At 42.7% G+C, this 144179-nt stretch overlaps 1 protein-coding gene across 1 annotated transcript; it reads right to left on the reverse strand.

The window, feature by feature from the left end:
• Nucleotides 1–24092: 24092 nt before the first annotated feature.
• Nucleotides 24093–102034, reverse strand: RAB2A (RAB2A, member RAS oncogene family). The gene is made up of 8 exons (XM_074944335.1): nucleotides 101702–102034; nucleotides 84384–84455; nucleotides 76796–76863; nucleotides 55703–55785; nucleotides 52115–52207; nucleotides 45942–46053; nucleotides 32474–32542; nucleotides 24093–25984 (listed from the first exon to the last, which is right to left on the reverse strand). The coding sequence occupies exons 1-8, from the start codon at nucleotides 101745–101747 to the stop codon at nucleotides 25889–25891; spliced, it is 639 nt and encodes a 212-aa protein (XP_074800436.1). The 5' UTR covers nucleotides 101748–102034; the 3' UTR covers nucleotides 24093–25888.
• Between the last annotated feature and the right edge of the window lie 42145 nt (nucleotides 102035–144179).

Consider the following 144179-nt stretch of genomic DNA (forward strand, 5'->3'; position numbering starts at 1 on the left):
GAAACTCTAAACCAGAATGGGCTGGGGCTGTCATTTGATACATTTGTATCATGCCCAGAACAATAGAGACTACTCTTAGAATGTTAATTTTTAGAACGTCTAATATGCTCAGATAGGCAGTTGTACTACGTTCACCCTTGTACTAATTGGGTAGGTATAGTCTGAAAATCTAAAAGTAACTAAAAGTAAAAAGTAAGAGTCTGGAAATCTAAAATCTAAATCAGTAATTCAAATAGTAGCTAACAGCTTCTATTTTGAAAAAGATGATTGCGAATTTTCATGTCATATGTTTTATACAAGAAAGTGAAACTATCAATAATTTTCCATTATTACACTGAGGAAAAGAAGACTGAAAACAACTAGCTATAGGTATATTTATAGTTTTATTTATAATCTAACATTCAGCATCAAAATGAGTATATTATATAGCATGCTTATGAAAGCTGTATAAATAGCAGTAGATATACATCAGCCGCCTCAGTAGTTGATAGAGACATATTTATTATAGGAAGTAATATTCCCATTATCTGAGAATTAATGTTAAACAAAGATAACTCTAATATGTGGAGTTGTGACAGCCTTGGGAAGAATATTTTATATTACCAGTATGATTTTAAATGTGTCATTCCAACACACATGCCCTCTGCCACAACTGCCTTCAGAGTAACCCCAAATGGAGGAGTCTGTCTTGCCAAATAATGAGACTTGGAAGATCTTCTTTGTGAAAATTAAGCAAAGATGTGTAAATACCACAAAGGACATTTTAAAAAGAAAATACAGTTAAACGGCTAGAAAATCTGTACAAGGCCAAGGAGATGATAGCAGTAAGGATGGCCAGTAGAATGAATTATCCCAAATTAAAGAAACAAACAGCAGTTTATTGGGAACTGGAGAAGAGGCAGTTTCAGGCAATGCACAGAAAGATTTAATCTTTAGAAGAGAGATCTGAAAATGAACTGAAATCCAACACAGTGTCAGTTTAATACTCAAGTGTACGTTTTGCTGGCTCTTGCCATCTCTAATTATCAGGATCACAAAGAATCCCTCCTAATCCCAGGATTCTTCACCCTGTAACATCTTCCTCCCTTTCCCCAACATCCCCCTCATCTTCACCCCTCTACTCCAGAGTCACCACCAGTCCCCCTAACCGAGCATGATGCCATGATACCCCCCAACCCCCCATTTCCCCAGACTTATCCCCTGGGAATCCCTCCTGTGGCAGTGCCTTTCCTCTCCTCTTCCATGACATGACACACAGTTCCGCTCCCCCTCCATCGCGCAGAATGCCCCTCACCTCTCACTACCCAGCAGTCGCCTTATCCCCACAGCTCCCCTGACATCCTCCGCGCCCTCACAGAGCCCCATTCCCCTCCACGATGCTCTTCCCCTGAAGTTCCGCACTGCTCCCCAGGATTGCTTCCCCCACACACCCATGGGCAGCCCCCTGGGATCGCTCCCTCCCCCCCGTGGGCAGCTCCCCGGGATCACCCTCCCACACATCCCCCCGTGCCCAACTCCCCGGGATCGCTCCCCTCCAATCCCCCTCGTGGGCAGCTCACGGGGATCGCTCCCACACCCACACCCACACACACCCCCGTGGGCAGTTCCCCTCCGCTCCCCGTGATCGCCTTCCCCAGGCGTGGGAAGCTCCCTCTGCTCCCCGGAATTCCCTCGCCCACGAATACAAGCCCCCGAAGCTCAGATCTCTTTTCCCAAGCACTCCACGCAGAGGCGGTCACACGCGCCTCGGCCCATAGGTCGGTTCAGTCCGGCCCCTCTCGCACCTCCAGGGCGGCAGCCGCAGTTCCTGTCCGGCCCCTCTGCCCGGGATTCCATCCCCGCTGAACTTGCCGCTTGACCCGTGACGTCACCATCACAGGGCTTTCCTTTCCCTGACGGCAATTTCCTCGTCGCGCTGATTGGCTAGAGTCTCCGGCCAATGGGAACGGCGCGGCCCCCCCGCCAGCCCGTGCTGGGCTGGTGCGGCTCAGGCAGGTTCTCCGCTCCCTGGGGAGGGGGCGTCAGGAGAGAGGGGAGAGCGAGCGAGCTCAGGCACCAGGTGGCCCAGGGCTAATCCCGTAAATGTCCGAACAGCTGCCCAGCACCATTTAAAGAGACAGGCCCCTACCACCGCGCCGCGCGTGAGCGGGGCGGGGCAGGGCAGGGCAGGGCAGGCAGGACAATGAGGCTCGCTGCCGCGCGCGGCCCAGGGAGGTCCCGGTCTACGCGGCGCGAGGAATGCCCGCTGTCCCCCTCACGGTACCCCACGCGCTGCGGCGGTCCCCCTCACTGTATCCCATGGGGACGACTCTGGGCCCTGCCTCCTTCCTCCCACTCCTGCCACAGCACCTGGGGGAGGGAGCCGGGCCATTGTCCTGCCCTGGCCCTGCCAGCCTGTGTGCGTGCCTTGGCGCCCTGAGTGCCCCTGGCAGTGGGGAGGATAATACCTGATAGCCCCTGCCCCCTTCCCCGCCTTGTCCGGGCTAGTCACACTGAAAGCCCTTCCCTGTGTCTGTGCCCCATGCAGGACAACGGGCCCTGACCTCAGCGAGGGCCTCCTGCTACTGCCTAGGCCGGCTTCTAACAAAATAATAGGAGCCTCCTCCTTCAGCTCTGCCCGGAGGGAAGATGGCCCTCGTGCAGCCAGAGCCCTTCCCTTTCCTGTGAGGAATCCCAGCTGCGGGAGTGATGCTCTGGGGCTGGCACCCACGTACTTAATGGTAAAGAAAAAACAGGAAATGACACAGGGGTCGTTTTGCGGGGAGACGAGTCCACTTCTAACCAGGAAAGCAGGATGCCACAGAAACAGGGCCCTTAAAGACTTAAAAAGCTAACGACAATATTACAAACTGGCTACCTGCCCTTTTGTGAAGTGACCGCTGTTTTAGAGGTTCAGGTTTATGGGGGGGAAACTATTAGTCATTCCATTAGTTTTTGTTTTGTCTAGATGCAGACACTGCACTCGTTTAACCTAAACCCCACATAGATACGCTCTTACTGGCTGTTAGTCTAAACCTGGTCCTAATCAACTTAAGCTAAATCAAATGAAAGCAGCTTTAGATCATTCTAAGCGTGCCACAGAGCCTTCTGCACCAGGTTAACTGATTTTAAATCTCACACTTTTAGTTTAACTGCTGCAATTGTGCATGTAGACAAGTCTGTGGTCTCATTTTCTCCCATTCCACAAAAGGGATGGTCAGGGACAGATTACTGCTCCACCGTGCAGGAAGCAAAGGAGGAAAAAACTGGGACAGGTTTCTTGTACATAAACACAAGTCCTTCCCTTCCTCCTCCAATTATCTACTGCTATAGTAATAAGGTAAAGAAAAAATGGAGAAGTATACAAAAAGCAGCAGCACCCTTTCTTGGCAGGGTGTAGGATGAAAAAGGAAGTTATGGTAATGGAAACATTGGTATGTAATTTTTGCTTGTCTTATGTCTCACTTTTCCCATTTCATGAAAGTCTGTCAGAAACAGATGGATGTAAGAAGCAGCATATAGGAGAAGGAATTTTTTAATGGAACTTAAAACACTTTCCAAGCAAAGGTGGGGTCTGGAGTTAGCAGACAGCAGATCCAGTTGATAGCATGTTATAAATGTATGGAGTGTCACTTGCCACTGTACATACACCAAAGGAGTGGCACTAATTTGAGGGTCACTTCCACTTCTTCCCCCAGTGTTTTTGCACTTGCTCAAGGTTCCATAGGCCATGTAGCCAGGGGGAAGGAAAGCACATGGCCCAGCCACTTTCAATCAGTGGTCCCATACTAAATAAGTATGGGTGCTGTCAGTGGTTTTGAGCTCTGCTCTGGCTGTGTGGGCACCACAATGTACAGAGGGAGGGGCGGTTGGGCCAGATTTCAGTGAGTGATCTGGCACGTGGGGAGTCTGTTCCTGTATGATGGAGCACAGGAGAGTCTGCTGAGAACTTGACACTGGCTAGCATCAGCTCATGCACTGTGTGCTTAAGAGAGAGGGATGACTCCTCAGCTGAGGGGAGACCTGGGGTCCCTATTAGGCGGGGGGATGAGTGAAGACAAGATCTGGAGGAGGCAGGGACTGGAATTTCCCCCACCCCATCCTGTGAAATATCTAAATTGGGGCTACTGCTTCAGAAAGATGCCTCACTTATCACTGTCCAGGAAGGAAAGAGACTTCTAGCAGTGGTTCCTGACAGCCATGTCGGGAGGGAGCTTTGCCTGTTCCTGCACTAGACAAATTTATTCCACAATCCATCTGGCAATGGTAGTCTTGCCATTTCAGAGCACGGTAGATCAAAGGACACTCGGCAAATATTAGTGTGTGGCAGCAGAGTCTACACAGACACTTAGTACACTGCAGGCTAGTTTGGGGTAGATTTATACCCCAGCTTTCCAAACTAAATGTTTGTGTAGACAAGCGGTTAGCAGCTTTTCCTCAATGGCAACCCTCAAACCTATTGAACAACTTAAACCTTTCCTGAGGAGAACATAGGGAAAACTTAACTCATTTGACATCCCAGAAAAGTAGTTTTGTGTCCTGAGCAGTACAGAAGGCTGGAATCGTAGAATATTAGGGTTGGAAGAGACCTCAGGAGGTCATCTAGTCCAATCCCCTGCTCAAAGTAGGACCAACACCAACTAAATCATCGCAGACAAGGCGTTGTCAAGCCGGGCCTTAAAAACGTCTAAGGATGGATTTTAATTGTCCCCAGGGCCCTACTTTGAGACTATTGGAGACAATTCTCTAAAATCTATTACTATCAAAGATGTTTTGGGGCTGGCAGTTATTAAGGCCGAAAGGACTGAAAAATTGGGCTCTCTCTCACTAATACCTCTCCATATCTACCATTCTTTCCAGGGAAAATGATGTTTTTTAGCCTTTTTCACAAAGATGAACACAGAATTTCATATTAATGAACATATTGTTCTTCCAGCCTTCTATACTACACAGGACACAAAGCTACTTTCCTTGGATGTCAGATGGATCCCACTATGTTAATAGGGTAATGCTAGACCTTTGTAATAAGAATGAAACAAAGATGGGAGCTAATAAGGCCGTGTGAATCATGAGATGGCTGAGGCATGAACTCTTAAGGGCTCTAAAGTCCTTTCTTAAATCTTGACTTCTTACTGACAAGGGCATTCTACAGGTTTAAGAATGAGCTTCTCTAGAGTACACCACCCAGAGTGGGTGGGATTTAGGGCAGGTCTACACTACAGCGGGGATCGATCCACCGGCAGTTGATTTAGCAGGTCTAGTAAAGACCCGCCAAATTGCCTGCAGATCACTCTCCAGTTGACCGCTGTACTCTGCCCCTGACAAGAAGAGTAAGGTAAGTCAATGGGAGATTTTTCTCCCGTTGACCCCCCATGGTGTAGACCCTGCGGTAACTCGACCTAAGGTATGTAGCTGGAGTTGCATATCATAGGTCGACTTACTGCAGTAGTGTAGACCCAGTCTTAGTAGGAGTTTAGAAAGGAGGAGATGGAAACATTCCTGAAAAGCCGGGGGCTAGAGGTAATCCGAGATGACAATATGGGAGCAGAGGTAGACAGAGGTTTCTGAAGGAGAAATCACTGCTCTCCCCCAAGCTTCACCCTGCAGAGGATGCAGGTACAGGAAAACTGAAAGGTTAACAGGTCCCTGAGCAGACAGAACAGCTTGCTCCATTAGCAGATGTGAGATCAGACCCTGCAACAACCCAGAAAAATAAAGATTGATACTGGATCCCTAAATTGCTCCTTCTGTGAAATCTGTTGCTCTCAGCAGAGGACTTACATACAGAATGAGTACCAGCTTTTCCTTATGCTTGGATCCTAACTGGCTTCAGTGGGCGGCGGGGGGGGAAGGAGGTTCTGGGATACCTATTCTCTCTCTCTCTCTTTTTTTCCCTTTAAAAATTCTAGAGCAAATAAAAAAAGAATGCAAATCAGAAGGAAGAGAGTAGGCAGAACAGGAAAAGTGAGGCAAGGGCTCCTTTCATGTTGAAGGATGCACAGGAACTGGAAGCAGATGGGGCTGTTCTTGGGTGAGTTTCACTCACAATTTCTTTGCATCATTGCTTTCTGGTAAATGGAGTCCTAATACTGTATATGTTCCTGACAGTACCTTATGTAGGATGAGAGACGATGGATACCCACCAAAGTTTTATATAGAATCTGTCATACAAAGTATCTTTAAGAAAAAATGCTCTAAATAGATTGCAAAACAAAAACTTGCACACAGACAACTGTGACTTTAATGAAGATGCAGATAGGAACTATTAGAGAGAAGGCAAAAATCACATCTCTGTAGGTCAGGGACTGTCCTGTTATGTGTTTGTACAGTGCCCAGCACCATGGAGTCGAGGACCAACAGGTGCTACGGTAATACAAATAATAGTAGATTCATAGATTCCAAGGCCAGAAGGGACCATTGTAATAATTTAATCTGACCTCCTGTATAACACAGGACACAGAATTTCCCCAAAATAATTCCTAGAGAATATATTTTAGAAAAACATCCAATCTTGGAGAATCCACCACAACCCTTGGAATATTGTTCCATTGGTTAATTACACACTATCAAAAATGTATGCCTTATTTCCAGGCTGAATTTGTCTAGCTTTAAGTTCCAGCCATTGCACTGTGTTACTCTTTTCTCTGTTAGATGGAGTCCATTGTTAAATATTTGTTCCCCATGTAGATACTTAAAGACTGTAATCAATTCATCCCTTAACCTTCTCTTTGTTAAACTAAATAGATTGAGTTATTTGAGTCTATCAATATAAGGCATGTTTTCTAATACTTTGATCATTCTCGTGGCTCTTCTCTGCACCCTGTCCAATTTATCAACATCCTTCTTGAATTGTGGGCACAGGAACTGGACACAGTATTCCAGAAGCAGTTACATCAGTGCCAAGTTTCTATTAGAGATTCCCCTGTTTATACATCCTACCCAGGATCCCATTAGCTGTTTTGGCCACAGTGTTGCACTGGGGATTATCCATCACAACCCCCAAATCTTTTTCAGAATCAACACTTTCCAGGATAGAGTCCCCCATTCTGTAAGTATGGCTTACATTCTTTGTTCCTAGATGTATATATTTAGCCATATTAAAACACATATTGCTTGTTTGTGCCCATTTTTCCAAGTTACCCAGATTGCTCTAAATCAGTGACCTGTCCTTTTCATTATTTACCACTCCCCCAATTTGTGTGTAATCTTCAAGCTTTATTAGTGATGATTTTATGTTTTCTTCCAGGTCATTAATAAAACTGTTAAATACCATAGAGCCAAGAACTTATCCCTGCAGAACCCAACTGGAAACACCCCCTCTTGATGATGATTCCTCATTTACAATTGCATTTTGAGATTATCAATTAGCCAATTTTTAATCCATTTTATGTGTGCCATGTTAATTTCATATCATTCTATTTTTTTAATCAAAGTGTGTGGTACCAAGTCGAACACCTTAGAGAACACTATTACCATTATCAACCAAACTTGTAATCTCATAAAACAAAGATATCAAATTAGTTTTTCAGGATCTATTTACCATAAAATCATGTTGATTGGCATTAATTTCATTACCCTCCCATCATTCTTTATTAATCAAGTCCCACATGAGCTGCTACATTATCTTGTGCAAGCTCTATGTCAGGCTGACAGGCCTATATTTACTTGGGTCATCCTGTTTATTCTTTTAAAAATTGACACAGCATTAGCTTTCTTCCAATCTTCTAGAAGTCTTCCCCAATGTGCTAAGACTTATTGAAAAGTCAGCGTTACTAGTTCAGTAAGCTCCTGAGTCAGCAATTCTGACTCTGGATGCAGGTTATCTGGACCTGGTTATTTCAAAATGTCTAACTTTAGTAGCTTCTGTTTAAGATCTTTCAGAGATACTAGCAGAATGGAATGAGTGTTATCACCACAATGAGACTATATCATCTGTTTTTTCTCCATATACAGAATATAAATATGTATTAAACATTTCTGCCTTTTCTGCATTATTATTAATAATTGTGTCTCTTCCAACTAGTAATGGGCTTACACCATTGTTAGGATTCTTTTTGTTCCTAATATATTTTAAAAACTCATTATTATTTTTATCACTGCTGTCCCTATATGTCTCCTTGTATTCCTTTGCCTCCCTTATCAGTTTTCTACAATTCCTAACTTCTGATTTATATTCATTACTATCTACTTCCCACTTTCTTCCATTTGTTACATATTTTTCTTTTTTATTTATTTTTATAGCTGCTTTCACTTCCCCTCTAAAGACACTTGTGGGATTGTGTCTTTTTGGGCAGCTAGTAAGGTGTTCTTAAATGATTCCCAATTATCATTAACATTTTGCTGATTAAATTCTTCCTCCCAGCTCATTTGGCTTATAATTGTTTTCAGCTTTGTGAAATTGGCCCTACTACGACACCAATTATATACATTACTGGTCTGGAGTTCATTTAGGTTGCAAACTATAATTGTGATCAAGTCATGATCTTTGTACATAAGTTACTATTAATATTTAGTTCTGTGATCAGAAGTAAATGGGTGGAGGAAGAGAAATGGCAGAAGTCCTGCATTGCCAATGTAAAACCCACAGGAAAGAAAAAGAGGAATCAGAAAATTCCACAAAATTCATCCACAGGAGAAAAGAGTTTGTGGTTTCACAAAGGACAAGGCGTGTGCCTTTGAATCCCAACCCTAGAAATCCTAGAGCATCTGTGTGAATGGGCTAACACCTTCAGCACTGTTACTGGATACCTTACAGCTCAGATTCTTCAGGTGCTGCTAATTATTAGATTTCCCCCACCATACTTGTGCCCTACTCCCCCTTTGAGTTCTTGTCTATAATTTAGATTTTCATCACAGTGGTAAGACTGCTTGAGCTCTGTCTATGCTAGTGCTTATAGTGTAGCTGCACTGTTGCAAAAAACAGGTACCAATTACTCTAATATAGTCACAACTTGAATGAAGTAGGCAACACAGTTGAATACCCCCAGATTTGGAGGAGAGCAGACTAAAGTAGGACACTTGGCTCCTAGTTACAATGCTAGCCCTTCTCCTTCCCTCCCGACACACACCACCAGACTCAGGGTTTCCTGAGGGGAAGAAGAGCAGACCACTTTGGCTCCAAGCCTTTTGCACCTTTTAATCAAGCATCTTTTCTCCTCTCCACCCCACATAGCAGAGAAAGATGGGACCCCATTCACAGTGTAAACTAAAAAGGTGTTGTTTCATGTGATATTGGAATACAACCCTTTCAGAGAGCTAGGGCACTACAAGTAAAACCCCCTCTCCCCTGTGTTGCCTCACGTCTGCCCCCCTCCATCCTTTAACAACCCCCTCCAAAAAACAATTGGACAGAGGGGGTCCAATTGACAGAGGGAACAGGGGAGAGCAAATAATAGAGACGAGTGAAATGCAGAAGATGCAATGGGGAACACATGAGGAAGAATCTTTGGCGTTTGGAAAACCAGGAGGTTCATCTGAGTTAGATTGAGAAATGTAGATAAAGCCAGTGAAGGTACCAGAATTATTTAGTAAATCAGCACCACAGATCACTGTTGTTTCTGCCTTCCATGAAGTGTAGCAAAGCCCACCCAGTCCCGCACCATCTCTAGGTGCAGTGGGATGTGTGGGCTCAGCCCCTTCCCATAGGTGCTGGAACTAAGGGTGCGGAGGGTGCTGCAGCACCCCCGGCTTGAAGTGGTTTCTATTATATATAGCAGGGGTGGCCAACCTGTCGCTCTGGAGCCACATGCGGCTCTTCAGAAGTTAATATGTGGCTCCTTGTATAGGCACCGACTCTGGGGCTGGAGCTACAGGCGCCAACTTTCCAGTGTGCCGGGGTGCTCACTGCTCAACCCCTGGCTCTGCCCCCACTCCACCCCCTCCTCTGAGCCTGCCGTGCCCTCAGTCCCCTCCCCCTGAGCCTCCTGCACGCCACAAAACCGCTGATCAGTGGGGCTGCCGGTGGGTGGGAGGCTCTGGGAGCGGGATCTAGGAGCTGATGGGGGGCTGCTGATGTATTACAGTGGCTCTTTGGCAATGTACATTGGTAAATTCTGGCTCCTTCTCAGGCTCAGGTTGGCCACCCCTGATATACAGGGGTTACAGTTTGGTTCAGTGGCTCTCAGCAACCCCATTAAACAAATTGTTCCAGCAACCCTGTCCCTTCCCCTCTCTGCATTCTCCACCAGGGCACGAAGCAGCTTGTCTAATAGGACAGCAGTCTGTGCTGAGCTACCCTCCTCCTCCCCTTGCTCCCTGAGTCGGGCTCTCTTCCACCACCACTCCCAGGCTCACACCTGCAGGCAAAACAGCTCCTGACTGCCTGCCTCCACAGGATGGGATTTCTCATGTGTGAACGGCTCTATTCCAGCTGCCAGCAAAAGTCCAGCCAAAGTCAGCAAGTAAGTTTCAACTTTCCCCATGTCCCCCCCGCCAGAGGTGATGTGTGGGGTGGTCATGTGCCCCCCCCCAACCTTAATATTATGGCCCCCCCACCACCAAGATTTATGCATCATCTCCGCTAAAAGGTTTTCAGTGGTAGAACTGTATAAAGTTAGCATACATTTACAAAATAATCTTAGAAGAGGATTTATTTTATTTATTTTTAATTTTAAACAGCAAGCACCATATCTTGTCTCATGGACATCCTTTCCCTCACAACATATATTACATCCCACTTTCCCAAATCAAACCAAAATGGAAGTGGTACAAGAAGCCATTTACTGCCAAATACATACAAAGCAAGTAAAACATTACAGTACATGGAAATAAAATTACTTTGTAGAACACTTTATATTTTCAAAATCTTCTATAAGTATTCATATAGGTATAATTCATTCTATTGAAGCTTCCTTAATTTAAAGCAATGAATTTAAGAAACCTTTCTTAGATCTTGACTAGATCTAGAATTTAGCTTATGAACATTTTGTGATCAACTAGTTGTCCAACCTTTTATCAACAGATTTAACATGGTCACATATTTCTTTTTCAGGAAGCTATTGGAAAAAGAGGTTACTTACTTTATGTAACTAACGTTCAAACGATTGTCTGTTTGTATTTCAGTCTTGGGTGTTTGCATATCCCTACACCAGAGATTAGAATTGTTTAGAACAGCCGTGTTTGTTGGCCCATGTCTGTGCCCTACCTGCCCTGATGCCCCTCTTCTGAGGGTATAGAGGGGCAGGACATTTAAAGGGAGTATAAAACTATTGGAATATCAGGTTTCCAGCCACTCTGCTGCTACCAAAGAAGGCGAACATCCTTGAGTTTAACAACATGGCACTCCTGTTTCCATTAATTAGCATGGCTACAGATAGATCTGCTAAAATGTTTCCATTGCTATAATTCTGTAAAGCTAGCTTTGTGTTTATATTCTCCTAGGCCACAGTTTTCTATAGTAAAAATGATTTCAAAGCTTAAGGGGGGAAGTCAACACATGTTAAAATATAGAGAGTTTTAGAACTAAAATACATTTATTTATGTTTTCTGACCACGGACTTGTACAGACTCTGCCCCTGAAATTCTTCACAAACAAGCACCTAGAAATTAATTATGCACACCACCACTTGGATGTAGAGGCCAAGTGTTCCCCATGCATTTGGCTATTTAGGGCAGTGGCTCTCAACCAGGGGTACACGTACCCTTGGAGGTACGCAGAGGTCTTCCAGGGGATACATCAACTCATCTATATATTTGCCTAGTTTTACAACAGGCTACATAAAAAGCACTAGCAAAATCAGTACAAACTAAAATTTTATAGGGACAATGACTTGTTTATATTGCTCTATATACTATACACAGAAACGTAAGTACAATATTTATATTTTAGTTGATTTACTTTATAATTATATGGTAAAAATGAGAACATAAGCAATTTTTCAGTAATAGTGTGCTGTGACATTTGTATTTTTATGCCTGATTTTGTAAGCAAGTAGTTTTTAAGTGAGGTGAAACTTGGGGGTATGCAATACAAATCAGACTCCTGAAAGGGGTACAGTGCAAATTCAACAAGTCCTCCTTTTTTATCTGTTTTTTTAAAGATTTTAAATAAATTAGTTTAACAAAAGTTATGTTCTCTTTCAATCATGAGTTGATCTGTTCCATCTTTCACTTACCTTCTCTAAACAGAAGCTGTTTCTGTGAGCCCGAGAGTGCTAATCCTTCCTTAGTTTCAGTTTCTGCCTTCAGAAGTAAGGAGTAAGTTTAACTGCAATGTTGTCCTCTTGAATACTCTTCTGTTATCCACCTTTTTTATACACAATCTCATAGAGATGAAGGGTGTCCTCTCCTGCATCTAAAATTAGTTTCTCTAATTGCTCTTCAGTCATAATCAGAGGGATCCTATATGTTTCTTCAATTATCCCGTATCCTGTCTGCTCAATTAATAGTTCCCTCTCAGTTGCCTTATTTTCTTCTGATCTGTGTTCTTTAGCGTCCTGCCTCCGAATATCTGTTTGACCAACCCTGACAAATAGTGAGCATTCCCAGTTTCCACCAAAGTCAGTCCATATTTCTGGGCTTTCCTTGGCGCACAGAAATGAAGGGGGACCATTGAGGCCTACCAGGTTACAGTAAGTACACCATAACTCTTCCTATTCTCCCTCCCCAAAGAAGTGAAAGACTGACTTTCTCCCCATTTATAAATATGTCCATCAGTGTCTCCAACCTCTATGGGAGGTATACTGTGAGCAACCCCATCTACATTCTAGAAGAAATAGGGCTCTGTGACTTCAACACACACTGATCCATTGCTTCACGTACACCAGCATACTGACACAGATGTAGTTTTACAAATGATAAGAGAAACAGGTAAGGTACCATCCAAACTAATTTGTAACAATATGCTACTTAGACTACATGCTGGTTAAAACATTCAACTAGAATGATTTTCTCCTCTCCTTATTTTACCTCTTTCCTCTTTTAAAAATATAGGATCAAATTATTTATTATCTGTCAAGTCAGGAGTTCAGACACATATTCCATTTTATTTCCTATAGCAAGTTTCAGAAGTGTTCACTTCCCTGATAGGAAGGCCTAAAGTGTGAAGGTTGCAACCAAGGGCACTATTTTTTAAGTGAGCAATATATCTATATAGAATAGTGATTTCCTTAATCAAAGCTCCCCTGACAGCAGTATTCCCCTTTAGATTTAGATAAAACTGATTGCTTAGTGTGTCATTTTACCTTCCCCAGCTTGGATTGCCTGCAATAAGGTTGTCATAGTTATAGTCTCTTTACTCAAGCTGATCCTTCAGCAGAACACTTTTTCAGCTGTTAAGGAAAGCAGGCAATAAATGTCTGGCTTAGCCCCTCCTTTTCTGGAGCCAGAGTAGAGTAATATGCTGTAATTGGTTTTCCACGTTTGCCAAGAGTCTGTTTCCTCTTATCCACAATATTTAACGTAGGTCTTGTAATAGCTCCAAAAATAATAAAACCTGTCCCAAAAATAAAAACGATAGATCGACAACATGCTGCTTTTGTCGTGGTCTTGATTTGGTTAGATTGTTAGTAGTTTTTATTGCCAAATGGTGTGGTTTCTTTCATGCTCAGCAAACCTAGTAAAGACATTTCATCAGCTACTTATATGGCAGTGACATGGATTATTTACAAACTGGGACTTCGATACTATAATAAAACAAATTACTACTGTATATTTTTAATAAGGTTAGCACATAGCTATATGGCAGAGGAACTGTAGTTTGGCAGGGGTCAGGGAGGCATTAACTCTCTAGGAATATAGGTGTTTATAGTGTAGTCTTCTGCACGGTTCCTAACAATTAACATTAGTGCAGGTTTACATTAAAGAAAACCTTGATCCTTCCAGTACTGAATGGGAAAAACAGAAGGAAATAGATTATGTCCCCCACACAAGCAAAATCATTCACACATTATATGAGAACAAATAGCACCCATGCAATTCTTCACCTGCTACATGATTACAACCAGGAGGAGAAAGATGCATTCCTTGTCACACGCTAAATTGAAATATGGGCTACATTACCTACAAAGCATAGGAGTAATTGGTCTAGTGTAGTAGGGTTGTAGAATAACATTTTACTGGTTGGACTCCAGCTCCCTAACTCTGGTGTGGGAGTTCTACTTCTCAAAATCAGTCGTTTTAGTGTCTTCTTCTGCCTGGCTCTTAGAACCACTTTGTATAAGTCACTTAGGAAGAACGTTGAACAGAGGTATGATAGGAATTGCAGAGGAGTAGGTGTGTGAGCAGGGCAAAAGCTCCTAAACTGTAATAAGGCAGGATCAGCCAAAGGAAAAGGACTTTTTTTTGCAGGGGAAAGGGGGAAAGAAAGGGGCTTGAAGGAGTGGTAGAACGGGGGCAGAGTGGAAGAGGATAAACAAAATAAGTTGAAAATGAATAGGAGAGTATATAGGAAGAAAACAAAGTGGAAATAGACAAAACAAGAAGAAAGCTGTGACTAAATTTATCCTGCCAGAAAAAAAGAGCCTTTAGAGTAACTGACAGAAGTGCCACCTCACACTAAGCTAATTCAGGCCCTGGGAACTGTGGGAGAACTTGACCCAAGGTAAGAAAACTGAAGGCAAAAAAGTAGCAGGGGGTAAAGGGTGGTTGGGGTGTTCTTACATTTGGATTAAAATACTTCAATCATAATAAATTTTTAAACCATTTTCTACTTCAGAAGCCACTATCCCTTCCCTGGAAAGCCAACTCCAGTTCTTCTGTTGATATTTCTGTTTTCTCTCCTACATATCCTCTCAGTTTTGTAATTATAAGCAAGCGACACTGTTAGTGTCTGATTACAGCACTGCCAGCCTAGGTTCCCAAGGGGTTTTTCCAAAGGGGGTTTTGGCACTCCAACTCTCTCATAATTGAAGACTACTGTATACAAGAATGCAGAACTTTAAAAATGTATGCTTTTTAGCATAAAACTAGTATGACAGTGTCCTTTTAAGAACAATATGATATATAAACCTTGTGGTCAACACTACTGTGCATGAGGCATATTCAAATAGTCAGAGTAACAGAACTGGGAAGGCATGTATCATCATCTTCTCTTTTCTCCCCAATGCTAAGGTTGGGTGGGGCTGAGGTTACGAGCAGATTCTATCCACAGCTGTTTAGAGCCACCATTTGAGCCTGTTGCGGGGGTTGCCTGGATAGTTTTATATACTGTTATACTTGAATGACCATGGTCTCTATCACCATGCGCTCTTCCACTGAGTATAATTTTAGGCACTCTGCATGGGGTCATTCTAGCAAACCATTGTAACTGATGTCTTTTAATGACTGTAGTCTTGCATTGCACTTTCTATCTTCTACAAATGTCAGCATTTCTTAATCTATCTAATCTTATCATATCTGCAATACAGTACAGATACCTCATTTCAAATGTTGGCAGCTTTTGCTCCAGATGCTTTGTCGGTACCGATGTTTCATAGCTGTAAAGTAATGTGGGTAATCATGGATACTGATTTAAGGTTTTAAACATTTTTATTCAGGGATGCAAATGTTCTGCTGTCAGTAGCTATCCACTTTTCATCATAACAACCCCTGTGAACTGTGAAGACTCCAGTTTTCACCTCAGACCACTTTGCCAGCTTGTCATTGACACTTACTACATGCCTATGCTATACAGATTCTGCAGGATTTGTATCAGCTTGCTGATAAACCATACCACTTCAGTACTTTCCAGAGCACTTCTTTATTAACAGCGTTGAATGCGTTTCTTAAAGTCAATGAATGTGGAAAACAGGGGTGCATTGAACTCTGCGTCTCTCCAAGATCTGATTAAAAGCAAATCTCTGATCTGCGGTGGAACGTGCAGATCAAAAGCAAGCTTGTGACTCAAAAAAGGATTTCCTATGCTCTTTTCATTTGGTTGAGAATCACTTGCTAGGAATGCTTATAAGACTTATTCCTCTGTGCTTATTGAAATCCATCGGGTCGCCCTTCTTAAAGAGCAATGATTGAGCATTGTCAGTCTTCAGGAACTTCACCCTTTGTTCAAATGAGGTTAAATAGTTTGCAAAGGAGCATGACTGTGCCTCTTCCTCCATGTTTTAACACTTCAGGTGGTATGCCATCTGGACCTGACTGCAACTTCAGTTTCCATTTCCAATATGTGCTGCTGTTCTTCGCAGTAGCCTTCACAGTTGATGGCCTCAAGGACATACAATTCAAATAGCATCAAAAGGGGGGAAAGAGATACATTTGGGTAAGAAATGGGGTATTCCTTGTAACTGATCTGAGATGGATTGAAGTCATGAGGGCCCAGCAGTAAATACTGACACCCATTTAGTGTAAAAACCTAAATATGCAATTTGATTTTACTCTGTTATGCATGGGATTATAAATAGGACAAACTACTTCACAAAAAAAACACCCTTTCCTAGTTATATCTACATATCTCTAACAAAAAGTTTAGAGACAGAGGAGCCATTCTATTGTAGAGATTGGGTTTGGGATTTACCTGGTGTGTGAAGCTTTTAAAAACACGTTTGCTCTTAAACTGAAAACCAGGAGCAGGTTTGTCTCAGGTAAAAGTGAGTTAGCAAGCATGAATTATGAACAGCTCAAGAAAGAGAAGCTCCTAGGCTTCTGTGTGCAGTGAGATCTGACCGCTGATGATCAAAAGAAATCAGAGCTGGGGACCATGACGCACGATGGGGCATGTGCTTCAGACATAGGGCCAGAAGGGGTTCCTTTTTTTTCCTGTAGGGCTTGTAGATGATGAAGAGGACAGGGCCACACAGGATCTAGCAGACATGGCAGTGATTGTAAGAGGTCCAAAGTAATGGAGGCTGGAGTAGAAAGATGGATGGAGCTGGGGGCCAGACATCAGAGTGAGCAGACAGAGCTGGAGCAAGAGAAGCTTGCTAACCAGGACAAACAGGCTGCAGACAGGAGAAGACAGTCAAGTCATGCCCATGGGACCCAGGACATAAGGGTGTGCCTGATCAGAGGCTAGCAAGCAAACAGTTATGGGTATAATACCTGCAGCCCTTAGTCAACGTGGACACTGAAGAGGTTCTAGGATTCTGATTGTAGGAATCTGGGGAAGTTATTTTTCTTGATATGTAATTTTCTGTAATTATGTAATAGGGTGAAACCCTGAGGGCTCAGGCGGAAACCCGCCATAGTCAGACTCAGTGGCTGAGGGGGCAAACTTGATGTCTACCCTCACCAGGGAAACAGAGTCAGTGCTGAATGTTTGTGGTGAAGAATCCTGCTACAAGCAGTGAGATAGTGGTTCAGCTAAGAGTTGTTATGGGTAAGGCTATGTTTTAGTTATGGGTATTTTTAGTAAAAGTCATGGACAGGTCATGGGCAGTAAACAAAAATTCACGGCCCATGACCTGTCCATAACATTTACTATATACCCCAGACTAAAACTTGGGGGGGGGGGGGAATGGCTTGGCAGGGGCTGGGACAAGTTCCCTACCTAGCTCCTGGGAAGCGGTGACCTCTAGCTCCAGACACGGTGACCTCTGCTCCACCCCAACCCTGGTTCTGCAGCTCCCATTGGCTGGGAACCATGGCCAATGGGAGCTGCGCCTGCACCTGCAGGCAGATGCAGCAGGTGGAGCTTGGAGCTGAGGGAAGGGAATTTCTGTCACCTGGGGAGCGCCTCCGCCCCAGGTAAGCACCGCCCCATGCCTCAATCCCCAGCCCTGAGCCCCCCACATCCAAACTCCTGCTGCGGGGAAGCTGAGACTGCCCCAGCAGCAACTGGTGTGGCTGGCCCAGGGGCTGCCTGAGCTCCCAGGCCAGCCACATGGGCCGCTGCAGAAGTCCTGGAATCCATGACTTCCATGACCTCTGTGACAAACACAGAGCCTTTGTTATGGGCCAGTTCAGGGCAACTGCACTTGTATTCCCTCTCTGTGGTCCACCATGGACACCCACTCTAAGCTCCTGGCTCCTCAGCTTGAGCAGGGACCCATATCTGTCTCCCTTCTGACCGGGGTTTTTCTGGTTGCACAGTTTCCTGCCTACACAAGGATATCCCCAGCAAGACCCACTGACTAAAAGGCCAGCATCTGTGCTTTGTTTTCTCTCTAAAGGCAGTGAAGAGGGTAATTGCCTTCAGCTGCAAGTTACCACACAGCTCTTCCTAAGTACATGCAGTTATTCTTAAGGTGAAAGCATTACAGAAAAAACATATTAAAAAACATGTTCCTATATGCATGCTAACAGCTTACAAGAGGTCACTGCTCAGTCTTATGGGGCTCCAGTAGGTCAAATCCTTCCAACCCCTCCCCAGGGATGGGGATCCCCCTTGGACAGAAGGTCCTGTTTGTTTGCTGGATCAGAAAGAAAGCCCTAAATCGGTGTAAACTCAGGCTATTTATCCAAAAGGCCTGCCTTTGTCTGTTGGTCTCTGCAAAATCCAGTTTAAACTAGTATATGCAAACCTCTCCAGGTGGTGCTACTTGTCTGGTGGTGTTACAACCTGTGTCTTCTTAGCATATGAGCAACATGCCTCAGGTGGTACGTAACCAGCATTCATCATCGAATTTGGTGAGGTGATTGAATCATTAGCTTCCCTGGCTTGGGCTGGGCACTGAGGCGTGTGATGTGAACGCTGATCCATGCCCCGCACAACCTGAGTCAACGTGCCTAATCACCCCCAATGTGCTGAGTTCCTGACAAAGCTGTGGTCATCCTCTCCCATGGAATACAATCCCGCATCCACAATGATAGAGTAACTTAATACAGTAAAATCTCCCAACGATAATACAGGAAATGGCCATATTGTTCACAGGCCAGAACTCTGCTGGGACTGCGAAGACTATAGTACAACCAGAAGGTGTGGTGGCCAACAATCCTGCTGGGAGTGGTGAGCCACTGATACAGTTAGAAGATGCCAGAACTCCACTGGGAGCAGAGAAAGTGGGCACAGCTAAAAGGTGCTGTGATTCAGATATCCACAGGGAAAGGCAAACTGAGGCGAGGCCAAAAGGTGATGTATGCCAGCGCTCCTCTGGAATGAGGGAGACTGGGTAGTAAAGAGTGCTGACAAATTCATGATACCTGGCAAAGGATGGAGAAATCCCCAGAAGGATGTGAGGCAACCGCTAGGGGAAGTGTAGATGGGAAAGAGGGGGAAAGATGCCTTTTACTTTATAGTTTGTGTGGTCATTTGAGATATAATTAAACCTAATGGGATGGGGGAAGGAACACATCTCGACCCCACAGGGGTATGAACACAGGAACTGACCTATAATGGCATGAAACTACATATTAGTACAATCATTGGAATTGTTTAATGACAACGTATGAAGTTCAAATTAATAAGTAGAAACAGCAGATGCTCTGTCTAGAAGTGGAGTGCCTGTTCATCCTGGGATACTTGTCACATCCCCTGCTTTATTCTTGTTTGAAAGGGGGAGAAACGTGACAAATTGGGAGTTCTGTCTAGACCATCATCATAGTGAATGATTTTATGAAGTTGTACCATGAAATGACTGTCATAGAAAGCAGGGGTACTGGAACAAGGGGGGCCATGTCCCCTCCTTTAAAATGTGGGAGGGCCATACCTACACAATTTTTAATATGGGCATAGTTTGAGGGCACAGGCCCACATTGCCACCACAAACTGCAAACTTCAGGCAGGCACAGAGCACCAGTGGCAGCCCCCACCCCAGTGCCAACCTCTTCCCGGTGGTTGGGGGGTGAAGTGGGCCTTATCCTCTCCATGCCATGAGGCCAAGCTCCTCTCAGTAGCCCTGCCCCTCCTCTTCCACTCAAGGCCATGCACGAAGCTGGAGCTGTGCAGTGGTAAGAGCTGCCCAGGGAGCCCAGGACCCTCCAGCTGCCCTGGGTGGTGCGCCCTAGGGGGCCATCCCCCCTCAGTGCAGGTGGAGAGTCCAGGGCTCCCCACAGCAGCCCAGGCTCTCTGGGCGGCTCTTACCACTGAGCAGCTCTAGCTTGCTCAGGGCCTGGGGGAGGGAGGAAGAGGAGGAGCAGAGGGTGGGGCCATGGAGAGTAGCAGGGCCTCATGGCCCCCCCTTCGATCAACATTCCAGCAGGCCTGACAGAAAGCCTATATGTACGTAGATCAACCTTGAGTTAGCAGGATTGCATCATGATTCTGCCAGGCCAGAGCCAATGTTGAATGATCAGCATTCAACAATGGCTCATTCAAGGTAAACCACTTTGGCACAGTGGGTTTGCTGCAGCTAGAAGGAGACACTTCCTCCTCTTAACTGAAAGGAGGTGGGGTTGGAACGGAATGGAAAGTTAGCAGGTGACCACAATAGGAGTCTATAAAGGGACTCAGAAGTGAACGGGAGTGAGGGGAGAAGAGCCATTATGCACCAGATTAAGATGAGGGAGGCTAGCGCAGGGGCAGAATAAGCAAGGGAACTGACAACCCTGTCAGCCCCTCATAACACAGATGGATGCCCCAAGGAAAGGGTGGGCTATGGAAGGGGATTGTAGTTCTGAATGTTTGTTTTCTATGATCTGTACTCTCCTGCACTTTCCAGGATTAAATATAACAGAGTATGAAGACTGGACAAGGTGCACACCTGTGTTGACTGTTTCACATGTACTATATGCTCCTGCCAGAGTTACACTGTAAATTAGAAGCTTCACACCACTGGTTGGAGTTCTGGGCAGTATGTGTAAGTAACCAGGGAGTCTGTGCCCAGAGGGCTTATGGAGCTAGACAGTGGGTTCCAGCAACTGGAAGGGTCCGTGGCAGGGATTGTGCCTAGGGCCCCTGAGATCGGGGCAGTGGCTGGACTCCAATCAGGCTCGAGGACCTTGAAACAGCCCTGGGACTCCAGAGCACAGCAGCTTCGAGTCCCCTCACAGCAAACTCAGGGGATGGCCAAGAAGCAGCTGAGACAGAATGGTGATGAGGAAAATTCAAAAAATGTAAGTCCCTTCCCCCGCTTTTAAAAAATAACTGTTGTGGGGTAGGTACACCCTGTCGCAGGGTGTCAGATCACATACAGTCAAAAACAAGTGAGCCTGATTATAAAGCAGCATAGTATGGTCTAGTGACCAGAGTCCCTTGGTCTGCCTTCACTCTCAGGGCAGAGTGGCCTGATATGGTGGCCCAAGTCAATAGGCGGTCCTTTCTTCCAGGCCTGAGTTGCCCAATGGCCAGAGTCATTAAAGCAGTCCATCCTCACAGGGCTGCGTTGGCCTATTGGCTGGAGTCACTAAAGTTGCCTATTTCTGTGAGACTATGTGGCCTATTGGCCCGTCAGGGAAGTGGACACCACCTAGAGAGTTGTGGCATATGGGGGAGGGGGACTCGGGCCCTCCCTGCTTCTATGACTCCCAGCCCAGGGCCCTGGCAGTGGCGAGGGTACTCACCCATGAGTCAGTGGTGATCCCCTGAAACATGCTGACCTATTTCCTAGTTCTATAACCAGAACAATGTCTAAGTGCCCTGGGCTGTTTCCTATCCTGTCTTCTGCTGCAGTGGTTCGCAGCTCCTGACTCTCGTTTCCCTCTCTGGGTTCTGCAGGCAGGCTAGGATTTGTCTGGAGCTAGGCCTGCCTTGGTTCTGTAGTCCAGAGGCTGTATCAGCTCCTAGGAAAGTGTGTGTAATCTGCATGTTTCCCCTTCAGCAGACTACCTGGGCTGCTTCCTTTTATATCCTAGCTCCAGCCTGAGCATGCCCAGCCGGGGTGGAGGGGTGTGGCCTCCTCAGCCTGCAATGTACAGTTAACCCTTTCTGGGACAGGGTGGGGTAGGTACACCCTGTCACAACCACCAAAAATCAGAACAGTATTTTTCTTAGAAGAATTAAGTATTTTAAAATATCACCTAATATATTATCAACATCCACAAAAAAGGGGGTGGGAGTGGGGCTGAAGACAAAGAAAGGAACCGCACACAATGCTCCTCTAACCCAAATGAAGTTACTAAACCGTATGAAGGGGAACAAAGAAGACTAATATTGTGAAGAGCTTTTGTTGGATGAAATTGACAAAAGCTCCACCATGTTTAAATAAACTTTTGCAATATTAAATCATTTCTAAGCAACTCTGAGAAAATTATTTGGCAGATCACAGGTTTCTGCATCTATTAAATGCTACTTAAGCCTTTCTTGCATGTTTACATGTCTGGTACAACAGCACTGTTTAAAAGAGTCTTTTATGGGTGTCTCTCTCTAAAACATTTTGTACTACTGAGTAGAAGCAAAAGCCATTAAAAAGTGGTGTCTATCACTAAATTCTATAATGGTATCTACTGAAAAACTCCATGGCACTAACAAAAGAGCTTGAAAACAAAATCCTACTACACTATGGAACAAAAATGTAATGCTCTGTCACTGGGTGAAGATACATGAAGTTTCTATAGAACAGTTGATGCCGATCCCTGGCAGAGTCATGCTTGAAGTGTTTTCGAAGCAGACCTTGCTATTCTAGAACATCCAGAGCCAACTGGCTTTTAGGATGCTTGTGGCCTCATAACCTCCAACTTTGTTAATTTGTTGTCCTAACCCCCACAAATTCACAGACTATCCAGAGGTCAAACTTATGGAGGTAAATGTACAAAAGAAGTATACGTGTGGAATACATTACTTTGAGTTATTTTCTTTTCCTGGTAATTATTCAACAGATGGTCTATTCATCCACTTATATAACACTATTCTATGTAACAAATAAGCCCAACAAATTAGTGTATTTAACAGTGTTAGGGAATACTGCTACCTTTAACTAACAAAAGGCCTGAGTCTGATCTCACTGTGGTGTAAAATCAGAGCTAACGATTGAAGTTGTTGGAATTACACTGGCATAAAACCATTGTGGGCAAGAATCTTTAAGTGAGTGTTCCTAGATTCCGGGAGATTGGTTACTAGTCACATTAGGAATGATACAGAAAAGCCTAGAAGTTGCTTGAGGGAATTTGCCATCCTGAATTTACCATTTCTGTACTCAGCAGTATTTTTACTCCATATTGTAAGTTAGGAGAGGGACAGAAACAGTTAGCAAGTTGCATAATAGTGTACCTTGATATGACTTTTCCATTGCTAGTAGTGGCTTTTCATGAGATTACAGCAGCTGTTTAAGTCCCTGATGTACACAAATATTTAAATTCCATTGTCATCCAAGCAATTTCTTGGCCATAAAAATGCAATGGGTTTCTTGACTGCAACTAGGAAATTAGACAAATTATCACAGCTAGTAAGGCGTAAATAAAGTTGTAATATTTGCCACAGAATTGTCATAACCTTGGTAAAGCGTGCTGTGTAATTACAACTACCCTAGTCCAGCCTGCTGCTGGTGGGAGTGTTGAATATCCACGAAAAAAATTGGTAATTCCTCAAAACACAAAAGCAACAAAAGGATGCAGATGGTATATTACAGTGAAAAGTATTGGTGGCCGAAGCAGGGCAGCAGGACACCCCTCAGGAACTAACATTAGGCCTGTTCTAGCTCCTCCTTGAAAGTACCAGATTATGACCAGTAACAGGACTAGGAGAGCAGTGGATTCTGTAGCAGAACTCCTACTACATTCTTCTACTGGAGTAGGATTAGCAGCATGATCAAAGTCAAGATTTTATTCCAATCTGCAGACTTCTGAACAATACTAGTATAGTCTGAAAACTAAGGTTGGCTCTCTGCTAGAGACGCTCAGATTTCCAATTCTATAAAATGTAGAGTCCACCAAGCCTTCAGCAGGTGAAATGGTTGTCAGATGCTTCTTTAGATCTACTCCAAAACCTATCACTCATACAGGACATGATCACCCCCTGCCCTTTTCCTGGGGGTGAGGCTGTATTGGAGAAGGGGAAGCTCTTGTCCATTAGACTTCTTATACTGACAATTGCTATGGCCAAGGAAGGCTGGCTCCAATTTCCAAAATGGCCTGAATTTACTATGGAGCACTGTATTCCTTTCTCACAGCTCCAGGATCAAGCACTTTACCTTTGCAGCACTGCCAGCCCCCAATATCCTGGAAGCAAAAAGACTCTTGGCTCACATAAGGTAGCAAGTTGTATTGCTAGACTACCACTCAGATCCAAGGTAGATTTTTATTCTTAGATTTCTTGTGTGGCTACCCGATCATCACATTGTTTACCACCACTACCCATGTAACTGATTAGAATGGATTCAATCGGTGTAGCACCATACTCTTCACACCTCTGAGTCAGCACAAGGGAAACCCCTTCTTTTTTGTACTTTATAAACATTTCAAGTTGTACACAGTTTTGGCTTCAAATGATGTTATATTACAAATAATTAATATTCATAACTGAGATAAATATGGAATTACATTATAATGGTCTCACAATGTTCACTAGTTGAAAATATAGGTGAAGGATATAATGTATTACAGACAGATTCCAATACTTCTACAACCATAACTGGGTAGGAAGAGGTCTAAAATTAGAATCAGTGATGATCATTTGCTCATTAATAACACCCCCCCTTTATAAAAATTGCAAAAGATACTTTTAAACTTTATTTAATCTCAGAACCATTGCTATGTTACACTTCTCAGAGTGAGCTTTATCACTTCTGATGTTAACGTTCCCTTTTGTAGCTTGACAGTAAGTGTGGATGAATTGAGGGGGGAGTCCACGTCCCCAGATTTATGCCTCACTCTCTGCTGGACCATTAAGACAAAACTTGTAGCGGAAATTCTTTCCTTTAGAGAGATATATGAAGCGCGAGCTAGCATCAGTGTCACCCCTTTATTTTTGAATGTATAAATATGAAAAATAATTGGAAGTTTTCCTCATTTGCAGTCAGACCGATATTAATATTCTGCACCTTAACAAGTTTAAATACTTAAACACAGAATTTTATTTTGCACTGTTAACTATTTCATTATGAGAAAAAATAAAATAAACCACCATATTGAGTAAAGTACCAAAGCATTTCGAGTTTTGGCTTTTATCAAGATTTTCAATCTGGCAGATTTATTGTCACACCCCTTTCACAACAGACAAGATGCTTACCATATATTTAGGATTACAAGTTGCCACTGAAAGAAAACTTTACACAGTCACTGTACAACTAGGTTGAAAAACTGTCCTGCATGAAAAATATACTGAGAAAACAAGCGGTTAACAAGAAAAAAATATAAGAAAAGATCAGTCTTCATAATGTGCCATCTTAAAAGGGTATCGATTCCTCCTGTATTTTTCATTCATTATACTGTGTTTTTACCTACAGTATTCATTAAGGCAAACTGCTAATCCATTTCTGAAGAGGTGCTGTGGAAATTGTGGACAAACAGCAAACATTTGGCATTAAAATAGTTAACACATATGTAGCTTCCAGTAATATACACTAAGCATTTTTCTTGGACTTGAGGATAATGGCAGGAGAGGATGAACATGCTAACAATGTCAAAAAGGTTTAAAATTCAGCATCCAAGCGATTTCTAATAATGTTTCTGTAGTTTTCAAGCTCTAAATAGTATAGAATTTATGCAAATGCATTAAAGAATTCTAGCTTGGCAAATACACCCAAGCAGGTTATTAAACTATATATACAGAAAGTAAATGATAAATACAGAATTAAAAGAGTCCTTCTGCTTTTCTTTATAGCCTTGAAAATTGACAAAAACTTGGACAGCTCTACAATATTAAACATTAGGTAACCACAGTAGTTGGAAACCTAACTACACAAACTGATTAAAATACTCAGATGACTTTGTAGTGTTTAATACAATTCAGTTTGTAGTCAAGGGCACAAGACAACATTTAACAAAAATAATCACATCAACTGAACTAGAAATCAAATGTAAATAGATATGAATACAATCTCCAAAATCTGTCTTTAAGTGAACATTAACCATTTATTCAAAGTTATACAAGAAGTTGAAGGATAAAGTCTTCTTCTGCCGCATGAAACCAACTTACAATAGTTTCATGTCTCAGTTGAGCTGCAGTGGGGGGAGGGTGAAAGAACAAGTTAGTGGGCCCTAGTCGGGCAGCTAGAAAGTAAAAATAGGTTCAACAGCAGCCTCCACCAGCTTGTTGTCCTCCCTGATTGCCTGCAAGTGTTGCATTAGTGGCAGCATGCTGAGGGCCAATTTTAATACCGTTTGCCTGAAATAAAAAAGTTGAATACACAGCAATTACTATTTTAAAACATTTTAATATGCTGGAAAAGACTAAAATTAGTCCATTAATTTTTGTTTATGCACATGTCTAAAAGAAGTTCTCCTTTTACTTTCATATACAATAAACCACAGAAAAAACTCCTATTTAAAACTGTGCCTGGATGCAAATAAGGAAGTAAAATTAAGGGAAAGATGTTTTCCTTCTTGTTTCAGTTTTTCTCCATTTCACTGCTATAAAACAGAACTCTGCCTGTTATCAAACTGTTAACATAAACACACAGGAAGAATAGTATTTAAATGCTATTCCACATAAAGTAGCAAGCTTTTAAAAATACATATATACATTTCTAATGCACACTTAAAAGAGATGCAAAACCTCCACTGGTTTAATACAATGTACAACTTTTTCTCTCTAGACAGCATTTATTTCCATGTTGAATCAGCTGTACAGGCTAAGGGCATACGAGTGTTCTGTGTCATCAATAATTTCTATGATCCCCAAAGACATGGCAACTTGCCAAGAACCCACACACAGCGTAGCTCTTTCATTCATCAAACTCACACTTATATCTTAACCCTCACTCCCTCAAGTGGATTTTACCTAAAAATACAGCACTTTGAGAAAAGTAATACAGTAGCTTCAGAAATTAAGCTCTTAAGGAAACTTTGCGTCACAGTAAATCTCAGATTTATAGTGCTTGGCAGTTGTTCTGCAACAGTAGTAGCCTTGGGGTTTCTGGCACTAGCTCAGTATTGACAGCAGCTGATGTGGTTTCTTTTCGCTCTTTGACTCCTCTTTAATAAAAAGCATGCCCTATGGCTCATTGGTTTTGCCCCCTCTGGGCTGGTAGCAACTTCTTGAGGAATCAAGGAGCCAGACTTGGCATTAAGCCAAATAAATAGCACGGACTGTTGGCTCTTGACAGCATATTGCAATCAAAGCTCCATAAGGCACAGTAAAGCAGTCAGCTAGTATATGAAACTCGACAGATACAATGAGCATGCCTCTTCAGAGGCCCTGATTACTGTCCAATTTATAAAGCATCAGTTTCTAACTGAATGGCATCTCCTTTAAACCAACTCAAGATTTTCTGCTATATTAACCCTGAAGAATTTTGAAAAACTGAACAAGCTGGATGAAAAAAAGGATATCAACATAATGAAATATTAATTAAAATTTACAAATAATTTTTGAGACGCTGGGATCTTTGTTTTAAGAACCTATGCTTAAGACTGAAGTCCTATTTAGCTACAGGTCACATAGTTCAAGCAGCTGGAGTGGTAGTGAAGCTTCTCTCTAATGCCTTACTAATAACGTCTATCACTATAACTAGAAGTAACTTTTTACTTTTTAAGCTTCCATGTGCTGAAACAACTTAATGCAGTTCTGCTAATTCCTTTGTGCCATCTTCCCCAACAGTTCAGTGACTTTCATGTCCATTAAAAGCAGTCAGATTGACACTGCTAGAAAATGAAAGCCGTATTCACAGAACAGGTACAGAATGGTTGGTGGCTGTGCACAATCCTCCATGTCGTTCCAACCAACTGGCCTTAGCACTGATCTCAAGGGACATCTCTACGGGTGAAAGAAAGGCTATGTGCCAAGGACATCCCAGACTGCCAACAAGGGTGCCAATTAGTGCTGACTGTGCTGCTGCTTTGTGATGTGGACATTAGTCCACCGAGAACGTGACTGATCCCACCAACTTACTTCAAAAGGGCAACGAAGAGCTATATTAGATGATAACTTTGATTACTAACCTGTACTGAATTTGAACCAGTGATCAGATGTGAAAGGCTCTCTCTCCCTGAGCTACCCAGAGCCCCCTCACATAGTCATATTCAATATAAGGGCATATGATGTATCTGAGAATTTAAGGACATACATCACAGAGATCTACTCTGAGACAGTACACGTTGATCCAGAGCAGAAATTTTCAGTTGTTCCAAGACATACGGGTTTTTTTGGCTTTAAGAATTTCTTTACTACAGAATAAGAACAAGCCATAATCTTTACTTTGCCTACAGAAATTCCTAACAGTGGGCAGTATTTTACTCCCTACAGTAACCAGCTATGTAAGTCTGGATTATTTAGTCATATTTCATGTAATTCTCAAAGTTAATTCTTCCCCCCTCAGTCTGGGAGTACATGTAATTACTGGACAGTTATAGGAAGGTGCCATTTGATTTCTAAAAATCTACAGAATCAGTTTCAGTGGTGTCACCCTATCTGGAGTGAATGGGTGTACTTGCTAATCCCCTGGTTGGTGGAAATTTTGATAATATGTCATCAGGGTCAAGCTGGGTATCATTCAAAAGCCCTTTCTCCCACGAACACAATGGTACCAAACATGACAACCCTAGAATAATTCTGTAGATAACATTTGAAAAAATGTTTAAAAATCAAAGCTTTTTAAATTATACTCTAACAGAGGCACGTCAAACATGCAGGCCTCTCAAAGTTAAATTGTGGCTCTCGACTAACAGTACTCTGTTATCAGTTAATGCTCAGAACATAATACCTGATTAAATTTTTTAATGTTACAGATTACTATAAATGGAAGAAGTACCTCAAATTTATTTGCCATTATTGTTAAAAAAGAAGCAGCTCAGTAGTATTGATTATCAGCTTGGTTTATTATGCCAAAAGAGTTGTAATGAGTAAGGCTCCATGTTTGTCACGGATTCTGTGACTTTCCATGACCTCCGTGACTTCTGCAGCAGCTGGTGCGCCTGGCCCGAGGGCCGCCTGGCCACCTTGGGCAGGCCCCGGTACAGGTGCACTGGTCACTGCTGGGGCAGTCTTGGGCTCTCCCGCCCCCCAGCAGCAGGAGTTTGGGTGTGGGGGCACTCAAGGCTGGGAGATAGGGTGCGGGGGGCTCGCCAGAAGGGTAACAGGAACTCCGCATCCTTAGCTCCTAGCTCCATGTCCTGCCTCCGCCCGCAGGCACCGCCCCTGCAACTCCCATTGGCCGCAGTTCCCAGCCAATGGGAGCTGCAGAACCAAGGCTTGGGGGTGGAGGCAGCACATGGAGGCAGCACATGGAGCTAGGGTCGCTGCTTCCCAGGAGCTGGGTCGGGAGTCCACCCCCACCCCACCCCCACAGGCCATTCCTCCCAGCCCCCGTGGGGCCTCCGCCCCAGGTTTTAGTTAGGGGTATATAGCAAAAGTCATGGACAGGTCACGGGCCGTGAATTTTTGTTTACTGCCCGTGATACGGCCATGACTTTTACTAAAAATACCTGTGACTGAAGTGTAGCCTTAGTAATGAAGTACCGGTTAAGAAGTCAGCATCCAGCCAGAAATTACTGGAATCCGTCCGGAAACAGTATGCACATAATTATATAACATAATTAATTACATTCCTAGAGTAATTTATTACAAAATCCTTGTTTTTACTTTGGTCTTGATAATTTTTAGGCATCAGTTGGGAGACAAAGAGTAGCTGACTCTTTGGAGAATACCACTGCAGAGTTAAACACGATGCTCGGTGGCACCTTACTATATAAGGCTATAAGAAGTGCACCCATAAACTGAATCTGACAATGTTGGAGAGGAAGTACGTTGAGCAACAGGAAAAAGTTGAGGATTCTGGGACAAGTGCCAGCTACGGGCGAGACACCTAATAGTAGGTCCCAAGACATACATTTTGAGAACAACAACTGCTTCTTCTGCAGTAAGCAGGAAGCTCAAAGGCAACCATTAAGCACGTTTCAACAGGTGAGAAACTACATGAAGCAGTCACTTTTAGCAAGAGCACTGCAGGGAAAGTAAAGTGGGTACATTGACCCAAAAGACACCCACGCACTTGACATTGCATATCACATCCTACGCCAGAAATGTATGTAATGTGTTGCACCAAGCCTTACGCCAGTAATGTATACAATGTGTTATGTCAAAAGGGCAAAGCAACAGAAACCAACACTGATTTTACGACTGCAAACTGTGCGACTCAGCTGGAGTTCATAAATTGCCTCAAAAGCGCTCTAATGGATGGGAAAGTGGTGGTGATGGCCAACGCAGAACTAAGTACAGTGTGCTTTGAAGGGATTGAAGAGGAACAAATGCTTAGCAGAAAGGCTCTTAAGAAACTTACTGAAGATGAACTGTGGGATATGGATGTAGCTTTTTCAATCCTATCTGCAGAAATGCATCATAGCACCACACTTTTTGCAGCTTTTAAGGATACCAAAAGCAGAAGAAAGCACTGATGTTAATAGTGATATTAAGACTGTTTGCAGCTGCTAAATTTATATGGAAAACTATTCTGTCCTGGAGTATATGGGAGTTTCAGGGATCCGTAATGGAGGACAAACCTAAAAAATATATATATATATATATATATATACACACACATACTGTGTGACCTGTTCTACCTCTTTAAGAAGTGCATCAGTAGTTTCAATGACTTCAGAACGAGTATATTAATAAGCAAGCATAGCACAAGCCTCATGTACGTGCGTTTGAGTGAAAGGCAGGTTTCCAACACATGCATGACAACTGTGAGACATGTAGTGGTAGATTACACATAAGTAGCTGTTGGTTTATCAATTCATTCCAAAACAGAGTACTCCACCTGGAGACTGCAATTGAAAATTAGGTTCTTTGCCATCTGCTGTATCTTCAAGGAAGTCCAAGTTCTCAACAGCACTAAATATAAAACTATCCTAGACAGGGTCTGGAGGAAGACACAATTCTTCATTCAGTTCCATGTGGCAAAGGTATCCTTTATGCCAATGTGATGGTCTGCTATTAGAAGTGAATTAATGGGGTCAGTCCCTTCCTCAAGAGCTATCTGAACCAGCAAAAAACTGGGTCCTTGAAGGAGCTTACTAACTTCATAACTCACTCATTTTCCTATCAAGATCCAAAAATTCTGAAGCAAGAAGTCCAGTTTTCAATGAAGTAGCAGTTAAATAGACTACAGTAGAGCTTTCTACATTCACTAACCTTGACCTCACTTGGTTTGTGCAAAAGTCAGATGCACTTCAGAGGCAAAAAAAATAATTGAGTATGGTTTCAGTTGAAGAGCTAGAACACACCCTCAAATGAGTTGGAAACCCAGGACACAGCATACCACAACATTCCAGAAGAAAGGTACATTCTCCAACATGGTCAGCCTTTAATACGACATTACAAACGGTGCCAGAGCAGAAGACCCACGTATGCATCCTGCCAATCATACCTGCTAGTTAACATTCTTTATGCAGCTGGAACACATGAACAAATATATCTGCACAACTGAATCAAATATGTCATGACACTAGACATGGTCCTTTACAGGTCTGTTCAACAGCAAACAACATCCTGTGATGATCTTTGTGGATGGTGGAGTCTATGTCCTGGTGAACTGTACATATTCTTTACAGAGATACATATAATTGGATCCTTTGTTGATGGCACTGGTGTTCCTGAGATCTGGGGGGGATTTTGAACAGTGATAGTACTGTAAACCAAATTCTTGAAGAGAAAATGATGTGACGCGCTATGGAAGCACGCCACTGAATGCTTGTTGCCCTTCAAAAATGCTACCTACAAGCCTTCTTTGACAAGCATACTGATGTGTCTAAAGTAATTTCCCAAAGGGTTCAGGACTTGCAAGACCAGTTTCACAAATCCAATGTACATTCTGCTTATAATGATCTATTGAGCATGATGGAGAGCTGCATCATCATCATAGAACAGATGAAGCAATTCAATGAGGTTGAAATGATGACAAAGCAAACTTTCAGGATGGTGCAGCAATACATGTAGATCAGTGGTTCCCAAACTTGTTCCGCCACTTGTGCAGGAAAGCCCCTGCTGGGCTGGACCGGTTTGTTTACCTGCCGCATCCGCAGGTTTGGCTGATCGCGGCTCCTAGTGGCCGCGGTTCGCTGCTCCAGGCCAACACTGTACTATCAAAATTTCCACAAATCGGAGGACGAGGAGCTGGGAGGGCGGTAAGTCCCCATGACACGCCACAAAGGGCAATATCATTGAAATTATGATTCTGTAAGATTTTTATAAATCAAATGACACCTCTCCCTTATTTTTCCATTCACTAATTTGCCCACGGAATGAGATTTTACTACATTATGCTCCCACACCACCTCTTCCACACTGGACAGCTCATGTAGTACATCTGGCACATTAACATGGTCTCCCCATTTACACAGTGGAAAATTATCTTTGAAAGCAGATGACACCATATGGGGAAGTGAATGGAAGTGGATTTTCTTCTCCCTTTTGGGGATTTATATGGTTTTGTGATGTTTCATGAATGGATAGGGCCACTTAATTCTAATCTGTTTAAATCACAATAGTAAGTGAATCTATATAAAAACGGGATGTACAAATGTTTTACTGCAGTGTGAGCAGAATACTGTAATACACGGCTTACAAAAAGTGATCCAAGGTCTTGTAAGTTTTGTGCTTTTTAAAAAAAATAAAGTAACTCACTAGAACATGCAATCAGAATACTATAAATGTTACCTCATTATTAATATCAAAGACTCCTTCTTGGATTTTCTCATAGATTTCTTTTGCTGTATTAATAAATGCCTGAAATGGAAACAATATAAAATTAGATCATATTAACGAGACAAAACAAATATGGACATAACAAGATACTCTACAAAGCCCAATACTCACATGAAAGGTCAAATTCTGCTCCCACTAAAGTCAGTGGGAGTTTTACCACAGATCTCAGTAAGGTATGAAGATTAGGGCTTTCAAGCGATTAAAAAAAATTAACCATGAGTAATCTCACTGTTAAACAATAATAGAATACCATTTATTTCAATATTTTTGGATGTTTTCTACATTTTCAAATATATTGATTTCAGTTACAACACAGAACACAAAGTGTACAGTGCTTACTTATTTATTTTTGATTACAAGTATTTGCACTGTAAAAAACCCAAAGAAATAGTATTTTTCAATTCACCTAATACAAGTACTGTAGTGCAATCTCGATCATGAAAATTGAACTTACAAATGTAGAATTATGTACAAAAAACTGCATTCAAAAATAAAACAATGTAATATTTTAGAGCCTGCAAGTCCACTCAGTCCTACTTCTTGTTCAGCCAATCACTCAGACAATCAAGTTTGTTTACGTTTGCAGGAGATAATGCTGCCCACTTCTTGCTTACAATGTCACCTGAAAATGAGAACAGGCGTTCTCATGGCACTGTTGTTGCCGGCGTTGCAAGATATTTATGTGCAAGATGTGCTAAAGATTCATATGTCCCTTCATGCTTCAACCACCATTCCAGAGGACATGCCTCCATGCTGATGATGGGTTCTGCTTCGTAACAATCCAAAGGAGTGCGGACCAACGCATGTTCATTTTCATCATCTGAGTCAGATGCCACGAGCAGAAGGTTGATTTTCTTTTTTGGTGGTTTGGGTTCTGTAGTTTCCACATTGGAGTGTTGCTCTCTTAAGACTTTTGAAAGGCACTTCAAATTCTTAAAGCTTGGGTCAAGTGCTGTAGCTATCTTTAGAAATCTCACACTGGTACCTTCTTTGTGTTTTGTCAAATCTGCAGCGAAAGTGTTCTTAAAATGAACATGTGCTGGGTCATCATCCGAGACTGCTATAACATGAAATATACGGCAGAATGCAGGTAAAACAGAGCAGGAGATATACTACTCTAGCCCAAGGAGTTCAGTCACAAATTTAATTAACACATTTTTTTTAATGAGCATCATCAGCATGGAAGCATGTCCTCTGGAATGGTGGCCGAAGCATGAAGGGGCATACAAATGTTTAGCATACCTGGCATGTAAATACCTTGCAATGCCGGCTACAAAAGTGCCATGCAAATGCCTGTTCTCACTTTCTGGTGACATTGTAAAGAAGAGGGTAGCATTACCTCCTGTAAATGGAAACAAACTTGTTTGTCTTAGCGATTGGTTGAACAAGGAGGAGGACTGAGTGGACTTGTAGGCTCTGAAGTTTTACATTTTTGTTACATAACTGCACTCAAAAACAAAACAAAGAAAATCTACATTTGTAAGTTGCACCTTCACGACAAAGAGATTGCACTACAGTACTTGTATGAGGTGAACTGAAAAATACTATTTCTTTTGTTTATCATTTTACAGTGCAAATATTTGTAATAAAAATAATGTACACCTTGATTTCAATTACAGCACAGAACACAGTATATATGAAAATGTAGAAAAACACCCAAAATATTTAATAAATTTCAATTGGTATTCTATTGTTTAACAGTCCGATTAAAACTGCAATGAATTGCGATTAATTTTTTAATCGCGATTATTTTTTGAGTTAATCGCGGGTTAACTGCAATTAATCGACAGCCCTAATGAAGATCATGTCCATTAACACATCCGAAATAGCATGTATCACACACAGCTTACAAAAACAGTGTTTTTTGTAGTAGCATATGTAGCCCAAAATCTGTCGTCCAGTAATTACTGAGAAAAGTGGTTTTTAAAATATGTATAAATTACTCTTAAATAATTTATTTCTGACCCTTATGGACAGATAATGTGGCAGATGGTTCTCCCACCCTTAATATCTTTGTAATATTCCATTCTAGATTAGAGTGCTTAGCAATGTAAAACTACAGGGTGCTTCCAATATGATGTAAGGATGCTCTGCCTGTTGTACAAACCTTATACTATCATTTAATATTCACCCAATTTTAATTTTTTTCTCTTAATTAATCTTGTACTTGGCAGTCATCTGAATAGTAAAAAGCCAAAGACCTGGGCTTTTTATACTGTCTTCAGAAAACGTATCTTTGAATTCAAAGTAACGATTTAGCTATACTACACTTAAGGTCAGAACTAACACATTAGTCAAATGAAAGGAAGTTACTGGAGAAAGATTAGCATTAGTATTGAGATACAAAATGTAATCTTGCCCTATTTAGCTTTATAGGGCAAGTAACTCTTGAAAGACAATGTATAATTTAAGGTTTGATTGACAATAGATAATATCTATAATCAATATTACAAATCAAATTCTCTTCAGATTGAAACACCATCTCTGTATAATCATAAAAGGGATTCTATCTTCTGCACAAGCCCACCACAGCTGATATGGATCTAATTCAAATATAAAAAAGTAAACAGGGTTCATGGAGAGGAACAAATCATACCTTTCCTCATTTCTACACTGGAAGCATTTGACTGCTGAACTTGCCACCAGAGCTTTGTTTCCTAATTAACAGGACTGATATGTTTTCACCTTTAAAGGCCTTACAGCTCCCCAGAGTAATCAATCTACTGCAGCTCAATTACTGCACCAAGCACACACCACAGCCAGTGAAGGAGACTTGAACGACTGCAGCAGGAGCGGAAAGATATGAATATGCATAAACTCTAAGTGGGTGATCGAATCATCACAGAGGGTCATGAGAATTTGCAGCAAAATAATGAGAAGAATTAATCATTGCAGATTCACAGGCACTTAGGAAGAGAGTACGTTTTTCAACCGTGTGTTAGAGTTGAGGAGGAGAAGAAACTGGCTTTCAGCCAACTACGAATTGATTCACATTCCTCAGAAATTGAAGTTTTCAATATAAAGAAGAAACTTATCTTTGTTTCTGATAACGGACTAATTATTGCAATGGCCCTATACACTGGACTAATTGAAAACTATGGTCAAAGCTTGTGAAATTCACACAGCTGGAAGCTCTTATGTGGATATTCACTTGTTTCCATTAAACTAGAACATTAAACAGAACCATGAAGTCCTGAAAATGTGTTATGATAACTTCATGTAAACAAGCACTTAACAATTGGCACATACAAGACGACTAGTCCTAGAAGTCACTGTCTGAGCATGCCTACCTCTTACTGTTAATTCTATTAAAATAAAAGGTAAACTATCAAAATAAGTTCCAAGGGCTTTGTTTATTTTAGACAAAGAAAACGGCATTGTAATTTATGAGCATAAATCTTACAAAATACAGTGGTAAGTCTCTCTAAAGAAAATACAGGTATTTCAAACTTAACATTCAGCAGATAACCGTTTTAGAGTACTTCAGTCACTCATATGAAATAATCAAATGTAAAACATTTTTGTTCAGTGACCTTGGAACCCGGATCACAACCAGGGCTCCTACTCTTCAAGGTACTTAAGCATATGCCTAACATTAAGAATGCGAATAGTCCTTTTGACTTCAGTGTGACTACTCATGTGCTTCATGCTAGGCACACACTTACTGAACTGAGGCCTACAAAAGTGTGTGATTAACAATGGTAGGAAAAAGTAATAAAAATATTCTAATTCAACTGGTTATCTTTAGAAAACTTAAGTAACAGATTAACCACTTGACACCGGTAATTCTGCAGCACCAACTATTAGTGGTAATGCACTGTGCATTAGCCTGCTGCACTGGGAAATAACCACTTCTATGAAGTTATATATTAACTTTAATCCTGATTTCAAAAAAAGTTGGATTTTCATGTACTATAACAATACTTGGTAAGTTTACTTTTTAAAATTTTCTTCGCTGACACTGATTCTGAAAGAACTAGTCACCTATGGAAGTGAAACACTTCATATCTACCACTAAAAAATAAAGAAACCTACAATTTTCAGTTAATTTCCTAGAAATTCATATGGTTCAAACCATCGGTAGACTTAAAAATATGAGTCTTAAGAAAACTAACTAAAAATTGTAGTTGACTCACATTAAGAGCTCTATACCAATTTCAGGATTCTATAGTGCCCCAATTAGCAAAAGAAAGTGGGTGAACTCAGCATAACTGACTTTCTACCAAAAGTCATTTATATGCTGATTGTACTATGTGAAACATTCAATATATGTTTTGAAATTTCATGTGTTTATGTGACCTCCATTTGACTAAAATGTCCCACAACTATTACAAAAAATAATTACAACCAGGGATCTCCATGTGCAAGTTTAAGCCTCAGTTTTTCATCTTCATAATTAAGCATAAAGTCATCAGTGAGATTATATGAACGGTGTTAGATCAGTCTGTATTGGAAAACTATCTGGGGGTGAAAATAAAAAAAACATGGTATTTCATGAATTTATGGAGCACATTGACCTTCTGATTCCCTTAAAGCAAACACACATGAATGCTTACTGGCTAAGCAATATGAGATCAGTATTTCCAACAATCCAACTCACCTTAATAATCATCTAGGATATCAACTGCAGTAGGTATCTACACTACCAAACAAGCAAGACAGGTAGCCTTTGCTCACTGGACCCTACCACTAACAAGCAGGAAGAATGAACTCGCTCTGCCTATTACTACTGGGAGTCCAGATCTGGAGTAAGTGAATCGCTTGCATGCAGCTGTCTTAATACTTCACGAGTCCACAAATAAAGAAGAATCGATTCATTGAGATATCTTGAGGTTAAGGCACTAGACTGGGACTCAGGAAATCCGGATTTTATTCCTAACTTTGCTGCAGGCTGAGACACACATTGGTCAGGTCACTTAAAAGAGTGGCTTGCTTTTCCAATTTGTAAAGTGGAGATAACATCATCTCTCTACCCTAGAAGTTGATGGCAAGGATAAATCCTGCACAGTGTTTGTGAGGGTCTCAGATGCTAAGATGAGAGCTACAAAAAAGCCTATAAATAAATGAATCAATCACTGCTGATTTTTGAAGCTTCATGAACACAAAAGTAGTGGAAAAATTAAACAGAAATACAGCAATAAAAGGAAACAAACTCTTCCTTTGCTTAAAACTAAAAAACATCAACCTGTTTTCTGTTCACGTAACATGCTGCCATCTGGTGGCCACATTAAAGTTATCAATTGTTAATTCAAATTTTCAGCTGACCGGGTCAACAATCTGAAATACTGTCAAAAATTTATAGGTAATGTGCTATAACAATTTGAGGATAAATAACCAAGAAAATTTAAAAATAAGTTGGAATTTTAGTTAGCCAGAAATAAATGTCAGATATGATATTCATCTCTATTCAGCCAACTCCTGGAATTAAATGTTCATTCTTATTTTCCACCATTAAATAATAAGATGCAATTGAGCACAGACTGTCATACATTAATTCTAGAACAAACTAAAGGGTGTGCTTGAAAGCAGAAGTGAAGCTAAATATATCTTCATATTAGAAACAGAGATAACTTGTCAGTGAACATGCATCTATGCATTGTCACTACAAATCTTAAGTGTCCCCTATTCTTTAAAAAGTGAATTTAATAGGTCTACCTATGAGGTTTAAGACCCCTAATGTTAGCATGGCGTTCTGCAAGTTATATAAACTAGAATCTCTGCTAGCCAAATCAAGATGTTTAATAGCTGTTTATTACTCTCTGATTAAAGTTTAAAAGAAATATCCTATCACCCAACCAAGCAAACTTAACTGGCAGAAGTGCAATATAGTGTGCTTTTAAAAAATAAGTTTACTTTGGAGAAAGGCTGGTCTCTGAGAACAGTTCAGTTTTGTTCAGGGTTTGTCAATTTCCCCCTCTTTTTAAATAATATGCATCACTTCTTAATGGAGAGTTTCTAGGGCCACCTTCCATCCCATTTGTTATCAGATATTATCCTTGTGGAAGCTACACTAATTACTTACATGGATAATTAATATTAGAAAAGAGTAAGGTTTTTTTTAGCTTCCTTTAGTGCAATTTAAGAGCTGGAAACAAGAACCAGTACCATGTGACTAGTCAGTGCTCCACTATCAATCTGATAATTACCCAGGTGAGTGGTGCCAACATCTGAGTACCTGGGTTAGCCCAGCCTTAGTATAAAGCATTCCCACAGCAAAGTCCTCTCCATGTTTCTGTGTCCTTACTGTTTCTACACTTGGTTGTGTGTGTCTGGGGCATATGCAATGGTTCTGTGTGTTGAGATAGTCTAGAATTCTTTCCAGTCAACTGTCAGTTGCAGGAGAACTTGCCTGTGCCCTTGGGGGAGGGGAAACGGTGTGAAGGGCAGTGGAGGACTGGCATTTGCCTGCATCTCACTGCAAAGTGGGCATGTGCTGGCCAAAGCTAAAGCGCAGTTTAGGCTTTAACCATACCCCCAGCCATGAAAGCAAGCATGGGTTCAAAACACAAATGAGCACATACCTGAAAGTTGTGTGTGTAGACAGAAGGAAGGTTTGGGCAAATACAGGGAGGAGCGCAGGCTAAGCCTACCATGTAGACATACCATGAGACTTGATCCTACACAACTAATCCACTAATATGACGTTACTGATTCAAAACCACTTCTGAACAGCGAGAACTCAAGGTCCCTTAAACAACTCCTTAATATTAACTTCTTAACACCCTCAAGAGAGAGACAATCCTTTACCTTGGGAGACTTCAATATCCATATTGACAAATCACTTTGCCATTAAATTCTATTCCCACTGGACACCGGGTTCCTCATAGTTTATCTCCAACTCCCCTACCTACTCTAGGAGGAATATACTCCATCTAACAACATCAAATGTTATTCTCATCTTGTCCATCAGCAGTAACTCACTCATATTTAACTAGGTGGGAGGGAAGGAGGAAGAAGGGTACTAGCTTAGGATGAACAGTCCCTTTATTGTCCCATAAAATAATGGAACCTAGAATCTGACATCTCCATAATTTTTTAAATATGAATGTAGTACTTGTGAAGACAGTTGAAGCAGCCGCTCTGGAGCCACAAGTATCCATAAAATATGACCAGCATAGACAACTCTTCAATAAACTCCCCTATTCTACCCTGTCAATGTGCGTCAACTCTGTCCCAGTATATTTCACCAGAGTGGAAAGACAGTTCAGTCCTCATGACCATAACCTCATGACTGCGACCTCTCTCCCTGCACTCTCCACAAGTGTACTCTACCAAAAGGTGGCGAATGCAATTCATGTGATGACCCTAACAGGAAGTACTGACCACTAATTTATTTCACAGTAGCCACTGTGCAGTAGTAAGATAGTAGCAACTTTGGGATATTAATGAATTGGGTTGTGTTCAAACTAACAACCTAGATTTTGTATGTGTTACTAGGCCACTGAACTATCCATTCCTCCCTCACGGCCCAGCTATTTGTCTCCCAATGAATCATCTGCTGATCCCTCATTTGCAGATACTAACCCACCATTCAATATGTCAATAACTGCTGTAAAGCTCTATCCCTTCTTGGGCTCTGCTAACTTTGTCCCCCTTCTTCCTCACCACCTGATCATGGTAACATGGAGATAGGGGCATGAGACAGAACGTACTGTTCATCATTACTTGGGATTGCCCAGTGCACTAACCAATGATTCTCTTGGGAGCAGAAACCCAGTCTCTTGAAAGTTCAAGGTCCAGTTGGTGTGAGAGACTCAGTATGTTCAGAACTAATCTACCCTAACATTTCTCTCTCCATTAGATGCTAAGAGGAATTTGTTACTTTACCTTTTAAAAGGAGAGGATATTTAGTTCTTATAAAACACTTTTTACCTATAGCTCTCAAAAAGTTTCAAAGCAGGGTAAAGCATTATCTCCATTTTACATATGAAGAAACTGAAACACAGAGAGGTGAAGCAACTTGCCCAAGATCACACAGCAGGTCAGTAGCAGACCAGGAGATATAATCAAAGTCTCCCGATTCCTAATCTAATGGACCATGCTGCTTCCCATTAAAATGAGACTATTACTGCTTACAGCCAACACCAACAACTCAACCTGGTGCTCCCTTTATCCAAAATGTTTTTGTCACCTATTAAATGCATAATGCCATGCTAATTCAAGATTATGGCTGTACAGTGCACATTCAAGAAATATATAGGTTGAAGTTAAATTTTACCCCTTTGTACATGTGCATTATATACATGTTCACACACAAAGATCACAATACATATCTAAGGTAATGTGATCAAGAATTGAAAGATCCAGTTGTAATGCATGTATAAGGGAGGAAAAGTTAAGGATTCACAATACAATTTAACACCCAACTGTATGACCTTAATGTGGCATTAGTGTATCTTTCTTTCTTTTTTAAAAAGGAAAAACAGAAAACTCCCTGGCTCTATAACTAGACAAAGGACAACTAGTGCATTAGTATAGTGGACTAACTGTGTATTTCCATACCTATGTAAATACCTGCTATTATAAAATAGCATAAGCATCTCCCAATCCCTCTTGCCAGCTTCCTACGACACTTTTTGTGCCCTCAGTTTTTAACTGCTTTGTGTCTTTTAAATTGAGCTAAGATCTGTAAAATATATGATGTAAGTTTAAAATGCAAAAAGCCTCCACAAACTGGGATACAAAAAAGGGTCTAGTGGGCTGGCAGGTGCTTATGCTGCTTTAAATATTTCTTAAATTGCATAATTCATATACCTATTAGCTACATAAAATATATGGCTTGTGGGGTTTATTTTGGATACTTATAGCACTAAGATCAGGGTTCCCAACCTGGAGGTTGCAACCTCCCTGTTCTTTCCATATTGCTAAATGGGAAGGGATAGAAGGCAGGGGACCACCTACATGGAAAAGATAGTGAACCACCTCTGTAGAGGCTATAATAGCTCTTGGCATAGTTATGGTTAATTAAGTAAAAACGTATCTTGGTTCAATAGTCATTTTGACAATGTCTCTGATAGACAAAAAGTGGAAAGTAGTATAAATCTGTTTTGATGCTTATTTGATGAGAGTTAATTTGGAAATATTAGATGTTACTGTAACAATCCAGATATTTAAAGAAATTAAATATGGAAAATCTGTTAGGTCATCACATCCATCTCCCTGTCAATGCAGAACTGTTCCAAACAGTACATATACTAAGGCATTTTATAGTCCAAATTTATTTTTCAAGCAATGATGTTTCTTTCCACTATTCCCTTTGGAAAAATAATCTGTAAGTCACCATTAAGATAAACATTCCTGATATCTGACCCACATGACTTTTGCTTTGTTTCATCTCATTAATTCTAGTTGGATTATCTTCAAATACATGTAAACTATCATTTTACCACCTTTCAGTTGTGAAGTCAACTGAAGTCAATGGGAGCTTTGAGTAAAGAGGGCTAGCAAGACCATGTCCCTCTAGTTCTTTATAATTCCTTCCTCATAAATTAATCCCTCCAGGCCAGAAATAACCTCTTTTTGGACACCCTCCAATTTCTTGACATCTTTTTGTTACCGACTGGTATCCAGAATTGAATGCAGGTAAGTGCAGCTTCAACAATGTTTTATGGAAAGCCATTATTCACCTCACTTCTTCACAATGTGACACCTTTTGCCTATGCAGCTCAAAACAGCACTGCCTGCCCATCCTTCAACGTAAAATCAAATTTTACTTGTGTCCACCATCTCACCTAGGCTTCTTTTAGCATCATGCTTTCTTAAGTATTTCCCTCATTTTCCCCATACCCATTATCTCGTGTGTTATAAGCCAAAGCTCGTTATTTCCTGCTTACAGTTTTAACTTCTCTAGATCCCTTTGATTATTTCCTGTTCATGCCACCTCTTAACTTAGTACTGCCTGAAAAGATAATTAAAAAGTGCTCTTTACCTCTTTTAGGAAACTCTGCAAAGCCTTCCTATTTCATAAAGCTTTCCTATTATAACTAGGGCTGTCAAGCGATTAAAAAAATTAAATCATGATTAATCTCACTGTTAACCAATAACAGAATACCATTTATTTAAATATTTTTGGATGTTTTCTATATTTTCAAATATATTGATTTCAATCACAACACAGAACACAAAGTGTACAGTGCTCACTTTATATTTATTTTTGATTACAAATATTTGTGCTACAAAAAACAAAAGATAGTATTTTTCATTTCACCTCCTACAAGTCCTGTAATACAATCTCTATCATGAAAGTTGAACTTACAAATGTAGAATTATGTACCAAAAAAACTGCATTCAAAAACAAAACAATGTAAAACTTTACAGCCTACAAGTCCACTCAGTCCTACTTCTTGTTCAGCCAATCGCTCAGACAAACAAGTTTGTTTACATTTCAGGAGATAATGTTGCCCACTTCTTGTTTACGTCACCTGAAAGTGAGAACAGGCGTTCACATGGTACAGTTGTAGCCAGCGTCGCAAGATATTTACATGCCAGATTCATATGTCCCTTCATGCTTCAACTACCATTCCAGGGGACACGCGTCCATGCTGATGATGGGTTCTGCGCAATAACAATCCAAAGCAGTGCGGACCAACGCATGTTCATTTTCATCATCTGAGTCAGATGCCACCAGCAGAAGGTTGATTTTCTTTTTTGGTGGTTTGGGTTCTGTAGTTTCCGCATCGGAGTGTTGCTCTCTTAAGACTTTTGAAAGGCACTTCAGATTCTTAAAGCTTGGGTCAAGTGCTGTAGCTATCTTTAGAAATCTCACACTGGTACCTTCTTTACATTTTATCAAACCTGTAGCGAAAGTGTTCCTAAAATGAACATGTGCTGGGTCATCATCCGAGACTGCTATAACATGAAATATATGGCAGAATGCAGGTAAAACAGAGCAGGGGACATTGAACTCTTTGGGGGAGAATTGTGTCACAAATTTAATTAGCACATTTTTTTTAACAAGTGCCATCAGCATGGAAGCATGTCCTCTGGAATGGTGGCCGAAGCATGAAGGGGCATACAAAAGTTTAGCATATCTGACATGTAAATACCTTGCAATACCGGCTACAAAAGTGCCATGCAAATGCCTGTTCTCACTTTCTGGTGACATTGTAAATAAGAAGCGGGCAGCATTACCTTCTGTAAATGGAAACAAACTTTTCTGTCTTAGCGACTGGTTGAACAAGGAGGAGGACTGAGTGGACTTGTAGGCTCTGAAGTTTTACATTGTTCTGGTTTTGAGTGCAGTTATGTAACAAAAAAAGAAAATCTACATTCATAAGTTGCACTTTCAAGACAAAGATTGCACTACAGTACTTGTATGAGGTGAACTGAAAAATACTATTTCTTTTAACATTTTTACAGTGCAAATATTTGTAATAAAAAATAATGTACACCTTGATTTCAATTACAACACAGAATACAATATATATCAAAATGTAGAAAAACATCCAAAATCTTTAATAAATTTCAATTGGTATTCTATTGTTTAACAGTGCGATTAAAACTGCGATTAATCATGATTAATTTTTTTTTAATTAATCGCATGAGTTAACTGCAATTAATTGACTGTCCTACTAAATTCACTAGAGACCATCAATAGCCTAATTCTGTTCAAAAAAGTGAGATGATGTCTATTTTATGAATGCATGCAGTTTATTGTTCATGGTACCATTATCCCCTAGAGGCTTATTGATCTCAATATTTCTTCCATTATGTTACTAGCAACTGAAATTGGATTTCCTGGGTGGTTATCATCAGGCTCACTGCCCCAAAATTCTTCTGGGGGATTACGTGGGGATGGAGAAGAATATCAGTGTCACACTACTTCCCCCACATTCTTCTAATGCCTCCCCATTTTTAGAAATTCTTGCCATTGATGAGGTAAATACATTACAAAATTTGCTCAACTTGGGATGCACATACTCTATACCTGCATATTATGAAGACATGTCGGCTTAGTTAAAGCTGAAGCAAGTCTTCACTTATAACCCTGATTTAACACTCACCCTCACACTTCCACCCCAATTTTGCCACTGTGAAACCAAGTCACCTGAAATTTCACAGGCACTGAATTTGCACCATTGTGAAAGTTTCAGTAAATTTAAAAGTTTATTTTGGTGAATACATGTGCCTTGGACCAGTAATACTCAAAGTGGTGGTCCGCGGACTGGTACCGGTCCGCAAGCCATCGGCTGCCGGTCTGTGCGCACATTGGGAAAAAAAATTGCCGGTCCCCCACATCAGATAGCTTGAGCAATACTGCTTTAGACCACATGAAACATGGACCAGTCTGGGAAAATATAAGTAGGAGCCTGTTTAGTGACTTTAGATGTGAGCTTGACTCATACAAAGTACGGATCCCTCCAGCAGGCAGAGAGAATTTATATCTTACGTAGCTCAGGAAGCTTGTATTCAACTTCGCTAGACAGAACTGGACTACTTCTGATTGCAGCACATGAAAGCCCTATGCCTCAACTGGGTGTAAGAAGGCTGTGATTCTATTTCCAGCTTCCTTCTACGAGAAGTAGTTTTACCTTGTTTTTCCTTTTGATATCCGACAGCTAATGGGCAACAAATCCACTATCAAAAGTGAACACAGTATGAAAAGTGCCAAAATCAGACTTAACAGTCAGAAATACATACTAGAACAGAAGAGTCTGAGCATCGTCCATCTTGCCCAGTATCCTGTCTCCAACAACAGCCTATATCAGAACTTCAGGGGGAGCATACTGATCAGGACAAGTATAGAGTGATCTATTCCCAGCTTCCACTCCCAGATTCTGGTAATCAGAGGTTTAGGGTCATCACTGACCATCTTGGCTACTAGCCATTGATGGATCTATCCTCCATGAACTTATCCAGTTCTTTTTTTAACCCAATTATACTCTTGGCCATCACTAAATCCCATGGCAATGAGTTCCACGGATTAGCTGAGAGTTGTGTGAAAAAGTACTTCCTCTGGTTTGTATTAAACCTGCTGCCTATTAATTTCATCGGGTGACCAATGATTTTTTGCTAACAGAAACGCGAGGAAGAGGCATATGGCAAACTAGGTTTACGACATTCAGTATTTTGACACTATATTTGAAATGCTGTAAATGTACATCTTAGCTTTCTTAAACTGATAAATATCTGTCAATTCTTGTAGAAAGGTAGTATAGCAGGGAAGTTAAACACTGCAATCTCAGCAATTTACTCAGTCCGATGTGTCCGCTACATTTTACTGAACTTTGTCTCAGAATATTAAAAAAAACAAAATAGAAAAATGAAGAGTAGGGTTCAAGTCATATTTCTAAAAGGGAGAGTAAAATGAGATTCCAAAAAATTTCAGGATAAAGGAGTGGGAAAGTATGTTAAAAGATTAAAAGCTTAAAACCAACTGTTTAATTAAAAGGTTATCAAGAACAATTATAAGAGCAGTTACCTCCTCGACATTAGAAGCAGTTTTGGCAGATGTCTCCATAAAAATAAGTCCATGCTCTCGTGCAAATGCTTCACCTTCTTCTTTTTTCACTTCTCTTCTAGACTCTAAGTCACTAAGATGACCAAAGAAGAGACAGAGTTACTTACCTGGACAAGTAAAAAGACTCCAAAAGCAGTTTCTTTAGAGACGTACCTCACATGGCTTTCATGTGCTTCCCATCAAGGGAACTATTCATATCTATTAGTTAGATCTTTACCTCAAATCAGATATGCAGCAGTGGTACCATAAGGGATAGTCATACCACATCTGTTTGAAGTAATAAGTTATTTTTGACCCAGACTTTAACCATAGCATGAACCTTAATGAACCAGCTTCCAGAAGGAAAATATAGGGGAGCATGCATGCATAGACACTAACTTCAGAGAACTATTGTTAGAGGCAAGTATCTCTCCTCTCAAATGTAGCATCATCAATTGATCCACCCTCCAGAAATTTAAACTGGTAAAAAGCATGTATTTATACAAATAAGAGACTTTTTGTGAAATAAAAAGGGACCAGTCATCTTCATTTTCTGGTTCACATGCAGTAACACAACATTGCCATGTGGGGTTTGCAAATGAAACAAAAGAAAGCTTATATTCAGACAAAAAAACTATTACAAATCATAAAGAGAAACATTTCTAAATGATTCTATGTTGCCTTAAACCTTGTTTCTTACAAAATCTAATTGTTGGTCTTGAAGTTTCATACCCATAAAGACTCCTTTACAACAGACAGGTGAGCTTGAGTGATTGATACACAAAACTACTCGTTTTCGACTTCCTAAGAAGTCTAGGTGAAAATTTATTATTGTAGGTTAGGAAATAGTGTACTTGGATTGGACAACTAAAAAAATGACATCATATTTTGTGAGTTACATAAGGTAATTGTAATAGCTGGGGCTATTTCATTCTTAACTCAGATTCTGTTACGTGTGCAGAGTGATGTATTTATTTCCTGTCCATTCTGCTTACCTTCATTTTGGACAGGAGGGATTACACTTTTAAAAAGTTGTACCTAAACTGTGCATGCAAAATATGTATTTGCAAACAGTGTTCCAAGTAAAATAGCTAACTATAAACTGAACAAACATTTAAAAAGATAAGATCTTGTAGTGGTCAGCCACGGATATTAGTGCCATATTGACTTTATAATGACAATTCTCATGAACACAATGTATACCAGAGTGAAGTATCTGTATAATATTTTATTTACATGTTTACTTTTTAATCACAGCAACTGCACTTCAATTTTGCATCATAAGACAGGTATCTAATATTTTGGATTGTCTTGTGTGAATATAACAATTTTGACTGTATACTTTGGCTTAGTACATATACTATGACTATAGCTGCATTTATAAAAGATACTAAGAGATACTGTGTAATGAATAACCAATTTATTTGAGCATAAGCTTTCGTGAGCTACAGCTCACTTCATCGGATGCATTCAGTGGAAAATACAGTGAGGAGACTTATATACACACAGAACATGAAAAAATGGGTGTTATCATACACACTGTAAGGAGAGTGATCACTTAAGATGAGCTACTACCAGCAGGAGAGCAGGGGGGAGGGAAAACCTTTTGTAGTGATAATCAAGGTGGGCCATTTCCAGCAGTTAACAAGAACGTCTGAGGAACAGTGGGCGGGGGAATTAATATGGGGAAATAGTTTTACTTTGTATAATGACTCATCCACTCCCAGTCTCTATTCAAGCCTAAGTTAATTGTATCCAGTTTGCAAATTAATTCCAATTCAGCAGTCTCTCTTCGGAGTCTGTTTTTGAAGTCTTTTTGTTGTAATATTGAGACTTTTAGGTCAGAGATCGAGCGACCAGAGAGATTGAAGTGTTCTCCGACTGGTTTATGAATGTTATAATTCTTGACATCTGATTTGTGTCCATTTATTCTTTTACGTAGAGACTGTCCAGTTTGACCAATGTACATGGCAGAGGGGCATTGCTGGCACATGATGGCATATATCACATTGGTAGATGTGCAAGTGAACGAGTCTCTGATAGTGTGGCTGATGTGATTAGGCCCTATGATGGTGTCCCCTGAATAGCTATGTGGACACAGTTGGCAACGGGCTTTGTTGCAAGGATAGGTTCCTGGGTTAGTGGTTCTGTGGTGCGGTGTGTGGTTGCTGGTGAGTATTTGCTTCAGGTTGGGGGGCTGTCTGTAAGCAAGGACTGGCCTGTCTCCCAAGATTTGTGAGAGTGATGGGTCAACCTTCAGGATAGGTTGTAGATCCTTGATGATGCGTTGGAGAGGTTTTAATTGGGGGCTGAAAGTCGCAATATTACAACAAAAAGACTTCAAAAATAGACTCCAACGAGAGACTGCTGAATTGGAATTAATTTGCAAACTGGATACAATTAACTCAGGCTTGAATAGAGACTGGAAGTGGATGAGTCATTACACAAAGTAAAACTATTTCCCCATGTTTATTCCCCCCCCCCCCCCCCCCACTGTTCCTCAGACGTTCTTGTTAACTGCTGGAAATGGCCCACCTTGATTATCACTACAAAAGGTTTTCTCTCCCCCCCCCATCATTATAAAAATAATTATAAAAACTGAAAATTCTCCTGTACTTTGTTTTCTTAACTTAATGAGTTAAGGCTTCTTTGTTTCCAACTTAATCTTCCTAAGGAGATGTCAGAGTTATTCCCCAAAATTCTACTTATTCACTTTTTTGAAAAGCTAAAAGTAAAGGAACATTTCCTAAAATCTGAGGACTGGGGAGGAGAAAGGGGTAAAGAAAAGAAATGCTGGGTATTAAGTCTCAGCCACTATAAGATTAACCCATGACAGCGTTATGCCACTTTTAAATTACTATAGCAACTCCATTGATTTCAATGCAGTTGCACCAGTTTAAAATTGGAGTAAGCCGAGGGGTGAATCCAGTCCAAACCCACTATTTCTCAACTTTTTTTTCTTTTTCTTTTTTTTTGGGGGGGGGGGGGCGGGAGGTAAAGTCTTATCTGTATCTTCTGGTACCCCAGGTTGCAATCCTATCCCTACCCACCCATTCCAGTGATTTAAAGTATTTGGTCTTGTCAGAATAGTATAGATATAATGGTTTGCCATTATTTCTTCTTTTGAAAGGATTAAGTGATAGGAACTGTATTGTTTTGGTGCTTTGTTATTGTGCAGATGTAACAATGCAGTTTGCACTGTACAGTCTTATTCTGACTATATTATTTGCATATACTTTATCAAATGTTTACAATGAAACATCAATTTAAGCAATATCTTGGATTGTGGTGTTAGGGACACTTACATATCTTAAGTAATCTTCCCCATTACCAGAATTCAAGAAATAAAACTACTGTTGTAGTATATACATTTCAGCTGGGTGTATTTTTTCCTTTAAAGCCTAGTGAAATCTAAAGAAAAATTAGAAAGGTTGTTTCTTGGAGATTACTGCTCCTTTTGCTTCAGGATTGTAGCTTTCTAAAGGCATTTAAAAAAATCTCACCACATTGTAAAGTAACAAAGTTATGAGATTTCTGTACATTAACAGATTATGTTTAAGCAATAGGAGTTCTAAGTGTGATATTAATTATTGTGGCACGCAAACTAACAGATCATCACACTCCCAGTTGTGTGTTATAGTAAACATATCAGCATAACTGCAAAATAATACATTCAAAACATGCAGTATATCTTAGCAGAAGAGAAACAGATGAGTCCCCTAGCAGCTTGGGAAAACATGCTCACGGTAGCCTTCATGCAGGAGGTCTTTATCTTGCTGGTTGGTGGAAAAGGGATGCTGCCCCTTTAAGGGATCTCCCTACAATGGGTGGGAAGGAGGCGGAAAGTTTACATGGATGGGCAGGAAGCAGCTGAGGCCAGGTCAGGGTCAGGTCACTGGTTTTCCTGCTGATGAGCTGAGTGTATATGGGGGTTATTTATACCCCAGGCAGCTCCAAAGAAGCATTTTTTACCAGGATTGAGCTGGTAGCACCCATCCACAACTATGCAAAAGGACCAGGTGTTTTTCTCATGACCAGCTGTGGGGATTACAATATTGACCCTTTTCTTTGGGGGCTGGGAAGGAATTTTTTCCTCACTGCCGGACAGGCTGGGACAGGATGTTTTCCTTCGCCTTCCCCATCAGCAGGTCTGGGACCCAGTGAGGTAGAGCACGGGATTTATGGCATAATATTTTGCAACACAGTACATAAAACTCATGGCAGATGTCTAGTGCAGGTCTTTGGTATGCAAGGGATATGGCTATCTGATAAAATGGACTGGAAAAAGGATTTGATGGAAAGCATCCCTTACAGGACCTGAGAAAGGGGTTTTAGGGCTCCTATGACTTGAACAGCAGGGAGCTGATCTTTTATAGCCTCCATTTCATCTTATATGAGGTGACAGAAGAAGGGTCCCAGCAATGGGATGGCCGGGACAAGGTTGGGTATTACGTGGAAATTATTAAGAAAATGATGATGACCTGCACTGTACCATTTATTGCCAGGTACTCCCAGATATTTTAAGTGAATGAAATTGCAGCCTACCACATTTATCATCTCTTGTCTTTCTTCTAACACGGCTGGACAAAGAGAAAATGTATTACGCAAACTGATGTGGTATTTATATCTCAAATACACACAATACAGATCTAATTTGCCACAAGATATGCTGTTTCTCCCACGGCCATATTTTAGCTCACATGACCGGAAGAATGTGTGACCACTCATTTAAGTAAAACAGGTGTAGTTTGTACATTTTATTCAGTAATGTTAGCATTTGCCAGTTTGACTACTCAATCCATTTCACTGGCTAATGGAAAACTGTCAGTTAGCCATACAGTCCTTTTTCCAAATTATATGCATTATGAAATTTTTAGGCAGCTTTCACAATTACTTGACTTCAGAGCATGTTAAAAGTTAACTTTACAGGGAAATAAGATTTCATGGAAAAATATTAGATGAATGAGCCAGATTGTGAAATGAGCTGGTAGTCAGTTCAACTGAGTGGACAGGTATCCACATTACAAAAATCACCATTACAACTGACACCTTTGTAGAATTGCTCAGGCATGGAGATAGCTTGAGCTCAGACCAGGAAAAGGCAGCTATAACATAGCTGACAGATCACTTAAATCCTGAAATTCTACCTTCTCCTTTAGTATTTGAAATTGAAGTTCCAGATTTTTACCAAAAAATCTGTTTGCTAATATGTTTTGTCAGTTCGCTGAATCAAAATGGTAGAAAACTCAAGATGAGAGTTGATTTAATAATTGTCATTGTTCTAAAGACCTACGTTCCTGTTCAACCATTTCAGAATCAAGAGAGCATTTTTAGTACATTTGGATTGCTTTTGCTGAAAATTAATAGGCTAGGTGTTGAAAATGCAAGTAAGCAGGATAAAAAGTATATCGGTATCTAAGGCCAGACACAAGAAAAATAGGTCTAGATAATCAGTTACTGTGTCAGTTTGTTGCAAACATTTTTTATTTTTCCAACTAGCTTATAGAGATGTACAAGTTTTTTAAAAATGTAACCAGATCTACTTTAGTTTCACTTACTGAACACACTTTTCATTTTGGACAGTGTGTGTGTGTGTCTTTTTAATTTTTTCAGAATAAATGTGCTTATGAAGTGAATCACATAGTATGAGTTTTGAGTTTTATATATAAAAATGTTTCTTCTCCCCCTCCTCACCATTCTTTCAGGAAAAGGCACAGATTTTCGTCAAATTTAGGGAAAAACTGTAACCACTCTGGCATAAACATGCAAAAATTTGCATTTCAAGTAGTATTAGAAACAGAAAGAAATGCATATAGGCTTAGAAGATTAATAAACAGCATCAAAAACTAAACCTAAATTACTGGATTTTGTCTTTTTAAATTAAAATAACTTCTGAATGATCTAACCAGAGCAGGAGTGCATACACCTCATCCACGTATGAGGTTATTACATCCAGACTATTTAAAAAAGGGTTGGGTTTTTTTGTGCACTGAAAAATCTTTATGTTCATTAAAGATTAAAAATGATCTAAAATTACTACATTGATTACAAAGAACCACAAATATCAGAGGAGAACTATTACCTAAACAAGCAGGTCATAAAGCTTTATTACCTGAAAACTCATTAGCTTCTCTTTCATAAAGGTTTATTTTTACCTTTTATTTCCAATAAGCATAATGACCATGTTGGAATTGGAATGCTGGCGAGCATCTTCTAACCAGGTTGTCAAGTGATTGAAAGTGTCTCTCCTGAGTTTGAACAAGAATGAAAATTAAGAGTGATGCTTCAAGAAAGAAAAGTATTTGCTCAAATGCGATCACCCACAGATTTTTCTTTAGTAATTTACTTCAGTGATAAAATTTCTTACATTAAGTTCACACACAAGCCAATATTCTGTAAGCATAATCAAAGCTCAATATACTCTGACACATGAGACATAAAGGGTGAAATCCTGGCCCCGATGAAGTCAATGGCAAAGCTTCCACTGACTTCAATGGAGCCAAGATTTCACCCATATTCCGTGGCAAGTACATCTTGGCAGTCTGAAAAATAAAATAAAGTTTTATAATAGCATGAAATGCATTGAAAAGGATGCAGAAAATGAAGATTTGTTAAACTAATATATATATATATATTATATATATATATATATGTATTGATTGTGTTATTCATGTAGTTTTAATGAAGATTTCCAGTTTGAGTTATGCCACAGGCTGCTGCTCCATTTTGCTGCAAGATCCACTATTTGCCATACCTCCCTCTTCCTTTTCTTGGCCACAAGGAGTATGGGAGGTTTTAACTGCATCTTTCCTTCTTTCTGATAACTAGAATGTTATCAGCTTAAAGGAGCCAGGGGTAAAAGGATGGGTGAAGGAGGTGGGTGATGGGAAGGAAAGCTCATCAAGTTCAAAGACACCTCAAATTCAGCGTTCCAGGGTTTTTGTTGTTTCATTATCAGCAGAGAGAGTCAGCATGCAAGGTTCAGGGTTCAGAGTGCCAGTTAGAAGACATGCTGCCTCAGAAGCTCCACCTCATGACTCAAGCAGTGAACTCACTGAGCTCTAAAACATGCCTGCTAACAACAGCTAGAATTCCCCCTGGGGGAAAGGAACAGGCAGACAAGCAGCAGTAAACAGTGAAGCAAGGACAAAATGGTGGTTGTCTTTGCCTAAAAATCAGCAAGTTTGCTACTAAGTAAGTTCAAACAAGATGCTTTCAGCAATATAACTGTAGATTTCATGACTATAACTTTCATTAAGAGTAATCAATAAAAGGCTCCACACATTGTAAAGAATTCTTCTAAATTACCTAAATAATTCAAACTTTAAAAACAAAACAACACACCAATGCAGTGGATACAATAGCAACTGCTACAGTCAAGATAAAAGATTTCTATTCTACCCCCCCATTTTCTGGTGATCAATTTTCCAGGTTTAGTATCTGCCTAAAAGAATATATATTTTAGGAAGTTTAAGTTTTTTTCTTTTAAGAAAAGTGAAAAATTTTACATAGTCTTCACTCTCCTTGTACTAAAACCCACCCCAAAAACAGTTTCTGCACAAAGATGCTTGTTCCATTATAAACAAAATCACAAAAAAATTACAACTCTTTTTGAACAGATGTACAATTGAGGCTGCAAAAGATGAAACTTAGAATGGAAATAGCCCTTATTGAGAAAGCTGCTACCTGTTCTGATGAAATTTGTTTTAACTCAGTAATTATAATCCTTGAAAAAAAATTACATACTGCACTTTTCACCTTTTTGTTAGCTTGTAAATGTGAATAAGTTAGATATGTAATGAAAAACTGTAATGAAAACATGCATGAATCACGGCAAGGATTCTGCAAACGTTGTAAGGTGCAAAGGGAGGTCTGCTGTACATTTTGAAAACACTAATGCTTTAATCCTGAATTCAGAACCTCACGTCTAACTACAGTTTTCAAGCCAGGAGCAGGGGCTAATGGTGTAAGCCCTTCAGAAGCCTCTGATGTGTCTTAGGGTATATCTACACTGCAACTGGGAGGTGTATAGGCTGACTTGACAATGGACGCAGAGAGCAGCGGTAAAGTTCTGCTTTTAGCATGAACTCTGGTATTTTCTTAGTGCTTACCCATGCAGCTGTAACAACTTTTAAAAGATCTTGTACAGAATTTCCTATAGGGCTGTCATAATATTAAAAAAATAATTGCAATTAATAGAAGCTTTAATCATACTGTTAAACAATAGAATACCAATTAAAATTTATTAAATATTTTTGGATATTTTTCTACATTTTCAAATATATTGATATCAATTACAACACAGAATACAAGTGTGCAATTCTCACTTTATATTATTTTTATTACAAATATTTGCACTGTAAACAAGATAAACAAAAATTGCATTTTTCAGTTCATCTCATTCAAGTACTGCAGTGCAATCTCTATTGTGAAAGTGCAACTTACAAATGTAAAATTATTATTTATTTATTTTTACACAATTGCACTTACAGACTAAGTACAGTTGTGCAGTGTAAAACTTTAGAGCCTACAAGTGGAAGCATGAAGAGGTGTACGAATTTTTAGCATATCTGGTAAGTAAATACGTTGCATTGCCAGCTACAACAGTGCCATGCGAATGACTGTTCTCACTTTCAGGTGATCTTGTAAACAAGACCTTGTAAATAAGAAGTGGGCAGTATTATCTTCCATAAGACTTGTTTGTCTTAGCGATTGGCCGAACAAGAAATAGGACTCAGTGGACTTGTAGGCTCTAAAGTTTTATGCTGTTTTGGTTTTGAGTGCAGTTATGTAAAAAAATCATTCTAAATTTGAAAGTTGCGCTTTCAGGATAAAGAGACTGCACTACAGCACTTGTATGAAGTGAACTGAAAAATACTATTTATTTTGTTTTCTTTTTTACAGTGCAAATATTTGTAATAAAAAAATAGAAAGTAAGCACCGTACACTTTGTATTCTGTGTTGTAATCAAAATCAATATATTTGAAAATGTAGTAAAACATCCAAAAATATTTATAATAAATTTAAATTGGTATTTATTAACAGTGTGATTAAAACTGTGATTAATCACAACTATTTTTTTAATCTAGTTAATTTGTTTTTAGTTAATCACTTGCGTTAACTGTGATTGACAGTCCTAATTTCCTAGTTTTCTGGGTTAAAAAAAAAAAATGGGCAAAAGAAAAGCTACTGACAGACAAGCACTTTACTCTCCCTAACTTGGAAGCTCCATTGGTTTGCAAGAAATGAGCACATAGCATATGTAAATTCCATAATTGGAAATTATTTGATTATACATCCTGCAGGGCTTCTAAGGATATACTGCATAGGAGACATGATTGCAACACATGCAGGTATACCTGAGCTAGTTTTGATTGTGATAGCTCACTAAAAATAGGCGTAAAGTTGTGGCAACACAGATGGCAACAAAGGTTAGCCACCCAAGTACAAGCCCACCTAGGATCCCAGGTGTGTACGTATTGTATTTGAGAAAACAAAGTAAATCATGAAATTAAAGACCATATGGTACAGAGATAAGGTTCAACCTTCACTTGGCATTTCTTAACTTTTCAACATTTAAACCAGGTGACATTAATACTCCATTTACTACAGTTTTCGCGTGGCTTGTATTTCAGTTTATTTTACTCACTGACATCTAAACGTATCAATAACATTTCTACAGACAAAAAAAATCTAATTGTACATTCTAAAATATTTCTGATGTCCTTCAGTAAGTTTCCCACCTTGTAATGTCATATACTAGTAAAGCCCCTGCTGCCCCTCTGTAGTATGACCTTGTGATGGAACGGAAGGACTCTTGCCCTGCCTGTAGGAAAACAAAGTACAGTTATTTCATTTATTAAATTACCATCTGTGACAAAAGCTACCAACTTATTAATTACATTGAGGGTTTTTTGGGGTGGGAGTGGGGAGGGCTTGCGGAACAAAACCTCACTAGTTCTGGAAAGAAAAGTCACATATAAGAAGATGACTACAGCAGAATGTCATTAATAAAAAAAGAAAAAGAGAGAGAAAGAAAGATCAGGAACAAGACCTCTAAACCTTTTTTGGCAATCCCTGACAACCCAATTTACTGAATGGCTTCACAATACATGAATCATTATTAGAACACAGAATGGACTCCTAGCAACTAAGCTCTGAAGACAAATTTGAAAGGAAGCAAATAACCCAGAGCTTCACATTTGAATTCAATAACCCGCTCCCTGGGGCAGCTGTTGACACTAGAATAAATAAAGCCCATTGTAAATAAATGATGAATGACATCTTTACGCCCACCATCTGCTGGTGTAAAGGTTGTTGGAAGGCCAAGGATGCAGATTTTATCCGTTATATCATAAACTGCAGCCAGCTTTCAACAGTCTTCAGATGGAATTCTTTCAGTAATCATTTTATTATGAAAAACAGAAAATGGTTCAGAATTTAATTTCATATCATTCTGCTCTCCACTTAATCAGTTTCCTTTCTATTTGATACATAATGCTTGCCAAAAGGCAACAGGATGTAAGTCATCTTCATACCCACTGGTGAAACAAACACCAGAGATCCTGCATATATTAGGCAGTTTCTCTTTTTTGTAGATAAGAATTTCTGTTACAAAGGTATCTCAGCACAAGGGATGTGGCCCACTGATTGATATTTGTGGTCATAGTGAAAGATTCTCCAGTTTATTTTTACCCCTCTGTGCAGACCAAAATGTCCCTAACCCCTTGGAAGTGTCATCATGCAGCTTTCAGAGAAGATTCACCTGTACTATTTCTATTTGTAAAGATCCATTTCTGCATATATGACAGTATTAAATTCTTCAGGGCAAGGGAACTAATGACAAATGTAGTTAGTCAACTGTACAGTAAGTAAACAATTTACAGAAAGTTAAACAGGTTCAGTGGACAGAAGAGTAGGCCTAATCAAGATTCAGCTCCTGGAAAATGCAGAAATTCACAGCAGCAGACTCTGAGCTCCCTTCCCCCATTTCCCAAGAGAAATGCTCACCAGCATCTGACAACCATGTTATTATAAATACTGAGATGTGAAACGTTCACCTCCAATTCTAAGCCACATAGTGCAATATGTCTTCCAGTGATGTCAGAAAATGCCACTGAGCAGGATTAGGACATACTAACGTTTATGTGGAGAAGGCCCCCACAGGTAGTAAAATATTGTTACTCAGTTGAAATTAAGATAATGATTTTTGAAAAATGAAAACAATATTAAGCATACATGGTATTTTATCGAAAAAGAGAGGCTTCTGCCAGATATGCATACTGGATCTGCAAGGAACTTACTCCCATTGAATAAGCTTATCTTCCAAGAAAGGCCCTCTTGAATCAGGGAGAAGAGTTTACTAGCAAGAGTGACATAGGCCATATCTACTCTACAAAAGAATCCATAATATTAAATCTTTAAAGAAAACAAAATCAAAACCCACACACATTGTTAAGAATATTTTGTTTTAGCAGAGTTTTGCTGTGGTGTACATGGGTTTCTCAAATAACATTATGACCTTCCAGGCTAACCAGTAACAAACAGTTTATTAAAAGCTTATGCCCTAAGCACACTGGGGAAAACACACACACACACACACACACACACACACACACACACTTAAAATTATACTTTTTAAATTGCTTTCTTGGAACACTTGTAACAAACAGGACTCTAGCCACTCTTCAGGTGCTATGCCCACACATACATCTTTACAAAGTTAAAAACTGCTACTCTCAGTATGCTGTTAAAGTTTATATGTACCACAGACAGGATGCCAATAAGGTTTTACAACTCTGTCCTTAGTTCCAAAACCCAGACGCTCCATGAATTCTACAAATATAATTTTTGTTTTTCTGAGCAAGTGAATAGTTCTCAAACTCACACACTGGTAAAAAATGGGTTACTTACTGTAACTGATTCTTCGAGATGTGATGTAGACGTTTATTCCACTTAGGTGTGTTTGTGCCAGTGTGCCGAGTGGGAGACTTTTGCCTAGCAGTGCCCTTTGAGGGGTGGTGCTCGCGCCACATGGCTGTAGCTCCTCCCCTGCCTATATGAGGTGGTGCCACTCTGATCCCCCTCAGTTGCTTCGCAGCAAAAGCCTAAGAGGAGACTCCACACAGATGGATGGAGGGTGGGTCATGGAGTACATCTTGAAGAACCACAGTTACAGTAAGCAACCATTTCTTTTTCTTTGAGTAGATGCAGGCGTGTATTTCAACTAGGTGAGTTGCGAGCAGTACCCGAATCCAGAGAGGTTTGGAGTTTACTGCAATTGGAAGGGCAGCCCTGCAATCCCTACACCTGGATCAGCCTGGAAGATGCAGAAATAGCATAATGGTCCCTAAACAGATGCATGGATGTCCACATGGCTGCTCAGCAAGTGTCCAGTATGAAAACGTCACTGAGGAATGCTATCGATGTGCTCTTGTGGAGTGAGCCCGTGTGCAATGAGGAGGCATAGCCAAAGCTATCTCATATGCAGCCTTGATACAACACAGTGTCCATCTAGAGATTGTCTGTGCAGAGATCGCTTGCCTCTTCATGCGGTCTGCATCTGCCACAAACAAGCAAGGAGAAACACAAAATGGTTTGCTCCTGTCTAGGTAAAAGGCTAGATATCCCCTGACATTCAGAGAATGAAGGCATTGTTCTTCTGGAGAAGAGTCTATCTCAGGGAAAAACACAGGTAAATACAATGCTTGATTCAGATGCAACTGAGAGACTGCCTTGGATAAAAATTTTGGGTGTGGTCACAACATTACCTTGTCTTTGGGGAAATGAGTATAAGGTGCCTCAGCCATTAGGGCCTGCAACTCTCACACCATTCTTTTCAAAGTGATAGCAATCAGGAACATGGTTTTCTGAGACAGGAGGGACAGTGGGCAGGCCGCAAAGGGCCTGAAGGAAGGGCCCATCAGAGCTGCCAGGACTGTGTTCATGTCTCACAAGGGAACTGTTTCTTAGACTGGAGGATGTGAGGAGAGAAGCCCCTTCAGCAGGGTGGATAAAAAATCAATGATAAAAAAAAAAAATTAAAAAAAACGCACAGATTTTTTTTTATTTAAATCAGATTTTTTTGATAAAATGCTTTTTGAGGGGGGAAAAAAACCCTATCTAAAGACAGTTTTAATTAAGATACATTATAGCTCAAAGATATCTCATCATGGAATATGGATTATAAATTCTAATTCAGTCACTGAGCTGCTGCTATCAAGGGTAGTGACTCTGGGAAATGTGGTCATAGTGGATGGCTTTGCTGCAATAGGGTTCCCTAACTGTGGTGGAACGCATATCCCTATCTTGGGACCAGACCACCAAGGCAGCCAGTACATAAACAGCAAGGGGTACTTTTCAGCGGTGCTGCAAGCACTGGTGGATCACAAGGGATGTTTCACCGACATCAATGTGGGATGGCTGGGAAAGGTGCATGACGCTCGCATGTTCAGGAATTCTGGTCTGTTTGAACAGCTGCAGGAAGGAACTTACTTTCCAGACCAGAAAATTACCACTGGGGATGTTGAAATCCCTACAGTTATCCTTGGGGACCCAGCCTATCCCTTAATACCGTGGCTCATGAAGCCATACACAGGCACCCTGGACAGTAGTAAGGAGCAGTTCAACCATAGACTGAGCAAGTGCAGAATGGTGGTAGAATGTGCATTTGGAAGTTTAAAAGCTTGCTGGCGCAGTTTATTGACTAGGTTAGACCTCAGCAAAACCAATATTCCCATTGTTATTGCTGCTTGCTGTGTGCTCCACAATCTCTGCGAGAGTAAGGGGAGATGTTTATGGCGGGGTGGGAAGTTGAGGCAAATCCCTTGGCGGCCGATTACGTGCAGCCAGACACCAGGGCGATTAGAAGAGCACAACTGGGCGCCCTGCACATCAGAGAAGCTTTGAAAACCAGTTTCATGACTGGTCAGGCTACAGTGTGACAGTTTTGTTTGTTTCTCCTTCATGAAAACCCACCCCCTTGGTTGACTCTACTTTCTTGTAAGCCAACCAACCTCCCCCCTTTGATCACTGCTTTCAGAGGCAATAAAGTCATTATTGTTTCAAAATCATGCATTCTTTATTAATTCATCACACAAATAGGGGGAAAACTAGCAAGGTAGCCCAGGAGGAGTGGGTGAGGAGGGAAGCACCGGGTGGGGTGATTGATGAGGGGAGGAGAGAAGGACAAGGCCACACTACAGTTCAAAACTTATTGAATGCCAGCCTTCTGTTGCTTGGGCAATGCTATGGAGTGAAGTGGCTGGGTGCCCTTAGCCTCCCCCTCCATGTTCTTGTGTGTCAGGATGAGGAGGATATGGAACTCGGGGAGGAGGGCAGGTGGTTATACAGGGGCTGCAGCGGCGGTCTGTGCTCCTGCTGCCTTTCCTGCAGCTCCACCAGACACCTAAGCAAGTCAGTTTGCTCCCCCATTAGACTCAGCATTGCATCCTGCCTCCTCTTAGCATGCTCCTCCCTCCTCTCATCATGTTCATTTAACGCTTTCCTGAACTCTGCCATTGTTTGCCTCCACGCATTCTGCTGAGCTCTTTCAGTGCAAAAGGACTGCATGAGCTCTGAGAACATGTCATCGTGAGTGCGTTTTTTTCACCTTCTAATCTGCCCTAGCCTCTGGGACGGAGATGATAGGGGGAGCGTAGAAACATTTGCAGCTGCGGGAGGAAAAAAAGGGAGAGTAGTATTTAAAAAGATACATTTTAGAGAACAAAGGGAAGACTATTTCACACTAAATCAAGCGATTCACATTACATAGCACATGTGCTTCACCACGCCCCGCCCCACCCCACCACCCCAACTGCATGGCTAGTATCAGGAAAGATCCCTCTCAGCCAAACGCGAACAGCTCAGCATGAATAGGCCTCCCTCCACTGCATGGCAAAGGCTTTTAGAGTACCTCCAGGAGAGCTTCATGGAGATGTCCCTGGAGGATTTCCTCTCCATCCCCAGACACGTTAACAGACTTTTCCAGTAGCTATACTTGCCGCAAATGCATCCCAAGTCTTCAGGGCAAATCAATCATTAAACACGCTTGCTTTTAAACCCTGTATTATATTTACAAAGGTACACTCACCAGAGTTGCCTTCTCCGGCTTCATGGTCCGGGAGCCCGCCTTGGGAGGGTATTGGCTCCAGGGTGATAAACAGTTCCTGGCTGCCAGGGAGAAGGGATTCTCTGCTTGCCTGCTGTCCACTATCCTCAACCTCCTCCTCATCTTCCTCATCCACAAAATCCTCATCCCTGTTGCGTGAGACTCCCCCCCTTACAGATGTCCATGGACAGTGATGGGGTAGTGGTAGGGGCCCACCCTACAACTGCATGCAGCTCATCATAGAAGCGGCATGTATGGGGCTCTGACCCAGAGAGACCGTTTGCATCCTTTGTTTTTTGGTAAGCTTGCCTCAGCTCTTTAACTTTCACGCGGCACTGCTGTGTGTCCCTGTTGTAGCCTCTTTCCAACATGCCTGTGGAGATTTTGGCAAATATATTGGCATTTCGTCTTTTGGAACGGAGTTCTGCCTGCACGGATTCCTCTCCCCATACAGCGATCAGATCCAGTACCTCCATGCTGGAGCTCTCTTGCAATTCTGGGACTCCATGGTCACTTGTGCTGATGAGCTATGCATGGTCACCTGTGCTGATCTGCTCGCCACGCTGGCCAAACAGGAAATGAAATTCAAAAATTCCTGGGGCTTTTCCTGTCTACCTGGCCAGTGCATCTGAGTTGAGAGTGCTGTCCAGAGTGGTCACAATGGAACACTCTGGGATAGCTCCCGGAGGCCAATACTATCGAGTTGCATCCACATTACCCAAATTCGACCCAGCGAGGTCCACCTTAGCGCTAAACCCCCCGCTCGGGAGGAGTACAGAAATCGATTTTAAGAGCCCTTTAAGTCGAAAAAACAGGCTTGGTCGTGTGGATGGGTGCAGGGTTAAATCAACCTAATGCTGCTAAATTCGACCTAAACTCGTAGTGTAGACCAGGGCTAAAAGTGCAAACTTCCAGAAAGTTCAGTTAATAGAAGACTGTTGGGAGCGGAATAGATCTGGACAATGAGAAGACGACTGGAGATAAATGTGAGAGGGGAGGGACAGGCAGTAGAAACAAAAGGGAAACTGTTTGAGCAGCATATTCCAGAAGTCTTGAGGTCTTTCTGAGTATAGCCTTCACTGATTTGAGATCTACCATACCATTCTCTCACTAGAAGGGAAAACCTATAATGCCAGCAGGCCATAAGAGAGACCCACTTTGGGTCTCATCTATCTCGGAGTTGTGAAGAATATGTATTAAGGTTATAACAACCAACAAGAATGCACTTTTATATAGAAATCCATGATTAAATCGAGTCTTCCCGACTAGTGATTTAAATCATGATTTAAATCAAATCCACCCTGCCCTTCAGAAATCTTGTCCGCATGGCATGGAAAAAAAATAAACTTCCCTTGAGTCAGGGGGCGGAACACAGATATCGCTGTCAAATGCGCTCTCAGTGAACTGAGCGCAAGGCCCGATTTCTGAAGACATAGCAGGTACTCCAAGATGTCCTGGATGGGAGCCCTGTCAGTTGGATCCCACAGGTCAAGGACCACACCAAAAACTTCTTCCACTTCACTAAGTAGACCGTCCTACTGTTGAGGAGAACTTGACGGAAAGCCACCAAGCACTGCTGCTCCTCTTCATTCAACCATGTAGCATACATGCCATAAGTTGCAGGGAGCTGATCGCAGGATGGAGGGTACAGTCATGGTCCTGAGTGAGGAGGTTGGGATGGAGAGGAAGCAGTACGAGAGGCTGAACTGATAGAGCAAGGAGGTCTGAGAACCAGTACTGTCTTGGCCACACTTGAGCAACGAGGATGACCTTTGGCCTGATCCACCTTGAGCTTGAGGATGACCTGTGGAATGATCGGAATAGGGGGAAATGCATACAAAAGAGCCCACTGCCAGCTGCAGTGGAAGCTGTTGGAGAGGGAGCCTGGACTGAGACCTCTCCGGGAGCAGAATAGATGACTTTGTTTTCCCTCGTCACAAACAGGTTGATGATGGGGATGCCCCACATTGCAAAGACGACCCAGAGAACACTTCAAGGACCACTCGTGGCTGAGATGGTTTGCAAGATGATTTTACATTCCTGGCAAATGGATTGCTACTGGAATGTTGTCATCTTTGATGCAAAAACATTGACACAGGTTGACTGCCTCCAGACACAGTAACATGGAATGTTATCCCTGCTTGTTCACATGGTACGTTGTTTTGATAGTTTGTGAGTATGCGAACCACTGCATGTATGATGTAGTCCCAGAAGGCACAACGTGCACTGTGGATGGCCCAAGGTTCCAACACGTTGGTATGGAGTTAGGCTTCCTGTTCTGGACACAGGCCCTGCACCCTCACCGAGTCCAGATGTGCCCCATTTCCCCCAAACCCCCAGAAGGGAAATGTTGGTAGTCACTGACTTGGTTGGAGAGAGCTGAGTGAAAAGGACTCCTTAGCAACATTGTGTGGGAGTGGGAGTGTGTGTGCGCCACCCTGAGGGGAATCAGTGTGGCACCGCCTTATATAGCCAGGAGAGGGGCCACAGCCAGGGGTAAGAGTGCTGACCCTCTCCAGGTAGTGCTAGGCAAAAGTCTCTGGCTCCTGCATGCTGGGCACACGCATCCTTAAGTGAAATACATGTCTGTATCTACTCAAAGAAATTTTCCTCACAAACAGAAATATTAGTGTTCCAAAGTACTGTATGTGATATGCTGAAATCACATCAGACTGTATTTATGCTATTCTGATATGGTTACGCATTTGCCACAGATACTACTACATTAAGGTTGCTTGTTTGCCACGATCATAAATGCCATCACAAAAAACATGACAGGTTTCTCCCCCCCAGCACCCCTGAAAAATCGTAGTCTTGGTCACCCTGTCTAGCCTGCTACTGAGCAAGTGGCTCTATGAAGTTTTACAAATTTGGCTCCATGTACATACAGCACATGGGTTTTGAAGTTATTGTAAACATTTATTGTCAAATATCTGATGTAGTAGCATATTTCCCTTCATGAAAAATATCGTGCACCATGACTTCCCCTTAGAAAAAAGCCACAATAGTCTATACTTTTATTTTATTGCCAGAATAGTCATCACTTTTGCCATTTTTTGCCACAAATAATCAACCCTAGTTATTACCACCACCACCTGACAGAGGTGATAAGTGAATTTACAGCTCAGTACTTAATACTTGTTTGAGGGCACAATCATCAGCATTACATCAAGCATGCCCTCATATATATGTTCTCAACACTCTACCTAAATGTAGTTTCTTTTCACCCTACATAGAATAAGAGAGTGGATAAATAAGTTTCTATAGAGAAGACAATTAATTGCATATAAATCTAAATGTATGATCTTGCTCTTTAATAAGTAATGTCTTTTATTCTAAAAAAAGCGTGTATCAAATATCATACTTTTTGAAATGTGTTTCTGCAGAAGGCCAAAATAGCAGGTAGATACACATAGAATACCAAATAAAATGGTCTACAATTGATTTTTAAATATGCATAATTTTAAGCCCTGCTAATCTGAAACACATACATGTTAAGGCTTCCTGATACCAGCCAAAAAAAAAAAAAAAAAAAAGTAAAGAGAAAAGCAGTGTTTATTAAGCAGCCATAAAATAAGCTTTACATTTTTCCAATAACCTTATATTAAATACATTGATTCAGACATTTATAAAAAGACTTCATGTTACTACTTTGCAAGTCTGATCTGGTGGGACCAATTTGAGTTTAACTACTTATGATGCCAAGAATGACATTTATGAAAATAGCAGACTGGAAGCTGAATCCAAAATTATAAACAGGTCTGACACTATATTATACATTCATATAGAATAGACATAAAGAAATAGGATTAATCAGGCCCCTTGTAAAAGCCAATACAGTATATTCCCATTTTCCAAAACCCTATTATCCAAACCTCCACAGCACGTATCTCATGCTGGAGTACAAGGAAGGGATTTGAATAATACAAAGGTTCGAATAGAGCCGAGATCCCTGGCTAGGACTGCGAGGACGACCCCCCAGCCATGGGGGAAGCTACCCTGCTTCTGAAAGGCTCCAGGTGCAGCACAGGGAGCCCTTTGCAGCCCTGCTGTCACAGCCCCACTGACTCAGGCCTTGTCAGTTTTGTCGACAAAAGTCAACAGGGTCATCTGGTGGCATGGCAAATCAGGACCTCTTTTTGACTTCAGAGGAGTCTAGCCAGTCCCAGCACTCCAGCTCTGGTGCACACGATTCAGGAGAAGGGAACTCCGGTAAGTGCTCATTCTGCTTTAATACTGCATAGTGTATGGAGATTGAGCTCTCATTTACTTTGTTACATGGAAGAGGAAGGATAAGGGTCAGAAATTAACAATACAGCCTGTGGGAGCCAGGCAGAAAAGTTTGTTAATGTACACTGGGATGTCCTGGGAATCCTCCATAGTAATCCCTAGGAAACTTTCCCATAGGTATTCTGCAATCCTTTGCCGAAAGCTCCTTGGCACAGCTGCCTTGTTTCTCCCCCACGCTGTAGGAACTTTACCATGCTGTGACGCTTTGTACCTCGGGGGAACACCCAGCACCCCCATGTTCATCCTTGTAAAATGACTGTGTGGTATCCAATGTAAAGTTTGTCACCTTGGGTGTCTGCGGAAGGCTCATGATGCACCAAGCATTGTTGCTATCGTGATATTATAGTAATTGTTGTTACAATTATATTATAGTAATTGTCGTTATAGTAATGTTACCGGTTATAATTTCATGTATATAGTTATGAGGCTGAAAATGCATCCTCATGGCTTAAAATAAGTCCAGGCAAAAACTCTCCTAGAGCAGGGTTAAATTCACCACTGTGCAAAAGGCCAGCACAACACCTACTCATAGATTCCAAGCTCAGAGAGGACCACTGTGATCATCTAGTCTCACCTCCTGTATAGCACAGCCACTGAACTTCCCCAACATAATTCCAAGAGTATATCTTTTAGAAAAACATCCAATCTGGATTTAAAAATTGGCAGTGATGGAGAATCCACAATGTACCTTGAAGAATTGTTCCAATGCTTAATTACTCTCAGTTAAAAAAAATAAAAAATTAAGCCTTATTTCCAGACTGAATTTGTCTAGCTTCAACTCCTAGCCAGTGGACCATGTTATACCTTTATCTGCTAGACTGAAGACCCCATTATTAAATATTTGTTCCCATTTACGTATCTACAGACTATTATCAAGTCACCCCTTAACCTTCTCTTTGTTAAGTTAAACAGATTGAGCTCCTTGAGTCTATCACTATAAGGCATATTTTCTAATTCTTTAATCATTGTCGTGGCTCTTCTCTGAACCCTCTCCAATTTATCAACATCTTTCTTGATTTGTGGACGCTGCAATTGGAATCAGTATTCCAACTGCAACTGCACCAGTGCCAGACAGAGGGATACCCTCTCTACTCATATTCGAGATTCCCCTGTTTATTCATCCAAGGACTGGATTAGCCGTTTTGGCCATAGTGTTGCATTACAAGCTCACGTTCAGCTGATTATCCACCTCAACTCCCAAATCTTTTTCAGAATCACTGCTTCTGAGGATAGAGTCCTCCATCATGTAAGTATGGCCTACATTTTTTGTTCCTAAATATATACATTTACATTTGGCCATGTTAAAATATATACTGTTTGCTTGTATGCAATTTTCCAAGCAATCCAGATCACTTTGAATCAGTGATCTGTCCTCTTCATTTTTTACCAACCCACCAATTTGTGTGTCATCTGCAAACTTTATCAGTAATAGTTTTATGTTTTCTTCCAGGTCACTAATAAGGATGTTAAATAGCATAGGACCAAGAACCACAATCCCTGCAGGACCCCTCTAGTAACACACCCATTCGATGATGATTCCCCATTTACATTTTGAGACCTATCAGTTAGCCAGCTTTTATCCATTTAATGTGTGGCATCTTGCCTGAAAAAGTGCTTTTTTACCCACGAAAACTTATGCCAAAATAAATCTGTTAGTTTTTAAGGTGCCACCGGACTCCTTGCTGTTTTAGTGGAATAGAAAGAGTGCTATCATATAGGACAACATGATCTGTTTCTCCCCGCCCCCCCCCCCCAACACAGAACAGAAATATTTATTGAACACTTCAGCCTTTTTTGCATTACTATTGATAATTCTACCTTATCCTTATGGCAATGGACCAATACCATAGTTAGGATTCTTTTTGTTCCTAATATACTTAAAGGAACTCCTCCTTTTTGTCCTCAAAGCTGCTGGCCATAGATTTCTCGTTGTGTCCCTTTGCTTCTCTTATCAATTTCCCACAATTTCTAGCTTCTGATTTATATTTATTATAATCAACTTCCCCTTTCTTCCATTTGTTATTTTTTAAAAATATTTTTTATAGCTTTCTTTATTTTCCTATTACACCTGGCTGCCTCCCTTGATTTTGGGATTATGGCTTTTTGGACATCTAGTAAAGTGTTCTTAAACAATTCAAATTGTCATTCACTAATCCTTCCCTAAGTCCCACCTAAGTTCTATTTTGAAAATTTAAGTGGGATATAAGTGGTGCACTAGACATATGCTGGCCCTCTGCACAGCGGTGAACCTTAACCTTCCTACTGCCCCAGAAAGATGCTTGTCGTCAACCATACTGTACGGTGCATAATACACACTTGCAGTTTTCGTTTGAGACTATAAATGGATCTTATTGCTTGGCCTTATATGTGCAAACAAGCCTATGCTACTTCCAATCAGACTGCTGTCAGTAAGGATCAAAGACCCTTTTCTTCTCAGTAATCAAGTTTTTGGACCCTAGAAATACAAGATGCTGGACACGCTCAAATTACTAGTTTTCTCAGTAAATTTAAATTGTGCCACTGCTATATTTTTTTTCTTGTGTAGAAAGCTTTATCTTCTGATTTGTGGCATATAATGCATAAAAAAATTATATTGGACATAAGTGACTTACTTGTTTGTACTACAGTAGCGAAGTTGCCCCATTCAGTAGTGGGGTCCCTTTGTGCTACAAGTTATACAAACTTTACAAGACATAGTGAAAGTTCGTGACCTTTAACTGCAAATATTATCTATTCGTAACTGAGATTTTATAATTCATTTAATTTACACACATTTTATAAGCTCTCAGTTCACTTGTGTATGTAAATCTAAAGATAAGCACTAGCCCATGAAATTTGGGCAAAAGGATATCCAGGTTGGCTGCCACTCTGGAACAGTTCTTAAAGTATGATCTGTGGAATAAAATATTTTAGATGGAGTGAAAGGGGAGACAGATATGTGCCCTTAAACTGTAGTTCTGCAATATTTTCTGAAATTTTACACCCAAGATGTGTAAATAAATTAGAGAATCCAACCACACACAAGCCCATACTTTCATGCAATGACTACTCCTGGGGGAATTCTGCACCTCTGTGCACGCACAGAATTCATGTTCAGCTCAGATTTTCTGCGCAGAAAACAGATTCTGCCAAAGAAGTGCTGCAGTTCTGCTTTTCTCCCACTAGAGGCTGCTGTGGCGCCAGAACAGCCAGCAGCCAGTTGACCGGCAGTAACGGCCAGCAGCCAGCTATGGCCATCACAGCACCCTGCTTGTGGAACCAGGTTAGGAGGCACAGACTGGGGTTCAGAAGGGCTAGTGGGGCAATAAACTGGGGCATGGACTCAGGAGCTATTGGGGTGACAGCATTGAGCCAAGGGCTGAATGGAAGGGGGGCTGCAGGGCCACATGGGGACAGGGGCAAATGTGCCTGACTGAATGGGAGAAGCTAGAAGTCAGTCAGGTCAGCATGGGCAAGGCTCCCCAACTCCCTAACAATCCCTCCCTCCCCTGCAAAAAACCTGTTCCATACTTCCCACCCACACCCAACAATCCTCTAGGTTCACTCCCTCTCCCTCAGGTTCTCCATTACCCCGGACTACCCCAAGCCTTTGCGCTGCTTCTGAGGGGTGTGGGAAATACCTTTCGATATTGTAGTTTAAATGAATTACTCAAAGTTCTGTATTAATTTGCCTAGTAAGAAATCTATTTGTCAAAAAACATTTCCTGAATCTTTTTTTTTTTGTCTGTATTGTTACAGATATACTTGCTGACAGGTATTCTGAAATAAATTACCAAAATAATTGAAACTGGCATGATTATATTATGTTATTTTGACAAATAAAATATGCAAAATTTTAAAATATTGTGCACAGAATTTTTAATTTTTTGGCACAGAATTCCACCAGGAGTAAACGACTGATCCACCTTGCAATTATTTATTCCAGAAAAATTTGGTTCACTTCCAACTAATTCAGGGCATTCTCAGAAAACCTGTGTAAAAGCAATGTAACTTACCTGCAAAGTTATTCAAGACACACATTTATCATAAGAGTGAGCTTCTTCCTAAAGATTTGTAAAACAAATAGCTGCTGAATTGTCCACAGATAAAGTTATCTTTTTAGGACACTTTTTAGTACCTAGAAAGTAACATATGATTTCAGAATAATCCTCAGCATTCTCAGGTTTCAGAGTAGCAGCCGTGTTAGTCTGTATCCACAAAAAGAACAGGAGTATTTGTGGCATTTTAGGGTATGTATGTGATCGATCGGGGGGGGGGGGGGAAGGGGGAAAGGGGCGGCGATTTATCTTGTCTAGTGTAGACATGATAAATTGATCCCCGAGCACTCTCCCGTCAACTCCTGTACTCCACCACTGTGAGAGGAGCAGGCAGAGTCAACGGGGGAGTGGCAGCAGTCGACTTACCGTAGCGAAGACACCGCGATGAGTAGGTCTAAGTACGTTGACTTCAGCTACATTATTCAGATAGCTGAAGTTGCGTAACTTAGATCGATCCCCCCCAGTGTAGACCAGGGCTTAGAGACTAACAAATTTATTATAACACAAGCTTTCGTGGGCTACAGCCCACTTCATCGGATGAATAGAATGGAACGTATAGTAAGATATATATATATATATACACACACACACACACACACACACACACACACACACACAGAAGGTGGAAGTTTCCATACAAACTGTAAGAGGCTAATTAAGATGAGCTATTCTCAGAAGGAGGAAAAAAATAAATAAATCTGAGATCCTTATCTCAAAAAAACAGTTTTGATTTCTAGCAGAATAAAGATATCCAAGTGCAAAATCCAGTGCCCATTCTTCCCATCCGAAATTAGATACACTTGTGCTTATTATGTTGAGGTTGTGAAATTAAAATCCATCCTTTTGAACATATTAAAGAGATCTCCTTTAAGTCACAGAAACCAAAAGTTTTTCCTGTTTACTACTGAAATCATTGTGTGAAAACATGAACACTGTTGAGGTCTTCAGGTTTTAAATAAAGCCTACACTTATCTGCAGAAGCAATTTTAGCTTCCTTAAAGGTCATGAAGTCCTGATAAGGGCAACAGGAAACATTTTCCCCTCTTCTTCCATCTAAAGCCACATCTTAAGCAAGGACCTGGTTTAATTCTGTTGCTGCCACATACAAGGGAACTTTGGAGAAATTCCTGATGAACACAAGAAGATACAACACCACTGAAGGAATTGGAAAGAATCTTCTTTCATTGTGGAGGTGTTCAGCCAGTTTCTAAAACAGGAACATCTGCTCTCTCAGACACTGAACCTATATTACAACTACAGTGGATGCCAGTTATTAGCAACCTCTCGGTTGCCAGCAAAAAGTTGCCATTCTCTGAAAGTTGCCATTAAATGAAAGCCTGGAGGCAGGGCAACAGCACAGAAGGTGGCTGCAGCCCAAATGCCAGGAGAGCCCCTGACAGAGATCTAGCATTACAGACTGGAAGGGGAGGCTGCCGGCAAGGGCTCCCAGGGCTTTCCATTGTCTCTCTCTCTGGAGTACAGGTATTGAAGGGTATGTGCTGTTTAGGAAAGAGAGAACTAAAAGCAAAGGTGGTGGAGTAGCATTGTATATCAATGATGAGGTAGACTGTAAAGAAATAAGAAGCGATGGAATGGATAAGACAGTCTGTCTTAATCACATTGGGGAAGAAAATCACAGACTCCCTTGTGACAGCAAAAATCACATTGGGGAAGAAAGCTACCACAGACTCCCCTGGGACAGCGCTTGGGGTGTGCTATAGACCGCTGGGATCCGATTTGGCTACAGATAGAGACCTCCAATGTTTTTAATGAAGTAAATACTAATGGGAATTGTGTGATCATGGGAGACTAACTTCCCAGATATAGACTGGAGGACAAGTGCTCGTAATAATAATATGGCTCAGATTTTCCTGGATGCGATAGTTGATGGATTCCTTCACCAAGTAGTTGCTGAACCAACAAGAGGGGATGCCATTTTAGATTTGGTTTTGGTGAGTAGGGAGGACCTCATAGAAGAAATGGTTGTAGTGGACAACCTTGGTTCAAGCGATCATGAGCTAATTCAGTTCAAACTAAATGGAAGGATAAGCAAAAATAGATCTGTGACTAGCGTTTTTGATTTCAAAAGGGCTAACTTTAAAAAATTAAGGAAATTAGTTAGGGAAGTGGATTGGACTGAAGAACTTGTGGATCTAAAGGCAGAGGAGATCTGGAATTACTTCAAGTCAAGGTTGCAGAAACTATCAGAAGCCTACATCCCAAGAAAGGGGAAAAAACTCATAGGCAGGAATTGTAGACCAAGCTGGATGAGCAAGCATCTCAGAGAGGTGATTAAGAAAAAGCAGAAAGCCTACAAGGAGTGGAAGATGGGAGGGATCAGCAAGGAAAGCTACCTTATTGAGGTCAGAACATGTAGGGATAAAGTGAGAAAGGCCAAAAGACCATGTAGAGTTGGACCTTGCAAAGGGAATTAAAACCAATAGTAAAAGGTTCCATAGCCATATAAATAAGAAGAAAACAAAGAAAGAAGAAGTGGGACCGCTAAACACTGAGGATGGAGTGGAGGTTAAGGATAATTTAGGCATGGCCCAATATCTAAACAAATACTTTGCCTCAGTCTTTAATGAGGCTAATGAGGAGCTTAGGGATAATGGTAGGATGACAAATGGGAATGAGGATATGGAGGTAGATATTACCACATTCGAGGTAGAAGCCAAAGTCGAACAGCTTAATGGGACTAAATCGGGGGGCCCGATAATCTTCATCCAAGACTATTAAAGGAACTGGCACATAAAATTGCAAGCTCATTAGCAAGAGTTTTTAACGAATCTGTAAACTCAGGGGTTGTACCGTATAACTGGAGAATTGCTAACACAATTCCTATTTTTAAGAAAGAAAAAAAAAGCGATCCGGGTAACTACAGGCCTGTTAGTTTGACGTCTGTAGTATGCAAGGTCTTGGAAAAAATTTTGAAGGAAAAAGTAGTTAAGGACTTTGAGGTCAATGGTAATTGGGACAAAATACAACATGACTTTACAAAAGGTAGACCGTCAAAAAATATGTTACCTTCTCAAAGGAGGAGATCAGGTTGGTTTGGCACAAAGGAAACGCAGTGGATCTAATTTACCTCGATTTCAGTAAGGCATCTGATATGGTTCCACATGGGGAATTATTTAGCTAAATTGGAAAAGGTGGGGATCAATATGAAAATTGAAAGGTTGATAAGGAACTGGTTAAAGGGGAGACTACGTGTCATACTGAAAGGTGAACTGTCAGGCTGGAAGGAGGTTACTAGTGGAGTTCCTCAGGGATTGGTTTTGGGACCAATATTATTTATTTTATTACTGACCTTCGCACAAAAAATGGGAATGTTCTAATAAAGTCTGCAGATGACATGATGCTGGGAGATAGTGCCAATACAGAGAGCGACTGGGATATCCTACAGGAAGATCTGGATGACCTTGTAAACTGGAGTAATAGTAATTGGATGAAATTTAATAGTGAAAAGTGCAAGGTCATGCATTTAGGGATTAATAAACAAGAATTTCTGTTACAAACTGGGGACGCATCACTTGGAAGTAACAGAGGAGGAGAAGGACCTCTGAGTATTGGTTAATCACAGGATGACTAGGAGCCGCCAATGTGATATGGATGTGAAAAAAGCTAATGCAGTCTTGGGATGCATCAGGCGACGTATTTCTAGTAGAGATAAGGAGGTGTTAGTACCATTATACAAGGCACTGGTGAGACCTCATCTGGAATACTGTGTGCAGTTCTGGTCTCCCATCTTTAAGAAGCATGAATTCAAACTGGAACAGGTATAGAGAAGGGCTACTAGGATGATCCGAGGAATGGAAAACCTGTCTTATGAAAGGAGACTTAAAGAGCTTGGGCTTGTTTAGCCTAACCAAAAGAAGGCTGAGGACAGATATGACTGCTGTCTATAAATATGTCAGGGAAGGAGAGGAATTATTTAAGCTCAGTACCAATGTGGACACAAGAATAAATGGATACAATCTGGCCATCAGGAAGTTTAGACTTGAAATTAGACGAAGGTTTCTAACCATCAGAGGAGTGAAGTTCTGGAATAGCCTTCCAAGGGACGCATGGGAGACAAAAGACATATCTAGCTTCAAGACTAAGCTTGATAAGTTTATGGAGGGGATGGTATGATGAGATTGCAAAAATAAGGCTATTAACTGATTTTTGACTATTAGCAGTAAATATGCCCAATGGCCTGTGATGGGACACTAGACAGGGTGGGATCTGAGTTACTACAGAGAATTATTTTCTGGGTGTCTGGACGGTGAGTCTTGCCCACATGCTCAGGGTTTAGCTGATCACCATATTTGGGGTTGGGAAGGAAATTTTCCTCCAGGGCAGATTGGCAGAGGCCCTGGGGGTTTTTCGCCTTCCTCTGCAGCGTGAGGCACGGGTCACTTGCTGGAGGATTCTCTGCACCTTGAAGTCTTTAAACCACGAGTTGAGGACTTCAATAGCTTAGACATAGGTCAGGTGTTTGTTACAGGAGTGGGTGGGTGAGAATCGGTGGCCTGCGTTGTGCAGGAGGTCAGACTAGAAGATCATAATGGTCCCTTCTGACCTTAAAGTCTATGCGTCTCTCTGCACTCTCTGGAATGCACCCTGCCCTGGCACTGAGGGGCCAGGCTTGGCATGTCCCAGTGCTTTCTTTGCTGGCTGCAGCCCTGTAAACCTGCCTGCAGCTGGGACTTTCCATGGGGAACGAGGACACTGAGGGGGGGCCACAAGGCTGCACAGTTCCTCTTCTTGCCATCTCCAGGCTGCAGACTCAGAGCCAATTAATTAATTACTAGTGGAACCCCTCCTCCAAAGAAGTTGTCAATAAGCAGCACGACAGTTGCTAATATCCAAACTCTATTAATGTTCAAGTCAATGGGACAGAATTGGTTCTTGGGAAAACGTTGCTAATAACCAAAAGTAGTCTTCATCAGGATGGCATCCACCGTATAACCAAAACATATGTGAATGCAAAGTTAGAGGATCTCTCAAAAGATAGCTGGGATGGAGGTACTTATAGGTGAAATGTGGATTACAACTTAGCTGTAAACCCTCACTGTGGTTCAGACACTGGTCCTTGCACACAGGCTGTGTGCTGGAAAAAACTATTTGAAGGTACAGACTACTTCCCTTTTGAACTCAGGTTAAAGACAAAATAAACTTACAGTTAGGGCCCTACCAAATTCACAGTCTATTTTGGTCAATTTCGCAGTCGTAGGATTTAAAAAATTGTGAATTTCATGATTTCAGCTATTTAAATCTGAAATTTCATGGTGTTGTAATTGTAGGGATCCTGACCCAAAAAGGAGTTTGGGGGGGGGGGGGGGTCGCAAGGTTATTGTGTGTTTGTCTGTGCGTGCACATGTGTGTGCGCGCGCAAGCGGGGAGTGAGGGAGGTGGTACTGCTACCCTTATTTGTGCACTGTTGCTGGTGCTACCTTCAGAGCTGGACAGCTGCAGAGCAGCAGCTGCTGGCCAGAAGCCCAGCTCTGAAGGCAGAGCCACCAACAGCAGCAGTTCAGAAGGAAGGATGGCATGGTATGGTAGTGCCACCCTTACTTCTGCGCTGCTGCCTGCAGAGCTGGGCCCTCAGTCAGCAACCGCAACTCTCCAACTGCCCAGCTCTGAAGTCAGCACAGAAGTAAGGGTGGCAATACCGCAACCCCCCTAAAATGATCTTGTGACCCCCCCTGCAACTTCCTTTTGGGTCAGGACCCCCAATTTGATCAACACTGGTCTCCCCTTTGAAATCTATATAGTATAGGGTAAAAGTACACAGACAACCAGATTTCATGGGAGGAGACCAGATTTCACAGTCCGTGACGCATTTTTCATGGCCATGAATTTGGTAGGGCCCTAATAGCCAGTGGATTCACAACTATACCTGTCCCCTGGCCTACGCCTGCCCCACTCCAAACTCTCAGTGTAGCTTCTTTATACCGACTGTATAAGTTATAAAGCAGAATTACACTAACTAAATGCAGAGCCTTCCACAGCCATAACTTGAGCCAGAATATTTAGATATAAACCAGTAGCTACCCAAGTTCAGAAGTAAGTCCAAGGCAACAGAATAGGAGTTCTCATACTATGGTCTACAGGACACTTTCTGGTAGTCCACAGTACCAACAAAAGAGGAAGAAAATACCACAAAATAGGTGAAGAATTGTAAGGAGGTATTTACAGGAGGATCACAAAAACTGGTTCACAGAATGAAGACACTCATATGTGTGTTAACTTAGTCTTTTTGTTGGTGAACTTTATCTCATGTTACTAAAAAACTGAAGTGTTACTAATTGATTTTAAGAAACTAGAACTTGAATTAACTGACCTGTCAAAGCCAGCACTGGCATTTCCATCCAAACCCAGAGCATTTGCAAAGTATATTAAGAAAAAAAATCCTACTATGGGTCCCATGAATGGAGACATTTGTGATGGTTATGCTTTCTCTTGCAGAAATTCACTGTTTTTTAAAAAAGGTAATAAATACATACAACACTATTCAGTTGGAGAGTCTCTATTTGGAAATACAGGAAAACGTTGGGTTTGATGCCACAAGCTCCAAGAACAGGAGGGGATTTATTAAAAGAAAGATGTTTTTCTCATTATCTAGTTTATGCAACAAAGATTCTCAAATCACTTATTTCTCAGAGACTTAGAAAAATATGGGACCTTAAACTGAGTGCAGTTTTTAAGTCACTGTCACCATAAACAAACCCCTGACCAACACAAATTCAGGAAAAAGTAACTGAAGTTATATTTTGACAAATTTCAAATAGAAAATAAAAAAAATAAACATATGAATGCTGGAAATATTCACATTTAACAAAGTTTAACCAAATGAGGAAACTTGAACTTAGTAAGGGCCACGTGTCTGGCCATCACAAATATGAGAGGTGGGAAAGGAAGGAGACAGAAAAATCCATTATCAGTAGTAAGTCTAAGTTTAAAAAAAAATTGTTGAGCACCTCCTGGACAGAATCACAGTGGAGGAAACTCCACAGTTAAAAGACAAACACTCAGCTGTAATTAAATTGGTTATCCTCATAATGAAATAAAATTGAATATTAAAAATGCAGCATCTCTCCTTAAATACACAGGAAAAAAATATTTCATGTCCATGAAAGGTTCACACCACCACAACATGCTTCAGAGGTACAGCTAGAGATACATTTTATACTTAACACTAGTACTTATTACAGATTTCTATTCCTTCCCATCTTCTCACAGCGTTTTGACTTTGTTCCTGAGAGTTACAGTGCTAAATTCATTTAACAGAAGAAACAGCACAATTTTTAAGAAGTACTTTGAATATAAAAATTTAGAGGAACCAGTGAATATTTAATCTTTACAGAAAATAAATGCATTTAAATGTATATACAAAGAACTCTTATTTTGCTTACCGTATCCCATATCTGAAGTTTTATCTGTTTTCCATCAATTGTTATCATTCGAGCACCAAATTCTACACCTGAAGAGATTTTAAGAGTTACAGTGTTACTACCCAAGTGGGAAAAATCTATCCAACATGAAATTAAAACAGGTGGGGTAGACTTAACTCAACTTTGTAACCATAGGAGGCAACCTTGCAGTGCACTTTTACTTTATATTATACTCTAGTTCAGTGGTTCTCAACACACGGCCCAATCAGCACACAGCTATAGCTCATCGGACATTCTCAGGGCCACACAGAGAGCTGCATATACAGCCCACAATAGGTTGAGAACCACTGCTCTAATTGCTTTCCTATATTGCCTTTACTGCTTTAAATGTACACTGCTTTTTCTAAATCTTCCAAAAGACTTAATAAAAAGGTGTTTGTTTCCTTAGTTCAAGAGGGTGAAAAAACAAAAAAACACACCTATGTGTCTGTTTAGGCTTACAGAGGAAATTAAAAGATAAACATACAACCGTACTCATTTTTGTTCTCTATACATAAGATTGTTATTGGAATGCTATAATGTTGATTTTCATTATTTTCTCAAAATATAGATTCATACATGTTTTACATAAGCAAGAAATTCAAACAGACTGAAAATAAAAATTCTGACCATTTGCAGTTAGTACAGCAATAAAAGCATGAAGTAAATATTGCTACCACTGTATAATCAATATCTGTAAAGAATTTCATAGTTTCTCACCTGTAAATAGCATTTTTTTTTTGATGGACAGGGTCAATTTCTAACTAGAGAAGTTTGTGCTTATATTAGAATTTAATAGCTTGATGAGTCAAAGTAAAATTGTAGAATTTTTGAGCACTAATCAAAGTATCTCAAGGCTGCCATTAGCTTCCTCAACTGTAAGTGCTAAGCAGGGATTTGGAGCAATCACATTTTTGAATTGCTCCATTCCAGATCTGCTCCGGCACCAATAGTGACTGCTCCAACTCCACTCCGCACTCCGACTCAAATTAAACTAAATAAAAAAAGTGCATACTGTAATTTTGAAAAAAACATTTTTATTCAGACTTTTAAAACAATTTAAATATCCACAATGGTACAAACTAGAATCATTCATAATTCATTCTGTAAAAAGTTATTGCAGCAATCAAGTTGTCTTTCATAACCTGCAGCAAATCATTTAAAATGAACTTTAAAGCCGAAAACAGTCACTCTACACTAGCTTGAGTTGTTGGCATGCTCGAAGCAATTCTACAGGCAGCCTGAATGCGGTGTGGGTAGCTGTGAATGGCCTCAAAAACAGAAACTTTTAGCCTACCAACAGACTCCATCGCCTCTCAATCTTCCCTAAAGTTTCTCTCGAATAATGCTTCATTACAATTATGAATCGCAGAAACTCGCCAGCGTCTTTCTTGTCTATCCAATTCCTTTTCGAAGGGGTCATCTTCTGAAGAATTGGTGCTTGAATTATCTCCATTTCCCTGTGATGGTTGAAGACGTCTCAGGGATGGACACTCCAACAAATTCAGAGTGGAGACGGAAGCCTGCTATTTCTAATGGATGTGAACTTTCTGAAACTGCAAATTCGATTGTTGATGACTCCTTTTGTTGTATTTCATTTTCTTCAACCTCTTTCACTGAGTTCAAATGCAGCAACAGATTTTGTTTTTCGAGTTGTCAAGCAATATCAAGGAGCCCTTCTTTTGCCTTTAATATTTTCCCTGAGGTAAGAAGAATCCGATACCATGGGTCAACATAAACTTCAACAAGGAAATGAATATTGTCAAAAAGCTTCTCTTCATGTTTCTGCATGGAGGATAGAATTCCTTCTGCAATTTGTCCACCATTTTCTTGCAAGAATTTTGACAGTTTTCGCCATTCCTTCATTAAAACTCCTGGGGTTACATCAACAGCTTGAAGATTCATGGTTGTTTGGTTTGGCTTTGCCAAGAGGTCTCGCAAGTTCTTCACTTCGTCCCATTCAGCTTTTGTGAACTTGAGTTCTCTTGTTCCAGCAGCAGCCACTTGTTCACCGTAAGATTGAAAAACAAGACGCCAATCAATCATCGCAAATGTTGAACCCCAGGTGAATCACAGTATCCAATGATTGAGTTACCCCATGTAGATCAAGCAGAACACTTCGAATACTTGGGGTTTGTAGTTTGACAACGACTTGTTGAATTTTTGACAGAAATTTCTTCTTATGTTCTTTGTTCAGTCCATCCCAGATTGCCAACTGAAGAGCATGAATACCACACCTCATCAGTTGGACTTTTGAGTCATCCTCATGAAGCCATGTTGGAAGTATGAGGCTAGGGTCATTAACCCATTGCACAGCAGCATCCATGTTGAGTTCGATTTCATCCATTCCTTTAGTTCCTTCATCAGGCAAAATAGCTTCAGTTCTGTCCACATCCCTGTTCTCAGAGGTAGAAATGGTTTCACTGTCCTTGCTGAAATTTTTGACGGCACACGTCCTGTTTGCTGCATTGTCAATGCAGATGCTCAGCACTTCCATTTCACTGATCCCAAATTTTTCTAAAATAGCTTTTACTTGACTTTTCATGTACGAAGAATTGTGATGCTCTTCAGTGTTGATTATGTCCAAGGTTTTTACCACAGCTTTATCTTTTCCTTCTTCGTAGTACTGAGCATTGATTGCAAGGAAATTTCTGTTTCCATGGGTTGCCACATCCATTTTCAGGTAGCACAATTTTTGCTCCAAAGCTTCCTTGAGCTCTTCGCAACCAGACTCAGCTGCGCTGACAAGTAAATGACGAACCGCATTGTGCCCCGTCGAAACGCCAAGCTGCCGACCCATTTCGCCTGCAATTTTTTGGAACACTTTGTTCTTTAGCCTGAAGGTAGTGAGCGGTGTTGAACTCAAGCAAACCATTTCCATCAGCCCTTCACGGAAAGTACTGGCATCCATAGTGACTGTAACCTTTGAGGACTTCAAATATGAGTCAAATTTTGTTTGCTCAATTTTGAGTTTCTTTTCAGATGAAGCTCTGCAAAAAATCTTTTCTTCAGTTTTCAAAGAGCCAGATGAACGTCATTTAGCTGTGCCAGCTTTCTGTTTTGCCTCATCTTCCTGGTCCCTTTTTGTAACCAGAGCCGCATAGTTTTCAGGATGGTTAAGTTTTACATGCCACCAAAAGTTGAACCTTTTCACAGCACTTGCTTCACTTGTCTTGAAGCTACATGGTTTGAGCTCACCATTCACTTCCTTTTCCACCTTGCATGTTGCTGATTGCTTCTTTGCTTTTCAAATTCAAAAGTAAAGATGTCGTTGAGATCCTTTTCCGTAAATCGGTTATCAATCATAGGGGGCAGATTTGATTTTTTTGTTGAAGCCATGGCCAAATCTTCTTGTGCTGCTACCGCATCCAAATGTTTCTTGTTATGATCTTTGAAAAGCAATGAACAAAAGCATTACATTTTTTTATAATATACCTGCTTGTGATATCTTAACCACTTAAGCTACTTCTAATTTATTTTGGATTTTCTGGTCAAAAATGATTGCATTTTCTTTTTACACAAAATTATTATTAAAGTATATTTTAACATGTTTCTTGCAGTTTTAATGAAGTAATAAGTATTTTTAATATACATAATATAAATTTTTATTTATAAATTGCAAGTTAGGTTTTCTTATGAAATTTTGAGGTAAAATATTAGAAATATTTTCCAAGATTTTAATATCTCAAAAACGCTTTAATATAGATATATCAATGAAATTTGGTATATGCTGTAGCGTTAGTATGTGCTATCGCTGTTCTACAACATTAATTGCTGGGAAGTAACGAGGCTACACGTTACAAGGTTGAAAATAAACTTTAACGGGGAACAAAATATTACCGCTTGTAGCCAGGGGCAGCCGACAACAAGTCTTTCTTGAAATATGAAATAAAAATGACCAACCACCAGTTCGAGACGCCTATGGTTTAAATAATTTTGGATAATGTAATATGGTAGCACATACTAATGCTAAGATACAGACATAAAGTAATGAAATTATATTAAAAGCATTTTTGAGATATTAATCAGAAATTAACTTTTCATCACCTCCTTGAGGGACTGTAGCTCCCTTAAGCAGAATTTTAGGACGTGTTCACAGAAACGTTTTTTCTTAAAATGACCTAAGGATTCACCCCCAAAGTTGTGCTACACATTTTCCACTCACTCTGGATATTTCACAAAAATCACTCCTAATTTATGCAAAAATGTTTACTGTATATTTATATGCCTGCTGCATGTGACTTTTCCAGTAAATTTAAAATTACAAACAGTGCTACCAAAAGACCGTTGAACAGATGACATATAAAATAAGTCTGCCAGAGTGATACGGGAGCATGTACAAATGAACCAGTAACGGGAGCCCATGTGAGAAATGCACTTAAGTTATTAATATCTCTTGCAATATCTTAATATATCAATAAACAAAAACTTTTTTTTGCAATATACCTGTTTGTGATATCTTAAATGTTGCATCTTGCGTCACACTTCTCTGTAATCGCAGCATTCAGGGCGTCTCATTGATCAACGCTTACAAAAGAAGTATCAACACATACTAATCTATCTAACTAATCTACGCGAGTATGTACTCGCCTAACCTTGGCACAAGGATGGGATCAGTCTGCAGTGTCGCCGGATGTCTGATAATTATCTGATTCTTTAATATATCTATTAATAAACATCTCAAAAAAAACTTTGTAATTTTGTATCTGTACATTAAATCTTGATTTCGGCCGAAGCGAAAACAACTGTGACACATTACGTAAAGTGGTAAAGTAGATGTTAATATCAATTGTTATACAATCTGAAACTTTTTGGCACCTTTAAGACTTTTGTGCTAAATATCATTCATTTTGGATTGAAAATGGGAAAAAAAAACTGGAGCAGTCAAGATTTTCTGTGCTCTGGCTCTGCTCCAGCTCCGGGCAAAAACTTGCAGCTCCACTGCTCTGCGCTCCAGCTCCAGGCTCCGCTCCAAAGCCCTGGTGCTAACTACCCAAAATAAAAACAAACAGAACAACCTTGGTGAGACAGTGGTAAAAATTAGATTTGTTTGAAAAAGAAATGAATTCTACTCAAGGTTGGATTAAGCTGGCAATGTTTATTGGTGAGTGTAAGGTATAGTGAAAGTGACCATAGTCAAGGAGATATATTTCACTAACAGGCCAGTTTAACAAACATTATAAACTATACCAATAGTACTAACACATCATAACAGCAAAAGATTGATGCTGCCCATCCGAGCAGCGCTATTTACACGTAAAAGAGACTTGTTGAGTGGACATGGCACATCAACAGGATGGGATCTGGGGCATTTCTTCAGTAGATAAGCACAGGACTATTTCTTAAGAACAGATGCTTCAACAGTTTTGGTAAATACTGTGGGCAAAGTTTTCAAACTTGGGTGTGAAATTATGCTCCTCAATTCAGGGTTAGGCACCTAAATAGAAGTGACCTTACTTTTAAAGCTACTGAACTCTCCCTGTCATAACAAAGTCAATGGGTTCTGCAGGTACTCACTACTACTGAAAAATAAGGATTTAATAGTTTAGTTTTAGGAACTTAATTTGAAAATTTTGGCTAGTGTCTGCAGACATGCAAGGGTGGGATTTTCAAAGGAGCTTAAGGAAGTTATACACCAAATCCCACTGAAAGTTGGAACTGTAATACCCAGAGGTACATTTGAAAATCCCAGCCTAAGTGTCTTTCTATAGCAGTGATATTCAGACCTTAGTGGTTCAGGAGCCAAATTAGCGCTCAACCTTACCCCAAAGAGCCAAGCAGTGTGAAGTCCCTGTTTCATTTACTATATTACTAGATGTTCATATTTAAACAGTATGACAGGGGAAATTTTTTTTTATAAATATATTGCTATTTTATTAACTATAATTGGTTAACAACATAGTAAAAGCATGCTGGGAGAAAGTACATGTGGGTGGCACAGCCTGAAAATTGTGGTGGGTGGGTAGAGTACCTGCGGCAAACTTTTCCCATTCTTTCCTTTCCCCACCATGCTCCTAAGTTCTGTTCCTATCCCCCATTTTGTCCTTGGATAGGCCCAGACCTTTTAACAACTCCAGATCCCAACCCCTGCCCCCCTCCTGCCAGCAACTGCCTTCCCTCAGGTCTCCAATGCTGGCTGCTGGTGAGTTAGGCAGAGCAGGCACTGTAGTCATCATGGGAACCGCAGCTCTTTACCATCACCCAGACAGATACAAGAGAATCCAGCTAGCTGCAGAAATACGTGACAGGGTGGCAAATGTGTGAATCTTATTCAAGATTTGACATACTTGACAGCCCTGGTCTTGAAAGAAAGATGACTAGAAATCTGCCTCCAAAGACCAAGTCCCGGTTCCTTATTCAACCAGCCTACCTGGTTCCAAAACTAGGGGGAACAAAGCTGCTGCTAAGGCTGACAGTTTGAAGTACTTCAGAGACAGCTGCGTACAATGTCTGGGAGGTCTGTCAAGAGACAGACCATCTTGCACTCTTCTGCTAAAAGAGAAACGATTGTTTGTTTTGCACACGTCAATTTTAAGTACTCCCACAGGAGAGGAGCTTCATTAATCTACGAGAAACTATACAACAGGGTGGGAAGCAAAAGTGGGTACAGCCTCATGTTGTCCATCCTGTGGAAGGCTGAGCATAACTGGGGAGGCTACCTTAACAGGGACCTTGAAATAACCTGAATTGTAGTTAAAAAATTCTGCAATTTCATTGTTGGCTGGTGCCTGTTCAAGCATAGCCTAAGTAAAACTCATCTGAAGACCAACCTTGTCCACAAGAGAAAAACGACTTCTCATACCATGCATCAGAAGTATCCATCTGCTTCACAGCAGAAAGTAAAAAATTGCACATTTGTTTCATACAAAAAAAGAAAAAAAGTCAGGTCATAGCTAATACATTCCCTCCCAGCTCACTCATTTCATCTAGCTCTCCCACCAACAGACACCTCACACACACACACACGCAACCCCCCCCCCCCCCCCCATCATGCCCGTCCAGCTGCACAATCAGGCCTCAAACCTTGCCCTTCCAGGTGATAATCATATCCACAATTCAACCTTTCACCATCAGGAAACTCTATACAATTTCTCATCTAGTAAACAAAGGTTTCTATTTGTTGAAGTCTGCTTTATTTTTAATCTTAATTTTATGCTCATGGCAAATGGCAGAGAGCCCTGGAGACTGAAGTCTAACCCACTGAGCAAATGCAAGCTCTCCACAGCATTCTACTAATGTGCTTCAAGCCTGACCAGTTTCTGTGCCCACTCAATCTATGGCCTTCCTACAGAGGCAACCAAGGAGGTTGCAAATTATGATTGTGGAGCACTTCTGTGATGTGAATATTTACTCACTAGGAACTGGATTATCTTATTTCACATCAGTTATGATACAGGCAGCAGACAGCAAAGACATATGATTTGTGCCACAATAAAACAAATGGCAATTAAGTGAAAGGATATACAACCCGTAACCAACATGCTGAGGCATCTAGCTGTCCATCACCTTTAAAAATAGATCCTTATTTTTAAATACTTTTTCAATAGAATATTTAATAGGAAGAACTTACCAATAGTAAGGTCATGCACCGGTTGAAACCTCTTGTCTGTAAACTGTAACAATAAACATGATTTCCCAACACCTGAAAGAGAAAATATTTTCTTCAAGCAAATTCAAAAACTTTACTTAATCTGCAGCAAATAAACCTAATTTATAACACATTTAAAACAATATATATCATTAGACAATTTATCATTAGACCCATTTTGATATACAGGCCCTGACATTTGTTTATCCTTGTCATATTATATTATTATATCCTTGTCTTACATATTTTAAGACAATTTCACAAGTGTCTGGAAAATGACTACCACAATTCGAAGATTAACAGTTAAAATAATACACTTTATCTTTCATTCTCTCACTCTAATGTGAACGGCACTTTTCCCTCTCAGTACCCAACAAACAGTTTCTCTATCACTTCCACTTGTACTTTTACCTTTCTCTCTTCCATATCCCTTCCTTCATGCTGCTTACACACTGCCAGATACATGCCTGCTACCTTTAAAAATGTGGCCAGAATAATCTGATCATCAACCTACCAAACAGAGAAAAAGCAGAGCGCACCAGGAACTCCAAGGGGGTTAGAGAGAGAAGGGGGGATAGAGAGAGAAGAGAATTGCTACACACAGGTGAGCCACATAGGCACCAGGCGGAAGCCACAGGCTTGGGGAAGACCCTCCCCTGATTCACTGCTCACCCTCACTAGCGAGATATCTTCCATAATGATCACCCCCTGTGGAAAGTGTGGGGACAGGAATGATTATCAGACCCCCCCCCCTACAGTGCTGGTTCTCCCCAAGAGCTACATGCCCAGTGTACAGCAGGGTATGGGAAGAGTAATTTACCCTGCCCCTGCAACTACTCACCATTTTGTGGGTCTTGTGGCTCATGTGTGCTTTCCCGCGGTCAGCCAGTTAGTGACAAGTGTGAGTACTGGCTGTGTTTTAAAGCACTGAATCAGTGTTGTCTGTGTTGCAAACAATACTGCTTCTGTAAAAGGTTGCATTTAAACTTCACAGAGATGACCTTAGGAGCCCAGCCTCCCTCTTTGTTATTGGCGGCAGAACAGCTGCGCAGAATTAGAAAGGAGGATAAAAGGAGGACTTTCTCCGTGAGGTCATGATGCACTCCGCTGCCAAGAAAAAGGAATTGAAGAAGTGGCGGGACAACAAGAAGAGGGACCGAAAGGAGAACGCAGCACACCAGAAAGAAGCCACGGAGCGGCTCTTAAATGTTATGGAGTGCCAAGTGGACAGGCTCCAGGAGATACTAGCTCTTCAAACATAGCAGCTTTGCGCCCGCCCTCCCCTGCAGCCGCAGAACTCTTTCCCATGCATCCTCAACACACTGCCAACACTCTTATCAACCTCCTGGCTCCACTCTCTACCCACAGCATTCCACTCCTCCCTCCTCACAGTCCAGCACTGTGGACTCGCACTACACCCAACACCCATCCCGCTGCAGTTTGGCCCTGCTGAAGTACAGTACCTGCTGCTGTACTCCAAAGGAGAAGGTTGGGTATGATCTGTAGCCGTCCCGGGACCCCTCCTCCTCTTGAGACCTTCCCTTCCCCCACCCCGTCCCCCTCCCTGCTGATGAATGTTTTCGTGTGACTCTCTCCTTCGGTTATTGTCTTTTAATAAAAGATTTGTGTTGGTTTGAAAGAAATCTTTATTCTATTAAGTGAAAGCAAAAAGAGCACTGCAAAGCAACATACAATAATGTCAAACCCCCTTCTTGCATCATATGTACCAATCACCTCCTAGAATTACAAGCACTGCAATCCCGAACACAGCAACAAATATCAGTGGCTTTCAGCTTCAAATTGCTGCATCAAGGCATCCCTGATCCTTACGGCTCCACGCTTTGCCCTCAAATAGCCCTGGTCTCTAGCTGTTCAAACTCAGCCTCCAGGCACTGAGCCTCTGCGGTTCAGCCCTGAGTGAAGCTTTCACCCGTCCCTTCACAAGTATTATGGTGTGTATAGCACCCGGCTGTAAGCATAGGAATATTGTCATCGGCCATGTCCAGCTTCCCATAGAGGCACTGCCAGTGGACTTTTAAACAGCCAAATGCACACTCAACAATCATTCTGCACTTGCTCAGCCTGTTGTTGAACCGCTCCTTGCTGCTCTCAAGTTGCCCCATGTATGGCTTCATGAGCCACGGCATTAAGGGGTAGGCGGTGTCTCCCAGGATCACAATGGGCATTTTGACTTCCCCTACAGTGATCTCCCGGTCAGGGAAGAAAGTCCCTGCTTGCAGCTTCTTGAACAGGTCAGTGTTCTGAAAGATGCGTGCATCATGCACCTTTCTGGACCATCCTGCATTAATGTCTGTGAAATGCCCACGGTGATCCACAAGCGCCTGGAGAAACATTGAGAAATACCCTTTGCCATTAATGTACTCGTGGCTAGGTGGTCTGGTGGCAGAATTGGAATCGCCATCTATTGCCCCTAGGCATTAGGGAAGCCCATTTGTGCAAAGCCATCCACGTCACGCATGCTGCCCTGAGTCACGGTCTTTCGGAGCAGGATGGGATTAATGGCCCTGCACACTTCCATCAACACGACTTCAATGGTCAACTTTCCCGCTCTGAACTGGTTAGTGACCTATCGGTAGCAGTGTGGAGTAGCCAGCTTCCACAGTGCAATCGCCACGTGCTTCTCCAGCGACAGGGCAGCTCTCATTCTCGTGTCCTAGCGCCACAGGGCTGGGGCGAGCTCATCACAGTGCCATGAATGTGGCTTTCCTCATGCGAAAGTTCTGCAGCCAGTGCTCGTCATCCCAGACGTGTATCACAATGTGATCCCACCACTCAGTGCTTGTTTCCTGAGCCCAAAAGTGGCGTTTCACTGTGGTCAGCACCTCCGGGAATGCCACAAGCAATCTCATGTCGTAGCTGTTACGTATGGCAAGATCAATGTCGCACTCCTCTTGCCTTTGTAGTTTAAGGAATAACTCCACTGCCACTCGTGACGTGTTGCTCAGAGCGAGCAGCATACTGGTCAACAGCTCAGGATCCATTCCTGCAGCCCGAAAGAGGCAGGGCGCACAGTACACAAACTGCTGAAAGATGGTGCCAAATGCAGATGGAAGCACAGGGATTGTTGGGATGGGAAGCAATGCATCACAGGGCATTGGGACAGGACCCAGGATGCTATGCGACCCCCTCCGCCTTCCCACAACTCTTAGCTGCAAAAGAGAAAAAGGGGCTCTGTGGGATAAGTGCCCAGAGTACACCACTCCAAATAGCGCTGCAGGTGCCGGAAGTGTGAACACGCTATTGCGCAGGTAGTTGTCAGTGTGAACATACAACAGCGGTTTTCCTTCTGTGCTCTCTAAGCAGCGCTGTAACTGCCGTCGCTGTAACTTTGCCAGTGTAGACATGCCCTAACAAAACTCTGGTTAGTTCCACTCTTGCTATTCAAAACCTTGTGAACAGCAGTGAAACTGTCAAAAATCACATCAACAAACAGTCACAAGGGTGAAATGCCTGCAAGGAAACGATTTAAAAACACCATAGTATAGGCTCAAACTAAACACATACCCCAAATTTAAAAAAAAAAAAAAAAAAAAAAAAAACCAAACAGTAAGAGAAGCAAAAAAAAATGCAATCATAGGTAAACAGCAGAGTAAACAAGGCAGTTAAGGCAAAAAGGCATCCTTTAAAAACTGGAAGTCATATACTACTGAGAAAAATAGAAAGGACCACACTCTGGCAAGTCAAGCATAGAAGTATAATTAGGCAGGTCAAAAAAATTTGAAGAGCAAATACCAAAACACACAAAAACTAACAGGTTTTTTTTTTTTTTAAAGTACACCAGAAGCAGGAAGCCTGCCAAATAATCAGTTGGGGCACTAGACAATAAAGGTGCTAACAGAAAACTTAAGGAAGACAAGGCCATTGAGAAGCTAAATGAAATCTCTGCATCAGTCTTCATTGCAGAGGATGCGAGGGAGATCCCCACATACATGAACCATTCTTTTTAGGTGACAATCCTGAGGAACTGTCCCAAATTGAGGTGTCAATACAGGAAATTTTGGAACAAAATGATTAAACAAACAGTAATGAGTCACCAGGACCAGACAGTATTCACTCAAGAGTTCTGAAGAAACTCAAATATGAAATCACAGAACTACTAACTACAGTATGTAACCTATTGCTTAAATCAGCCCCTGTACCAGATGACAGGCAGATAACTAATGTAACTCCGTTTTTTAAAAAGGCTCCAGAGGTAATTCTGGCAATTACAGGCCAGTAAGCCTAACTTTAGCATCAGGCAAATTAGCTGAAACTGTAGTACAGAACAAAATTATCAGACACACAGATGAACATGATATGTTAGGGAAGAGTTAACATTGCTCTTGTAAAGGGAAATCATGCCTCACCAATCTATTAGAGTTCTTTGAGAGTGTCAACAAGCATGTGGACAAGTGTGATTCAGCTGATATAATGTACCTGGACTTTCAGAAAGCCTGTCATAAGGTCCCACACCAAAAGCTCTTAAGCAAAGTAAGCAGTCATGGGACAAGACAGAAGATCCTCTCATGCATCAGTATCTGGTTAAAAGATAGGAAAGAGAGGGTAGGAACAAATGGTCAGTTTTCAAACTAGAAAGTGATAAATAGGATCTGCACTGGGACCAGTACCGTTCAACATGTTCATAAATGATCTGGAAAAAGAGTAAACAGCGCAGATGACACTAACTTATGCAAGATCATTAAGTCCAAAGCTGACCGCAAAGAATTACAAAGGGATCTCACAAAACTGGGTGACTGGACAACAAAATGGCAGATGAAATTCAGTGTTGATAAGTGCAAAGTAGTGCACGTTGGAAAACAATCCAAACTCTACATACAAAAATGATGGGTTCTAAAAAGATCTTGGTGTCATCATGGATAGTTCTCTGAGAACATCTGCTCAATGTCCAGCAGCAGTCAAAAAAACTATGTTAGGAACCATTAGGAAAGAGAAACTAAGACAGAAAATATCAGAATGCCATGTTTTGAATGCAAGCTAAATGTTGTAGCATTAATCTATCCCATGAAGACAAGAAAGTGAAACTAACTAGTGTGTGTTTTTATTGTCAAACTGATAGAAAGGCAAATCACCAACAGCATAAATAATGAAAAGTAAATAAGTTTTCAACAGTCATTCCATTTTAATTATAGGAAATTTTAGAGGTGATGAATCCTCCCCCCACTCCACATGTTTCTTTGAAGTATAAAGACAACATGGAAGGTTGGTGGGAGGAGGGGGCCCTACTTGTTTTGATGGAAGACTTGGAGACATCATTTGTTCTGCCACCTCAACTAAAAGGGCAAGTGTGCTGAATCTTCAGCCAAGACTTCCTTTTTTACCATATTAGTCACTCAATCAAGTAGGTGTTAAAAAAAATTTTAAAAATGTTAAAGTCTGACTAAAAATCTCTTTCCCTCAACTGCTCAGTTTCCACTCTTGGCTCTTGTGGAGACATCTGACTAGCTCTCCAGTCAGAGAATTTTAGACTACACTGTACCTAAATTCACAATGTAAAACAAGCAGAACACACTTAAAAAAAAACAGCCTTTCAGGTGTCTGCCCTTTTTTGTTTATGATGTATATCAGTGGTGGGCAACCTGCAATGGCCACAAGACTGTTTGTTTACATTGACTGTCCACAGCTCCCAGTGGCTGTAGTTCGCCCTTCCTGGCCAATGGTATATGGTATGGTATTTTTGGTACAGAATTCCCTCAAAAGTATCAGGGTTCTGTGTGGTGCAACATGGTGCACCCAGCTCGGGGGGGGGGGGGGGGGGCGTGTCCAGGGGGATCTGGATGCACAAGGGCTTCTTGGGTTGTTCTGGGTGCAGGGAGAATGGGCCCCTGCAGGGAAGTCCAGATGAAGGTGGTTAGGGCTCAGCAGGGGGTAGGGGGCTCAGGGTGCAGCTGGTTGGGACTAAGTGGGATGGGGGACTCCCAATGCTGGGGGTGAGGTGGGGTTCTGGGGGGGTCAAAGGCTCCTGATGCAGGGGTGAGGCTCGGCAGGGGGATTCTGGTTGCAGGGGGAGGTGAGGCTCGGCAGGAGGGGCTGGGTGCAGAGGGAGATGTCCAGATGCATGGGGGTTGGGTGGACAGGAGGAGCAGCTCCCCGTACAGTGACCCCTCCTTCCGTAGTTAAGGCGCAATAGGGTAAGGAAGTGGGGGAAGGGTTCAATGTAGGAGAACTGCTCGCGCTGTCTGCCCAGCCCGTGCATCTGGATTTCCCCCCCCCCCCGCCAAGTCTCTCCCCCTGCACCCGAAACCCCCACCCCACGAGCGTCACCCCTTGCACTCAGATCCCCCTGACAAATCCCCACCAATGCAGAGTTTCCTGCAGCTGGCAGAGGTTTTTGGGGGTTGATATGACCCAGCCCCGCCTGCTCTGTGCAGGGGAGCGGGAACTCCATTTCCCTCGTCGTCCTCCTCCCACCTCCCCACATCTGGGACTAATATCCCTGGTCAGCTGGGGCATCCCCAGACCCTCCTTCCTTCCATTCCCTCCCCCACGGTGACTTACCTCTCCCCTGCCTGTGCTGCCCAGAAGGGGTGAATGAGCACTGGTGCAGCTTCTCTTTGCTTCCCCACAGAAACCATTTTTCTGCAGGGAAGCAAAGAGAATTTAAGGGAGCGGGGGTGTCCTGCATGTGCACAGTGGTGCAGAATTCCCCCAGGAGTAACAATACCATCAAGCCTATGGAAAGGCCACTGGACAAGTGGAAATCCACTGAGATGAAGCATTTCTTCTGTAAAGATATACAAGTAATTCTCTTCTGTCAAGAAAAGAAACCAATCTCAGTGGATTCCTCATCTTCAAGATTAAAGTGTACACTATGTTAATAATTACTTTGCTACAGTAATGCCTAGATGCCCCAGCTTAGATCAGGCCTCATTATGCCAGGCACTATTCAGATGCAGAGTAAAAAACAGTTGCTACCCCATAGATTAGGGATCAGCAACCTTTGGCAAGTGGCCCATCAGGGAAATCTGCTGGCAGGCCGGGATGGTTTACTTGCACCGTCCACAGGTTTGGCCGATCACAGCTCCAACTGGCCACGGTTCGCCATTCCAGGCCAATGGTGGCTGCAGAAAGCGGCAGCCAGCACATCCCTTGGCCCACGCCGCACCCTGCAGCCCCCATTGGCCTGGAACGGCGGACCCCCGCGGCCAGTGGGAGCTGCAATCAGCTGAACCTGCGGACGGTGCAGGTAAACAAACTGTCCCGGACCGCCAGCGGATTTCCCTGACACGCCACGTGCCAAAGGTTGCCAATCCCTGCCATAGATGGACAAGACAGACAAAAGATGGGGAAAATAGTATCTTTATAGATAGGAAACAGACACAGAGATATGAATGACTTATCCAAGGTCACACAATGAGTCTGTAGCAGAGCCAGGAACTGAACACACATCTCCTGAGTCCCAGTCCAGAGTCTTAACTACAAGACAGTTCTTCCTCTCATTATTTGCCTAATAGTCAGTGACACATATAATTAAAGTTGCACAAGCATTTCTATTCTGAGGGATCACTTACATTTTCAATTGCTTTTAACTTTAAAAAAATCAAAGTTTGAACAAAAGTGGAGTAAAAATATACCTTTCCAAGTTATCAAGTATTTGCTACTTTGGTTTTTTTGTCTGGGGGGTGGGGAGGGAGGATGACAGCTATAGTGACTTGGCAATTTGAATTTGTATAAGACTGTCTATGGGGCATATATGCCTTTCTGTAGTCTGGGAAAAGTAAATTGTGATTTTTGAAAATCATAAAGGTTTCTAAGAAGGATGTTGCACATACTCACTAGATCAATGGTACTAGATCAGTGGTGGGCAACCTGCGGCCCATCAGGGTAATCTCATTGCGGGCTGCGAGACATTTTGCTGACGTTGCCCGTCCACAGGCATGACCCTCTGCAGCTCCCAGTGGCCACGGTTCACCGTTCCCGGCCAATGGGAGCTGCGGGAAGGGGGGGGCTGCAGGGATGCTCGGAACTGTGGGGAAACATGCCTGCGGACGGTCAATGTTAGCAAAACATCTCGCGGCCCACAATGAGATTACCCTGATGGGCCGCAGGTTGCCCACCACTGCACTAGATTTTATAATACACCTCCTAGTGGTTTGTCAACATTCTATGCAAATATTGTTTAAGCAAATTTGCATGAAGATATAGAGGGAGGAAGACAGATCTCAAATGAGAACTAGTGCAGAAAGGTGTGCATGGATCAAGATAAAGTCTTTTGCCTTATTAACTGCACAGCTAGATATGGTAAACCCCACAAAATTTTATACCCAAAGAACTCAAATGAACATTAAGTTTGCAAAATGAAGCACTCAAAAGTCAGGACATAACAAAGATAAGGTGGCCTACCCAAACTTAACTATGCCCTCTTGTATGTATACACAATGACACAATCTTTAATTACATAATCATATTAGACCAAGAATTAGGCAGAGCTATATAGTGAATTGTTCCAAGATGCAGAGCATGCCTACCACATTTGTTGCAGTTGTATTGTGGATACCAGAGGTTGAGAACAATCCAGGGATGATATGCTAGACTGGAAACCAGAAAAATCATGTTCTATCCCTGCTGCTGCAACAGACTCCCCATGCAACTTGGGAGTCAATTTTCCTGTACCTCAGTTAAGCATCTCTAAAATGATGATTGCATTTCATGACCTCACAGGGGTGTCGTGAGGATAGATTCATTAGTGTTTGTGAGGCAGCAAACTATATGGCCCCGCAATGTTTGAAACAGCTGTCTCATTCAGCAGTGTTATTTTGTATGTGAAATGAGGCAGAGGTTCTGGGGAAAAAAATAGTATGTGATCTTGTAATAAATTACTATCATAATACATAAAAACAAAGGAGCAGATTTAAAAGTGCACAGGCCTTAACTCTGTTATTTCCTAATTGGTGTGCTCTTCACTTTGTTGCCATAACATTCTTTTAATGTTGTTATACATATTTGGTTAAGACACACCCTGAAGGGGTGTGAACATTTGAGATATCCTGAGTTCCTGCTTAATTCAAGACAGAGACCAACAGTTTGGACACACCTTGCCAAGAAAGAAAGTAAACCTGAACTCGTTTATAAACCAAATCTAAACAATAATGCTTGGTTACATACTAAATTTACCATTTGGCATCTCTGAAATCTATTGAACAACAGACTTGAGGCTGGCAGCTGAAGCATATTCAATCATGTTCTTCCACTAGTCCCTCAATAGTGAGGGCAGAAGGAAATTCCAACTAACCTTATAGCTTGCAGTTCTAGTGTCAGACCCTGAATTCAAGGCAACAGTCTTGATTTGTTCCCTAAATTCTCCTGCCTGCCTACAACTACTTCCTCCTCCTCAGTCTCTGCTTCTCTTGGTCTCTGTCCCACAGTATGTGTAACTTGAAATGTTGTTTCAGCGCATTTGTTTTCTTCTTCGGAACAAGTAAAGTATTTAATCAGGCAGCAGTCTTTGTATTGCCTCTTCTAGAAAAAGAGAGAAAACAAAACTTTCAAAGACTACCAAACAAAATAGTTTATAAAAAACCCTAAACTGCCTTTAAACAAAACCAGATTAGTAGTGTTATCTTCATGAAAAGTAGACTTCCAGTCCAGCTGCTGAGGCTTGGTCTACACTTAAAAGTTATGTCAGCAAGTACATCTGTCAGAGGTGTGAAAAAACCACACCCCGGACCAACATAGGTATGCCGACAAAACCTCTAGTGTAGACGCAATCATGTTGATGGAAGGACTTCTGTCAGTGTAGCAAACGTCATTCAGGGAGGTTGATGACATTTCTACACCAACAGAAAACTCCTGTTGGCGTACGCCATGTCTTTACTAAGGAGCTACACATGCACAGCTATGCCAGTATGGGTTCTGTAGTGCAGACATAGCCGGAGAAACCCATACTCCAAAGCTCCTTATTAGCTTGCACTTCCTCTCCTGTGCTCCAGGCTGGCTTTCTGTGAGGTTAATGTGCTCTAGGTATTGCATGATCTTGCTAGCTAACTCTTCCTTCCTTGCATAGAAACCAGGAGACCCCAACACTTTCTAACCTGGTCACCTGTCTAGAACCCAGAGAGGTAGCATAACCTCTCACAGCCCCAAATGGAATGAGACTTGACATGATGCTCAAGTTTCAAGACTGTCAGGCTGCAAGAGAAATATACAATCAGCAGATTGTTTACAGATAGTTCTCTTGGTAACATGAAATCCTATTTTTTGTATTTGATGTTAAAAAGATGGGTGGACTCCAGGATTTCAATAAACCTATTGATAAAAGTGAAGGAACCTTCAAGCTTATGGTGGGGGAGGGGAGAAGTACCTTTCCAGGATCAATGACTCTATAAGATGGGACTCCATCACCACATTTGGAAGGAATTCATGATGTATCCACAGAACCTTGAAAAGGTTACTGTAAGATGATCAATCACTACAACACTACGTTTATGCACTGTAAGATGAAGTCACTGCCATCAGGAAAATAACCTTTCTACATGAGGAACTTGATGCCTGTGTTACATGTAAACTTAAAAGGACTTCCTTCATCTTAATCGGGTCTGATTTAGTATTTGCAGTTTAAAAGGAGCTGTTCAATAGTTTTTTGTTTTTTTTTAATGCATCAGGCCCCTCATGCATTGACATAGAGCTGCAGAAAAACTAGTTTATGTTTGATGCGTCCTCTGTTACAGATTCAAATGTGAAACAACTGAAACAGAACACTATTTAATAACCACCTGCCAGTTTAAAAGTCTGACTGAAATGATCTGATACAGAGCGCTTAGTTATCCATTAATATAGAAACACAATATTTTTATTTTACCTTAAACTTTTACTACCTGCTTCGGGAAGCCACTACTGCTAGCTAATTCAATGTCTTTGAAAACTGAATCCAAGTATTTCTAGAATGCTATAAAATAGAGGCCTATTTCCTCTAGTAATTGCTGTTTAGAAGCAGGTTTCAGAGTAGCAGCCGTGTTAGTCTGTATTCGCAAAAAGAAAAGGAGGACTTGTGGCACCTTAGAGACTAACAAATTTATTTGAGCATAAGCTTTCGTGAGCAACAGCTCACTTCATCAGATGCATTCAGTGGAAAATACAGTGCGGAGATTTATATACATAGAGAACATGAAACAATGGGTGTTACCATACACACTGTAAGGAGAGTGATCACTTAAGGTGAGCTATTACCAGCAGGAGAGCGGGGGCGGGGGGGAGGGATTTTTTGTAGTGATAATCAAGGTGGGCCATTTCCAGCACTTGACAAGAATGTCTGAGGAATGGGGGGTGGATTGGTTTACTTTGTGTAATGACCCATCCACTCCCAGTCTCTATTCAAGCCTAAGTTAATTGTACCCAGTTTGCAAATTAATTCCAATTCAGTAGTCTCTCGTTGGAGTCTGTTTTTGAAGTTTTTTTGTTGAAGAATTGCAACTTTTAGGTCTGTAATCGAGTGACCAAAGAGATTGAAGTGGTCTCCAACTGGTTTTTGAATGTTATAATTCTTGACGTCTGATTTGTGTCCATTGATTCTTTTACGTAGAGACTGTCCGGTTTGACCAACGTACATGGCAGAGGGGCATTGCTTGGCACATGATGGCATATATCACACTGGTAGATGTGCAGGTGAACGAGCCTCTGATAGTGTGGCTGATGTGATTAGGCCCTATGATGGTGTCCCCTGAATAGATATGTGGACACAGTTGGCAACGGGCTTTGTTGCAATGATAGGTTCCTGGGTTAGTGGTTCTGTGGTGTGGTGTGTGGTTGCTGGTGAGTATTTGCTTCAGGTTGGGGGGCTGTCTGTAAGCAAGGACTGGCCTGTCTCCCGAGATCTGCGAGAGTGATGGGTCGTCCTTCAGGATAGGTTGTAGATCTCTGATGATGCGTTGGAGAGGTTTTAGTTGGGGGCTGAAGGTGATGGCTAGTGGCGTTCAGTTATTTTCTTTTTTGGGCCTGTCCTGTAATAGGTGACTTCTGGGTACTCTTCTGGTTCTGTCAATCTGTTTCTTCACTTCAGCAGGTGGGTATTGTATGTAGTTGAAGGATGCTTGATAGAGATCTTGTAGGTGTCTGTCTCTATATGAGGGGTTCAACGTCTCCGACTCAAGGAATATTTCCAACACACCTCTGAACAACATAATAACCACAGAGACCTTCCTACCAAGACTACAAAAAAAAGGAATCTGGGTGGACTCCTCCTGAAGGTCGAAACCACAGACTGGACTTCTACATAGAGTGCTTCCACCGACGTTCACGCTCTTAAACTATGGAAAAGCAGCATCACTTGCCCCATAACCTCAGCCATGCAGAACACAATGCCATCCAGAGCCTCAGAAACAACTCTGACATCATAATCAAAAAGGCTGACAAAAGAGGTGCTGTCATCATTGTGAATAAGTCGGAATATGAACAAGAGGCTGCTAGGCAGCTCTCCAACACCACTTTCTACAAGCCATTACCCTCTGATCTCTCTAGGGTTACCAAAAGAAACTACACCATTTGCTCAAGAAACTCCCTAAAAAAGCATAAGGACAAATCCGCACAGACACACCCCTGGAACTGCGACCTAAGGTATTCTATCTGCTACCCAAGATCCATAAACCTGGAAATCCTGTATGCCCCATCATCTCAGGCATTGGCACCCTGACAGCAGGATTGTCTGGCTATGTAGACTCCCTCCTCAGGCCCTACGCTACCAGCACTCGCAGCTATCTTCGAGACACCACTGACTTCCTGATGAAACTACAATCCATTGGTGATCTTCCTGAAAACACCATCCTGGCCACTATGGATGCAGAAGCCATCTACACCAACATTCAACACAAAGATGGACTACAAGCCGTCAGGAAGAGTATCCCCGATAATGTCACAGCAAACCTGGTGGCTGAATTTTGTGTCTTTGTCCTCACCCATAACTATTTCACATTTGGGGACAATGCATACCTTCAAATCAGCGGCACTGCTATGGGTACCGGCATGGCCCCACACTATGCCAACATTTTTATGGCTGACTTAGAACAACGCTTCCTCAGCTCTCGTCCCCTAATGCCTCTACTCTACTTGCGCTACATTGATGACGTCTTCATCATCTGGACCCATGGAAAAGAAGCCCTTGAGGAATTCCACCATGATTTCAACAATTTCCATCCCACCATCAACCTCAGCCTGGACCAGTCCACACAAGAGATCCACTTCCTGGACACTACGGTGCTAGTAAGCGATGGTCACATAAACACCACCCTATACCGGAAACCTACTGACCACTATGCCTACCTACATGCCTCCAGCTTTCATCCAGATCACACCACACGATCCATTGTCTACAGCCAAGCTCTACGATACAACTGCATTTGCTCCAACCCCTCAGACAGAGATAAACACCTACAAGATCTCTATCAAGCATTCTTACAACTACAATACCCACCTGCTGAAGTGAAGAAACAGACTGACAGAGCCAGAAGAGTACCCAGAAGTCACCTACTACAGGACAGGCCCAAAAAAGAAAACAACAGAACGCCACTAGCCGTCACCTTCAGCCCCCAACTAAAACCTCTCCAGCGCATCATCAGGATCTACAAACTATCCTGAAGGACGACCCATCACTCTCACAAATCTTGGGAGACAGGCCAGTCCTTGCTTACAGACAGCCCCCCAACCTGAAGCAAATACTCACCAGCAACCACACACCACACCACAGAACCACTAACCCAGGAACCTATCATTGCAACAAAGCCCGTTGCCAACTGTGTCCACATATCTATTCAGGGGACACCATCATAGGGCCTAATCACATCAGCCACACTATCAGAGGCTCGTTCACCTGCACATCCACCAATGTGATATATGCCATCATGTGCCAAGCAATGCCCCTCTGCCATGCACATTGATCAAACTGGACAGTCTCTACGTAAAAGAATCAATGGACACAAATCAGACGTCAAGAATTGTAACATTCAAAAACCAGTCGGAGAACACTTCAATCTCTTTGGTCACTCGATTACAGACCTAAAAGTTGCAATTCTTCAACAAAAAAACTTCAAAAAACAGACTCCAACGAGAGACTGCTGAATTGGAATTAATTTGCAAACTGGATACAATTAACTTAGGCTTGAATAGAGACTGGGAGTGGATGGGTCATTACACAAAGTAAAACTATTTCCCCATGTTTATTCCCCCCCCCCCCGTTCTTCAGACGTTCTTGTCAAGTGCTGGAAATGGCCCACCTTGATTATCACTACAAAAAAATCCCCTCCCCCCCCCGCTCTCCTGCTGGTAATAGCTCACCTTAAGTGATCACTCTCCTTACAGTGTGTATGATAACACCCATTGTTTCATGTTCTCTATGTATATAAATCTCCGCACTGTATTTTCCACTGAATGCATCCGATGAATTGAGCTGTAGGTCACAAAAACTTATGATCAAATAAATTTGTTAGTCTCTAAGGTGCCACAAGTACTCCTTTTCTGTTTCGAAGCAATGATACTTCAAGTATCTCTTTTGAAAAATGACTAAAAATTACATCATTGGGTTCCATGCTTGCTCCCTCTCTTATTTCAGATAAAATCTGTTCAGTTTTATAAATATGTTGTATTTTCCTAGCTCCCAGTCCTTCAAACACAACCTGGGATCTGAAAGCCAAGATATATTATTTTAGGCACGTGCCTCACCCACAACAGAAACTCTGCAACTGGACATTAACAATTCTGTCTGAGATATGATCTAGAACAGAATCCATATCACTCTACCAAAACTGTTATTGTCTGAAGCTAACAGAAGGAAGAAGTCACTAGAGTAAGGAGAACACACAAACCAATGAGATCGGTTGAGTAAAAAGTGCCAACTTTATAATTTTTTTTTTTTTTTAAAGCACTTATGATACCTGCACTTCAGTGAATAAAAGCACTCGGCATCATGATTCAGATCAGAGACATGCAGTTTTGGTATAACTGCATACCATTTTTGTTACTAGTTGCATAACCTGCTTTCTGTTACAAAGTAATGAGCAATGGAGATCAACTTAATCTCAGTCTTTTGGGAGGGTTCAATAACGTCTCCCTTTAATTTTTCTTTTTACAACACACTGAAAAATAATTGCCGAATCACCATCCAACTGATCCAATTCTGAAGACTCTACATGGAAATCCCTGAAATAATCTCTGGATCAGTATGAAAACACTAGTGTAGATAAGCCGGTTCCTTGATGGCAAACTAGAATTCTTAAAGTGTTCACAAGAGGTCTAAACACCACAAACTCTCAAAAGATTTTCCACAATACACCTATTTCAGCCATTTACAAAAATATGACTCTCCTTCCTTTACAAGCGGAACCCCTCATTTTAAAAGTAAATTTATTTTAGCCATGATTGTTTCCTTTATAAGCTTCCATCAGAAATTCTGAATCCTGAAACTGAAATTATAATAAATAGTTTTAAATTAATAACTTGTTTCTATCACAGGTATTTTCCTCCATCTTAGACTTTTGTCATATTGTGCCATATTCAGCATTTAAAGTTAAAACAGACTCAGGATCGGGTGGGCTCAGGCTTCAGTCCCCCCTTCTGGGGTCATGTAGTAATTTTAATGGTCAGACAGGGGTTGCTGTGCAATGAAGTTTGAGAATCCCTGGTCTAAATGCCTTTTTTATATTTACTAAAGTATTTTAAAGCACTTACACGTTTGTTAAAATACCTTAAAGAAAATCTTGCCAGATAGATACACCATAGATTTTTTTTTTTTAAAAAGTTAGCCACAATCAAAATACGATACCTTACCATGCCAAATAATTGTGTGGAATTTTGATTAGCTGTAGGCCCTGCCCACACTGGGGAGGAAAGCACATTCACTTGGGAAGCTTGATATTAACACCCATGGCTAGCTGTTTTCAGCCCTAACATGGAGAGCGGCCTCATATATTAAGGCCTCTCAAAGCCCGAGATGAGCCCACACTGGTCACAGCAGTGCCACTGGGCTATGGAAAGGAGCCAGGGTGTGCCTGACCAAGAGAAAGGGACCAAGTCAGATGGTGATCTGGCAGAAGGCAACATCTGAAGTCTATAAATAGGAACATTTGGTGACAGAAGCAGAGGTGGAACTAAAATGATTAGGGGTTTGGAACGGGTCCCATATGAGGAGAGATTAAAGAGGCTAGGACTTTTCAGCTTGGAAAAGAGATTACGGGGGGATATGATAGAGGCATATAAAATCATGAGTGGTGTGGAGAAAGTGAATAAGGAAGTTATGTACTTGTTCCCATAATATAAGAACTAGGGGCCACTAAATGTAATTAATAGGTACCAGGTTTAAAACAAATAAAAGGAAGTTCTTCTTCACTCAGCGCACAGTCAACCAGTGGAACTCCTTTCCTGAGGAGGTTGTGAAGGCTAGGACTATAACAGGGTTTAAAAGAGAACTGGATAAATTCATGGAGGTTAAGTCCATTAATGGCTATTAGCCAGGATGGGTAAGGCATGGTGTCCCTAGCCTCTGTTTGTCAGAGGGTGGAGATGGATGGCAGGAGAGAGATCACTAGATCATTACCTCTTCGGTTCACTCCCTCTGGGGCACCTGGCATTGGCCACTGTCAGTAGACAGGCTACTGGGCTGGATGGACCTTTGGTCTGACCCAGTGTGGCCGTTCTTACATTCTTAGGTGCATTTTAGCTCCCTGAAGTAGTTGGACTAGGTGCTTATTGGTGCCAGGCGGAAAAAATAACACACCTGGTTAAATGGCAGGTGCTGTTACACTGCATGGGGGGGGGGGGGGGTGCTAGTGCCCTGGAGCGCCATGGCTCTTACACATGGAGCCTCGTTGGGGCAGGGGCCTTGCCACAGGCTTCTGCAAGGCCCCTGGGAGCCGAACAGCATCAGCCACCACCGGAGCCGCCGGGAAGGCGGCTCCAATGTCGTATGTTTCCGGCGTGACACCCTTCCCTCCCCTAGCACTCGGGGTTCCAGCGCTCCAGGCCTGACCCCGGCCGGGCCGCCTCCCCACCACGAAGGGCCGGGCCCGGAGCAGAGTCAGGCCCTGCACACGCCTCGGAGAGGCAGCAGGCCTCAGCGCCTGCGACCGCGGACTCTTGCGGGGCTGGGGCAACCGGGTGCGGGGCTGATCAGCACAGGCCAAAGGCACGTCGGGCGGGGCCCGCTGCCGAGCGCAGGGCGTGGGAAGTCACCACGTCGGCGACGCCACCACTGCGGAAATGGGACAGCCGGGGTCGGGCTTAGCGCGGACGCTCTCGCTCTCCCCGCCTCGCAACCCTCCCCCATTTCCGCAGTAAAGGTCTCCGCTCCCCTGCCCTCTTACCTGTGTCCCCAATGATGATATATTTGAAGAGATACGCGTAGGCCATGGCCGCCCAATCCCCGCCCTCGCCGCCGCCGCCTCTCGGTCTCTCTCTCTCGCTCCTCAGTGACGCGCACTCTCCCCCCACCCGCGCTGTCAGGGCTCGCGCAGCGGAGAGTTCGAAACCGTTAACAGCCACCTGACGGAGCCCTCTCCCCTCTTCTCAAGCGCTCCGTGCGCTGTCCCCCCTCTCGAGCTGCTCCGCGTCCGGAGGCGGCAACCCGCAAGAGCAGGAACAATAACAGGCAGCGGCGGCAGCAGCCCGAACCCTTCAGCAACGTCACGCAAGCCGACCTCCTCCTCCGCCCCGCCCCCGCCGACCCGGAAGTGCTGAGGCAGCCGGTGCTTGGGGAGGTCCCGTGTGACAGGCAGCTCTTACCCCTGCCCTACCCGCGAGGAGTCCTGCAGCTGCCTGAGGCGCGGAGAGAAAAGCTTCTGGTGGGGCTGCCCCCCCAGTGCCTGAGGGGAGAGAGAATCCTTCGCGGGGGGGCCCTCCGTGACTGAGGCAGGTGCCCTGTCTGGCTGTCCCTCCCCCACTCCCTCCTGCCCTCCCGGTGACTGGGGTCGGGAGCGAGGCTGTGGTGCCCTACCGCCCTGTGGCATACCCGGCGCTGCCATTCGCTGTGCAGGGGGCGAGCGTGGCAGCCCCCTCCCGGGAGTGGAGGGAAGGGGCCGTGGATGTCGGTGTCCCTCCCGCTCGGGAATGTCGCTGTTTGGTCTGACGGCTAAGATCCGTTGTGGGATGTTGTTTGTATTGCTGCGGCGGCCTAGGACACTGTGCGGGGGGCCAGGACCCCGCCGTGCTAGGCGCTGGCCAAACACAGACCAAAAAGATGGTTCTTGCCCCAGAGTGGCTACGCGCGATGGCCTGGTCTACACCTGAAACTTAGATCAACCATGCGCTGTGAAAATTCTGTGCCCTGTGTGATGTAGGTGGGCGATCGATCCCCTTCTGTAAACACAGCTACGTTAATGGGCAAATTTTTCCCCTCAAGGGGGTGGGTTTACTACAGTGATGGAAAAACCCCTTCCGGCCCTATAGCAATGGACTACGTTAGGGTGGCGGAGCTGCAGCTGGGCTGCTATAGCACACGTAGTGTAGGCGTATCCTAAGTGGCCGTTCTTTTTAATTTTGCTATCAGGAAGTAAAGAGTCAAACCCCTTTCCCTGGTCTTGCAGTTGGATTTTTCCTACGACTTTTATGTGGACGAGGGTGTCACACTGTCTGGAGGTGCTCACAGTTGTGAGTGTCTACATCAGGGCAGACAGCCCAAACTGGTAGTGTGTTTTATAATTGGATTTCACGAAGCCAGTGATAAATGTGAACGCTTGGATCGCTATAACAATCTTACCACCGCAGACAGTCCCTACGCTCTCCTGTCTATCTTGCCACCCATACAAACTGGATTTAGTGATAAATAGTCATTTACACCAAAAATCGCACCACATTTAGGTTACTTCCAGTCCCAAGAGACCAGTCACTTGCACCAGATTAGTTGATACTCTAGATCCTACACCAAAGACAATGCCTGTAGAAATCCTGTAATAAACTGTCTAAAGGCTTATTAACAAGGAAAAAGGAAGAAGAGAGTTATTTACAGGTTAAAGCAAGTAAACATATACACACAAATGAGTTATCATTTAAATCCTAAGAGTGACAGAGTTGTAGTGTTCTGTCTATTCAAAGTGGCTTTCAGGGCAGACCCAGGAGGCAAACTCTGGGGATCTCTGGCTTCAGTTTAGTCTCTAGCCCTTCAGAGTTCAAACAGCCAAAAAAGATGCAGTTCCTTCTAGTCAGGAATTTTTATTCCCTTCTCCCAGAATTCAAGATGATGGGATGCGTTCATGTGCACATCTCTTCTTCATGGGGCATGGTGGGGGAGGGTGGGAGCAATCAACAAAATCTTTTGTCCTCTGATGTTCCACAATGGTTTGTCTGATGTTTATGGGCCTTCTTTTGTTGAGCGGGAGATAACACCTCTTGTGGCAAACGAGTATTTCACATTTGGTAATGGTTCTGTCCTGACTATGGGGGTTTACAGTTTCAGAGCAAACACTTAAATATTACCTTATAACATGGGATATAGAATTATAAGTGAGATTAATACATGCAGCAACATACAAGTTTTCATAGAGTCTAAACACTAAATACATTCTTATAAGGCTAATACCTATTTTGAGCAAAACTAACATAACAGGTGACCTGGTCTTGTCTCCAGCTACAAGTCAGTTCTTAATGCCTGCAGCCTAGGCAAGATCTGGCATCTGGCTTGCCAGCATTACAAAGGGATAAAATATCCCCTAGCATCAGCTCATGAGAGGGATCCCTGAAAAGGGGCAGCAAGGAACATCATGGTGTGAATAACAATGTCCTTCTCTGTGATTTTCAAGGTTCATGGGTTCATAGTAATTCCATTCCATGTCACAAGGGGGAAAAAAAGATGGTTGCCAAAGGTGGAGGAAAGGAAAGTGTCTGTCTCTAAGGTCAGTTTGAGGCTCTCAAGCAGTTTGATAAATCTGGTATCTTGTACCAACTGCAGAAGACACTGACTGAATTATAGTCGTTTATGGAAGACTTTGTATTTCTGCTTCAGGAAGGTAGCTTGCTTTGGGGTGTGTTTCTAGCCTAGTATCTGGGTTCTGATGATATTAGGCCATCTCCTAGCCTGAGAAAATAGAGATGACTTTTAAGTCCTTCAGCTTTTGCATAAACTCACTTGTTTTTCCCAATTAACAGATATGAGTCCTTGAATGGTGTTGGGGTTCCCCTGAGACCTCTTCCACTCGGTTCCCTAAGAACTCAGTTCAACTCCATTCTCGTCACTCAGGTTTCTTTATTGGCATACAATTAAACTACACTTGAGTTGACCAGGCTCAGTGTAGGGGATGGATACAGGGTATACCACAGATCCAAAATTATACAGCAAACCTCTTATTTTCTCCAAATGTACACATTGCATTGTATTTACTGTACATTGCATCACAAGCTTTGGGATTGGCTTTGTTACTTTATAGGAACTAATTCCTGTACAGCATGCTCTGTCCACACGCTGTTGCTGCATGACTTACTCTCTACCTCATCTTTACATTCCTGACTTATGTTGTCCATTGTTATCTTACATATTGTAAATGGATCCCTGGGTGTTCCTCCTTATCCTAGCTAGTATAGACATTCTGTTTTGAGACTGCTGATTTATTTACCTCTTAGTCCTGTCTCCCAACAAATGGGGCCTCACTCATGTCCAATTACTCACGTCAATCCATGCCTACATTCCACTGCTTTTGTTTTTCTTATTTATATTAGCATTTCTTTCATTTGCATCATATTCATGTCTTTCTATGCTTTCTTTTTTAAGTTCATTACCCAGAAACATATTCCCAAGACCATAGCAGTTGTAATCATTTGAACCACCATTAATACTATATTAGATAGCACTCCATCATATAGTTTTGTTTTTACCCTCTTAGTAACATTTATTTTACCCTGAAGTTAAACAGAACTTTTCAATGGTTGGGGGTTTTGTTATTTTTTTGAATGGCCACTACACCATTCAAAGTAGCTTCATCATTCATAATTAATAACCTGTTAAAAGAAAATAGAATTTAGATGGCACTTTTGAATAGGATTTTGGTGGTTGGGCTTTACTCCTTATATTTGCTGGGTTGGTTTCTGCTCTTAAAGTACACTGCCACCAGAAAAAGAATACACAAACTGTCATAGCTCCTCTTTGGAAACCTTATAGGATTTTAATTAAATAGCATGTCTTGTTTACCTTTCTTTTACCCTTTTTATTGTATACACTCCATGGTCAATAGGAATGCACACTCCTTTCTTGATTTAACTTCCACTTTTTATTTGCTATAACATTACAGTGGCCATGTACATTTACATAATTATATATTATATGTTATTAATATTTATTTTTCTTTTGAAGCTCTTGCTTTACTGATCTCCCTACTGTCCTGGCTCCGGCCACCCTTTAGTCCTAATTTTCATTTACTAATCCAAAATACCAAAGCTGCCTAATTGCATTGTGAGCTCCCTCGAAGGAACACCGCCCATAGCCAGGAATGATCAGTTCCTATCGTCTAGCCTGAATAAAACAACTTTGGTGTACTCCTTTGAGCTATCAGTTTGCCCATAAACAAATCTAGTGTTCTCCCTTGAACCATTGATGTATCCCTACAAAAAACCCCTACCCATGCTCAAGTAAGTGTTCTGATGTTTGGATCCAGAATCTGCATCAGTTCCATTAGGACTTCATCTGCTCCTCACTGATCACTCCAGACTCAGCTACCACTACCACCTAGGAACCCTGACTGGTTCAAGCTTCCCGGACTGATGACAACCCAACTCTCTCTCTCTCCTTTTTTTTTTCTACTCTAGGTATAGCTTTTTAACCCTGACTTGTGTGATCAGGTATAGTTTTCTAAACCTGACTTTTGTAATCAAATTTAAGCTAGATTTAATATTGTAACTGTTTTGTTTGTTTGACTCTCCTTGTATGGTTATTACCTGGCAATAAATAACTTTTATGGTTAAACTGGTTGCTTCCCTCCCTCTCTCTCTTTTGTGTTTTTGACTTCTCCATTTGCTCTGCAGCAATGCTCCTCTTACTTAAGCTAAAGATCCCTGTAGTGCCCAAAAATCCTGTGGGGATTGCTCATCAAGTGGGTTACTACCAGAACAATTGTAATGTGAAAGTGGGGATAGGGACGTGCTGAACCTGTGGAATAGGAGGGTAGCAACTTGGAAGTGCTGCTCGACCCAACCTGCGGAGTCAGGGGCATATAAGGGTGGCACTTGAAGGTGCTGCTTGACTAAGCCTTCTCAAGCATACTCTGTTCTGGTGTGGTGCCCATGGCATATGAGGGTGGCAGCTTGGAAGTGTTGCTCGACCCAGCCTGCTGAGTCCAGGGTCATATAAGGGGTCAGCTTGGGAGTGCTGATTGATCTGGTCTGCTCAGACATGCTCTGTTAATGTGTGTGTGTGTTCATCTGATTCTGCAGCTGGAAGAACCCAGCCCTGGGGAACCTAGGTCCTGCAGGATAGCTCTGTTGGGAGGGAACTTGCAGAAGGGAGAAGTAGAGCTCCCTATGAAAACACAAGTGACACAAGCAATAAATTGATAGAATTACAGAACACCCCCCCACCCAGAAAAGTAACCCTAATAAATGAGCGTACCCCAAAGTAATGGATAAATCTGGTAACAAATTGGTGGAGAGCGTGGGTAGCACATGACCCTAATCATGTGCTAATTGTTGAGTAGTTGCTGCTGAGTGGGGAAACTGAGGCACAGATCTGAGCAAACTGTCTCTTCCTTTTTCAGATTAAGCTCCTTTAGCAAGGTCTCTCTCTCATAGAATATTTGGTAACGTCCTGTAACTTTTAAGTTAAGAATCGTGCTTAGAATAGCTGTAGGACCATGCAATAAGGAGTTAAGAGTTGTGCCTTAAAAATAAAGAAGATTTTAGAGCAATACTGTGACTGCATGAAAGGGCTTTTGGTAGGGATCATTAGTGAGCTAAGGAAGTAGAGATGGCTGAAAAAAAACCCTTGGCTGCTTGTTTGAGACAGGAGAAAACCAACAGGTTAGAGAGATGGGTAATGAAGAAGGGGAAATGCTCCTGGGAAATGGGGTGCTTTACGGGTGAGAATCCCCTGATTGAAGCAAGTCTGAGCTTTGAACAACGTTGCACAACCATTATGCCACATGGTAGAGCAAAGGATGCGGCTGCTGCATGAGCATTATTTTATGCATGTCTGGTCATGGTTGAAATGGTAAAGGGAAGGCTGGAGCTGGAGAAAAAACAGTTACAACAGCGTTTGAACAAATGTGAGACAGACAAGTGTGAATTTATAGCAGAAAAGCTTAAAATGATGACTGTATTTAGAAATATGCAAGAAGAAAGAGACAAGGCAAGCAGGAATGAAGAACAGTATAGGAAAGAGTTAACACACACACAAATTTTGTTAGAATAAGTGAGAGCAGCAACTTGCTTCCTGGCAGATGAGAATAAGGCAGCCAAGGCAGCAACAGGCCATCAGGAGTGTGAGGCAGAGATCAGTAAATTGTGTGCCCAATTTAGCGCCCATAAGGGGGTGGTAGCAGCTGTAAGGTTGAGAGAGGATTGCGATTTGGAGCCCCCTGGGAAAGTAGAGATACCCCCTGATGTTGGCCCCAGAAACCCATTCAACCCCGATAGGCCACACATGCATAATGTTTTCCCTGTTTCCACCAGGGAGGTTAAACACATAGTTGCAGGAGCAATCTTCCCACAACGGAGCTGGTCACAGATGTAGTAAGATGGTCTCCTAGTCAAGACAAGGCTATTGCTGAGAGAATGGGGCCACTGAACCATGACACTGTCATTGCGTAGCTGGCTCGCATTTGGCAAATGTACCCCTCTGCTGACAGCATGGACTTAACCCAGTTGGCTCAGTTATGTGCATCTCCTTGTGATGCAGATGCTCTGGACATAGGCACAGGTTCTTGGGAGCAGACTGCTGCTGGGCCCCGGGAATGGATGATAAGTGCTCTTAAAATATTACTGCCTGCTTCTTCCCTTAAGAAACTATATATAATAGAAGAGCAGAAACCAGAAGAGGCCCCAGAAGCTTACCTGATTTGAAAGAAGATGCTGGCAGTTCTCTCTGATTCATTACCCAAGACAGAAGAGAATGGGATTATCACTTCCCATTACCAGGGACCCGAATTAATACAGAGTACTTATGGACATAGGCGCCGACTCCGTGGGTGCTCCGGGGCTGGAGCACCCACGGGGAAAAATTGATGGGTGCTCTGCACCCAGCAGCAGCTCTCCACCCTGCCCCCCACCCCAGCTCACCTCTGCCTCCGCTCTGCCTCCTCCCCTGAGCACGCCGCTGGGTCCTGCTTTTCCCCGCTCCCTCCCAGCGCTTGCTCCGCGAAACAACTGTTTCGTGCAGCAAGCCTGGGAGGGAGGGGGAGGAGGCGGAATGCGGCGAGCTTGGGGGAGGAGGTGGGGCCGGGGTGGGGATGGGATGCGGGAGGGGTGGAGTTGGGGCGGGGGTAGGGGGACACGAGCACCCACAGGCGCTGACAAAAGTTGGCGCCTGTGCTTATGGAGGACTAAATTCTCAGACAAAAATGACCTTGGGGGCTGTGGATGTAGAACACCTAACCTGGAATGAACTAGTGGCAAAAATCAAGCAGGCTTCAAGACTACCTCAGAACCTGTGCAGGCTCTCACATTGCAAATAATGGTCCTCACTCTGCCAGTCGCCCTCCCAATTCTAATCCCTCTGCCTCCCACAACCCTGGGCAACGCTGACCCAAGGAGACCCTTAGAAACATGATTTGGAAGGAGCTGCTGAACTTAGGGGAGGATATGGGAAAATATGATCACCAGCCCCTCAGCATACTGATTAATGCTTTATCTCAGGTCATGCAGAGAACAGAGTTAATGCAGGGAGCACCCACTCAGCCCACTGCCCTGGTATGGAGTGCGTCTCCCATGTCCACTCCCTGTCAAAACCAGATCCCTGCCCCCTCTTCTGAGTGGAGGCTCTCGAGGGAGTCTGCCGATCAGTAGGGGTGCCCGGTGCTCAGTGGGCCTCCCCAGCTGATTGCAAGACTTCAGTGCGACATATGAGGGAGACCCACTGTGAGAGCTACAGTGGGGAACCCAGGGATGTTAGCCCAATTGCTAGTGGACACCGGAGCATCAGTAAATATTCTAAGTCACCAGTGGATCTCTGGAGGGAGACCCACCGCTAAACAGGTTCAGCTCAGCAGGTATGGGGGAGAAATCCAGGAAACTCCGGTCTGGCAGGATATTCCCTTGCAAATTGACAGACTATAGGGACAAGTAGAATTCTGTGCTCACAAGGGAAACGAGAAGGGAATCTTAGGTGTTCCTTTCCTCCAAACATTTCAGCTAACTGTGGATCTAGCTAATGGTGTGTTACAGCAGTTAGAAGGGGGGCCTGCAGAGATCTCTGCTGTGCATCGTTGTGCTGCTATAAAGGCACCCACAGCCACCCTGACCTCCGTTAGTGATCCATGGGTATAAGAATTTCCCAGTGTAGGGACTGAAAATAAGACGGAGTGTGGAAAAATAGATGCTGAAGTTTTGATTGTGGGAAAAATCCCCCTCTTCAAAGGCAATATAAATACCCAGCTGCAGCAGAGGAGAGCATTAAAAATACTGTAGACTGTCTCTCAGAACAAGGGGTGCTCATGCCTATGCAAAGTATCTGCAATTCACCAGTATGGCCAGTCCTTAAGGCGGATGGGGTCACATACAGAATGACAGTAGACTTCTGTGCATTAAATGCGGCCACCCCTGCAGCAGCCCCTGTGGTAGCTAAATACAATGAAATCATAGCAGCGGTAGCAGCTGGCTCAAAATGGTTCTCTGTGATCGATTTGGCTAATGCTTTCATGCCCATCCTTCATGTTTGTATAAGTTTGCTTTTACCTATGGGACAACAGTATGCTTTCAGCCGGATTCCCCAAGATTTCCATTCTTCCCCTTGTATTTGTCATGCCCACATCACTAAGATGTGGAACCATTTGTGCCCTGACCACCACCCACACGGAATTTCATACATGGATGACATTTTAATACACACCCCCACTTCGGAAATGAACAAGTAAATCACCATGGAGGTGTTGACTATAGTGCAGGAAACCAGATTTAAGGTAAATCGAAAAAAGGCTCAGTTAGTACAGCAACAAGTGAAATACCTGGGGGTGTGTCTTGGGGAGGATGGCCGGACTCCTGATCAACAAAGGGTAGGAATGATAGGAAAGCTACTTGTTCCCACTGACACACACACCCTACAAGCTCTCTTGGGAACTTTTAATTTCTCCAGAGAGTTAATTGAAATGTTCTCTGACAAAGCCAAGCCTCTGTACCAATTATTAAAGAAATACAGGATTTGGGAATGGGGACCAGACCAACAGACTGCCCTGGCCACCTTGAAACAAGATTTGGCTAGTGCTCCTGCTCTGGTTTATCCGGACTCTGCCCTGCCCTTTGTGATTCAATTGGCCTCCTCAGAGACAAGCGTTGGAGTTATTCTCAACCAAAGGCAATGCGACAAGTTCAGAGTCATCACATATGCCTCCAGGCTCCTGGATCAAACAGAGCAAGGCTTTACCCCCTGTGAAAAAGAGTGTCTTGCATTGGTCTGGAGCCTCACGGATTGGGAATTTATTATTGTAGGGTCAAAGGTCATTGTTCAGACTGTGCATTCCCCACTCAAATACATCACATTGAGGAAAATACAGGATGGCCAGGTCTCTAACCCCTGCGTTGCTCAATGGACCCTCAGCCTAGTAAACTGAGGAGTCGAGTTTAAAAAAGAGCAAGCCGTTTTGCCACCCCCGTATGGGCTAGAAGGAGAGGAGCATACCTGTGCCCTCCCCCTTGTAAAACACCTTGAGTGGCCAGTCAAGGGAGGCATGAGGCTTGCAGATGCTAAACAGAAGGGGTTTGCAATTTGGTTTACAGATGGCTCAAGTTTCTACCATATGGGTCATCCCCAAACAGGGTATGGAGCCATCTGCATAAATGAGAGAGAGATGCTCCAAAGACCAGCTCGCCCCCATTCTGCCCAAGCAGCGGAGATGGAGGCAGTTAGAGCTGTCCTAGCTTATGAATCTCGGGACGCTTCTGTTACTATTTACACTGACTCTAACTGGCCAGCCAGAGCCATCATTGTGTAGCTTCTCCTTTGGTTGAGTAGAAAAATGGTAGCCACAGATGGGCGCTCCATTTCTCATTCAGACAAATTGCAAATCTGATCAAGGAAAGAACTGGAGACACCTGGGTGACTCACACAAAGGGGCATCAGAAAAGCACACTGGAACAATAGAGCTGATGCCTTAGCCAAAGCTGCTGCTACTAGTAACCACACTAGAGACACGGACCAGGTAGAACAAATAGAGGCAGTAACTGGAGAAAAACTTTAGGCAAAGGAATAGATACCTTGGACTTAAGTACCCTTCAAGATGGGGATACAGAAATCCAGTCCTTAACCAAGACAGGGAAAGATCCCACAGGAAAATATAGGATTGAGCAGGTTGGAGATGTCTGGTGGGTAATGGATGCAGATGGTCAAAGGCACTGGATAGTCCCCAGCCAGGTACAGTGGGGACCTGATTCAGTTTGTGCATGAGGAAGGGCATAGAGGATAACAGGATACTTTAAATAGGGTTAAAGACACAGGGTGGTGGCCAGGCATGAAAGCGGATATAGATCAGTCGTGTGATAATTGTTTGCAGTACGCCTTGGTTAATACTGATCGCCAGGTTCAAAAAAATGCATTGGGGCACCAAATAATAGAGGGTCCCTGGTCCCGGATTCAGATAGATTACATGAACCCTTTACCCACCACCAGCAGAGGGAATAAATACTGCCTGGTAATAGTAGATCCCTTCTCCAAAAGGGTGGAAGCCATCCCTACTAAAACCAACACTGCCTCTGTCACTGCTAAGCAGCTCTTTAACATGGTTTTCTCAAGAATGGGACTTCCCAGAGCAATTTATTCAGATTTGGGACCCCATTTTGTGGGAGATGTTATGCAAGAGCTATGTAAGGCTTTAGGCATTAAGCGATGTTTCCACATAGCTGGACACCCTGAGTCCTCTGGACAAGTTGAATGAACCAATCACACGCTAAAGGAAGCTTTGAGAAAACAAGTAAAGAGCTCAGGGAGGGATTGGGATGAAAAGCTTCCAATCACCTTAATGGCTCTAAGAGGCTCTAAGGCGATACATGGGTATACTCCCTTTGAAGTTATGACTGGAAGGCAAATGTGCATGCCTGAAAGTTGGTGGTTGGGAGTGGAACTGCCTAGTGCCTGGGAAGGGAAGGTGATAACACATGAATGGGTACAAACCTAAGTAGAGACGATAGCTGCTCTACACAAGCAAATGGCAGCACAGCTGGGCGTAGTACAGCAAAACACGGACAAAGAAACTAGGCTGGAAAAAACCTCCTTTGATATGGAAATTAGACCAACCAGTAATGTACAGAAGGTTTTCAGCGAAGGAGTACTCTTTGACACACACCTGGGATGGCCCCTGCTTTATTGTGAATCGGGCCAGCCCCAGTGTTTATCAGGTAGAAATCCTGAATGGAAAAAATGGGAAACCCTGGCGGAAATGGTTTCATTCCTCACAGCTCAAAGAGAGGAAGGGTAAACCTCCTGACCCACAAGGAATAGTATAACTGTCTTCTCCATCCTGCCAGCCACCCTTCTTGGCTAGCAAGAAGGAATGGCTTGGGGCCGTTGGAAAATACACATCAGGTGGGCTTGTCAGTGCCTACCCTGATCTTGAGGCAGGAAAAGGCCAAAGGAGCCTTGACTTATTATGGCCACCCTCACAAAGGCCACTGCTTCATGTTCACCCTGCAATATTGGTCCCAGATTCTCCCAGTATATACATGGGGAGTGTGGGAGTTTTTTCTCTCTTCTCTTTCCCCTCATAGATCCCGAACACAAGCCATGACATCCTACCGTTGCACTGGCACCCTGCTGTTCATAAGTGTCTGGAGTCTGATGCTGTCCAGGTTCTATGCTGAACCTGTGATCCCTCTAAACCTCTGGAGGTGCTTGCTGTTGGAGCCCAGGAAGTAAAATTGCTGTGCCACATACATGGATTCTATGGGAATGGGAGCAACCCCCTGGCCCTGCAGCGTCGCTGTCAGTTTTACACTGTCGGCAACTCCTTGGGTTGCCCTGGGAAAGCGTTGCCAATTGCACGCAGAGTGCCACCGGCGAGTCACTCAAGTTTTATTATGAATCTAAGACCATACCAGACTCCATCCCATTCTTCTGTAAGTCATTGTGGTCCCAAAAGGGATGTACACCATCAAATGCAACCAGTGACAGTGTCCTGGGTAGCAGAAGGTTCAGGATAGTCCTGGTTTCCTCCGCAGTTTGGGGAGCAACCATGCCCCTACATGTCATAATTGTTGTCGGAACCCAGATGCCTCCGTTACCTGGAGATGAACTGCACCTGTCTCTGATTACACCAGCAGGCAAGAATATCATGTGATTCCTCGTAAATTGGGAACTGCTGAACTAGACTTTAGCTGGACATGACCTGATTCAGCAAGGTCCCCCAGACCGGGTAGTCCCATTAAAAGGCACACATTGTGACAAGCTCATGCCAATAATTTGGTTTTAATTGTATGGGCACATTGCCATTTCGGAGGGATTCCATGAGCCCGGATTGTACAGAATGGAATTGGGCCAACAACAAAAAACAGTTTTAAATTTCGACGCCCTGATCACAAACCTCGCTCCCCTCCAACATTTAAGAGTCCCAATTTCAGGGTCCCTTGTGTTGAAATTGGATCAACAAGAACATTTGGTTCTTCAACCTCAGACTTCTCTGAAGGAGGTTCAAATCCACTTAGAAGGCATGAATATCTCTCACATTGCACCTGTATGTGCTCCCTTAATTGGAACTAGCTATAAGGGTTGGGATGAATAGATAAGAATGTTGCAAGGGGCCGACCATGTAAATAGAGTAAAAAGGGAATTAAGTGATTGGATTGCACCTGTAGGAACAGGAATCTCTTTGGTTGATGCCGCAAACATAGAAGTTCTGGCTAATAAATGATCATATGCCACCGAAAATATAAAAAAGATGGGAACCCTATTAACAGCATCTTTGAAACAGTTAAGTGAGGAACAGCAGGTAATAAGTAAGGTACTTCCTGGGTAGGAAAGACTCATAGAAAAAGATGAAGAGTTAATAATGTGTGGTGTACAGTCCCTGCAGAACAGGAGTGGGCAAACTTTTTGACCCGAGGGCCAAAACTGGGTGGGGAAATTGCTTGCAGGGCCATGAATGTAGGGCTGGGGCAGGGGTTGGGGTGCGGGAGGGAGTGTGGGGTGTTGGAGGGGGTGCAATGTGCAGGAAGGGGCTCAGGGCAGGGGGTTGGGGCAGAGGAGGGGTGCAGGGTGCGGCAGGGGACTCAGGCGGGGGGTTGGGGTACAGGAGGGGTGTGGGGTGTGGCAGGAGGCTCAGGGCAGGGGGTTGGGGGCGCAGGGCAGGAGGTTGAGGTGCAGGAGGGGTGCAGCAGGGGCCTCAGCGCAGGGGGTTGAGGTGCTGGAGGGGTGCGTGGTGAGGCAGGGGGTTGGGATGTGGGGTGCAGGAGGAGTTTGGAGTGCGGGTTCTGGCCCGGTGCTGCTTACCTGGAGTGGCTCCAGGGTGACAGCGGTGTGCAGCGGGGCTAATGCAGGCTGCCTGCCTGCCCTGGCCCTGTACCACTCACGGAAGTGGCCAGCACCACGTCCCTGCAGCCCCTGGGGGAGGGAGGGCAGAGTGCTCCATGCGCTGCCCTCGCCTGCGGGTACCTCCCCCGAAGCTCCCATTGGCCACAGTTCCCTATTTCCAGCCAATGGGAGCTGCGGGGGATGGTGCCTGGGACATGGTACCTGCCACTTTTGGGAGCGTCACAAGGCTCACGGCACCACGGGGGTGGCAATCCTATGGGCCAGATCCAAAGCCCTGATGGGCCAGATCCAGCCCGCGGACTGCAGTTTGCCCTTCCCTGCTCCAGAATAATGTCTCATTGACCTCGGCGTGTGAGCAAGCTCAGGCTCTCACCCAGAACATAATCATGGGAATGATTTGGCAAGCCATAGCAGGACATATTCCTATGGAGGCAATCAGCTTGATTCGGCCCCATGTAACGGAGGAAGAATTAGTCCTCCAGCCCTGGTGGAGACTAGTTAATGCTTCATACAATCACCACCAACAAAGTTTGCAGTTATTCTTGATAACTGGCAGGCAAAAAAATCAGAGTAATCCACCCAGTAGTCCTATTGCGATTACAGATTAATGGTAACTCAGTAATGTACTCCAGAGATCCTAACCCTTGGGCCTGGCGGAAAGATAACGTGTGGAACACAGTAAATATAAAAGGGTGTAGGAAAAAAGAATGTTTGAGCTGTATTTGTGAAGACCAAGCATTGGAGGAACATGATGAATGCTTCTTCCCACAACCTGGGAATAAGTCTCACTGTTCCTTCAATGTTATCCAGGAAGAGGGGTCTGTTATTGTCTATGTTGGTAAAGCATACGTGTGTGTGAGAACAAGATGTAATATTGTATTAATTAATGGACATTGGATTCAACCCATGGTGCCTTACGTTAATTCCTGTTTCCGTAATGTAAACACCATGGTTAGTTGTGATATTAAGTTTGCTGTACCTGTATGGACTGTACAACATTTGAATGCCTATCCAGAGCTCTACAAGGGGGTTTCCCCCATTTCACTGGGAATGGGTCTCACTCCCATTAAGGGACAATTAACTCATCCCTCCTTACAAGCTGAGCTGCAAAGGCTCCAAACTTAGGGGGAGAATGGCCTCCGTTAGTGATCCATGGGTACAAGAATTTCCCAGTGTATGGACTAAACATAAGCCACAAGCGCCAGCTGCCGTAGCTCCCATTAGCCAGGAACCACAGCCAATGGGAGCTGCATGGGTGGGGCCTGTGGGCATGGGCAGCGTGTGGCATGGCACTCCCCCAGCCCCTCTGCTGCCTAGGAGCTGGAGAGCCATGCCAGTGGGAGCCATACCCACCCCGAGGTAAGTGCCCCCCCTGCACCTTTTAACCCCCTGCCCCAGCCCTGAGCCCCCTCCCACACACCCAAACTGCTGCTGCTGGCCCAGGGGTTGCTCAGCTCCGGCTGCCCCTGAGCCAGCACCAGCTGCTGCAGAAGTCACGGAGGTCACGGAATCTGTGACCTCCATGACAGACTTGCAGCCTTAATCAAAAGTGGCTCAGAGTATATATTTCTTGACCTGTTGACCTACAATCATAATGACTTTGGCCTCCTTAAAGCAGCTCATCATATAAAGAGGGCAGCTTTTTCCAAGTCATTACGTCATACTCGCCCAGGACAGCTTGGTAATTGGCTATGTGAAACTGAAGGGTTCAAAGTACAGCTTCCTGTCCAGGAGAACCAGGCACTTTGTTGGATCATATTAAAGAAGTTCTGTATTAAAATCACAAATGAGTTTGATTCCCCATAGTTTAAATTCCAGGGTATTACTAATTAAGAGGTCTCTTGGGTTTTGGTACTGTTTCTCTCCCTCTCTGTGTGAAACTTGCAAGCTGCTAATTGTGTTAGTACATTCTAAGACAGAGTCTGTTCTCAAAGCAATTCTTTGTAACAACAACTACTCACACAGAGAGAGACTCAAAGCAATACTCTGTAACAACAGAAACAGCACCCAGAGACTCCCCGCCCTTTTGTGGTATTCATCTCGCTTTGTTAACAATTGTGATTAAAATAGAGATAGAGGATGTATGTGGATGGATGCTTGGTGTGGATAATAACTGAATGATCAGGGAGGTGCCAGCCTAAGAATCCAGTGTCCATCGGCTGAAGAAGGCGTCAAGTGGAAATAACCAGAGGACCCCCGGAGGGCAGACTGGAATCCACCCAACAGCCTCAAGGATGAGAGAACCAAAGAACAAGATAACATCTGGCAGCACGGAGCCGTCAGGAATGTGCTGTCTGCTGATTGATTCAGCAGCAGCATGATGAAGCAATTCCCATAGACTGGCATAGGAAGAAATTCCTATAAAAATGGACTCTAGAAAGTGAAAACTTTGGGGTCTGATTCTGCAAACCAACTTCCAGGAGCATCAGATGAGCATTTGACAAGGCCCTGCTCCCTCCTCATGTCCACGCCACCTGGCCAGTAGCTTAGCATGAGCAACTCTAAGGCTGGTAACTATGATAACAACCTTGCAGAACCTCTGTGTGTGTGTTTATGAATGAATGTGTGAATAAATATGAAATTGAATGGAATGTTATAGCTATAACTAACTGCTTACTATGATTCTTTCTGTATTCACAATAAATGTGGCATTTTGCCTTTTCCCCTTTAATAAGATCCTGCTGGTTTTTATTTTATTGGTATAACAACTTTGCTTTGTTGAGAGGGGTGAGCTAAGATGACTTTTTCGTCTTGACCTCTCATGAGCTACCAGAAAACAAGTGGTGTGACAAAATACTCAAACTCCTTCTGTGAGAACTGGTAGAGAAATAGAGAACTGCCTTCCTGGAAATGGGAGTTCTGGGTGCCAGAGTCAGCTAAAAGTCCTTTGCTTTTTATAAAATGCCCTCATTGATAGGAAGGACCACTTTCCAGTTGCTTGAACTGCAGGATGTTGAAGAGTCAGTAGTATTTTTCAATCATTACTGACAATTCCTACCCCAGAATATGCCTCTTCTGAAGATCCTGGACTTTTTCTTTAAGTATTTCAGGTCAGATTTCAGATCGTGTTTTGGGGAGGAAGGTGGTGGCACTGACTCATGTGTTGTGGCCTCTTCCACCACATCATAAGAACATAAAAATGGCCATACTGGGGTCAAACCAATCGTCCATCTAGCCTAGTACCTTGTCATCCAACAGTGGCCAGTGCCAGAAGCTTCAGGGAATGAACAGAATAGGGCAATTATCAACTGTTGTCCAGACCTAGCTTCTGGCAGTCAGAGGTTTAGGGACACCCAGAGCATGGGATTGCACCCCTCATCATCTTGGCTAATAGCCATGGATGGACTTATTTTTCATGAACTTATCTAATTCTTTTTTGAACCCAGCTATACTTTTGGCCTTCACCACATCCCCTGGCAATGAGTTCCACAGGTGGACTGTGTATTGTGTGAAGAATGACTTCCTTATGTTTGTTTTAACCCTACTGCCTATTAAATCGACATCCTAATTCTCCAAGTAGTTACAAGGAGACAGCTCTCAAGGGACCTTGACTTCAAGATGAAATTGACATGGAAGTGGTCTCCTAGTTGCCTTTCCTGGGGAACTGCCTCTGCACATCAGGCTGGTGAGTCTACTTTGGCTAGTAGGACAGGAGAGCTAGTGATGCATAGGATGAGATGAAGCTAACCCATTCTGATTCCCATTTACAGATATAAACTTGCAGTCAAAGCTTGTTTTCTTGGTTGACATTGGGGAATACTTTAGGCATCAGCTCCTTTTAGAGCAATAAAGTTGCCCATTACCAGCATCAGACTCAGTGGACCAGAATAGGTATCTGGACATTGAAACACCTTAGTATTCAACATGATGGGTAAGTGGGAAATGAAGTCTTCATAGTGATGTCAAACAGGTGAAGTTTGAGGCAGATTTCTTAAGGACTTTGTGCGGTTAGAGAAGGCCTCACATGAAACATCAATTGGCAATATGCCCCTCCCTTTGGCAGAACAATAAAAGTGCGCTGGTCCATTTTGGACATAGGTTCCTCACAGGAGAGGCATGGCTGACTTGGTATCAGCCATCCCAACAAGAGTAGGTTCACAATGGAGAGACTGAGGCTCAGCAGGGCCCCAAACAATGAAAAAGGAAAGCCCATTAGGGCAAAAACTTGGGAAAACGGAGGCAAAGTTTGTGAACTAGAGCTGGCTGGAAAAGGGAATTTCCATTTCACTGGAAATTCTGGGTTCTCAACGTTTTGTTTTACATTGGAACAAAACATCAACATAGCAGAATTTCCCACAGACTAGAAGGATCCATTTTGGCATATGCCTGTCTGCCAGCTGGGAAACTAACCATCTTGCCTGCTGACTGGCTGCCCAGCAAGGTAGCCAGGCAGCTCATGTGCCAGCCAAGAGGCCAGCAAGCTGGCTGGGGAGCCAGGAAGCCTGCCTAGTCAGCTGCCAGGGAGCAGGGCAGTTGGCCAGCTTGCTGGCTCTCTGGCAAGCCAGCCAGGGAGCCAAGTGAGGTGCTGGCCAATTAGCTGGCTCCCCAGCCATCAAGTCAGGCAGCTGCCCACTCATTGGGTGGATAACTTGGGGAGGCAGTGAGCCAAGCAGCCCACCTGCCATGCAGGCAGCTGGGGAGCAGGCCACCTGGAGTCGGGCTGCCTAGAAAACCAGCTTGGCAAGGAGGTGGGCTGGCCAGCCTGCCTGATTTCTGTCAAAAGGTTCAGCAGAATCAACACATTCCTATGCAACTTTTCAGTTCTGTCAAATCAGTATTTTCCAATGGAAAATTTCCAATCTGGTCTATTCTGACTTGCTGAGGACATTGATGGTGAATAGGGGTTCTCTGACCCAAGGACCCAGTCTAAGAGTGGGATGAACTGCAGGACTCTGCCCCAAGAGAAGTCCATGCGTGGGCCTGTCATTTGGACAGGTTGCCCACAGAGAGACTAAGCAAGAGGGATCAAAGGTAGACCTCTCCATGGAACCAAAGAAGTGAATATGTAATTGAAGACATACTGAATACATACAAGGGGGCAGAATTAAGATTGCATGGGCAACTGTAAATATGGCATTTGCTAACATTTAAATACATTGACTTTGCATTCTAAATATCATTCTTTTAAAATAGGGTTTTAAAATGTAATTCTTCAATGTGTGTAGTTGTGTGGGAGCGGAGTTGTTTTAAGGAAAAAGGTAAACAGTCCTATTCTCTTCTGAATGTGAGGATCATATTCTATTCAACTATAGCAGTCCCCCATCATCACCACTTGGTGTTAACCAGGAATAATCTCTGTTTATATCTTGCCAGTGGTTAACTGGATATGACCTAGGTTGCACACCTTAAAGCCCCACCCAGCAGACTCATTCCCCCAACCCATATCTATCATCGACGAGAAACTACAGACAGGCCTAACCATGAAACAGATTGATTTATTTAACAAAGACTAAAACAGTAACTAATAGGACCCCCAAATAAGAGAGTACACAAAGGGTATTCAGGTACAGATTGGCTTAACAAGCTGACATGAAGTCAAGGTCCCAAACTCACAAGACAAGGAAGTTTACCACAGATAAGGTACAGACATACTACACCAGGTTCAGAGGAATGGTCCCATGACAATGGACTTCATGGACCAGGTACAACAGGATTCTTGAACACAGGTAAGACAGGAACTAATCAGGAACAGGTAACTGGAACAGGAGTTTGGATCTTCTTCTGGGATCTTCTGTAGATCCCTCGTAGTCTTGGCTACGACATGCATTATGCTGCCACCAGGAAGGACAGCCCCTTCTCTCAGGTGCACCAGTCTTTTATGTTCTCCTGTTACTAGGCAGAACACATACCATGTGACCCTTGCTCTTTTCCCATCTCAGAGGGAAAAAGGTGTCAATTGTCTCAAGAAGAAAGTCATCAACATGGTGGACAAACAACAACTATTCACAAACAAAATGGCGAAGTGCCTAAGCAAAATGGAACTTGTAGATTTCCCCCTACGTTTGGTTTGAAGTCTGAACTTTCATCATTACAGAATAGACTGCTATCATATGAGGTACAACAGAGACTGCTTTAGACGGTAGCAGGATAAGACTATCTCAGTCCGGGGGTAGGCCATTTGGCGCAGGGACAGAGAGGGAGTTGTGCCCCCATGGGAAGCCATGGGCCTCTGAGGCTATGGGCAAGTCTGGGAGGGGAGCTACAGAATGGTGGCAATACCCCACCATCCTCAGTAAGGTATCATCATCATAATGAGCCCAATCTTAGAATGATCATGTGTTTAGTTATTTTGGTATTGTGCCAAAGTTTTCCCAAGGAATGTATGTCAGAGATGGGCAGTGGCAATTTATAACATTTTTATAATCAGTAAAAAATGAAAAGTGTGTCATACAACAAAAAAAACAACAACTAAAAAACCCAACACATTTCTGTAGCTTCAGGGCATTCTCCTTGCTGAATGATCAAAGGTCTGCTACAACAATAGAGGTGAGAGCTTTTCAAAGGAAAGGTTGTAAGAATCCCAGTATATAGACTTCTACTACCTCCCCTATAATATTGTTTAAATATATTATTTTAACCTTCTAAAAAAATCTTACACTTCAATTCCTCATATGGTTGTAGCCGATGGACCTCTGTCATCCATCACAGGCTTCTGTAATTCATTATATATTTGATGCATTATATGTTTGTATTTTCCAGTTGTATTTCTAAGATGTTCAGTTCCCTCAGTAGTCTCCACACATTTCAAACACTTCCAACCAGAAACTAATGAAAAATTGATTCTCCTCTATCTTATATATACTTTATCCCTACGTAAAGGGCATTAATTGACTCCCCTGAAAATATGCATTGAATTTGCTTCCTTTTTACCTCTGGTTCAAGTTTCTGCTAGAGAAATAAGGTGGGTGAGGTAATATCTTTTAGTGAGCCAACTTCTGTTGGTGAAAGAAACAGGCTTCCAAGCTTTGTGAAGCTGTTTCACTTTGAATAAACATGTTAATAATCATTGGCTGAGAGAGAGTGAGCAGAATGATGCTATAGCCTGGTGGTTAGGGCACCTGCCTGGGAGGCTGGAAACCCAGAGTCTTGTCCTCCTGCTCCAATGACTTTATCTAGAGTTCAACAGCAGAGATTGAGGGAACCCCATACCAGAATATTCCATATCCAAATGGCTAGGGTATTCCCCTGAGAGATGAGAGACACCTGTTAAAATCCCTTCTTCCCATCAAGCAGTGGGGAGGATTGAAACGGGGTCTCCTGCAATCTGGTGAGTGCTCTAACTCCTAGGCTAAGAGTTTGAATCAAGTCCCCTTCAGAAAGTGTGTGAAGCAGTGAACATACCCAGAGGCAAAAACTTAGATATCTAGAGGACTCTTAGAATAAAAATTTAGGCACCAAGTGATTTGAGCACATATAGGGTTCAGCAATAGCCAAGCAGGGTCTTTCTGGATTGCAGTAGTGCCTAAAATTGGTACTTATGTGCCTTAATGTGGGGTTTAGGCATCTAAGTGTTCTTGCAGATCTGGGCCCATGTAACTATATTTTATATAAGGACCATGATAGTAGCTCTTCACATGTGTATCATGGTTTCATGTGCAAGGTAAAATCAGTGATGGGCCAGTGAAAGTGCAGTTCTCTGAAATGTGACTATGAAAAATAACAAAACCCTGCTACCTTCTTATTCAAGTGCTCTGTTCCTGTGTGTGTATGTACAGAGCAGGGGCGGCCAAACTTACTGACTGTCCAAATCACATATGGCAGTCTTCAGAAGTTTGAAAGCTGAGGCACACCTGCTGGGGCTCGGGGCTTCAGCCCCATTCCTGATGAAGCCCCAAGCCATGGCAAGTGTGCCCCATGGGGCTAAAGCCCCGAGACCCCTCTCCCCTCTGGACAGAAGCCAGAGGTGACACGTGGTGGGGGGGGACATGTGGTAATGTGCCCTCCCAGATTTTTGCTAGGGCTTGCTGGCCTCGCTTAGTCACATGGTGCCGGCTGCCAGGTCCCCTCCCTTCACAGAAGCTGCTGGAGGTGGCAAACTGGGAGCTGTGGCTGTGGGGAGAGGGAGTGGCAAACAGCTGGGAGTTGCAGGGAGAGTAACAGCTTTTGTTGCTGTCTCTCCCCGCTGAACTAAAGCAGTAGCCCCTTCCTGCAGCTCCCAACTCTTTCCTGCTACCTCTCCACAAGGAGCTAACACCTGGGAGTTGCAGGGAGGCGCCGCTGAGGGTAAGAGGGGGTTTGTGCCTTGGGGGGCATGATTCAATCTGTTGGGGGTAGCAAACCTTTAAATTGTGTCTCCCACTCTCCAGCAGACTTCCAGACTCTCCACTTTTTCAGCAGACACCAGCCGTCTCTGGCAAAAGCCCATAGCTCCACCACCCTGCTGCAGGGCAGAAGCTCCGAGCCTCCCCCCAACCTCCCAGTCTGGTAGGTGGAGAATAGGTGGGGGGCTCCATGAGCTGCACTTTAACTGTCAAAGAGCCACATGAGGCTCGCGAGCCACAGTTTGGCCACCCCTGGTATAGAGTTTTATTTCTTAAGAGAAGTTTCCTTCTTAAGTGAAGAAATGAGATTTTACTGGTTAGTGTTGCAGAATCAACACTGCTGAGAAAACTCAATTCTGTTCTTCCATGTGTATCAACATAATTCTCTTCTAAATTCCAGTCATTTACAATGTGCAAAACTTATTCAGAGGACGAGGCTGGGCTGGTGTAGATAAGGATCTAGTTTGGCTTGCAGAGCCTTTGCTAGAGGTGATGCTCAAAAGAGAACCTAATGTAACTTTCAAAGCTGAAGCTGATTTTTCAGAGCAAGCACTTAGAAGAAATCATTTGTACACTTAGCTCATCTGTTATGGAAATTTCAAACACAACTGGAACCTGATTATGACACTTCAAAATCTAACCACACTAACTGCAATTTCTGTGGCACCAGCAGTTAGAGGTCAATCATCACCTGCTTTACAAATAAGCTTAAACATTTCAAAATAATTCTCTTTAAGCTATTAATCTATTTTACCAGGTATTGAGCACAAAGTGTTATTGTGCAGTGACTAATTGATCTATGAGCTATTTCTACATTTTAATATTAAGTGTTCGCTTAATGATTGTTAAACAAATTTCACAAAGATATATGAGAATAGGTTCATCTTCTGCCTAAGCAATAAGGCAACAACTTGACTTACTCATTCATTATTAAATTTCAAGAGGCGGACCATGCCCGAGATGGAAATGTGTACAGTAGCCACTGTGGGAGGAGACACAACTGTAGAAAAGGGTGGGAGTATAATCACATATTTGAGGAAGCACTGCCTCCTGATAGGTGGTGCTTTCAAAGGTCACCATTTAGGGAGGCTAGCCCCTTGCCCTGCCTCTTTCCGCTCAAGGCCCTGCCCCTTCCCCCCCGCTCTCATTGGCACAGCCCCGTACCTCGGCCAGTTCCCAGAACACCCCTGAGCTCAGCCCAGCCCACTGGCACCTGGAGCAGCCCCAAGCCCCGGCCAGCAAACGGAGCAGCCCTGGGTTGGCCTGCCAGTGCCTGAATAGCCCTGAACCCTGGATGGCCAGTACCCAGAGCAGCCCTGAACCCGAGCTGGGCCGCCGGCACCCGGAATAGTCCAGAGGAGCCCTGGCCAGCCGGTCAGCCAACTAGGGCTGAGCCCTGAGCCCAGGCCACTCAGAGGAGCTCTGAGCTCCACCGTGGCCTGGCCTCGGGGCTGCGGCAGGGAGCATTAGGGGAGGTTTGGGGAGGCTTAGCCTCCCCCAGCCTCATGGTTGGTGGGTGAAGCTTCCCCTCAGGGAGGCTAGCTCCCCATCCCGCCTCTTCCACTTGTGGCCCCGCCCACACTCCACCCCAGGCCCACCCCTACTCTACTCCAGGCCCCACTCCATTCCCCGCTTGGCTCCCTCCCTGCTCACAGCGTGCGTCCCTCCTCTTCTCCCCCCACCGCCCCACTCGAGTGGCACATCCCTAAGTGACTTACCTTACATCGACTTAAACGGTAGTGTAGACAAGCCCTTACTCAGAGAATCATAGAATCATAGAAGATTAGGGTTGGAAGAGACCTCAGGAGGTCATCTAGTCCAGCCCCCTGCTCAAAGCAGGACCAACCCCAACTAAATCATCCCAGCCAGGGCTTTGTCAAGCCAGGCCTTAAAAACCTCTAAGGATGGAGATTCCACCACCTCCCTAGGTAACGCATTCCAGTGTTTCACCACCCTCCTAGTGAAAAAGTTTTTCCTAATATCCAACCTAAACCTTCTCCACTGCAACTTGAGACCATTACTCCTTGTTCTGTCATCAGCTACCACTGAGAACAGTCTAGATCCATCCTCTTTGGAACCCCCTTTCGGGTAGTTGAAAGCAGTTATCAAATCCCCCCTCATTCTTCTCTTCCGCAGACTAAACAATCCCAGTTCCCTCAGCCTCTCCTCATAAGTCATGTGTTCCAGTCCCCTAATCATTTTTGTTGCCCTCCGCTGGACTCTTTCCAATTTTTCCACATCTTTCTTGTAGTGTGGGGCCCAAAACTGGACACAGTACTCCAGATGAGGCCTCACCAATGTCGAATAGAGGGGAACGATCACATCCCTCAATCTTGTAGCAATTAGCAATGCCCCTACTTATACATCCCAAAATTCCATTGGCCTTCTTGGCAACAAGGGCACACTGCTGACTCATATCCAGCTTCTCATCCACTGTAATCCCCAGGTCCTTTTCTGCAGAACTGCTGTTTAGCCAGTCGGTCCCCAGCCTGTAGCAGTGCATGGGATTCTTCCGTCCTAAGTGCAGGACTCTGCACGTGTCCTTGTTGAACCTCATCAATTTCTTTTGGCTGAATCCTCCAATTTGTCTAGATCACTCTCGAGCCTGTCCCTACCCTTCAGCTTATCTACCTCTCCCCCCAGCTTAGTGTAATCTGCAAACTTGCTGAGGGTGCAGTCCATCCCATCATCCAGATCATTAATAAAGATGTTGAACAAAACCAGCCCCAGGACTGACCCCTGGGGTACTCTGCTTGATACTGGCTGCCAACTAGACATTGAGCCGTTGATCATTACCCTTTGAGCCTGACAATCTAGCCAGCTTTCTATCCACCTTATAGTCTAGTCATCCAATCCATACTTGTTTAACTTGCTGGGAAGAATACTGTGGGAGACAGTATCAAAAGCTTTGCTAAAGTCAAGATATATCACTTCCACAGCTTTCCCCATATCCACAGAGCCAGTTATCTCATCATAGAAGGCAATAAGGTTGGTCAGGCATGACTTTCCCTTGGTGAATCCATGTTGACTGTGCCTGATCACCTTCCTCTCCTCCAAGTGCTTCAAAATGGTTTCCTTGAGGACCTGCTCCATGATTTTTCCAGGGACTGAGGTGAGGTTTACCCATCTGTAGTTCTCCAGGTTCTCCTTCTTCCCCTTTTTAAAGATGGGCACTATATTTGCCTTTTTCCAATAGTCCGGGACCACCCCCGATCACCATGAGTTTTCAAAGATAATGGCCAATGGTTCTGCAATCACATCAGCCAATTCCCTCAGCACCCTTGGATGCATTAGATCTGGACCCATGGACTTGTGCACATTCAGATTTTCTAAATAGTCCTTAACCTGTTCTTTTACCACTGAGGGCTGCTCACCTCCTCCCCATACTGTGTTGCACAGGACAGCAGTGTGGGAGCTGACCTTGTCTGTGAAGACCAAGGCAAAAAAACCATTGAGTACTTCAGCTTTTTCCACATCATCTGTCATTAGGTTGCCTCCCCCATTCATTGAGGGTCACTTTCCCTGACCTTTTTCTTGTTGCTAACATACCTGCAGAAACCCTGCTCATTACCCTTCACATTCCTTGCTAGCTGCAACTTCAGTTGTGTTTTGGCCTTCCTGATTACACCCCTGCATGCTCGAGCAATATTTTTATACTCCTCCCTAGTCATCTGTCCAAGTTTCCACTTCTTGTAAGCTTCCTTTTTGTGTTTAAGCTCACTGAAGATTTCACTGTTAAGCCAAGCTGGTCACCTGCCATATTTGCTACTCTTTCTGTACATTGGGATGGTTTGTTCCTGCACCCTCAATAAGGCTTCTTTAAAATACAGCCAGCTCTCCTGGACTCCTTTCCCCCTCATATTAGCCTCCCAGGGGATCCTGCCCATCAGTTCCCTAAGTAACTGAACAATTCTCCAGAAGAGACAGAGGAATAATATTTGAAGAATTCCATGAAGAATTGACCTCTTTCAAAAAGGCTGCCAAGTTCCTGTCTCAGTGAGACTCAGGCCAGAGGCTGCCTTTAGAAAAATGGTCATTGACTCTATTCACCTCCTCCTCATAATGTTCTTTTTGACTTCTTGACAGCATCCAGTGCTACCATCTTTCCCACAAACAGCTTGGATTCACTTCTATTTGGAACAATGGGAGGTGCTGTCCTTTTTGAAAGAGGGCATTATCACAGGACAGCCTGTGGTCTATGTTTAGAGCACAAAGCTGATTTTAAAACTACAATGATGTCATAGATGTCTCCACACAAGTACTGGATGTCTCCCCACTTATCCACTGGATTTGTAGAGGGTTAATTTGGTATATTACAAACACCTGTTTTATTATTCTCTCAGAGCAATCTCCCCTCAGATATTGTCCTCGTGCGTCTTTCTTTAATGTATGGAAGCATGTCTGTAAATTAGGCTCAATTTCACCACGTATAACTTTGTCACAACAGCTTTTAGTTTATATTAACACTTTCAAACATTAAAAGAAGAGGCAACATATAAAACCATAGATAGATTAAAACAGATATTTATTAAAGTTTTCATATATTTATCTAAATTCATAAGAAAAAAATCTCTTCAGTTCTCTTAAACTTACAGCTAATGTAGATATTTTCAGAAACCTGTTACTTCTAGAAATTGCTCAGTCAATAGACCTCTCAATCAAGACTGCGGCAAGGCGAGGAGTTACAATATTCAAGGCACAATAGTCTATGGTAAGCCGCCACATCTTTTTGTCCACCTTCAAGATGGGCCATATGGATGTCTTTCAGATGCTCTCAGTTGGGATCAGCAACCCTTGTGCCTTTAGGGCCTCTATGGTTGACCTGATGCCTTCCTTGGCCTCCAGCAGATATTTATACCGCCGCTGGGGCTTAGGGTCTAAGCCTAATAGCAGGATCTATCTTTCCACAGTCCATTTCGTCTCATGCAAAAATTTTTCCTATGTCTATTTGTGATCAGCATCACATGTTTTTCCCAGGTTGGCAAGTTCAGTTTAGTTGGCACCTTTAGGGCATTTACCCTGTGTGCCTTGGGAATGACCAGTCCGTGTTCTTCACTAGGATTCCTGCACAGCATTTTATTGGGTAGGTCTACGATGACTTTTAAATCCTTTAGGATGTTGGCTCCCAGGATCCCATACCCATCTAAAGCTTTCAGTCCTAATGAAGCTTTAGTCACCAGAGGGCCTACTGTGCAAAACAGTGGCACAGTGAATGGTACCACTCTCTTTCTTATTGTAGCTCTCCAGGGTCTTAATTTCCCTGACAGGGATCTTTCCTGCTTGTGGAGCAGCTCGGGTACATATTAAGGACATAGAGGCTCCAGCGTCCACCAGTATGTTTTGCTCTAACTGTCCAAACTCCCCTGCCAGTATGATGGAACTAACTAGGCCTCCCCCACTTATCGTTGTTAAGTGGAGCCACAAATCCAGGGGGAGGGAGAGCTTGGCCTCCTCAAAAGGCATGCTGGGGTGGTGCTCCTGGGTTAAACTGGGCACCTGTTCCTGGCTGTCCACTCCCGTTGTGTCTGGAGAATCTCTGGAAAAGCTCCTCGGTTGACAAACCATTTATTTGAGCTTTTGGCTCATACTTCACCAGCCTTTTCCAGAGCATGTTTCAAAACACTCAGTTCCTCTGCAGTGCTCTGGTATGGGCCAACTGCTTTCCAGTTTGCAGGCTTGGTGACTATCTCCTTATTGAAAGACCTTTTTCCCTTGTAATTGGGACTAGAACTGCTGCTGTTCTGGTTCTTGTTTCTGGAATCATTAGGCCTTTTGGCAAGAGAGGTGTTAAAAGCTGCTATTTTTTTCTTGCCACCTAGTCCAGGGTAAGCTTCTTTGTTTAGCCCATAGGCCTCATGGGCCCTGTCCTCTAGTTCTTTAAGACCCACAACCCGTGGGTTTACTGGACCCATTGATAGTCTCAAAGCAGGTAGCTGTCCCTGCATATATAGTTCTCTAAACTCAGGAGTGTCATGCGTCACCACCCCGTTTACTACAGGGGCCAGTCCAGTAAGCCAACACAAGAGCCTTTTCCTGGCTAGATATCTTTCTGGGTGTTCGGAGGGCTTCTGCCTCTCCAGTTATAGTTTCCCCATCAATTTCTTGTGTGGGAAGTATAGTTTGACTATGACCAAGTAAATGTCCACCATCTCAGTTACATTGCCCATTGGTATCTCATGAGGCAGTGCATTAAAATCCTCACTCCCAATACACTCCTTTACCACGGTGACCACATCCTCTTTGCTGAGACCCAGGGTGCTGCTCAGTTGGGCAAGCCAATCGAGTGCACTTTCTCTGTTGAGAGGGCCCATCTGCTTCCCAACTGCCCTTGCTTGTTCAGGAGACACCAATTTAATTTCGTACCTGGTTTCAGGTGACCGATTTGGGCCAAATTGCACTACCGTGGTAGTGATTGGGGCAAACGGAGGGCATCGCCTCCCCTCCTGGCTTTCCTCATGACTAACAGGGGCTGATGGTATCGAGCCAATGCCATGGATAGGTGGTGAATAGCCAGGTGGTGATCTTTCACTCTTAGAGTCCTCTCTCTCTGACTCCTACCCATCTGTGGTGAATCCAGCTCGAGGACTAGCCTTGGTAGCATGGATCACCCCCTGTGATCTCTGAAGCTGCTCTTTCAGCTTCTGTAGCCTTTTCAGGCAGGCCTCGTGGTTGGTGATGCCTTCCCCAGACCACTTAGCTTCCTTAAGCAGCTGTCTCACAGTGGCTTGTGACTCCTTCAGCCACTTGCTGAGGATGAAACCTTCCCACTCAGATGACAGCAATCTCTCATTCAATTCATGCACCTGTGTCAGCTGCAGAGTCTGATTAGTAAACTGTGCAGCTGCTGCACTGTACTTTACTGACAGCTTTAGTTCTAGATCTTTACCCTTTAATTGGGCTTGGGTAGTTGACTCTTTAAGCAGCTTCACCTGCTTCTCTAGCTCTTTCCCAGCCATCGTGAGCCTGTATAACAGAGCTCTCTTCTGAACCCTCATTTTGGGCGGCGGTTTACAGATCGTGTACTGCTCCCATGCCCTTCCCAGTTTCTGAAGGGCATCCTCCCTGGAAAATAACCCCCCCCCCACCCCCAGGGGTTGTGCCCTTTACCAAATAAAGAAACACAATACTCTAAAGATGTTTTGAGTTGCTGTGTCCAACCTGATAGTCCGAAGACCTTCTCCATTGCTGGTGGTTGACTCACCATCAACCAGTACAGTCCCAAATAGGTAGCTCCCTAGCAGGCGAGGCTACCTTAGCCCACCACACTGCTTACGGTCAGGGCTTTTGCTGCCAACTCCCCGGGCCTTGATGAGGACCCTTGTTGCAGCCACGTCCCTCGGACCCCCTTGGGCTGGGAAACATTAACGGCACTAAGTGGGGGCCTCACTTAATCTGTGCTGCTGCTCGCAAGCTCCTATGGGCAGACAGGCCGGTCATGCCTTCTCCCTGGAACCCAAGCCTTCACTTAAAAAAAACAGACCAACGCCTGCTTCTCTGCCACCTAGGCCGATGGGACTGGTTCCTCAACACCTTGTGTGGTTAGCCAGATCCCTGGGACTGCTCTCCAGCCAAGGGGTCACAGCCCCCAATTGCCAAACTGTAGAAGGGTGGTAGCAACCTTAGCCACCCGGCAGCTTGTCTTTGACTGCCGACCCCCTCTTGGGATTTCCCTCTCTGAGTTGATGGACTGATACAACCACAAAGCAAATAATAAAGGGACAAAACAAAACCAAGCAGACTGGCAGATGCTAGGACTTACTCTTCTGCCAGTCCTGCCGCGGTCGCCACAACTGTTACATGGTCTCAGGTAACAGGGCCAGGTTCTTTGACTGGCAATAACAGTATCTAATCACCTGCGGAGTAAGTTAACTAAAATCTTCCCACTGACCACAAGGTAGGTAACAGAAGACCAGAGAGCAAAATTCTTCAAAAACAAATAGGAAATTTGTTAAAAGCATTACTAACAATGTCAGGGAGAAGAGGGGTGGGGAAAGAATAAAACAGATTAAAACCATAAAACGGAAATGTGGTTGCCTAACGATGGGTCTGAAGCCCAGTCCCCAATACAACCCTTGGCAATTTACACTTCTAACAAAACAAACTAAACCAAGGTACCCCAGAACTGTACTGTATTTCAAAGGATGGATCTCAAGTGGGATCAGGTGTGGGTGTTAAGTGACAGTCTCTCTGTTGCTTGGGTTCGTAGGGACCTGGACCTGCAACTGTGCACGCAGTGGTTACTGGGGCCAGGAGGAGCTCAGGACCGTCACTGGGTTGGAACCAGGAGACCACTGGTGTTGGCAATCACTGGAAACAGGAACAAGGTAAGTAGATTCAGGTGGAAGATACCCAGATCGGTGAGATAGATAAGGTAAGATGGTGAAGGAAGTTCTCGATGCCTGCACAGACATGACAATCACTGGCTGCCTCTCAGATGCACAGCCCCACTGACAGGGTGTGCAGCCCTTTTATGCCTTCTATGTCATGAAAGTTCTAGTCCAGACCGGTTTGATCCAGTCTCCTCAGAGTCAGTTTCTGTGGCAAACCCTGTTTCCCGCGCCAAACAAAAAGGTGTGAAAGTGAATTGTAAACAACCAAAACTGGACTCCATTTTAAAAGATGGATTCCATTGTCCAAAATGCCTTGTAACTAATTATTTTAATACAAATGTACAGTAAATTCAAATGTGAACAGTGAAACAAGCATAAGTAAGCATGACTAAACATATATAGGGAACTCCGCCCTACACCAGGGCCTTTTCACTCAGCTGAAGCTCTAAGTTATGGGACATCTTCAATTCTTTTAATAGCTCTTTCTGAGTTGTAGTTAAACTTGAGTTTTCTGTCCAACAGCCTTTAACAGTTTATCCTGTGCCAGGCCAACTCCCTTCTTCTAAAACATATTTGGCAAAAAATAGTCAGAAATGCAGACTTGGTAGTTGACATGACAATTCCTGGTGTTGCCCCTAGAATGGAAAGACCAGGTGATTCATAAGGAGCATTGTTAGCACCCTGAATACATACATAGTTTCAGCTTGTTAGAGCACGTCCAAGCTACTGTATAATGTTGGTACTTTTAGTTTGGAGATAAAAATATGCCTGAATAAAGTGTTTGTACTTAAAGTTTCCATCCAGAATAATTTGTCTTTGTGTTAAATTGCTAAAAATAAGAGAAATGCATTCTGAGATACCCTTTAAATATTCTAGCACCAGTGTAATTACTGACTTTTGTGTTTTGTATAATCCATTACTGTTAATAAATTATAGTTTAGAAAGCAAGTCCCTTTATTAAAATATGTTGCTTTAAAAATATAATTTGAAGACCACAATCTCAGGCCAGTGCAATGAGAGAGCGCAGTGTAAAAGTATAGTTTTTCTACACAATTTTATGTTTCCTAGCCATTTGAAGCTGCGGAACAACTCTCGAGAGCAACATTAAGCCTACTTATTTACTAATGGATCTTTGAATGTAGTCAGTACATTCCCTTTATCCCTTCAAGTAACCATATGATTTACTGCCTTGAGATCTAAAAACAAACAGTTTGATAAAACAGCAAAGGAGACCTATACTTTAATATTTTCCCCTCTCAAACAGTAGGAAAACATGAGAGTCCTTGGAATAATCTTGAGATGGCTAAAGCACCAATAGGAAAGGATAGCCTGAGGCTTGGAAACTTAAGACATTTTACTCACAATAGTGTAAGAAAATGATGTGTATTCACATCTTTTAAAAAATCACAAGAATATGCAGGATTAGTGTTATGCAGGAGAAACCAGAGATCAATACAATAATCTACCTACACATTAATCAGGGCAGGCATTCAATTCTTTATTTCCAAACCTCAAGATCTCTAATTTCCTTTTTAATATTGTCCTGGCAAGTCTATGTAAAGGAGTGTGGTGAGGGAGGGCAAACAAAAGAACCAAAAGTCACACACATGGTTTGCACAAAGTGGAGTGACCAAAACATGGTGATTCAGCCATGGAAGGAGCAAGAAGTCTTTAGGGACCTGGTAGCATAGATTTAAATGAGAAGGGGAAAACTGGTTGTGGGTCTGAAGGGAGTTTGCTTGCATTATAAGGGAGTAGGAGTAACTGGGAAGAAACTGGATGGGATAAAGATAATTGAAAATGGCAAAGGGCTTCAAAGTTTGCTGCAAGAGAGTGGAGAGTTGCACAAAACTTTTTTGGTTAAAAATGGCTTTTAATATTTTGTGAAACTGGATTTGAACTTTTTTTCCCTCAGTTTTTTTTTTTTTTTTTTTGCTTATACCAAAAATGCTACCAAGGCTTTCTGTTTACAAAACCCACCTATTTTCAGTACAGTAAACTTTTTAAAAATAGAAAAAAACCTTCCAAAATGGATCTGTTTTGGAAAATGAAAGTTTCAGCATTTTTTCCCTTCATTTTTCTGCATCTCTATTGAGTGAGTGGATGTGGTTGCTGCAGAAGGAGTAAGGAATTGTCTAGACTAAGATTTGGGGAATCAATTGAGTTGGTAGAGAACTTGGGACAGGACAATTTTAGGGTGTGAATGGGGAAAGTGGCAGTGAAGGGAAGTGACAGGTGCCGCTTTTGTGGACTTACAAGAGGATCTGGATGGGGAAATTAGGCGACTATCTGGTGGATGGATGGTGAAGTAAAATAGGAAATATTTCTGATAACTATGGTACAGTGATAAAAGCACCATACTTAAGATTGCGTAGCAAAGTTCTGTTCTGACAGGAGCTTTCTACCTTTATTCTGTAAAAATCTCATTGAAATTGCCAAAACCAGAACATAGAATTATGTTTAACACTATTTGAATTTTTCATAGTGATTTCATGGAAAAAAAATTGATAGAGAATAATAAATTTTAACATCACTATTTATGGCAGTTTTTCACTGGATTGATCAAAAGGGGTACAAAGAAAAGTGAGACACTTTCCCAAACTGCAAAATGGGGGTAATGAAACTGACCTCCTTTGTAAACCACTGAGATCTGCTGATAAAAAGAGTGGCTTGTAGGTGTTGTTATTGCAAGAAATGTAAGACACTCTTGACCTATCCTTTACCATATTGGGACTCCATGCAGAATTGCACTTGCTCTCTACAGCAAACTCCTTGTCTACACAAGGATAAAAAAACCCATGGCTGGCCCAGGTCAGCTGACTCAGGCTTTCAGGGCTCAGGCTCTGGGGCTGAAAACTGCTGTGTAGACTTTTGGGCTTGCGCTGGAGCCCAAGTTCTGGGACCCTCCAGTCCAAGCCTGAACATCTACAGAGTGATTTTTAGCCCTGCAGCCCAAGGCCCGCAAGCCTGAGTCAACTGACCCAAGCCAGCCGTGACTGTGCCACAGGGCTTTTATCCCTGTGTAGACCTACCCAAACAGGGACTTCAGTAGTGGTAAGGAAGAACATGTTCCCAAATGCATGGAAGGTATGTTAATAAGATGTGCTGATCTGTTTATAGCTGATATCAAAGTATATGAGGTCACTGTTAATGTTTTGCACTGGTATGTTACTTTTTGGTATCTGTTGGAGATGGAACTGAAAGCCAGAGGGAGTGTTGGACTGAGTTACTGATATACTGACGTCAGTACAAAGATGGAAAGGAATACACGTCTTTCCCGTTAACTTATCTCCATTCTTTTAAAGTGTTGGGTGGATGGAATGTATCCTGCCTCAATCTTCTCTGCTACCACACACAATTTTAGTTCGCTAGTGTGTATTAAGAATTCTAATTAACTCTATTTCCTCATTCATATCTCTGCATTTATAATGTAGCAACTTGCAACATTTCAAAGTGTGTCACGTACTATTTCTTTCGAGTGTGAAAGGAAAAAGTGCTCATAAGTTTACAGAGCACTGAATGAGTGTGATGATGCATCCTGTGGTTGCACGAGCAGCAAATACATCAGCTTCTACATATGGTTCTTATTTAAACATTGACAATGACCACTAGACTTAATAGTTCCTCATAAATCAATCCTCATAGCATTCTATTATTTATATGACCAATTATTTGCCGCTCTTCTCTGAATTACCTCCAAGTTTGTCAGTATCTTTCTTGCAATGTAGTGCCCTGACATAAATGTAATATTCAAGATGCGATTGCGCCAATACCAACGTCCTCTGATGGAGGATATCTTTGTGTTTTCAGCCCAAGTTTGCTTCCCTTCCACCACCCGCCCCCCACCCCCAGCCATATTGCATCTTAAACCCATGTCTAATTAAATGTGTATGCTCAGAACCAATCATTCCACACACACAAACACCTCATCCTTAAGTCTCTTTTCAGCACTTCAGCTTCTTAGGGGTCTCCCTTCCATTGCATATACTTTCTTTGGATTATTTTTCCTTTTCTAAAGTTGAATCTCATTTTTAAAATTGCAAAACTTTTTTAAAGTGAAAGATGACTTTTCAGGCAAAACAAAGTTTTTCCACAGAAAATTTTCATTTTGGTTAAAGTTTAACAATATTTTTGTATGAAAAACTGAAAACCAAAAGTTTCAGTAAATGTTTTTGGTTAAAAATAGGGTTTTGGTAGGTTTGTCTTTCAGCAAAACAGTTTTTGTAGGACATTTAGAAAAAAACATGTTTATCACAAAAAAGGGATGTTGTGACCAGCTACACTCATTTGTTATTTTTGCCCATATTTCTCGCTAGTGACCAGAAGATAAAATTCAGTCTCTGATAAAAAAACAGAACTCTGTTGTATCACATGAAAATAGTAGGGCTATCAAGCTATTTAAAAAATTAATTGTGATTAATTGTACTGTTAAACATTAACAGAATACCATTTATTTAAATATTTTTGGATGTTTTCTACATTTTCAAATATATTGATTTCTATTGTATTCAAAACAGAATACAAAGTGTACAGTGTTCACTTTATATTTTTTGATTACAAGTATTTCCACTGTAAAAATAACAAAAGAAATAGTATTTTTCAATTCACCTAATACAAGTACTGTAGTGCAATCTCTTTATCATGAAAGTTGAACTTACAAATGTAGAATTATGTACAAAACTGCATTCAAAAACAAAACAATGTAAAACTTTAGCGCCTGCAAGTCCACTCAGCCCTACTTCTTGTTCAGCCAGTTGCTCAGACAATTTGTTTACATTTGCAGGAGATAATCCTGCCCTCTTCTTGTTCACAATGTCACCTGAAAGTGAGAACAGGCATTTGCATGGCACTGTTGTAGCCAGTGTCACAATATATTTACATGCCAGATGCACTGAAGATTCATATGTCCCTTCATGCTTCAACCACCATTCCAGGGGACATGCTGATGACAGGTTCTGCTCAATAACAATCCAAAGCAGAGCGGACTGATACATGTTCATTTTCATTATCTGAGTCAGATGCCACCAGCAGAAGGTTGATTTTTTTTTTTTGGTGATTTGGATTCTGTAGTTTCCGCATCAGAGTGTTGCTCTTTTAAGATTTCTGAAAACATGCTCCACACCTTGTTCCTCTCAGATTTTGGAAGGCACTTCAGGTTCTTAAACCTTGGGTCAAGTGCTGTAGCTATCTTTAGAAATCTCACACTGCTTCTTTACATTTTATCAAACCTGTAGTGAAAGTGTTCTTAAAATGAACAACATGTGCTGGGTCATCATCCAAGACTGCTATAACTTGAAATATGTGGCAGAATGCAGGTAAAACAGAGCAGGGGACATACAGTTCTCCCCCAGGGAGTTATGATTCAAGGAGTTATCCCCCAAGCAATAATTAATGCATTATTTTTTTAACGAGCATCATCGGCATGGAAACATGTCCTCTGGAATGGTGGCCAAAGTACGAAGGGGCATATGAATGTTTAGCATATCTGGCAAATAAATAGTTTGCAGTGCCGGCTACAAAAGTGCCATGCAAATGCCTGTTCTCACTTTTTGGTGACATTGTAAATAAGAAGAGGGAAGCATTATCTCATGTAAATGTGAACAAACTTGTTTGTCTTAGCGATTGGCTGAACAAGAAGTAGGACTGAGTGGACTTGTAGGCACTGAAGTTTTACATTGTTTTGTTTTTGACCGCAGTTATGTAACAAAAAAACCCCTACGTTTGTAAATTGCACTTTCATGACAAAGAGATTGTGCTACAGTATTTGTATGAGGTGAACTGAAAAATACTATTTGGGAAAGGCACCGTCTTTATAAAGGATATCAGCTGTCAAGTGAGATCAATGACTATTATGTTGGAGACCTACATAAAATAGCTAAGTCATTTGAATTTGAACAATTAAAAATTGGACTAAGCAAACAACAGGTTATTTGTGATATTATGAGTCAAAACAAGACTTTAAAGTATTCCTCCAAATGAAAGCAGTGAAAGAAGTGCATCTTATAAAATGCATAAAGGCAGAAGACGAGTACAAGAATGGGCATATGGCAAATACAGTACTAAAATGTAACACATAATGTACGCATCTGATGAAGTGAGCTGTAGCTCACGCAAGCTTATGCTCTAATAAATTTGTTAGTCTGTAAGGTTCCACAAGTCCTCCTTTTCTTTTTACGGATACAGACTAACACGGCTGCTACTCTGAAACCTTTCAGTACAGGGAGTACAATGTCAGGCATACCATAAAAATAACTATTTTTGCAGAACTGTTTATTCTCAGCGTAAATTGGAAAAAAGCAGAAAGCAAAAGCAAAATACATTCATTGTGACATGCCAATTGTACAAGTGGAATGACCCCAAAACAAGTAGACTATACAGAGATTCATAGGCTTGCTAACATATCCAAGTGAATTCATCCTTAATTTGTCACAATTAAGCATGCCTCTCTCCTGCCCCTTAATGGAAGAAAAAATGTAAGAGATCTTTTGGGGCACCAGTGGGTTTCATGAATATCCTACCCTTTTTTTTGTTGCTCATTCTTCTAGGTTTCAGGTTAGGATGTTTACTTGTTTTGTCAATTAGTAGCATTTATTTTTGCTATAAATATAAGAAATGTCATATACTTAAAATATTCCTAGAAAAGGCTTTCATGATAATTCCAAAGAGTTTATACAGTCTTGCAGAAGTCACTTTGCAGACTAACCGTCCTGCTCTTCAGAGCACCTTACCAGTTCCTCAACTAAACTTACCAATGGCTTTTAAAGTGAAAACAGAAGGATTCTATGCAACAGTTTATCCTATCCCTCAGATAAGGATCAAATAGGTCTAATGCCATATTTTGCAGTAAACAGATGCTTGACCTTATGTCCTAGGATGAGTAAATTCCTCACATTTTTGTACACATAAATTGGTCTCTGGCTTTTACATAAAAAAGAATCAGAGAATGTCTAATTTATGCTGATGAGTACTGTGATCTAGCTGGGGTTTATGTAAATGCAAACTTCTAGTTAAGAACCAACTACAGGTTATGGAGGCAGAATAGAATACATATTCCTGTGCAAGAACAGTTAACTTGATGACTCGCAAAGTTCTTGCTAATTATTTCTGTATGTGGAATGATTGCCTCTGAGCATACAAATTTAATTCCTATGAGTGTAGTGGAGTGCTAGGGAAAAACACCATATTAAGAGAGTGAGACAGTGATTAACATATAATAAACAAGAGTTGTAACAAAGGAAACAGTTTTTGACACTTGTGTATATGTAGGCTTTATATGTTGGTAAGTGCAAAACATACTGTAATGTGCTGAAGGATGCTGCAAATCTCCTCTAGTAAAGTTTTGCCACAAAACTGAGGGAAAGGTTGAGGTGATTTATCTCTGTGGCTCATAAAAATAGCTCTTAAAAGCAAACGGTTTGCTCTTGGAAGAGATAAAATTGCTCCCCATGGCTGGTGGTGTAAAAATGAATAACCAAGAAGGTCTCTTTTATTACATTCCCAACCCATTTCAAATGACACACAACAAACGCTGTGCTCTACTGACAATATACGCAGTATACCTTTTCAGCAGAGAGCACTTGACATGTTTTTGCCAAGTGCTGTTACTTCTGTACTGGCTTATGAGAAAATATTTTTGCTTATGTCAGAAAATACATAAATTCTTCAGTCTCCCATCCCTCCTCTTTGTGAGCAATCAGTGAAACCATATCTGAAATGCCAGTGTATTCAGCTCCTGATTTTCAATAGTATTTGAAAATAAATATTTTCAATATTATTCTAAAATTACTCACACACTGTAGGTGCAGTCATAATGTTCTATCAAAGGTCCCCAGACTGTGGGGTTCCCCCCCCCAGGGGTGGCACAGAGGAACATTTGTGGGGGAGGCATGGCAGGGCCTGGGCTACTCCCCCTAGGAGCCATGGAGAATGCCATTCAGCCCTACTCCACTCCCAGCCCCAGCCCTGGCTCCACCCCCAGTTCCCAACCCTGCCCCTAGTCTCGGCCCCCAACCACGGGCTGGCTGCATCTCAACACCTGGTCCTGGCCCCACCCCCAGCTTCAGTCCCTGGCTACAGCTCCATTCCCAGCCCCAGACCTTCCCCCAGCTGCAGCCCCAGCCTTGGCCCCCTTACCCCTGTCTGCACCCCCACCCCCTTCCCCAGGAGCCGTGACCACGCTCCCAGCCCTGGCTCCGGGAGGCAGGGGGGCATGGATGGGGTAAGGGGGGGTGATGCTGAAAAGTTTGGGGACCGCTGTTCTAGGTGATAAAATGCAGACAAATTTAACATGGTGGAGAATGCACTGGACAAAACAGCTTGTGAATTCTAGAAAGGAACTGGAAAAGGTAACTAAGAAGCATCTGGACCAGGAATTCATGCTTTTGTAATCACATTGGTTGAACTGGCCCTGAAATGGATGCAGCCTACCTTGAATACAGTCAGAACACTGATGAAGAACTGAAACTGAAAGAACTGAAATTGACACTTCCCATAAGATCATTCCTATAAGTACAGTGATAAGACCACACTTTTAGGTTTGAGTTGAAATAAGTTTAAACTCCATGTTGCACAACAAACTCTCTTCACAGCTATTCTGACCAAAGGAACCATTATCAGGAATAGGGCAGCAGTAGCAGGGGGGAAGGAGAACTCCAAATGGAGGAGGCTGCACCAGAGGAAGTGCTTTGGAAAATTGAGAAAAGGAGTGCCACAGCGGAAGAGCAGTTTCCAGCAGGAGCCTCTGAGATTCCTTCCCTTCCAGGGGTAGAAGGGTGGGGAAGAGGAAGAGAAGTAGTCCAAGAACAGCTCTTCCCATGGTCAAGAGGAGCAGCACAGAGAAGGGGAGCTTTGGAGCCTTTTAATCCCATCAGAAGCAGCAAGTGGGAAGAGAAGCTTTTTCTACCCAGTCAGGAGTAGCAGCATCCATAGGGAGGATGAGCCACTTGATCTGGAGAGTGCAGCTGGAGCATGGTCGTCCTTTCAAATAGGATGTTCCTGGAGAATAAGGACATGGGGTTTGCCAAGATCTGATGTCTGGACAGGCATCTAACTAATTCTCATTGAAATGCTTAAGAGTTGCTGGTCTAATAAGGACCCTTTGTGAACTAAGAGTTAACCCAGGAGGGATCATATTAGCCTGAGGAATGTTTGTGGGTGCCAGGAAGGATTTGAGAAGCAGAGGGACCAACCACTTGGGATGAAGTAGCAGAAGTCCCTTTTTTAATTGGATTGATTTGTCCTCACAGAGTCACAAGTTTTAGGGGTTCCTTCTTAGCTAGAATCCAGACACATGCCCACAGAGCCCACCTATCTGTATACTGTGTAGACACCCATTCATAATTGATTCATGGGGCAGCACTGAAGGTACATTTTGCCCACATATTCTTTCCAATACCTTACACAACACTGAAGCTGTTAGTTAAAATATCATCAGGTTTTTATCTAACAAGAAGCATGTCTGCTTGCCATAGTTGGGTGGATTTAGCACAGGGGCGGGCAAACTTTTTGGTCTGAGGGCCACATGGGTTTCCGAAATTGTATGGAGGGCCAGTTAGGGGAGGCTATTCCTCCCCAAACAGCCAGGCATGTCCCGGCCCCTGCACCCTATCCAACACTCCCGGCTTCTTGCCCCCTGACGGCCCCCCCCAGGACTCCTGCCCCATCCAACCCCCCTTGTTCCCTGACGGCCCCCCAGGACCCCTGCCCCATCCAACTACTCCTTCTCCCTGTCCCCTGACTGCCCCCAGAACCCCTGCCACTGACTGCCCCCCCCTGCCCCATCCAACCCCCCCTCTCCTTCCTGACTGCTCCCCCGGAACCCCTGCCCCCATTCAACCTGCTCTGTTCCCCGCCCTCTGACCGCCCCGACTCCTATCCACACCCCCGCCCCCTGACCTCCACCCCACTCCCCTGCCCTCTATCCAACTCCCCCTGCTCCTTGCCCCTTACTGCGCTGCCTGGAGCACTGGTGACTGGCAGCGCTACAGCTGCGCTGCCCAGAGCACCAGGACAGGCAGCCGTACCGCCTGGCTGAAGCCAGCCACGCCACCGTGCAGCACAGAGCACCGGGTCAGGCTGCAGCTCTGCAGCTGCGCTGCCTAGCAGGAGCTCCCAGCCCCACCGCCCAGAGCATGCGCCGGCGGCGCAGTGAGCTGAGGCTGCGAGGGAGGGAGGACAGCCGGGGAGGGGCAGAGGGCTAGCCTCCCAGGAGCTCAGGAGCTCCTGGGGCCGGGCAGGATGGTCCTGCGGGCCGGATGTGGCCTGCGGGCCGTAGTTTGCCCACCTCTGATTTAGCACACCTCCAGCTCCCTGTATTTACTTGCACAAAGGACCAAAAGGAGAAGCAACTCAGAGCCTGATTTCTTCCAGTTTCTGGCAATTTGCAGCCTGCTCTTCTGAATCATGAAGTCAATCCAGTGTAATAATTTTTGATTAATGAAAGTTCAGCTGATCCCTGCCCCTAGCAGTAGAATGATCATGAGAACCTTCGGAAATGTAATAGAACGAATCATAAAAGAACACAAGAACAGCATCAATGGATACCACCCGTGGTTCAGGCAGATCTGCCCTGGAAGTCCACAAATATTTTTCTCAAGGTGAAAAGCACTCGTCACTCTTTTGCATGCAACAGCAATCTTTTAGCTATTCATCTTTTCACTTGCAAGTGTGTCAGCATATTTATACATGAAATATTCAGGTTAATGATATTTATTTATTTATTTATTAAAAATATACCAGATGCACGAGTGCATCCTACCAAGAATAAAAATGGTTACATTAAAATAGATGAGATATTGTGGTTCAGGATTTAGGAAACTAACTGGATCATGCAACTCTTATTCACTTTAGTGAGATTACTTGTGAAAGTTGGTGCTCACCAGTATGAATAAAGGCTGAATAGTATGGTCCTAATTTAGTAAAGGTCAGATGAAGGATTATCTTGATGTACTAGGACCAGATTCTGATAGCCTTATTCACAAGAAGTGTGCTTTGCTCTGCACACAGTTCAATTGATTTTAATGGAATTACTCAGAAGCACTACTTGAAGCGAGTAAGGCACCAAGTGCTCAGAATCTGATCCATCTGACTCCAACACTTGTGAGAAATCCATCCCCAGTGAAACTTGAACAGGAAACCTTTGGTTACTGAATGATAGCGTTACCCAACTAAAGTGAAAGGAGATATCCATGAGCTGTCTATAATGGAAGCAGCCGTAATATGCTTTGTCAAGCTTCCAGAAAGGGAGAAACTCTGGATACCACCAGACCCAGCACTTAAAAATTATTTTGACTCATTCAGATGTATTCATCCTAGGTTGCTCTTGGATCTACTATTTTGGTTTACTTCCAGTTTCCAATATTATAAATAGCAGCACAGATGGCAGGCTAAATTCAGACCTATGTAAGCAGGAGCTGTACCCATTTATATCTGGTCTGATTCTAGCCCAGTAAGTTATGAGGAGTTATGGTCCTTGATAATAGGTATTAAGTAGCACTCATCCCCACAAGCAAAACTGGTAAGCTTTGCAGAGATTATATAAAGGTGTATCACCTTGAGTGCTAGACCATTCTGTTTGCATGCCTCCCATAGTAAGGGGTGGTGCATAGGGACACCAGTTACCAAGGAATCCCCTATTGTAGCTGGGGGAAGGGGGAGAAGAAGGAGAAGGCATGGGGAAATAATTTGCTACACTCTTTTATGGGGTGCAGCATACTTCCGCTCTGTGCCATCAGCAAGTTCCAATGGTTATGGTGTACAAGAGGGGACCTGTGAACCCACCTACTTGTTCCTTGTAGGATGGGACAAAAGTATCTGTAGTACTTCTGCAAACCATGGGTTTTCCAGACTAGAGTTTGATGTCCTGTTTTAACTCTAGTTAATTTGTTGCTAATTAAGGTGAGTTGACTCACACAATTGTAAATGCTAATCTAGTTACTCCACAAATGTTTGATCCAGGACACAAGCTCCAGTCCAGACATACCATATGTGATCACATAAGGGCTAAATACAATATAGCTATTAAGTAGTTCCAGCACAAGAACATTAAACAACAATTAGTAGCTACTTTGATATTTAATGATATGGGGTGTGTCATGTTTGCTTTCCCAAAAATCAAGTGAAATTATCAAGGTTAATTCTCTGCACAGTTCCCTCAATGAGTATAAAGTTTGATCTGCATTTCAAAATAATAGCAGCACATAGTCTTCAATTCAGACTGATTTAAGTTAATCTTACACGTTGACAGTTATTCAAAAGAACAACGTTTTGACATTGCATTTGTTCCAGATATCTGGGGAGTTATCTTTGACTCATTTCGAAGAAGCCTTGAGAAAGGTCGCTAGTCATGGGTAAAACATTAGTTTACTGAATGACTGTCAAAATAAAAGTGTTTAAATAAAACTAGCATGGATTATTGAAGCTAGTGCTTGTGACACAGAGTCTCATTAGCCAAGGGTCCCCTGTTCTTTGAAAACAACGCTATGGACTTGTAAGAGTTAGTCACCAGGAGATAATTACTCCTGGGGGAATTGTGTGCCACTGGGTGCTTGCAGAATCTGTGTCCCCTGCAGATTTCTTTGCAGAAAATGACAGGGAAGCAAAGGGA

This window comes from Natator depressus, chromosome 2 (genome assembly GCF_965152275.1).
Source record: "Natator depressus isolate rNatDep1 chromosome 2, rNatDep2.hap1, whole genome shotgun sequence".
NCBI classification, from domain to species: domain Eukaryota; kingdom Metazoa; phylum Chordata; order Testudines; family Cheloniidae; genus Natator; species Natator depressus.

What these genes read in the sequence shown, in the direction of transcription:
- RAB2A (XM_074944335.1), bottom strand. Translation starts at nt 101,747, where the DNA reads ATGGCCTACGCGTATCTCTTCAAATATATCATCATTGGGGACACAG. An exon ending in AACTTCAGATATGGGATACG is followed by an intron (nt 55,786 to 76,795) that starts GTAAGCAAAATA and finishes GTTTTCCTACAG; the next exon opens with GCAGGGCAAGAGTCCTTCCG. An exon ending in CTGCTTCTAATGTCGAGGAG is followed by an intron (nt 32,543 to 45,941) that starts GTAACTGCTCTT and finishes TTTCCATTTCAG; the next exon opens with GCATTTATTAATACAGCAAA.